The sequence below is a fragment of the Balearica regulorum genome, chromosome 25 (assembly GCF_011004875.1).
Source record: "Balearica regulorum gibbericeps isolate bBalReg1 chromosome 25, bBalReg1.pri, whole genome shotgun sequence".
NCBI classification, from domain to species: Eukaryota; Metazoa; Chordata; class Aves; order Gruiformes; family Gruidae; genus Balearica; species Balearica regulorum.
In genome coordinates, this window is record NC_046208.1 from 273,276 (window position 1) to 379,751 (window position 106,476).

At 54.8% G+C, this 106,476-nt stretch overlaps 4 protein-coding genes across 12 annotated transcripts in view; 2 read left to right on the forward strand and 2 right to left on the reverse strand.

Annotated features, from left to right (window-relative positions):
• Positions 1–242: 242 nt before the first annotated feature.
• Positions 243–59,353, forward strand: PPFIA4 (PPFI scaffold protein A4). Of its 6 annotated transcripts, XM_075775639.1 has the most exons (31): positions 243–312; positions 26,333–27,136; positions 34,803–34,904; positions 35,031–35,195; positions 35,817–35,891; positions 36,990–37,085; positions 37,535–37,756; positions 38,192–38,338; positions 38,462–38,600; positions 39,211–39,290; positions 40,239–40,370; positions 41,872–41,934; positions 43,287–43,378; positions 45,557–45,698; positions 45,948–46,153; positions 46,618–46,858; positions 47,093–47,128; positions 47,714–47,847; positions 48,015–48,178; positions 48,800–48,893; positions 49,109–49,190; positions 49,643–49,843; positions 50,827–50,889; positions 52,092–52,118; positions 53,072–53,247; positions 54,160–54,257; positions 54,927–55,102; positions 55,326–55,394; positions 56,236–56,413; positions 57,537–57,628; positions 58,117–59,353. In XM_075775639.1, exons 2-30 carry the CDS (start codon positions 26,900–26,902, stop codon positions 57,593–57,595), a joined length of 3,696 nt encoding a protein of 1,231 aa, XP_075631754.1. In that variant the 5' UTR covers positions 243–312; positions 26,333–26,899; the 3' UTR covers positions 57,596–57,628; positions 58,117–59,353. The 6 variants fall into 6 exon arrangements, with proteins under 6 accessions (XP_075631754.1, XP_075631755.1, XP_075631756.1 ...); XM_075775640.1 differs by lacking the exon at positions 52,092–52,118; XM_075775641.1 differs by lacking the exon at positions 47,093–47,128.
• Positions 59,354–60,025: 672 nt separating this feature from the next.
• Positions 60,026–63,999, reverse strand: MYOG (myogenin). The gene is made up of 3 exons (XM_075775647.1): positions 63,481–63,999; positions 61,036–61,117; positions 60,026–60,281 (listed from the first exon to the last, which is right to left on the reverse strand). The coding sequence occupies exons 1-3, from the start codon at positions 63,958–63,960 to the stop codon at positions 60,160–60,162; spliced, it is 684 nt and encodes a 227-aa protein (XP_075631762.1). The 5' UTR covers positions 63,961–63,999; the 3' UTR covers positions 60,026–60,159.
• A 13,001-nt stretch (positions 64,000–77,000) lies between these two features.
• ADORA1 (adenosine A1 receptor) lies at positions 77,001–102,128 on the forward strand. 2 transcript variants are annotated; one of them, XM_075775645.1, is made up of 3 exons: positions 77,001–77,265; positions 77,710–78,095; positions 101,172–102,128. In XM_075775645.1, the coding sequence occupies exons 1-3, from the start codon at positions 77,038–77,040 to the stop codon at positions 101,803–101,805; spliced, it is 1,248 nt and encodes a 415-aa protein (XP_075631760.1). In that variant the 5' UTR covers positions 77,001–77,037; the 3' UTR covers positions 101,806–102,128. The 2 variants fall into 2 exon arrangements, with proteins under 2 accessions (XP_075631760.1, XP_075631761.1); XM_075775646.1 differs by lacking the exon at positions 77,001–77,265 and adding an exon at positions 77,395–77,519.
• A 4,197-nt stretch (positions 102,129–106,325) lies between these two features.
• The window catches only part of MYBPH (myosin binding protein H), an 11,109-nt gene continuing 10,958 nt past the window's right edge, over positions 106,326–106,476 (reverse strand). For 2 of the 3 annotated variants that reach the window (XM_075775986.1, XM_075775985.1), the window contains exon 11: positions 106,326–106,476. This exon is cut by the window's right edge. The gene's annotated coding sequence lies outside the window, so the exon portion shown is untranslated. The other variant, XM_075775984.1, reaches the window with a different exon arrangement.

A 106,476-nucleotide genomic window follows, 5' to 3' on the forward strand; every position in this document is an offset into this window, starting at 1 on the left:
CCCCCCGTGGGGGGTCCTGCCCCCCAAGAGAGTTCTCTGCCCCCCCGGGGGATTCCTGCCCCCTCCTCGGAGTTTTCTGTGCCCCCAGGGGAGTTCTGTGTCCCCCAGAAGGGTTCCTGCCCCCCGGTCCCGCCGTGTCCCCCCCGCACCCAGAGCCCCGACCCCGACCCCCCGCGGGGCGTGGCCAGGTTGGTGGGCGTGGCTGCGGGGGCGTGGCCAGGCGGGGACGGTGACGCAGTGGGCGGGGCGGGGCGGGCAGCGGGAGGTGGCGGCGGCGGCGGCGGCGGCGGCTTCCAGCGACTTCGGCGGTCGGTGAGTGCGGGCGGGGCCGGGCGGCTCCATGCTGCCCACGGGGGATGCTTCGCCCCCCGCGGAGCCGGGAGGAGGATGCTCTGTCCCCGTGCCCCCCCCGGTGGGGCCGGGCAGGGGATGCTCAGCCCCCCTTCTGCCCCTCTGGTGCGGCTGGACTCTGGGGGCTCTACCCCTTGCCCCCCCTCCGGGGATGCTCTGCTCCCCCCCAGGGATGCTCTGTTCCCTCAATGGGGCTGGGCCGGTGGGGCTTTTACTACCTATTGCTCCCCGGGTGGGGCTGGGCTGGGGATGCTCTGTGCTGCGGTGCCCGGCGAGGATGCTCTGCCCCCCGGGAGGGGATATCTCAGTCCAGGGGTGCTTTGTCTACCACCCCTTGGAGGGGGTGTCTGAGTCAGGGGGCGTACGGAGCTCCCCCATTTCCCTTGGGTTGAGTCTGAGCTGGGGGGATGTCATACCCCTGAGCTGGGTCGTGAGGGTACTTGCTGTTGCTGACATTACCCCCAGGCCAGGCATCTAAGCCAAAGGGGTGCTCTGTCCCCCAAACCACTGGCCCCAGGCCAGGGGGTTGAGCCAGGCAGATGTGCTGCCCCATCCCCGCTGGGTGTGCAAGCAGGAGGGGTGAGCGAGTGGGCACATCCAGTCCGCCAGAGGCTGCATGGTATAGGCGGAGCAGTGATTCCTGTAACCCAGGAGTGAGGAGGGGGGTTCCTTGATTTTCAGCTTCTCTCTGACCCTGGCAGCTCCCCAATATGGTCCCAAGCTGTCCCTTTGCACCCCTCTCCCACCCATGCTTCCCCCTTACGCTGAGGTGGAGGGCAGGCATCCTGGTGAGACTGGTCCTACCCTGGCCTTCTCCGGCTCCTCTAATTTCCCAGCACCTCTCCCAGTACTGTCTCCAGCCAGTGAGCATCCGCGCTGTGAGCATCCACCCAGTGCCAAGCTGAGGGCTGGATTAGCCCTGTGAGCATCCGCCCTGCGAGTACCTGCCCGGCATTGAGCTCTGGGCTGTATCAGCCCCAGTGAGCATCTGCCTGGCACCGAGCTCCGGGCTGGACCAGCTCATGGGGATGCTTGCTAGACAGATGCTCGTGGGGCTGGTTCAGCCTGGAGCTCGACACCAGGTAAGTGCCCACCAAGCTGGTCTAGCCTGGAGCTTGGCACTAGCCAGATGCTCACCAAGCTGGTCCAGCCTGTGCATTGGCACCATGCAGATGCGAACCGCACTTGGGGCTAGATCAGCCCGGTGAGCATTTGGCCAGCTTGGCTAGCTCCAGCTGTGCTCACGCTGGTTCCTATCCTCTGTCGGCTGGTGCCGTCTCGTCACAGCCATGGCAAGCTGCCTCCAGACACCGTGATTTTCTCCTGAATAAAAGGACTTGTTTATCCCCTAAATTGCATCATTATAACAGCAATTGGCTTAGGAAGCTGGGTTTTGTTAAAGCTGTACAAAACCTTCTAGGGAAACCCTGGTTTTGGCCAAGTCAGGGTTGGCAAAGTATTCATTTAAGCTCGTTTGCCACCATCTGCTCATACGCTGGAATGAGGTTCTCCTGGTGGGTTTGACACTACTGTGCCATTTCACAAGTGCGAGCTGGTACAGAGGCAAGGTGTGAGCTGGAGTTTGGTACCTGGATGAACGTGCCTTTGTGGTTTGGGAGCTTCTAGTTTGCGGTGCTTCCTGGGCTTTAGAGGAGATGGAAAGTTGCTGTCTGGAATGGGAATCTGTCGATGGGAGTCGTAGCGCTGATGGTCTGGGAGTCTCTGGTATCTGTGCTCTTGAAGATGCACTGCTCCCTGTGTGGCATCTCAGGAGGGTGCTGGTTGGGAAACAGGACTGATCTCTGGGGACTTCCTTGGAAATTTGTCAGGTCATTGGTGCTATTCCCCCAGTGCCCAGAGATGCTCAGGTGCACGGATGACTTCCCGCCTTCGCTGCAGGCTCCTCTTGCATCTCTTTTCCAGGCAGGTTCCTGAGGCACCGGTGGTGGGACTGATGAACAGATCTGGCTTTCCGGGGTGGCCAGCAGAGCTGTGGCTTGGCAGATGTGGGATTAAATGACTTGTCCGTCGCCGTGCAGCTTTCTGGCTTTCTGGCAAGGGCAAGTGGGTCTTGCTCTGCACTGGTGGCTCGGTCCAGCTGTGCCTTGGCACCCACCTGCAGTTGAAGCACAGATGCTGAGGGATTGAACCTGCTGGAGATTTGGGTTTCTGCCTGTCTCAACTGTCTCATAAGGTGCAGGTGTAAAAACCACTTTGAAAACCTCCTTATCTGTATCTTTTGAGGGCCCTTTTTGCAAGCCTCACCTTTTCAGGCAGTTCCTGCTGGGGCGCAGGGGAATGGGGACAGGGACGAGGACGGTGGTGTGAGGAGGAGGGGGCTGAGTGAGCACGAGCTGGGTGGGTGACACGGTTGGTCATGGTGTGCAGGATGGGGAGATCATGGCCATGAGTCAGTGCTGGGAAAGAAGCCTGACACCGTGGTGGAGATGGGAGTTCACACTGAAGCTGTGGGAGGCAGCCCTGGAGCTTCAGAGGGTGCTAAACCCAAACTGGGACCCAACTGGAAATGCTTCTGGAGGTCTCCACTCTCTGGGGACAGGGAGCAACTTTGGCATGAGTGTCTGTCTGCTGCCTGGGCAGTGCCGTTTCATGTTTTCCGGCAAAGCAGAAAGATACTGGATTCTTTAGCAAACCTTGACACCTTATTTTGCAATTAATTTCCTCCTAAAGAATGCTTTGGTGAGTCTGAGGTTTCCCATATGGCTCCCAAAAGTGAGCTAGGAGATCTCCAGGCTGGAGGGGAAGGGTGTTGGATCCATTGCCCAGCTTTTCTTCCCAGAGAGATGTTAAATGCAATAACACCGTCCCGTCCCCCCTCCACCTCCTTTAGAGATGCTTTCTCTGAAATGCTAAGCACTGAGTGGGGGAGTGACGGTCCTGACCGAGGGTGAAGGCTCTGGTGTGGGCTCTGCAGGTGGGTCTTGGCCAGGCTTCTCTGGGACGTGGTTGGGAGTTTTCAGCGCTTAAAGGGCTCCTCTGCGATCAAACGATGCCAAAAGGCTTGGAGGTGGGTGCACGTGTGGGTGTGCTCACACGAGCTGGCATTTGGGAGGGAGGAAAGGAAAATATCACATGAAACAACTGCAGCATTGGGGGACAGGTCTGCATTTGAGCCCATCTGGAGCAGAAGTAGTGAAAAATGATTCAAGGCTCTTTGCTGAAAAGAGTTGCGCTGATATAATTGGATTTTACTTCTGTTTGCACTGTGCAGGTCAAAATCCTTGTGGGGACATCATAAAGCCTTCTGTTTAATTTGCGCGGTGAGGATGCCCTAAGGAATGAAACGGGTGTTCATCTCTCTCATTTTTGTGCAAAGCCGTTTGTTGAGCAGCCCTGCCTGTCCCGCTGCCCCAGTGCAGTGATTTCCATCCCGCAATGGGGAGGTGGAGGGATCTTGTTGGAGCTGGGTGCCAAACCTTCTCCAAAAAACAGGGCAAAAGTCACTGGCTCGGGGACTGACCCTGTGTCCTCTATGTTACCCTTCCTTTCCTCAGTCTCCACCTTGGTGTTTTAAATCAGCTCATGGGTCGCTGTCTCCAGCGCTGTAATCCTGCAGGACTGACAAGGCTGGAATTTATCTGAAATGCAGATACCTTACTTTTTTTTGTCAGCTCCTGGTTTTCAGTTTCTGCCACGCTTCTCTTAGCAAGCGTGAGGAGGTAAAGGCTGGGTGGCTGCCTTTAATTGCATCCAAAAAAAAAAAAAGAGAGAAGAAAACAAGTGGCAGATGAGAGCTCACTTCCCTCATCCTCCTGTCCGTTGCGACCAATTTCCAGGAGAGGGCAGTTCCCAGGGTTTTTTGCTGCGTGATGCCTCTCTCCCCTGCAGTCTCTGAGCCAGCATCAGCTGTGCTGAGCTCCTGCCGCTGCATGCCGGTGGGTCGTGGAGGCAGTGCCACGCCAGGAAATGCCGGGGCATGGGCCCAGCTCCTCCGCGGGGAGGTGAGACGTTGACAGCATGCAGCAAATTTCTTTAAATAGCGACCGCTGTGCCATGGGGATGTGCAGCGGGGAAGGATGCTCTTCCTGCCTGACTCTCCATACAGCCTCCTGGAGGGGAGAGGATCCATCACCAGGGCAGGATGGCACAGCAGGGGAAGGGACCCCCTCCCAAAATCGCCTCCCATCCACCAGGCGCATTGATTTAAAGCTCTCGTTTCTACCCTTTCTTGGTAGAAGTGAATTTTCTCCGTAACTACAGATGGGTTTTACCTCCCCAGCTAGCATCGTTCGCGATGCGGCTAATGTGCTGGGACAGAAGAAATGCGCTGCTGCAGGGCTGGCAGCCGCGTGGTGCCCTGGGAGGTTTGATGGCCAAGAGGTAGGAGCTGGGCTGCGCATCGGATGGCCAGAGCCTGGGGAGAAGGGAATGTTTGGCCACGCTGCCAGCCCAACGTTCACTTTTCTGGGAGTCTCTTCAGTGCAGTGCATCCTCAAATGGATCCTCTCCTGCCAAAGCCTGGCCTTTCTGGCTTCCAAAATCAGGAAGGGTGTTTATAGTCTTGCTGTGGCATTAACACAGGTGTCATAAACCTGATCTCAAGCTCTTAATCAGGAATTAAATAGGCTCGATGGTGGTGCCTACTACTGTTCCCCGAGCAGAAATTCGTGGTGCCAGAGGCTGCAGACAGTGAGGGGAAAGATGGGCTTGTACAAAGTTTACAGCCTCCATATTCCAGTTAATCTGCCTTGTAATTCAGTGCCTGGCAGCTGTACTAACCAGATCTTGGCCTCTTTCTAAAATCCCCCCCCCCAAACTGTTTTGCAGGAAGGAGTCAGAAAAGGTCCAGAGGTTATTTTTGGCTGTGGCTGATTTATTCACACACTGATCAGCCAGGAGAGGAAGTTATTCTGGTCCTAAACTGTCCCACATAACACACGAGTACCTTGTGCGAGTGTGATTTCTCTGGATGAGGTTGTGAGATGACATTCTCATTTAGAGGAGCAAGCTCTCATAAAGCACCTTGATGGCTCATTGTCCTTTGAGCCCACTCGGGGAGCTCAAATCAGGCCAGAGCCCCACAGCCAGGGAAAATGGGCTCTGCGCCCTCCTGTCCTTTGTCCCTGCAGGACAGACCTGAGCCCTGTGTCCCTGGGGTAGTGGAAAGCATTGTGCTCCATCCAAGGGAGCACCCAGCTAGATTGTGAGTCTCCCTGGGTGAGACCTGGGTTTGGGGAGTGCAGGGCAGCATTTCAAGGCTCATTTGGGCACGACATCGTTTCGAGGCTCAGGAAGTGCCATGATGTCTGGGCCAGTTTCTCTGCAGGATGAGGTAGCTGTGGTGCTGCTGAACATCTTCTCCCTGTGTTTGCTTTCCCTGGCACACTGTGAAGCTGAGCTCCCTGCTCTCGGGAAGGGGTGATGGGAATGAAGTGTGAGGGTGGCACAGCCAGATCCTGCTTTTCTCCTCTGTCTGCAGGAGATTGTGTTTCCATGCAGCTTCCCTGTGTTGCCGCAGCTGGTTTCTGGCCAGGGCTACTGGGGGTCAGCCAGAGCGGACATCACTGGGACGTGGTGCTGCTGGTCCCTTTGCCATCCCACTGTGCTGGCAACGTGTTTCCCGCCCCGGCTGAAGATGGTGTCGCTGTCGACTGCATCCCCCTGCAGAGATGCTGGTTGCAACAGGGATCCCATCCCTGTGCCACCCTCATAGTCGCTGGGGGGTTGGGGACATCAGCGGTGGTGATGTCTGACCATGGATGCAGTGCTGGCATGAGCGAAGGGGGACCTGTTCCCTGCATCTCCTGCGGCAAGGAGGCAGGCAGGGCTGAGTCTGCACGGCGAAAGCGAGCCGGGTGTTTGGGCTAAGGCGTGCTGGGGAGGATTGTGTGAGACTTTGCAGGGGCAGAGGGGCTGCAAACCCAAGCCCCTAAATAGACCCATGGAGATATTGAGCAAACCAAAAGTTGGCTGCTGCTTTGCCAATTGGAAAACCTTGCTGTGCTAGAGAGTGGATGGGTTGAAGTCCTGGAGATTCCCATCTGCCTGCTGAGTGTTGCTGTCCTCACTCCTCACCAGCATTGCAACACCCGGAGGCAGGTGCCCGCAAGTTTTGTTGGGATACAGGAGATGGAGCAGGGTCTCTAAGGTCACTGCCATCATCCCTTGGAGAGATGCCTTCCTGAACCCTTCTGGGGGCTTGGGCTCTCCAGTCACCATGTGCAGAATAACATGGCTTAACTCATTTTAACCCATTAAGTGTTTAATTTGAGCCAGAAGGCTCATCTCTCCTGATCTGAGCTCTCTTTCCTTCAAGCCCAGATCCAGAAAGGGTTTGCTTTGCTGCTGTTACCTGTCTGGTATCCAGATGTGCCACCCAGAGAGCAGCTAGTGTTTGATGCAGAGAGAAGACTTCTCTTTCCTTCTCCCCAGCATCAAAACCTGGATGATAATAATTCGATGATTGCCAACACTTTGGGGCTGCCATATTAAGAAAAGAGCATTTTTTTCCCCCTTTTGATCATCTGTTTCTAGTTAATTTAGTTACAAGACTTTTGCAGAGGCCATTTTTGGAGATGGCGATCAGAGCATCTCTGCAAGCAGAAATGGCTTTCGTTCTGCATGTCCTTTGTGTTTACATGTATATAAAGAAATTTTGTCTCTTAAAATGAAGCTGAAATAAGCTGATCACTGCATGGATCTTCATGAGCACTGGTGTCGCTTTCAAATCACACATCGTCAATAAATCTAATTCTAACTGCCCTGCAGCAAATGGCATCAGCCTGCACTTTGAGATCTCTCCCACACATACTCCCGCTGCCTAAAAATACCAGCGCTTTAATTCTCAAATGACTTGGCTATTGTACAGCCACCATTTTTTATTTAAATATTGCTGCATGGCTCAGTGCAGGACATCTGTTACGCTACAAAGGGTGAAATTCTGCTCTTGAGATCTGGTCTTTAAGTAATGCATCAGCTGTGTCGATCTTTGGGGTAATTGAACATTTGTTACTTTTACTCTCCATGCTGTGAGGTGTGTTAATCAGGGGTGCAGCGGCATTCGGAGAAGCAGGGTCCAGGAGGAGAAACTCATCCCTGACGTGGTGTCAAGCAACATACCCCCCCAAAACTCATCCTTTCACCAAAGAGATGGACCCTTAGCAGCTGCCAAAGAAAATACCATCATTGCTGGTGACCTTCCCAGGGAAGGGCTGGCCAAGTGTGCTGGTGGTGGCCAGCGGGAGCTGTTCCTGTCTCAGGACAGGGCATGGGAAGGGCACTTCCAAAATCCTTTCCAGCCTGTCACAGGAGCCCTCCAAGCCCCTGAGCTGTCCATGTAGTGAGGAGAGCGGAGGTGAACAGCCTATCCGGCTGGTGTTACCCATGAGGATGCTCTTGTGTCCAAATAGCTGCATGCTTTAGGAGCTGTCGAAAATGCACTGCACTGCGCTTCATCCCTGTTAACCCTCCATGTATGTGTCCCAGGTGTTTATTCTGTCCTCTTTGCAGTAATATATAATTTACATTTACATGTCTGGCTTTGAGATGTGGAATACAGGGAAGGGGACTGGCTGTTTTGATTTGAGCAGCTGGGTCTCTTTAATGGGTGAATGCAGAGGGCATGCTGGTGTTTTCAGTTCATACGGGGCACTGGGCAGACTGGTGTGTAACTCGGAAGCAAGCAGGCTTTTTTCCCCAGCAGATTTCAGCTTCTTGACCTTACTGGCTTGCTGGCAGGGCAGGGAGAGGTCATCGAATGAAGCCAAGGGCTAATACTACGTTCTGTGATCTTGGGGTGAAGTGGCAAACAGGTTTACTGGCTTTGTGGCATTGGCTGGGGGATTTTAGAGCAGTACTGGCTGCAATAGGTGTGAAAACTGCAGTTCAGCATAGCTGGGAGGTGCTGAGGCTATAAAACATGAGCCATGCTCTAAATTGATATGTTTCTTTAGGAGACTTTGGATTGAAGGTATATGGATTTTCCTCTCTCCATCTGCATGCGATAAACCCTTACGCTGCTGGGGGAGTTTGTTTCTGAGCTGTAAATACAGCCTGGAGCAGTGGGTGAGCACAGGCTCGAGGCAGACGCAGCTAATGGGGTTGGCTGGTAAGTAGGAGTCCTACACACTGCTGCAATACGGTTGAGCCATGGATGCAAGCATTGATAATTTCCCCAGTCTTGCAAAAAAAATAATGTATATTTTGGAGGCTGAAAAGGTGGAGAAACCAGCTACCAACCCCACGGAGCTGGCAGACGCTGGTGCCGCTTGGTTTCCTCGTCTCTCCACTGCAAGTAGGAGGAAATCCAACCACTGGAGATGTCAGAAAGGTGCTACCACTGCGCTGGGGAGGGGACAAGTGTAGTGACCCATCAGGAAGAGCCACCTTGGTCTGTAAGACTAAGATGTGGCAGGCCCTCCATCACTCAGTGCCTGGACTTTCTCCTTCCAAGAACTCCTGGCTCCACACGGGCTGACCTGATGTGCCTCGAAATGCCAAAAACCTGTTGTGGAGAAGGAAGCGGAAGGATCTTCCCATGCTGCTGCCTTCACCTTGAGCTTTTTTCCCCCTCTTTCCTTCAGTGCAAATGTGTACACAAGGAGAGTGGCCGTGGGTCAGCTCCCATGTAATTGCTGGTAAGCTGGAGGTTTGCCTGAGCCTGTTTTCCCAAAAGCATGAGATTTTGCCAGACTTGTCCCCAAATGATCGGGAGCTGCTTGTGAGCACTCAGGTTACCTAGTCTCTGGGGCAGCTGGGACCTTCATGGTCTCCTTTGCCCCTCTCCATCTCCACTGGCTCTGATTGAGGCTGATCTGCTTGGACCCAAAACTTTTGTAAATCTGTGAGAACTCATGGGCACAGGACAGGTGCTAATAACACCAGTAACCAGAGCAGGCTGGCTGGGAAGAGCTGGTCCGGACTGGTGGTGGTAGGAGGATGCTGCTAAGGAGCAGGCAATGGTGGCCACTGTGACGGCTTTATTGCCTCCGTATCTTTCTCTGAAGATGATGGTCTGGGTTCGAAAGAGTCCAGCCTCTGCACAGCTGCAGCTCCCGGCTCCCTGCCGGCCTCGACCTTACTGTGGCAGAGAGACACGTGTGGTTTGGCTCTTGCTTCTTGCTGTTTTCCAAAAGGCGAATATTGTCAGATTCAGAGCAACTCTGGCCATATTGTGTGCATATTAATGTGGAGCCAAAGCAAGGCTCAGCACGTATGTGTCTGCCTCCACGGTTAGCTGGGGTGGGAGCTGGGTATGTGCACATCAGGGTCTTTGCTGAGGGGGTTCAGAGGGATGTTATCTGCAAATGCAGCTCACGGAGAGCTGGGGAAGCAGTGGAGAGAGGTGCCAAGAGGGGAGGCTGCTGCGGGAAATCTGAGTCGCTCCTGCCTGCAATACTCCTCGTGCTGCTGCTTGTGAGATGCCGGAGAGGCACATCGGCTGGGGAGGGCCAGCTTGTCTCCACAGTGGGAGCGGGAAAGGGGCTTTGTGTCAGCACTGGAAGAGCAAGAGCAGCGTGACTTCAGCTCAACCTCCCGGGCTGGGATGGAGCTGCCTTTGCTCTGGAGCCAGCGAGCCCGCAATGCTGCGTGACACTGATACAGCCCAGACACTCCTCTCCCTGGCCATCACCGCAGCAGCCTGAAAAAGCTGGGGCCGTGCGAGGCCACGCTTGCCTAACATGGGCACTGGCTGCTGCCGGCTACAACTGGCGGCTGCAGCTCTGCTTGGCCCTGGCTGCGGATGCTCCAGCTCAGCTCCTCTGAAGGTGGGACGGTCCCTGGGGGGGTCAGAGGTGTGGGTGTCCCCATGCAGGGTGATGCTAACGGGGGTGCCGGAGGGACCGCTCGATTTGCTTTTCTGCCTGGGATTCTGGCAGCTGGGTTCCCAGCCATGCCGATGCTGCTGCAAGTACCTTGAGAAAGCAAGGTTGCATCCATGTTTCCATGTTCCTTTCCTCGAGCAGAGACCCTGCGACATGGTACAGCAGCAACATGGCCCGGGGGTGGTAGGAGAACGGGATGAGGGCCTCTGTTAAGGATACTTCAAAACATGGAGGCACTTAACCATGGCTCCTAGGGGACTCACTCGTCTGCGGTGGGGTGAGGCTAGCCCGGGGCTGCTGCCTCCTGCAGCTGCTGTTGCCCTCCTCGCTGACACGGCCTCTCAGCACCGCAAATTTCTCACAGGTCCAGGCACACCTCCAGAAGTCAGCCCACCACTGGTAGTCACCAGGGTGGCTTTTGGGGGCGAACAGAGCTGTTCTCAGGTGCTTGCTCCCCATCCTGCTTGTTCTCCAGCTGTTTGGCTTCCCCCATCATATCCCTGTCCTCATCAGCCATTATTTCTCTCAAGGTGAAGGCTTTTTAATAACATCTGACATTTCAGCCATTTTTGAGTAATTTCCTTTCTTCTACTCCAATTTTTTTCCTCTTCTTCATAACTGGGAAGACTTTCTTTGTCCTCGTCCAGAGGGGAAGGTGTCTGTTATTGCTTCTGTTATCATATACTAGGAGGTTTGATCGGGTTAATGAAAATCCTTCTCTCTTTCTCTTGTGTGTCACTTCCTCTCCCATCTTCTTTACCCTGGTTTCTTAAGGAAATGAAACTAAAGGGCTTGTGTCATTACAGCCTTTTCTCTCTCCCTGCTCACTCCCAAACATGTTGGTCTCTCTTAGCAAATCTGATGGGGTGGAGAGTTCGAAATGCTCGGGGGCTTGTGATGGCTGGTGGGGAGGGCAGAGCCAGACGATGCCCCAGAGGAATGTGGTGCAGGGGGTCGGTGGTGACGCAGTGGGCAGGGGCTCATTGCCTAGAGAACAGGGCTGCAGATCCCACCAGGAGCATGAGCGGTGCTGGGACTGTATCCCTAAGCCCATTAGCTGCGATAATAGGCTGCATTGCCTGGTGATTTTTGCTGCCCAGCTGCTTTTCTTGTGTTCAGGAAGGGAACCAGAGGAGGAGAGTCACTCTACCCTTGCAAATGAGGTGTTAGTCTGAGTTTTGAGAGACCTGGGCTGTGTTTTCAGCCGCAGGCTTGTGCATGGCTGTGCTCAAGGGCTCTTCCTGCAGCAGCAGGAGCTGCAGCTGGTTTAAGCTAATCTGTTGGAGTGTGAACTGCAGTGACAGAGGAGCCAGTGGAGATTTTCCGCTGCTGTCCATGCTACAGCAAGGGGAGATGGTAGAGCTTTTCCAGTGGCTGCTGCAAAATCTAGTTCCCTGGTAGTAACATGGGGATTATAGCACTGCTGATGAGGGAAATCTTGGTGGTCCTGGGAGAAGCACAATGTTGCAGTCCGTAGTTCAAGTGCTTCTGTGGGACAGGACCAAAGTGCTTCTTGTGTGTTCTTGGAGCTCCTTGCCCTTTGCAACAAGGAATGGAGTACCTCATGAGTATGTCCCCTCCTTTCCCAGCCTAGCTTGGGGACAGGGATCGTCGCAGGCTGGGGAGGGGGGTTTGCTGAAGCCCTGCAGCATGGACATTCTCTGCTTAGGTCTTGCAGTGGGGAAGCAACCTGTCTGCTTGGCAATTTGGCCAAGGACTTAGCTTTTCTGCAGGTGAGTTACTGCTCGTTGGCACCAAGTTGTGCTGTAGAGCTGTGCTCTGAAGGTTTCACTGTTGCTGTGCCGTGTCCTTCACTTTGCATGCACATCTGATATTTCTTTTGGGCAACCTGTTCTGCTGTTCTCTCTTCAGCCTTCATCCCTCAGGCCTGGAGCCTTGCTGGACCTCAGCACAGCCCCTGCCTAGTCTCACTGCTGGAGGAGATCAGGCTTGCCTCATCCTCTGCCTGGTCCCACCAGGCACCTGCCTTCCCCTCTCCCTTGTGGTCCTTCCCAACATGGGGGGCTTACTGGGTGACACCAACCATGCAGAGAGTACATGGGTACTTGTAGCCTAGCAATGAGCAGGGACCTCACCAGGTCCCCATGGGCTCCTTTTCCTAGGCGATCCCCAAACATACGGTCCCAGTAGGGGGGATGCACAGCAGTGACGCTGTGTCCTAGCTCATGGTGCATCCCTTTCACCTTGCCTGGTCTCTCCACCTACTTGTGGTCTGCTGGGTCAGAAGGCTTTGTGGTGGGACAATCAGCCTTGATGCCACAATGGTCATGTATGGCGCAGATGTTTGGAGTGTGTTTTGGAGCTAGCTTTCTTAGCCAACTGTGAGACATGGATAAAGGTAGGAGAAGGGTTTTGCTCAGGAGCTGGGTGCTTGCATGGTTTCTCTTTCCAGGAAGGATTTTGGTTTTCCTTTGTTCCCTCCAGCCTCTTTTTTGACAGAGGTGAGATGGGCTCTGTAATTGAGGAGATCCCAGCTGAATAACTCACTGAGGAAGCTGCTAATTTGAAGACATGTCTGTAATAATTAAATCATTATCTGGAGGGAAGTAGAGAACAGATACCAAAACGAGGCTGATTAAAATCCAAACCCAGGATGACTTGGGCTCTGGGCCAGAGCACAGCATAGTCTGTTGGGGATGTCTTCATGTGTAATTGCTTTTTAGAACATCAGTCCCACCAGAAAACCCATCTGTTGCCTCTCACAAAACCAAGATTGACCCAGAAACCCTCTTGTCTTGTCCTGTCCCATGTTCCCCAGACCAGACACAGCTAGAGGATGGCCACATGCTCCACAAAGGGCAGAGGAGATGGTGAGACCCAGTCTAGGAGGGTATTCGGTTCTTGGGCCTCAGGAACTAGATTTCTCCGTATGTCTGGAAGATTTGGTCCTTATCTTCTTTCAGCCCTCAGGCTTGGCCAATGCTCTTTGGAAATCCCTTGAGATCTAGGAGCAAGGTGGGCTCGTATCTATGCCTACTCCATGCATGGAAGGATTTGCACCTACAAAGGTGCCACAGGGACCCAGCGCCTGGGAAGAAAGTGGCCTTGCTGCAGGGAGAGATGAGTCCTGTTCAGATTGACACCACATCTGGGGTGAGAGCACCTTAAGGACATTTTGTGTGCTGCATCACCTGTAAGGGTGCAGTGCATTGCTGGATATGAGCCCAGCCCTTGAGTTATCCTGGGGTGGCAGCTCTGAGCGGATCCAAAGAGTTGGAGATGGCTCTGCTGAGCTGAAACAAGGTAACTGGCAGGTGTGGTTGTGGTGTTGGAGGGAAGAAGTGGTCTTTGAACAGCACTTCACACTATGCCATGACGATGGCAGATCTATAGGGTGGGTGTTAATGTGCATCCAGAGGTGCCGTGAATGCTTTGCTGGTCAAGCCTGAAGTTCACCATGTCCTTCAGCAGGGCCAAACCCTTTGCAAAGGACAACGCATAAAAATTTGACTTCCCATTTTCAGGATGGTGGGTCCAGGGTAAATTCAATCCTTTTGAGCTCCTGCACTGGGTGGACTTCTGCATCAGGGAGGTGTTGCTGCTCTTTCTGCATAGACTGAAGGTCCTAATGTGGGTGGTAGCAAGGTGAAACCCAGCAGCTAGCATCGCTTCAGACAAGTTGGCCTTGAATCACTGTATTTCGGCAGGGAAGGGCTTGCAGCTGTCCAAACCAGGCCCCTTCCAAAATTGGTTAAGATAAATTGGTGCATTTACTTAGTGGAGACAAGGTCAGAGAGCTCTGTCTATCAGGTGTGCCCGTCCTGAACGTCGCTTGGTAGATGCCTCTGTATTGGCATGGTGGGTAAAGGTCATCTCAGGTAGGCTGGTGGCTGCAGGCAGCATCTGAGCTTGGGAAGGTGGGAGGAGGACACAGCATGGGAGGCTGGGCAGGGAGCCACTTCTGCTCAGGTGAACATCCCACCAACCCCTGACACATGTTATTTGTTTTCCCCTACATTGCCCTGGAGGGACTGCAGCATTGCAGCAGCCGAGCTCTGGCACTGCGACGGTGACGTGGTGGGTCTTGGGGACAGGCTACTTCAGGCTGAACCATGCCTAAGCCAGTGCTAGTGGAGCTGGGCAAGAGTATCTGGGCTCTGCTTGGTCTGACATCTGCAGGAACAGGGCACTGTAGGATGCCCAGGGTCCAAAATCATGTCATAAAGAAGCCAGAAATTTAAAGCTGTCTGCAAAAATGGTCACTAAACCTCCTAAAAATTACTGGCTCAGCTGCTGTGTTGTGTGTGGAGAGGGACTCCCAACCCTGTATGTGTCCTGTCGGCTTGTGAGCTTTAATATGCTGCTTGCTTTTAATAGAGAGGGTGCACAACATTGTCATCTCAGCAGATGTGTTGCCAGCACATTGGGTGCATCCCCTTCACTTCATCCCCCCTCCAGGGATTTTAAGATTTCCTGGCCACCATGTTTTCGAGTGCCCACAGGAGCACTGCTCAAACACAGAGACCAGGCTGGAAACCACCACGCCTGCGTCTCTTCCAGCCAATCGTGCACCAATGTAATTACCTACATTTGATTTCTCTAAAAGCCTGCTGAGCTGCAAACGCGCTTCCCCCTTCTCCTGGTGATGTCTCACATGGATCGGCCAAATCTTGCTCTCACCTCCTCCTGGGTGGCTCTGGGGATCATCCCGGGTGCCAGTGCCTGGCCACGGGGCCCCTTGCCACAACTCGGTGTGTGCAGGAGCTACTCAAAGTGCTGGGGGGATTGCAAAGTGCTGTGTCGAGGGGCTTTGTGCCAATGGGTGTACCGGGGGGTGGATGCTTCTTGGACGCCGTTTGTGGGTGGTGAACAGAAACATGGGCCAGGCTCAATGATGCCATGGTTGGGGGCACCACCAATCTTCTTGGGCATGGCTGTGGGACCTTGCGGGAGGCACAGTAGGGACAAGGGCACAAGCTCCTGGGACTGTCAGTGCCGGGCATGGGGCTCTGCCTGGGCTGCACTGGGTGCTGCTGGCAAGGATGCAGAGCTCACTGCATTAGCTTAGCTCCACAGCGCTGACATTTTAAGAGGGAACGAGTGGGAAATTGAGCTGAACTAATGCCCAGCGCTGCTTTTTGTGACGATAAATGCTCAGATGAGAGTTCTGCCGACACAGAGAAGAGCTGCCACCCCACTGCAAACCATGATGCTCCTCACGCTTTCTGGAGCAATTTTTTGTTAGTTCCCTCAATTTGAAGCTTGCACTGCTTTTTTAAATCCCCTGAACCAGGGGAACAGTGCTGGGCACTGTAAACTGTGGCCAGTCTCTCTGCTCATCCAGTGCGGTGCTGAGCATCCATAGATCATGTGCTGGTGCCAAAGAACAAGGATGAAGGTAGGGCTGGGCATGCACCATTGGGACCATGGTGAGCAGGGTGGGTGCCAGGATCTCCAAACAGGGATGATAGCATGGGCTGGAGCATGCTCATTTATCCCTTGATGCCCTGTAGTGCCAGCACCTTGGCTGGCCTCTTTGGGGACACCTCGAGGGGACGGTTGCCCTGTGGCACCCTCGTCCCTCCCCACTGATACACCCAGGCTCTCGGCTGGGATGGGAACCCCATCCCCAGTGGTTCAGCTGCCAGCACACTGGGACCATACTGGTTAAGGAGCTGGCTGGTGTCCACGGCTGCTCTGCCCTCCAGGCCACCCAGTCCTGCTCCGCTTGCCTCGGCTGTGGGAGGTGGCCTTTCTGCCCCATAAGCTGTAGGGGTTGTTAGCTGGGGTACAAGGGTGCTAGTTAATGAAGAGAAGGGGGAAGGAGGGGGCTGATGGAGCTGGGTGAAGCTCTTGGGGGCTCTGCTCAAAGCTGGGTCTAATGCAGCTCATGACATTCACAAAAAGCCTGCTTTATTCTTCCTGATCTTCTCTAGTACTTGGGATCTCTGGAGAGAACTGGACTTCTATCACTTCTGTCTTCCTCCTGGACTATATCCAGGAGCACTGAGCTCCAGCTGGAGCTTTTTCCATGGCATGATATTTCAGAGGTGCTCTCTGTGGTTTCTCTGATGGCTAATAAGGGCTGAGCTAATTCCACAGTTCTTCTAAAGGGGAAGAACTTTGTTTTCCCTTCTTGACTCGGTTCTAAAAGCACAGCAGTTTCGGATTCTGGTACAGGGAGCAGGGAGCTCTGTGGTCCTCTCCCTCACAGTGTTTGGGGACGTGCAGGGGCAGAGTCACAACCAAAAACTCCTTCTTGCAAGAAACACGGCTTAAAACCACAGGTGAAGCCTTCCCGTGGTGCTGCCAACTGGGGCCGGTGCTTGGCACTTTCCTGCAGCTATGGCTGGAGGCTGTGTGCCAGGCAAGAGTCATCTGTGGGCTAATTTTGCATGAAGAGGAATGTGGGTTGAAGATGTGGACTTGCTTGATGAGAGTAAGATAGAAGCAGACACAGCTCTCGTGTCTGTGCCTTGCCCCCCCGGCCACCTTTTAAATGTCACTGTCCTCAGATGTCCCCGCGCGCCTGCTTCTGCCATGCCATGTCCTGTCGCTTGCTGTGAACCGCAGGGGTGAGATGCTGGGAGCTGACACCCGGCTGCTTGGGCCCTCCCTGCCCCGCAGGCGTGGGTGCTGTGGGAGCGGCAGCAGGGATATTCCAGCCTGAGCTGGAGGCGGACAGGGACATGCTGCAGTTTGTCTCCATCTCTGCCTGTTCCTTACTGGGACCAGTCTTGCCTTCTGTGCTTTTCTGCCAGCTCCATCCACCCCTTCCAAACCCACATGGGGGGATGGCCAAGATGCCAAAGGGCCACGACTTGGCCAGGGAAGGTTGTTGTTATCCCTGGTGTGAGGCTGCTTGGGAGGAAGAGCAGGTTTCGACCAGGTCGGGGTTTGACCCCGTGATCTTCCCTTGCCATACGTGGAGCTGAGCAACCACAGCTCTGAGATCCCATCCTCCAACATGAATGGGCTCCAAGCACATCTGTTTTTTTTAACCCGTGGATGTTGCAGAGCTGTTCTGGATCTGGCCCAATCATCCTTGGAGCCTGATTGCACAGAGCTGAGCATCATGCTGGTATCCTGCTCCCCACCAAGGCATGTCTGCAGCTGGGTGAAAGCTGTTTAGTAATTAGCTGTGCCATCAACAAAGAGATTAAATAACTTGCTGAAATTACTTAGCATGAGGAAGGGGAAGCAGAAGGGATGAATATGACAGGGAGCCCCACATCTCTTGAATAACAAAGACCATAAGACTTGCCTCTGGTTGGTGTCATCCAATGCCCAAGTCAAGACATTGGTGCTCTTCTTGAATAGGAAGGACCAAAACCTCCCATGTTTTGGGAGGATGGAGGGAAGCAATGTCCTGATGCATCTTGGGGAGACTCTGGATTGTCTGCAGGTGCAATGGGGAGCACAGGGAGGACTTGATCTCACGCAAGTCTCACCACCATTATCTTGGCTTGTGTGCTAAAGCGGTCAACAGAGAATTGCTGAGCACTAGAGGCCTCCCATGGGTTGTGCTTCAGGACCATTGTTTTTCCTTTTCAGGTCATGTTGGCTGTGAAACCTCCCTGACCATGATGTAGGGACGTGTTCTCGAGTCTGCCCTGGTTCAAACTGGAGTCAGCAGCACTAGGCACTTCCCTGATCTGCTTTCTGCGGGCTGCGAATACTCACTAACACTTCCCAAATTTCACATGGAAAGTTCAGGCCACCTCTCTTCTGGCTCTTCAAATTCTCGCTCTTCCTCAACACCACTCAAAATTTGTGGTCTGGTAAAGGATAGTGGCAAAGTGCTTAAGATCTGCCTGAGTGGGTTGCTGCTCCAGGCCCCAGGGAGCTCACTGTGCTGCTTTCCTTTTCCACTCTTCACGGAATAGTTGTTCAAATTTTATAATGGGAAATGGGCAGATATGCAGCAGATGTGGAGGAGCAATTATTATTGCTGAGGCTCATTGCACAGAGGGCCATGCTTAGGGTGCAGGTGATGCTCCCGGGCATGGAAGAGATGCCAGCAAGCTGGGCGACGCGGTGGAAGCCCTGAGTCTTGGGCAGATGAGGCATGGAAATTGCTTAGGGTGAGTGGCCTCTGTGTTAGGATGCTCATGGTGTTTGCCGTGGGGTTGCTTTACAAGCAGCACCCTCCCATGTTCCCTGGGCTGGGCGCAGAAGCCCGAGCTGCCTGCCGTAGCGGTGCCCGGGTGGGTGAAGAGGCACCTCTGCATCTTTTCACGGGACTTGGGTGCACCCGCGGCATTTCAGCAGCCCCCCTTCATGCTGGTGACTCTTCCCCCGTCGCTGAATAAATTAGCACCAGCAAGTGCTCATGCTGTGTGACTAAAGCAGGGCAGGGGCTGGTTTGGCAGTGAGGAGGAGGGCCCCTGGCTCTGGGGCGTCAGGCTCGCAGATGAAATAACTCCTCATCAAAAGTGTCATGGGGGTGGGAGGGATGTACCCGTAGCAAAACCTCAAGTGAAAACATGGAAAATCACCAGCCATCCCTCCAAGTCTCAGTGATGATTGAAGTTATGCCCCACTAGTGGGGAAACTGAGGCACAAAGCCTCACTTTTCCAAAGGTGAGGGGACTTTTGCAGTGATGCTGCCTCTGACAAGCACACAGTTTTCTCCCCATTGTTGTAGACTGCTTCCCCGTGCCTTGTTCCCTCTCAGAGAAATCTGCATCTAACTTGGGCTGGAAACCAGTCCAATTGCTGGGATCCCAGTGCTCACCTCCACTTGCAGATTTGTCTAGGGCCTTGACATGCTGCTTCCAGAAGAGCCGTGGCAATTGCATTTCCCTCTGCTGCTTGTTTAAACTAACCTTGAATGAAGCAGAAGTCAAAGGCTTTGTCCTAACAGAGCAAAAGATGTAGGATTTGGTTGCAAAGTTACAGAAAAAAAAGGATGAAACAGCCGTGTGCACGCACAGGGACAGCGAGCAGACCAGCTATTGAAAAAGGAAATTATTGTAACCAGCGTTGTGGCTTCTTTGCATCGGGTCGGTTGCTGTTAATACCCCTCCTTGTCTCTGTGGATGGATCTAAGTGCAGACCACATCCCGGAAGAGGGATGTGAGCTCGGTGTCATGCATCAGGCACATCCTTCTCCTCCCTTCCAGGGGATCCAGCTCAGGACACAAAGTGGTTTCCCAGCCACTCACCCATTGAAGGAATCGGTATTTCTCCGGCATTGCCGGCAGTCCTGTCATTTCAGCAACGCTGCTGGGTTTTTGTGGAAATCTGCTACAAAACATTATTGATGCAGGTGACTGGGGGGCGATTGTGGTGAGAGGATTTGGGGGATTTGGTTTGCGTTTCTAATGATTTGGGGTAACTCCCTCTGCCTGCTGGGGCAGGTCTGCAGCAGGGTGACATCCAGCTCATGGGCTTGTTACCGTGACCGTATTCCCTTGCTTCACCAGCACACTTGCTGGGCTCCCACATGAGCTCCTGGCCACACCGGGATCCTCACGGGTTTAGCAGCAATTTCAGACCTGTCATCCTCTCTCCCCTTGGTCATGTTTTTGGCTGTTACAAACCCAGACATAAAGTTTGAAGGTGAGCCTGGGCTTGCTGAGTCTCTTGCTCAGGCTTTGTGATCCCACTTGTCAGAGGGATCATCCAGTTTGGAGCCCCTCCAAGGCTCATTCCTGTCTGTCATCTCACCCCAAAATGCAAAGGCAGGAGGTTTGCATGTTGGTGTGTCTTTAGCCCAGCAGTTCCTTCCCGTGCCAAATTCTTCCTTGCAATAAACTGAGATTATGCCTTTCTCTGGGGTCAGTTGAGGACACATAGCCCATTTTGGAACAGGGAAACTGAGTCAGGAACCATAACACAACTGATAATACACTCTCCAAGGGGTGACACGGTCCTGTAAATTGGCATATGTGACTGACTTTAGGTGCCAACCCTTCTTAGGGGTGTTCACCATCCTCCGCACTGTGCACCCCGTATCTGCACTGGAGGACCCGGCAGAGATTTCGGCTCATCGTCTGATGAGCTTTTTGTTGCAGAACAATTGTGTTTCTGCACAATGGTGAGGAGCAGGTGGCTTTCTGAAAATACCCACTGGAAGTTGTGTGTAATGCCTCCCCTCCCACTGGGAACTATAAATATCGGTTGAATACTAACACTTACTTCTCCCTGCAAAGAAACAGCCAGATCTGGACATTTTTGCTCCCGGTTTCTCCTCTGACTTAGCAGCTTGGAGCGAGCAAGGGCTGAGGATAGGAATCGCTTTGTGATTTTGGAGCAAGCCTTCAGGCCAGAAGCGTGCCCATTAAGGTAAGATATTGAGAGTAGCTATCTTTTATTGCTTGCAGTGTCCTTTCCCCCCATGCTTTAGGGGCACCCACTGCTTCCCTGCCAACTCTGAGACAGGCTCTGAAACCTGGAAATGCTGCCCAAACATCCTGTCCTGCCAGGGTTGCATTTCCAGCAAGGGAGAAGTTGGGCTTTGTCCCCTGGGGAGCAAAGGACATGTTGCTGCAGGTGTGGGGACTCCAGATGACTTCCCAGGCATGGCTGGGAGAGGAGGCACCTTCTTTTCTCAGGGCTCAATCACATCTGTAATGCAGATCTCCACAGCAGTGACTCTCCCCCTGTGAATCCAGCTCACTCTTTAGTATGTGAATCTAATCCTTTGCTGCTAAAAATTGGCACCTTATTTCTAGCCAGAATGCCTCATTTCCCTTAATATCCCTGGGTGTCCTGGCCACGGGCTGTCCCTGGCATCAGCCAGGTACCATCTGCGTGGTACCCTGCCGTCGGCAGGGCTGCGTCAGGGAATGTGGAGGCACCATCACCATATGGGCGCTATGGTAAATTGGATCTTCCTTGTCCTTCTCAGGGGACTGGAGGTCCCCAGAGGCCTCGGTGCATTCTGGGAGGAAATATAAGGACTCAGCAGAGATGCTGGGATGAGGCTGTAACTGCTGGTTTTCTTATTGAAATGCAGCTTTTTCAGGATTGCCCAGGATGGAGAAACCAGGGTGCTTGAGCTTGCAGACAGGACTGCTCAGGTCCAGACTTGTAAAACTAAGCCTGTGGAGCATATAGACAGGGTCTGTGACCAAGCATGGGGATGGGGTGAGGAAAGGAAGGATGAGGAGAGACCCTCGGGGGCTGTGGGGCTGTAGAGAGGGAGATGAGGAGCTCCTGGCACACATGGAGCTCAGCTGTCCATCTCCGATGCAGACAAGCCCCATCCAGGCCCCGTGACACAAGCAGCAGCTCTCCTGCGATCTCAGAGCAGAAATGCCTTGAGAGGTGAAGTCTCAGCCCGTGGCCCACACGAGCATGTGGCAAAGGCTGAGACCTGCCACGAGTGAAGGTTTCCATTTCTAGGCTCTGTGCTGAAAATGGCAATTTCCACTGTTGAGCCAGGGCACTTCAGTATCCTCTTTGTCTTGTGCACAGGAATAATCTCCATTTTCTTAGTCCCTAATCACCATGTCTCTCACTGAGGGTAAAATGGAAAGTGAGCTCCATGGGTTGATGGACATGTTGAGGATGCTCCTGCTCTGCTGTCGGTGGGTCAGGACTGACCTTCTCTGGGGCAGACCGGATGGATCAGTGGCTCAGCATGTCCTGGCTCCTCCAAAGTGGTGTCTGACTTCAACAAGGGTGGGAAGGACTTATGCTGGGAGATGGCTCCATCTGCGGGAACAGCGATGGGGATGAGCTTGCTGGAAAAGTAAGGGTACGGCCCTTTGGCAGCCTGTCCATGGAATCATGTTTAGTGCAGCATCACAAGGAAAAAGTGGAAAAAGAAGTGCTGCAAGGAAAAACCAACAGCAAAAGTGCATTATCCTCCTTCTTCTTCCCAAGTCTGGCTGGGAAGGAACACCAGAGACGGGACGCCGGGACCCCGTCCTCAGCTGGTTCAGCGGAGGGGACACTGTCCTTGTGCTGCTGAGCTGCAAGCAATGGCCGCTGGTGTGGGCTCTGCCACCCTGACTGTACCGCTCTTTTGAGGCCAGGTTGGGTGGCTGACAAGGATTTTCTAGGAGTGGAAAAGATCAAACTGACGTTTTTATGGGATGATCGATCTCCGCGAGCTTGTTGCCTCCAAGGTGCACGTTAAACCCTCTTTGCCAGCTGCCTGCTGGGGTAATGATCTTGCTTACAGAGCCATGGAGGTTTTTTCCTTTCTCTTGTCAGGGCTGAGATGAGAGTGAAACTGTTCAGAGAAAAAAACGCAAGCCTATCTCTGCCTTGATGCACAGGTGGTTTTGTGTGTGGATAAATGCTGGGTGTGCTTCTTGCCCTGGTGGAAAAGGGAAAGCCAGAGTGCTCCCTGGGACCAAGCATCCTGCAGGCAGCTTGGCTCACTACAGAGGCATGCCAAGCAAATAATCAGCTCAAGGGCAAAAAAACCCCTCTGCTCTCCAGCAGCTGCTCCATGTCTGGGCACCATCATTGCAAACCAGCCTCTCCAAGCAGGCAGCGCGTGACCGTGCTGTTTTCCATCCCAAAGAGTGGGGTAAGCATCATTTTGAAGGGGGGAAGGGATAGTAAAGCAAGCACGTTTTCACTGGCAACGAACCTCCTTCCAGCAAGTCTGTGCCTGGCAGCCCCTCGGGACTAAAAATACCCAGCAAAGGGCTAGAGCTGCGCAGTGTCTGTTTTCTCAGCTCACCAGCTGTCTTCTTGCATCCTCACTCCTCTACCCAATGATTATCCCATCAGTTAAGGCCCTCTAAACCCAGGCAGTAGCATTTACGTAGTTTTACCATATACACTTGAAAGGTGGAGATTCACAGGCGGTGTTTTGCTGCTAATTGCAAGCAAGCTCAGACCCCTCTGACATCCAGCGCCAAAGGGCTGATTTTTGTCTGCCCTTGCTGCTGCTAAAGTCACCGGCAAAATGTGTGACGCGTTTGGGCTATCGTCCACACTGACATCCCCAAAGTCCTTAAAAATGGCCGGTTGGGCATGCAGGTCTGCCTAAGAAATGCTGGGCTTTGCTTTGTGGGGATGGCGTCTTCCGTATGCAACCACCAGCTGGGCTCCCGGGGGAAGGGTTGCGTGGGAATGAGTGATTTTCTGTTGCTTTCGGAGAACAGAGAAAATCCCAAGGTTTGAGGTGGTACAGAAATAAGGGGATGCTTGTGTTGGGGGGAGCTGACCTTAGGCAGCAGCTTCCTGCACACGCCTGTCCCTGCATGCATGCACATCCCTGCACCATTGCACATCCCTACTCGTGTGCACATCTTGCGTGCATGGATGTTGCTGCATGTGGCATGTCCCTGTGTGTGTGCACACCCCTGCACACTCACCTGTGGCTGTTGTTCGCTGAACACACTTCCCACTCCAGAAGGCTTGAAGACAGCAGGTATCAAACTCAACCTGGTCCCGACTTCTTTACTTGGCGTCACAAATAAAACCTTTGCAACCGCCCTGACCCTGGATGAGGGTCCTTCCCATTAGCCGGGCTACTCCTGGGGCTTGTGGTTTTGCTGTTGCTCTGGTTCTGCAGTGAAAGCTGCTGTAGTTGAATCCAGCAATGATCGCTCCTGAGTCCGTGGGGTAGGAGAGTTGCTCAGTGGTTGTTGCTGGGACGGCTCTGCGATGGGGATGCTGGAGGCAGCTCAGTGTCTGTCCATAGCGGTTATGGATGTGACTGGTGTCTCTGCAGTGGGGGAGTTTTCCACTCTTGGGGTCTGCCATGGTTTCAGCCAGGAGATGGACACACATGGCTGAAATGTTACCAGAGCTATGCTCACAGGTGGCAAAGCATCAGCCTGGATTTACCTGCTAGGGACCCACTGGCAGAGGGATGCTCATGGTGCAGTGATGTCATGGGGAGTGTGGAGAGCCCTGAAAGCCCTGGGCTGGCTGCCCACCACCTCCCTGGGGGCTTCAGGCTGGGACGAGGGGAACTTTGGCTGCTCTTTCTGGTGGTAGGAAGTCTCATCCCTGCTTGTAGTGCTTCTCCAGCTGCAGAGGATTGTAGCAGCTCTCCTGCTGTATCCTCCACACTACCCATGCCTGTGGCCTGGGGTGCAAGGGGAGAATGGGACCACTCTCCAATGAAGACATCCCCCAAGCCCTGGGCATGGAGGAGCTTTGAGTCACTAAGCGTTGCCTTATCCTGGGTGGGCAGTTTTATGCTGTATCACATCTTTGTTGAGCATGCTCAGGAGGGCAGAGCACAGATACTTTTGGCGACCAGTGAGTTGAGATGAGTCTATCCTTGGACCAGCATTGGTGCTGTGCAAAGTCCCCATGATCCTGTTACCGCCCTCCCCAGGCTGAGGTGTTGGGCTGTGCTTATCGCTCTCAGCCTCCCTTCCCAAGCACAGCAAATATGACAGGATTTAACTCTGTACAGGTTGCAGTGAAGCAAAGTAGCACATGGGCTTACCCAAACTGCCTCAACCACCTCCTCCTCCTCCTGCACGGTATGGGCCCAGCCCCTTGGATTACCTCCATGGGGTGTGGGAAGCTGCTTACAGCCCCACCGGGACTGGCGTCTGCAGATTCTCCTCATGGTAAGCAAGTCTCTCCTTTGCAGCTGGGATAAATTCCCATCCGATCATCGCTCCTGTCAGATTTATGTCTTGGCCATTCACTGCAGCATTTCCCCTCCCTGAGTGCCTTGATTGATATATCTTAATTCTCCTGCTAATTCATTCAGTTCCTTGCCAGCCACTGGAGAGGGGACGCAGCCACGCAGGAAGGAGTGTGAAGAAGCCCCAAAGGTTCAGGACAGCGTTACATGCCCAGGACAGGTTTTATCCCACTTAAGGAGTGCGACTTAAATCTGTAAAAGGGCAGGAGGTGGGATACCCACCTGTGGGACAGCCCTGTCCCACGTCCCCAGCACGCAGGAGCCAGCTTTCAGTGTGTAACATGCTGCATGCACATTGAAGGGCTTGTGCTTTTGCCAGACCTTCTCTATTTTTAGAGGGGTTTTTGTGTCAAACTTCCCATCAGCTGATGAGCCAATGTCATCCCAAGAACGGAGCTACGGTTCCCCCGACCCCAGCAGCATGTGTCTGTGTGTCTGGGTGTGCACAAAAGCATCTCCTTACACACGCCGCCTTTGAATGGGGGAGAAAAGCCCTGCTGTGCCACCGAGCTGTTTGAGACATGAGCTTTTATTCCGGTCCAAAGGGCCAGAACGGGCTGATCTGGCCCACGACTGTGTGCAGGTCCTTTTTGTCCGTGTGCGTATGTTGGTTTGAAAGGGGGGTGATATAAGGATATTCAGACCTATCCTCGAGCATTATATCTGTTGTAAAAATTTAAAAACTGAAGAGCAACTACCCCATAACCAGCCCTGTGCCCTGAGCTTGCCATATTGTGTTTTGCTGCTTGGCTCGAGTTCTGCCCATGGTTTGTCCCCTTGCAGACAAAGCCTGGCAAAGGGTAGCTGGGGTGACAGTGGCACGCCGACCCTTGCTGCTGGGGACCCTCATCCAGCTATAGTGGGCTGAAACTCACCCAAAGGGCTGCGTTAGTAGAAATCCCTGTCTGGTACCTTGCCTGTGACAGTTTTGGGCTGCAGAAGTGGAGGCAAGGCTGCGGGTACCAGCATCCCCCCTGGGGCCAAGTCCCCAGGTCCAGCCACACGTTAATCCAACCTAAATACAGGCTGCTGCCCAAATTGGCGGCTCTGCGTTTCTCCTCCAGCCACTCATCCCTGGCACTGGCCAAGGAACAGTTCTTGTGCTTGTGCAGTAATTCAGGGATGATGCTGCAGGATGATCCCCTGGGTAGATGTTTGGCCAACGGAGGATGCGTTGAAGTTCAGTTACCACTGAACCACATCTGTCCCCATTGGTGCTGCAGGGAGAGGGGGGTGGACATTAATCTGATCGTTCAACTCATTTGCTGCTGTGACTTCATGACAGGTTTGGGCCAAACTCAGGTTTTTCATTTTCTGCAAATGGAGAGTTTCTGTGGCTGGAGGACACTTGGGCCACGGGGTCCCTCAGCAGCCAGGCACTCTGCAAAGGGAATGAGATATGTGAATGCCAAAGTCTATTGCAGGATTTTGGGTCCTGGCGATGCTGTTCCCTGCAGCTGGGTACTATACTGGATGCAATATAGTGACCACGTGGGTGCAGGGTGGTACAACCTGACACAGCCCACTCCTGTGGGTGCTGACCCCACCTTTGATAGTCCCCTGGGGTTTGATGGGGGGCAAAGGGTGCTGGGCAGGTGCGCTGGGCGTTTTGGGAGCAGCAGGAGGGACCTGATTTCTGTCCCCTGTCCTGTAGGTCACCATGCATGTTTGAAGAGACGCGATGCCAAAGAGAGACATGTTCCTGGACCAGCAGTGACCATCTCATCCAGCCTTGGGGAGAACAGCCTGCTGTCACTGGACTCCTCAGCATGCCCAGGCAGCCCACATATCCCCCAGACCCTCCCTGTGCTGCTGCCAGCTTGGGCTCCCCACTGGGACGAGTCCTCAAGGGTCGCTTTGTCCCCCTCAACATCCCCATGGCTCGCTGATGCTCCGGCCCCTCTGAAAGGCATCATTGAGGTGACACGAGGGACCCTGGCAGTGACAAGCAGCTGAGCAGGGGATGTAAGACTGTGAGGGCCTTGTCAGTGCCAAAGACGTCACTCCATCCCCACCGGAGTGATGCCAACTTCTGTTTAGCACCCAAGAAGGAGAGATGGGGGATCCCTCCACCTTTACTACCCCATTGCCTCCTCCTGTGCTGGCTCCCCTGACCTGCAGGAGCCCATAGCGATGTGATCAGGGCCCCAGAGCTCAACAGCACCCACCACCCGCCCCACCGGGCACCTCCAAGACCCTTGCCTGCCCGTCACACCCCGCCATGATGTGCGAGGTGATGCCCACGATCAGCGAGGGGGACCCTCTGGGCCCCCCACAGGGCTCTGAGGCGGATGCCGACTTCGAGCAGCTGATGGTGAACATGCTGGATGAGAGGGACAAGCTGCTGGACACCCTGCGGGAGACCCGTGAGACGCTCTCTGTCACTCAGAGCCGCTTGCAGGAGACTCTACGGGAGCGTGACCAGCTCCAGAGGCAACTCAACTCAGCCCTCCCACAGGTAAGGATCTGGTCCTGGGATGAGCAGGAGCCCTCACTGGGGCATACGAGGGCGATCAGCTGCTCGGATGTGAATTTTAGCTCATGCCTTTAGGAAGGCCAGCTTGGTGTGATAGTGGTGATGCTGCTGGGTGTGTTGCACCTCATACCAATAGTAAGACCTATAGGTTCTCCCAGGCCAAGCCACAACCAGCTGGAACATCTCCCCTTCTCCTCTGTACCCCTCCTTGGTCTGTGAGTCCATGCAGAGAGGTGTGGGACTGCAGTACCCCCTGTTGCACAGGGGAATGGGTACGGAGAAGAGGCAAAACCTTCCCAAGGACACCCCAGGATGACTGGTGAGGCAGATGCAGAGCCTGCATTAGCCCATTAGCACTGAACAGTGCTTGGGGAGCAGACAACACATTTTGGGCAGCAGGTCTGGCTTGCTGCCTCCAGCCAGCTCCTTGGGATGTTGGGCAGTTCTCAGTTTCATGCGTCCCCACTGGCACTTACAGAGTCCCCAAACAGGGATATTAACCACTGCTGGAGGGAAGCCCCCACTCCCTGCCCGTTCCCTCACCAGGAGGGCTCATTTCCATCAGCCCCATTGCCCGGTGGGGTGATGGAACTTTCTTTGTCTCAAGCTTGATCCTGAGAGGGGACGCTGCAGGCAGAGCTGGATGCAGAGTAGGGACTGGGACATCATAAGGGGCCCGATTGTTCCTGAGCTGGAGCAGACAGGCAACAGGCAGGGAGGATGCCAGAGGTCTGTGCTCAGTGAGCAGCACAGGGCACAGGGGAGTCAGGGTTTGTGGCTCCGCTGGGGTTTCTGGTGTTGGTCTGCTCCCAGCTCCTCGGCCTGCAGGACCCACTCCAGGTACTGCAGAGACCTGGACTTGAGCTTGGCCTCCACAAAGAAAGATGCTCAGGTCAGAATAGGATGGGGTGGATCAGCATCTTAGGGCTGTGCAAGGTGGATCCAAGCTGCCCACCTTCCCTGCAGGGTCTTGTGGGGCACCACACAGTGTCCCAGGGCCCAGACTTGGGGGAAGCAGGATTTGGGGGGCTGTTGCACTGCTCCATTGTGGTTATGATGTGGGGAGGAGCCCAGCAGCCTGGGGAAGCAGGAGACTTCAGGCATTTATGTCTGTTCAGCCAGTGCTGAAACCTTAGATCTTCCTTGCCTAGGTGCTGGGGTTTGAGGCACACTAGGGAGACAGGAAATGACCGATGGATCAAAGCTGGTGGCACAAGCCAGGCCAGAGCTTGGGCTGGTGGTCGGCCAGCTCTTGGCATCCCTCCTCTGCTCTGGATGGGGGAAAACAGCTTGGGAGGAAGGCAGCCCGTGTGCCCATGCACAGAGCTGGGCTGGTCCTGGCTCTGCCCAGGCTGCTGAAAGCAAAAAACCCAACAGTGCTTCCCCAGGAGCTCCTGGGGTCCCCGTGAATGAATTCCTCCCTGTCCTCAGAGATGTACTGAGATGTGCCCAAGTGTTGGGTGCAGACAGGGCCATCACCACCTCCCATGTGCCAAGGGCTCACATCCCCTTCACTCCCAGCTCCCCAGCCAGCACACGTCGGAGAGAGCAAGGCAGGTCACCGTGAGAGCACACTGCCCGCCCCTCTGCAGCCGCCTCGGATTAAGAGACCGTGCGGATTTAGTCTCTGCTCCCGCTCCAATAAAGGGTCCTCGGTGCCTCAGCACAGGCGGCATGCAGACAGAGCAAACTGGGTCAGCGCAAAGGGACTCGGTGACAGCACTGCACCCAGGAGCCCGGCAGGTGCCCTGCTCCAGCCAGGACTGCCTCCGGCTCCCTGCACCACGGCGAGGGATGTGATTAGGGTGGGCAGCAGATGGGGCATTTCCCTGAGCTCCCGCTGCCTCCTGCTGCCCTGCCTGTCCCTGCGTGGGCAGGGGGGGTCTGCGCCCAGGCACGGCAGCCCCCGGTGCCCACTGTGCTGCTTGCCCTTGGGGCTGCACCGGCTGCCCTCGTGGGAGATGAGGGCTCAGCATGAACGTGGGGAGCAAACCTAAAGGCACTCACCTGCCCAATGGGATTAATCCCAGCATGTGCATGTACCAGGTAAGCGGGACATGGCGGGTCTCTTCCCTGGGGTGCTGCGTGGGGGCTTTGCACAGGTCCATCCCATCCTCTTCCTCCTTCTCTGTGAGCCCTTTTGCCCAGGATCTTATTGTAATGTGTCAGACCCCACTGGGACAGGATTCAAGCTGGATTGCTTGAAGAAACCCTTATTTTGAGGCAGGGTTGGGCACCCAGCCTCACTGGTGGCCACCCACGAGGCTGACAGCCCTTCCTCAGTGTCACCGAAGAGCCAAGCCCTGGCTGTGCGGAGAACATGCCGCCTGGGGAGGACTGGGTGGATGGTGGCTGGGGGACATGGCACTCTGCATCCTTTCGGGGCACAGTGGCTGCTGGATGCCACCGTGTTGGCACGGGACCCAGAGTCCCGGCAGAGCGATCAATGGGGCAGACAGGTAATGTGTGTGTCTGGGGCGAACCCTTGCGTGGGATAGGCAGGGATGCTCCAGGGATGCTCCTGCCTGTAGTTCCCGTTCACCCTTGCTCATGTTTGGCTTGGCTGCCATGTGGCCGTTTTCCCCCTAATCCATGGGGGCATCCCTCAGCCCCAAAAGGCAGAACTCCAGGACGATTTCCCAGGGAAACTAAGCTGCCTTAATGCTTCTTACATGATTTATTTATTCCTGTGGGAGCGCTGAACACGACTTAATCGGGCTGAAAGCTCTCTGCTCCAATCCCTCTGCCCTCCTGGCTTGTGCAGGGGGTGTGCGGCCAAGGACCAAGCCTTGACCAGGGTGTGGGTGCTCTCGGCACCCCCCTGGGGCCCTGGCACAGCTGCCAGCTCCCTCCTGCCTGGCCGCTCAGCTCAGCTCCCCCTCTGCTCTCCTGGGTATAGGTGCCACTGGGGGATATGACATGCAGGTGTATCCAGATGTGTTCCCGGTGCGGGGTCCTGCGTGGGATGGCACTTCTCCCTGCCCTGCCAGGGCCTGGGGGTTTGGCAGGAGTCCATCTCCCTAGCTGTGTCAGGGGGAGAACAGGCTCCCAAATTTCACAGGGGTTGCTGCGCTGAGGGCTACCGATGGTCATGGAAACCTCCCACAGTTCTTCCAGACCCCGCTCTGCTGCACCTTCGCTGCCTCTTGTGACTGCCTGGGGAGCTGAGAGCTTTGCTTTTTGGGGTGGACAGACTCCCTAAGACTCCCTGAGCTCCCTGGAGGTCCCCCAGGAGCTGGGAAGGATCCTGGCACTGAACAATCACCCCAAATTCCTCCCATTTAACTTAAAAATATATCTAGAGTTAACACTTGCAAAAAGCAGCATGAAAATAGGAAGCCCAGCAGCTCCAAGCTGGGGGAAAACATCCACTGGGTGACACCTTTAAAATATCTCAAGATTTTTGGGAAGGATGGAGGGATCTGGTGGCTCAGCATTGAACCCTTGGAGCTGGCCACCCTCCCACAAGATCAGGATGCTGAGATATTGGATTCTGTGCTTGCTCGGCTGCACAGTGCTTCTCCCCGAGCAATCCTGGGTGGAAATACACATCGTGACAGCGTGTTGAGAGGGGAGGACACCAATTCTCCATGGATGATCCCCACAGAGTCACAGTGCTGTAGCCAAAAGGTCCAGGACTTGCCACCGCACTGCTCGGTGCTGAGGGTGGGTGGTGGTCGAAGCCCTGGGTTTACCCAGGAGGATTTAATCTTCATAATCCCATGCTAGGCACTGCTGGGGTTGTGTTTATCCCCTCAACTGTGATTTAGGGCTTTCTCATAATTCTGCACTGCTCCTGGGACAGCAAGGAGAAACTGAGGTGATGGGACTGCCAACTCCCAGTGCGGACAGGCAGATGGATGGGGCTCTATCCCTCACGTGCCAAGTCAGCAGTGACGATTTCCCGGCATGGTCATCCTTCTCACATCACTCTCCATCACACACCTGGCCCATCAGGAGCAATCACTCCAATTAGGGGCTTTAAAGTGCCATTAATCCTACAGCTGGAGCCAATTTGTTCCTGAGGTCTGGGTGCATTGGAGGGGCTGCTGCACTCCTGCCACAAACAGTTTTGCTCACTTTGCTGCAGTCTCACTGCATCCTTGTCTGTGCTGTACAGGGAAAAGGCAGAAGATGGCTCTGGGCTGAGGACTTTTGCATTTCAGCTTTTTCATGCTATGAGCCTTCTCCCCCTGAGCTTCCTAAAACTCTCCTTGCCTTCCCAGCTGTCTCCATGTAGCTGGTTTCTGGCCTTCCTCCAGCTCTTCCCTGTGCTTTCCCATTGATGCAGCCAAGGGGGAAGACCCTGTACCCCAAACATGCCTGGCACTAGCCAAAGATCCAAGCCCCGAGCTACAACACCCCCTTTCAATACCTTGCGTGGTGCTCCAGGTCTCCCTCTCTGCTCTGACCGTGAAAATAGCATCTCTCCACCCTGCTGCCTCCTGCCCCGGGGCTTGGGGCTGAGCCCAGCCAGTCGCACTTTGGGTGGTTTGGTTTTAATCCAAATTAGCCACTTCCCGGGCTGCTGGGCTTCCTGAAAGGCTTCCGAGGACTCTCAGGGCTGTGTCTCATCATCCGTCCTTTGATTGAAGATCAGGCACCTCTCCTTCACTTTCTAATCCGTTTATAGGTGTCCCTGCTTAGTTTGAGAGCTTACCAGAGCCAGGGGCAGGCGCCTCTGCATCTCCTGGTGGACTCCTGGCCATGGCCAGGGCAGAGGAAAATCACCTGGATTTATTCCTATATTTTTATTCCCAAACCATCAAAATCAGGCTTGCCAGCACCCCCAGCCCTGTGTACTCGGCTAACCCTTACTGCTGTCCTGTCTTGCTGCAGGGTTGATGCTATTTTTGGTGGTAAATGCTCCTTTTTGCAGCCTTTCCCCAAGGAAGGACAGTTATTGTGGTCTCTCTCATTTGCCATGGGATGCTCCTGAGGCACACAGCACAGGATCTGGCCAGCCATTCCTGGCAGGGTGGAGGGCTCAGAGAGGAGCACCCTGATGTGATGGAGTCGGGCAGGAGCTTTGTGCTGGGCCGGCAGTGAAGCCACCACAACGCTTTGACCCGCTGACCTGTGGATTGCATCGGGCTGGCCGGGGTGGGGGCTGCCTGTCTCTCTCCAGCGGATTTTCTCTGTCTTTTAATCTCCCTGCCTTTTGGGATGAAAGCCTGATTGGGGTGCAATCTGTACAGCTTGGCCAGCCCAGGCAATGCAGGGCGAGGAGGGCCGAGTGCTGGCAATCACCATTCCCAGCATCGCATCCCTCTTCCCTTGCTGCCTCCGATACCTTGTCCCATCCGTCCCACACTGCACGTAGCCCTGTTCACCCTAGAGGGGAGAACATCCAGATCCACAGCCCCAGCTTCCTCTGCCAGCCATAGGGCAGAGCAAGAGGTTTCCACCCTTTGCAGATCTGTGGGCAGATCCACAATGCTGGGAGAGGGTCCACAGCCAATGTGTCACCTGCCGTTATAGCTCAGGCTGCTGAAAGACGTTTATAGGGCCAGCACGGCTGCAAGGATGGTTTTGCTGAGCTCAAGCCTTACTGACTGTCCCCTGGCATATTGAGGGATGAGGGGAGTGACATATCCCTGAATCAGAAGCAGCCAGCGGTGCACGGGCACTTAACCTGGCACCTCTCACTGCTGCTCTCACACGCTTTCCACTCACCGGCATTCCCAGCCCTGGTATAATCCGTAGGGATGCTCACAAGCTGCTCGCTCCTGTGCGCAGCACTTGCATAACCCAGCGGTGCGCATGCACACATGTGTGCCGCTGGGCTGTGCCGAGCCTTAATCCCCGCTGGCTGGGAGAGCACAGCTTTGGGAAAGGCTTGGCTGGCACAGCGATCTCCCAGGGAAGCCGCTCTGCAGTGGGGTTCACTGCACTTTGGGGGGCTGTACGATGGTCCAAGAGCAAGCGTGGGATGGTGGCTGGGCATGGCAGGGGCTGGTGAGGGAGGTTTGGGGTGCTGTGACCAATTTGAAGGACAACTGATGGGGACAGGGATGACCCCAGGGCTTGGAGAAGTCCCTGAGGAAGCAATGGGGCAGGAGCAGGACTGGAAAGGAGCCGGGGGACTCAGGTCCCAGGGACGGTGCTAGGGCAAGGGTGTTGGGTGGCAGCAGCCCTGAGGCATGGTGATGGGCAGAAAAGCAACTATTTATAGGGACAATGACTGACTTAGACCCCTGCGATTAGTCTTTCTCTTCATCCACATTGCAGTATGCTCGGTCCTGTCCCACTGTGGGGTTTCAGCACCACCAGTGACACGACCGTCCCCACCAACCCCAGGCTAAAAAACCACACCAGTGTGAGCAGTTTGGGGTGGGAAGGGAGAGGGAAAATCTAGTTGGGACAAATGGAGATTAAAAAGCTCTTGATTTCTTGGAGGGATGTCAGCTGTTGCAAGAGGTTTCACTTTGAGCTGAGCAGAGCATTTGATTCAACCTAAACCTCAACATTTTGCTTCAGTTTGAAGGGGTTTTATTTGATTAACTTGAAAATTAAAGTGAAAGAGAATTTCATGCTGTAAAACCACTCTCAGCCCCAAGTTGAAATTTGTTTTGTTAATGCTCAATCAAATCCTTCTCAGCAGCTTCTGAAACCCTGTTTTCTTTTTAAGTTCTTCTCAACAACACTGTGAAACTGGTGTAAATTCATGGAGTGTTTCGACATTTGCATTTTTCACCACAAAAAATCCAAGCTGCAAAATGTCGCTTAGTTCTGGCACCACTTGGTGACTGAAAGAGCAACTGGGAGCAATGGGAGAGTGGTCCTGGGCTAACCCACGTGCTTGGTTTTCATTTTTTAAGGGAAAATGAACTCTCCTGCATCACAGGAACTTCATGGCGGGTTTCATTTCCCCTCTGACACAATCACAAGTGCGATTGCTCTGTTTCTGAGGAGCCCATCAGGTCCTAAAAGCTGTGCTGGCTTTGCAGCTCTGCTTCGGCATCACTCTGTGTACGGCTCTTCCTTGCTGGCTGTCACCTCCCCAGAGGGACTGATGGCTGGAGCAAGGGCTGGTGGCACCTGCCACATCTCCTGCTGTGCCCCATCTCTCTCAGCTGGGATTTGGGGTTTGGGGGTACCCCATAAGAACCTCAGTGGGGCCCCACATGCTGGACTGGGGTAGATCTTGCTCTTTCCTTTGGAAAGAGATTCTGGATGATGCCAGGTCCTGAGGCCATGGCAGAGGCTGGTTTGGGGCTGGCTGTGGCTCTGCAGTATGTTTTAGCCTGATGGGATGCTGCAAGGTGGGTGCTCTCCTGGGTTGCATCAGGGGGTCAGTGGGGATGGGAACATGTTGGTGGCCTTGACTGGGATGTTTTAAATGCCATTGAGCACCTCTGGAGCTGCAGAGCAGTTTCTTGTGTTGTTGGACATCAAACCAAATGCATAAATACTGGGATGCTGTGTTCTCCTTTGTTCAAAGCACTTGGGGAAGTCAGGAATAGAGCACCTCCCAACCTGACTGTGCTTCACCGATTTCTCAATGTTCCCTTTGGTGTCCCTGTCTCTCACTGGTTGGGTTTGGATGGGAAATGCTCTGTTCTGGAGGTCCTGGCAGTGGGGCCGGGACGCTGGCTCCATCTTCATCCTACTCTCCCTGCTCACAGCCGTGCCCTGATTTCTGCAGGAGTTTGCAACGCTGACGCGGGAGCTCAGTGCGTGCCGGGAGCAGCTCCTGGAGAGGGAAGAGGAGATCTCAGAGCTGAAAGCCGAGCGCAATAACACCCGGGTAAGCATATTAAACCTGCTGTCTGGCTTTCAGTCCCCAGAAATGTGGGACACCACAGGCTGCTGGGCTGATACCAGCATCACCAGCCCCTGAGTTGGTGCGAGCCTCATGTTTGCCCTCTTGCAGCTCTTGCTGGAGCACCTGGAGTGCCTGGTGTCGAGGCATGAGCGGTCCTTGAGGATGACCGTGGTCAAGCGTCAGGCCCAGTCACCATCTGGGGTTTCCAGTGAGGTCGAGGTGCTCAAGGCGCTCAAGTCACTCTTTGAGCATCACAAGGCGCTAGATGAAAAGGTGAGACAGGCTGCCAGGACCTCTCTCCTGGCTTGCTACATGAGCATCCCCTGCTCCGAGCTGACCTTCTCCCAACACTCCTCCTCCCTCCCGCTGAATGCCATTTTTTGTTGTTAAGCTGGGTGGTGGCATGGGGTCCCTCAGGAGGAAGGCCTTGGGCATCCAAAAGCTGCAGCACATTCATTTTAGAAGCCCGTGGGCTGCTGAGTGGATGCTGTGGGTTTGAGACTGTCAGGGACAGGGATCTTGCTTCCCCGGGTCACTCACATGGTGGTGGTGAGCGCTGGCATTTGGCACCCTGGTTCAGTCTTTCTGTTACAACTCATATTGTTCCTCCTGATTCATTTACCTTGAGCAGCTCCTTCTTCTGCTAAAAGACATTTTCAAGCTGCCCCAGCCATGGGTCTTCTGCAAGAATCAATTTGATCTGGGCTGTTCCTCTCCAACATGCTTTTGCTCTCCCAGGCAATGGGCTGGAGCATCCTTGAGCCGGTGCCCTGGATGTGAATCCATCTGAGCCTGACTGTCAGCCAGATGAAAGGGGCTGGGAGCTTGTCTAGATCCTGGGCACCCTCATCACAGATAAATAATGGCTTTTCTTGTTATCTTACATGACTGCAGGTCAGGGAACGCTTGCGAGCAGCTTTGGAGCGAGTGGCAACCTTGGAGGAGCAGCTCGTGGATGCCCATCGTCAGGTAAGAGGCATTTGGCAGCCTACCCTGGGCCCTTGCTGGGGCACCCCCTAGGCTGGGACTGCTCCGTGTTACATTTTTTAATTCATGTTGAATTTGCTGAAATACCACCCTCAAATGATCGTGCAGATTGGAGAAGTGGCATTTGGGCATTTTTAATGTAAGGCTTTTATTCTAAAATTGCTATTTACATGAAGGCTTGCCTGTATTTAAGGAAACCATCTAAATATTCTGCCTTTGTCTCACAGGCCAGCTTTCCTCTGTTTGGTGTTCATTTCACGGACGAAAGCAACCTGAATCATTTAAGGGGACTGAGAGTGACTTTGCTTGTTGGCTTTTCCCCTGCCTCAGCAGAGGTGTAAACCTTGCTGCTCCAAGCACCCCATCTTGCATCCCCCATTTCTGTCCTTGCTCAGGCTCTGGCATGGGGACTTCTCTGTCCCCAACATTTAGCCCTGTTGGAGATGGTGAACCAGGCTTTCCTTCCTGAGGTTAGTGCCCAGCCACCACTGCCAAAAGGAAAGAGCCATCCTTATAGCCTCTGCTTGGCCAAATTTTGCTCCTCTTTCCAATTCCCGGGATGTATCTCACGGTACTTCCCCAGGCTCCATGCCTGGCCTTCGGTCACCTTGCAGGCACCGGTCCCCATCCTCCCCCAGCAGAGCAGGTGCAATGTCAGTGTTTATCCCCTGTTCCTACTGGCTATGTCTGCGCTGGAGTCTGTCTGGCTCCAAGCTAGTGCAGTGAATTGGGAGGGAGTTCCTGGGTGCAGGTCTCAGGTCCCTGAGGGCTCACCAGGAAAACCTTACTCCTGGGGCTCAGGCTCTTTGCGTGCCTGTAGCGAGCACCATTGTGTCCATGCAAGGTGTGGCTTCATCCTCCACCAGTGCTGAGCCTTCACAGCATCTCTGCTTTTCCCTCTCTTCTTCACCCTATCCCTCCAGTTTCCCCCTCAGCCCTAGGCACTAGCTGAAGATCATGATGGAGGAAGCCAGCGGGAAGCTGCTTGCAGACCTGGGTGCACCAGGGCTGGCCTCACTCACAGCCAGACCAGCTGGTCTCCTCTGCTTTGTCTCATTAATTATCCCTGTTGTCATGCAGGTGGCAGCTTTGCAGCAAGGTGCCCCGCGGGAGGCCCCAGCAGGTGAGAGGGATGAGAGGGAACCCAAGGAGCCAGCACAGAAGCATCCTTGGAAGGTGAGAGCCCCAGAAACCCCTGCTCTGACCATGCTCACCAAGGCCATTGTTTCTCCAACCCCCTTGTCACTGGCTCCAGGGTGCTGAAAACTTTTTTCCTGACCCACTGGGTCCGACCCCCTGGGAAATGCCCTTCCTGGTGGATACAGGCCATTTCTGAGCGGAGGGGAATTTGTGCTCCTGCTCAGATGCTCCTAGGGGCTCTGCTTCCCAGAGACGCTCTGGGAAACCCTCACCCATTCCTATTCCATTGTGCCTGTGAGAAGCCACATACTTGGCTAGTGGAAACTGTTGACAGGGGGTCCCAGAGCCCCACGTCCCCACTCCTCGCCACCTCACTGGATGCCTGCAGGGCCATGTTCCCTGTTCCCCCATTGCGTAGCTGCAGGCAATGCCAGCCCGTGCTTTGGGGCAGCCCGGCATCCGCCTCCCTCTCTGCTGCCTTGCAGCGGCTCTCCAATGGCTCTGTCCACCCGGACGATGAAGCAGGTCAGGCGGTGGAGCTGCAGGAGCTCCTGGAGAAGCAGAATTTCGAAGTGGTCCAGGCCAAGGAGCGCATCTCTGCATTGGCTGCCAGCGTCGCTGAGCTGGAGGAGGATCTGGGCACCGCCAGGAAGGATCTGATCAAATCAGAGGAGATGAGCAGCAAGTACCAGAGGGACCTCCGAGAGGTTAGACACTGCCCTCTAGCACTGCCAAGCCCGTTGCAGTTGCAGAGACATTCACAGCAGCTTCCACATGCTCTGGGCTGGGGAGGGATTGTAACCCCTGTTGTATGGAGCGTGAAGGCCAGTGTTCCCCAAAAGGAACTGCCTATGAGAGATTGTCCCCAAGTCCATCAGCAGGTTATAAGCAGACACCGAGATGCCCAGGTGTGCCACAGACCTGGGGCAGTGAGCTGTGGCCATGCTAGAGGGTTTTTCTGTGGTTACCTGACTCTCCCTTTATTCATCTCCCACTCTGCTGTCCCTCATTCCTGTGCAGGGCAGGGTTTTCATTGCATGCTTGGACTTGGGGGTGTCCCAAGCTCACAGGAGCTGGGTGACCCAGTTATTCCCAAATTGGTGGTCACAGATAAGGATGTGACAGCCCCATCGCTTCCCCAGGCCCTGGCTCAGAAAGAGGACATGGAGGAGAGGATCACCACACTGGAGAAACGCTACCTGGCAGCCCAGCGAGAAGCCACCTCCATCCACGACCTCAATGACAAGCTGGAAAGCGAGTTGGCCAACAAGGAGTCCCTGCACCGCCAGGTACCAAAACTCAGACCCAAAGACTCCCCACCACCCTGGGGACCTAAAGGGAGAAACAGGTGCTGGGGATGGGACAAGCAGGCAAGGCTCGGTGCCGAGCACCCATCCTGCCCTGTCCCGCAGTGCGAGGAGAAAGCCCGTCATCTGCAAGAGCTGCTGGAGCTGGCGGAGCAGAAGCTGCAGCAGACGATGCGAAAGGCAGAGACGCTACCCGAGGTGGAAGCAGAGCTGGCCCAGCGCATCGCCGCACTCACCAAGGCAAGTGCACGGGGTGCTCGGGGACAGCTGAGACAGGAGAGAGCACAGCAACCAGAGGAAGAGGCAGATCTGGCTGCCCCCCTGCAGTGATTGAGCCCCTGGCAGCCCCAAGGCACCGTGCTCTGAGGGGTGCCAGCTTCTGAGCTTTGCTGTCCTCTGCCTCCCCCAGGGCTGCAGGGACAATACACCATTTTTAAAGCTCCTGACGTGTCCTGCACGCGCAGGGTTTGCTCCCTCCCTTCAACTCCTTTCTCTAAGGAAGAGATGGCCCTCTTGATCTGAGTGGCCTTCAGCTTGTGCTGGGACTACTCTGGGATGAGGACGAAGAGGAAGAACCCAGGCTGGATCTGGGAGGGAGGTGTGGATACAGCCAGCTCTGCCATTCCGGGCGCTGGAACGGGTGCAAGTCGCTCACAGAGCACCTCCATCTCCCATCACCTTGCTAGCAGGGCTGTTTTGGGCTCACAGTGAACCATGGTGGGGATGCAGGCAGTGAGAGAGAGCGCTGCATCCGGGAAAGGATGCAGATGCAGGGGTGAAGGGAGGAGTCCAGGAGGACCCGCATGGTTTCGGGGAGCATCATCCAAGAGGGCTACTCTGCTTTTCCCAGGCAGAAGAGAGGCACGGGAGCATCGAGGAGCACCTCCGGCAGCTGGAGAGCCAGTTAGAGGAGAAGAACCAGGAGCTGGCCAGGGTAAGCACTGCTCAGCCTGGACTGGGGACTCCTTGCAGGTCCTGATCCAGCCTTGGCTCCACCTTGCCACAGTGGCTAGGTACCTGGGCACACCAGGAAGGGTGGGCTTGCTGTGTCTCTGAAGCATGATGGGGAGAGGGGCCTGGTTAATGCTCTCCCATCCAGGATCTCTTCATCTAGAGTCACCCAGGAGCTCATGACACTCTCTGCTGTGATTTCTCCCTCTCCCAGGCATCCAAGTCTTGCTGTTAGCATGCCACATCCATTCCCCTCCCAGCATCACCTCCTGGGGCAAGCTGGGACCTTAAATGCAGGGCAGAGGGGGAAGCTCCAGCTGCTTTCCTTCCCAGCCAGGATCAGCAGCAGAGCAAGACTGATGGATGCTGGCAGCAAAGGGTGCTGCCCCTCAAAAAGACAGAGATGTGGCCAATGTGTCACGGGACACACAATCCCTGTTGTGCTCCTTAGCTTGTGGCTGGGCTGTCCACGCAGGAGATCATCATGCCCATTTCTTGGGTTGCCCAGGTGGTATTACAGCATGTGCCCTTGGGGAAGCCCCTGGTTGTTTTGGCCAAGGGCTGACATTTGAAGAGACCTTTGCAAATCCAGAGGATCCGCACCTTTTGGGGTCTGGAATGTGCCTCCAGTGTGGCTGTCCCTGGCAAATGTACAGGTAAAGCTTTGTTGAGGGTCAGGCAGGCAGGATCTCTTCAGATCCTGTCCTCTCTCCTGTTCGTCCCTGGCTGGGAAATGGCAGAGACCAGCAGAGCCCCAGCAGAGGGTCTGATCTGTGCTGTAAGGGATGGATTTGTCCCCAAAAGCCAGGCCTGGTGGATCAGCTCTGACACCACCAGCAGGCACATGATGGCAGGAGGGCACTGAGCCCCTCATGGCAGGAGGAACAGATCCACTGGATTTGACGTGGCCGATCACTGTTTGCTGTTGCAGGCCCGCCAGCGGGAGAAGATGAATGAGGAGCACAACAAGCGGCTCTCGGACACTGTGGACCGTCTGCTGAGCGAGTCTAATGAGCGGCTGCAGCTGCACCTCAAGGAGAGGATGGCAGCCTTGGAGGAGAAGGTAGTGCCTGGGGGGCAGGGGGTCCTCTGGGGGGCTGGTGGGGGGTTGAGGGGTCCACAGCCCCTCTGGCATGGAGCCTTGGCCAGCCACAGCACAGGGGTTTGGAAGTACCTGTGCAGGGATGGAGAAATGATCACATGCAGGATGCCAGCCAGGCGCTGGGGCTGGTGGAAGCACAGGGAAGCGTGCTCTGCATCGCACCCTCGCCTCCAGCCAGCCCTCACCTGGTAAGACCCCACTCCCCACTGTCTTTCATCTCTGACAGCAGCAGGATTTGCCCTGCTCTTTTCCCTCTCTTCCCTGTGTCTCTTCTGGTGCAGCCTTGACTGCAGCCTGCGCCCGGCTGTTGGAGCAAAGCCCTACTGCATTTTGCAGGAGAAAATGCAGCATTCATCCTCTCCCACCTGCCCATCCCCTCCACATGCTGCCTTGAAACCTTCCTGTCCCCCAAGCCTGGACTGATCTGCCTTCTCCAAGCCAGAGCAGAGTCCATGAGCAGCATCCTGGCTCCCACCCCGCTCCTCCTGGGGAACAGGGCTTTACTTTGAGGAGCCAGCTGGAGTTGCTGCTGCCCCAGCATGAATGCAATTAGCTGGGAGAGCAGGTGGCTCAGAGCAAGGATTAACCTCGCAACGCCAATGGGAGGTCAGGCCTTGATAATTCACCTCTATTTGGTCTCCTGCAGGGACCAGGCTCCCCTTAACAAGTCAGAGCACAGAGGGGTTGCATGCCCCAGGTAATGCCTCCAGGACTGGGTCTGTGTCCCCTGCTGCTCTGCACCTCCTGTCCCCAACCAGATCTGGCTGTGCCAGGTTGTCCAGTCATTCAGCAGATAATTCTGAGTGGCTCTGGATAAAGAGCAGGACCCAACACATGGGGCTGAGTCCAAATTCCCACCACAGCAAGCAAGAAGGACCAGAGCGGTGGCACCTTGCAAACAGGCATTATCTGCTCCCCAGCCTGCTGCCGGCACTGGGTCACTCAAAGAGTTTCTGCAGGTCTTCCATGGGCAAAAATCATCCTGTTTGGCTGCCAGCACGTCCCAGAAAAGAACACTAGGTCAGGCAGTTGCAAACACATCTTCTCTTCCCCCTGCCTATTCCCTAGCTTAGATGTAGGGGACATTTTTGCCCTTGATCCAGCTGCTTGAGGAGTTGATCTCCTCTCAGACGCATTTCCTAATCTTCAAGCCCTGCCCATCAAACCTCTAATTGCCGCTTGCCCTCCATGGCCATGCCCCGGTCCTGGTGTGGGGCAGGCATTGAGCTACGGCAGCCCTGCTTGAGGAGCAGGAGGTTTGCAGAGAAGACCAATTCACGAGCAGGTAGGTGAGGAATAGATCAGGGAGCCTTTGCCATCCCTGCTGCCAGGTGTCCATCACACCATCCATGCAGCGATTCCACGCTGGCCATTTCTGGGAGGCCGCGCAGCCGTTTTCTAAACGGTCTCTCTTTTTTCTTTCCTGTTTTTGTTCCCTTTTCTTTTGTTTCGTTTTTCAAAGAACACATTGTTACAAGAGCTGGAAAATACCCAAAAGCAGATAGAGGAACACCAGCACGACAAGGTAAATGCCGCTGCAGGGAGCCTGCCCTAGTGACTGCGCTTCCTCACTCCTAATCCCCAGCTAGTGGCAGTCGCGCCTCCTAAAATACCCTAGTTTCGGACGAGCTGGGATCCCAAAGCGCCCAGCAGCAGGAGGCCACAAACTAACCCACGTAGTGGTTGGATGGAAGCTGCCACCTGCCTCCCCGGAGACCCCCGGTTCGGTTCCCTAACAGGCACGTTCAGTCCCGTCTCCATATTTCTGTCACGCTCATCCATCCCCAACCCCCCGCCGAGGACAGCAGCGAGGCCAGGGTGGCTTCACCCATGTGTCTAGAGGAGGGTTTACCCCAGCGCTCCTTGGTGCAGCCTGGCTGTGAGAGATGCTGCTGCTAAGTCAGCCCCTTCTCCTTCACCCCCAAAGCTTTCTCAACCCCCTCACTCAAACTGGGGGGAAGATCTGCTCCATGCCCAGCTTGCAGAAGGCCCCGTAGGGTTTTGCACCTCCCCTGCTCTCAGATAAAGCATCTGAGTAGGGTCTGCAACATGAGTCCACGTTGGCCTGTGCTGGAAAGCTGGAGAGTTGCAGCTTTTTGAAGCAACGGGAGCTTTTTGGATGTGCCCCTTGTCTCGCGCATGGTTGGGGGGATTGGGGGGCTGCTTTCCCCCTTGCCCGGGGCCTTGCTCTCCCCGATCCTCCCTGCCTGCAGTGAGGATGTGCGGGCATCGCTCACCCTTCCCAGCCATGGTTGCTCAGCTCCAGGCAGAGGCATAGCTTGGAGACTCACATGATGCTGCCTGCATGTTCCCCACCCTGGTTCAGCCTGTTTGCCCCCAGGACTGGATCCTGCTGTGCCTGGAGGATCCCCTCTCCGCCGCCTCCCTGCCCACCCACAGCCTCCCCCATCGCATCTCCCACAGGACAGCATGGCCACTTAGTGCAGGCACAGGTTCCCGTTGAGAATGGGGCTGTCAGCAGGAGGGATGGGGCCAGCATCAAATGTGGCTCGCGGGTCCCTCGCTGTCAGCCCTTTGCCAAGGCGAACGTGCACGTGCAGTCTGGAGCAAAACCAGAGCATCCCAGTGGGACCGATTTTCCCTCATCTCAAACCAGCATCGCTTCGAGCACGCATGTGTCTGTCTGTCTGGCCTGTGATCACTTCCTCCCTTCATGGCATTGCCCCAGCATCATCATTCACTGTCACCTGCATGAGCTGTTTCTTTACCGATGGTGTCAAAGGTGCTTTAAACCTTGGATGGGATTTTTAAAGGGAATATAAACCTGGAAATAGCTAAGGATGTGGATGGCTCCAAACCTGGCTGCTCTTCAGAGCAAAACCAACCCCTGCCTGTCTCTTGTCTTGCCCCGAACAGCGACGGTTGTCCGATGAGATTGACAAACTGAGGCTGGAGGTTGATCAGCTCAAGACCAGAAGTGGGACATTCGTGGAGAGTGTGCACGCAAGGTAAGGGCTGCCTGCCAAAACCCTGCCAAGCTGTGCCTGCCCCGCTTGCATCCTGCACCCATGGCTTTGGGGGCACTTTGCTTTTAAGGCCCCAAAATGCTGTTGGCATCAGGCATTTCTGGTTTCACCATGCCTCAGTGCCGGGCTGCAGGGTGGTTCATCGCAGGAGGGTGAGCTCTGGCTGTGCTGTTCCCGCCATGGATTTGTCCTGGGGTGGGACACAGACTGTTGAGAATAGGCCAGCCCAACTGAATGGCCCAAAATTTGCTCTTCTAAGGGTGAAAAAACACTGGGCACCGTTTCTTTTTCTGCACAAAGGGCTGAGGCCTTAATTTTCTATGAAAGCTGGATGTTCACCAAATGCCTTTCCCCTTGTGGTGTGCTGGGGATGCACTGGTGGAGAAGGAGGAATCTCTTTTGAGGTGTTGCAGGCAAAGGAGAATGAACTCTCCCATTTTTTCCCTTCCTGTCTACAATAATCCTTCCACACCCTTTCATTTAAATTCATCCAGGAGATGGGGAGGTCTCAGCCCAGAGCACCAGGAGGAGAGGTGAGTCCATCGGGTCTCAGCCTCTGGCACTGACTAGGGTACCCAGCACTGCTGCAAGAAAGCAAGGTGTTAGAAAAGGAGGGTGCCAGCATGTCATGCACCCCACTGCATTGCTGCAGCCACCTGGCAGACCACATCTTCTCCTGAGCATTTTCGATGTGGGTTAGAGGCAGTGAGGGGTCAATGAGAGCGACCACCAGTGGGGAAAATTCAGTTCTCAGGAAAGCTGGAAAAGATGGAAAGGACCCAGTGTAACCAGCTTCAAATCTGTCAGCAGCTGTGGCAGAGAGGAGAAGGCCTGGAGGCCCTGTATCTGTCATGGAGAGAAGAAACAGGGAGAGCAAGGAAGAGCGAGGAAAGCTGAGTGCCAGAGGAGTGTCTGAAGCATGTGTGGGACCTCTTTGTATGGGTCTGTAAGAACAGGATGGACAATTTTTTATTTTTATTTTTTTTATTTCTTGGAGGAAAAATCAGCAGAAAGCTTGAGTTACAGAGGCCAGAATAATCCCCCAGCTGAAATGTCAGCTTTTGTCTAAGGCGCCTTTATCTGGTTTTAGCTCAGGAGCAGCTTGTCAGCGGCTCCGCAGCTTAAATCCCCTTGAAACTTGGGCTGTGCCTTTGTCTGCAAACACCAAGCTGATGCCAAGCCAAGCTGCTCATGTTAGCGTTTTTGTCTGGGCTTGGTAGGATGCTGGGATGGGGAGCCCAGATCTGTATCTGCACTGCAAACTGGACCCGCCATGGTGGAAAAACACTGATCTGCCTTGGACAACTGCTTTTGTCATCTTAAATCAAAAAAACCTCATGCCTCCTATGGAAATGCATGTAGGGAGTAATGACCCTGTGCTTTGCTCAGCTGTGTGGTTGGGTCATCAGGACAAGGAGGAGCAACCAGGCAATGTGGAGATATGCAATGAGTACCACGAGCGGCAAAAAGTGGCCTTGTGTCCAACAGCAGCCACTGCGTGGCTCTGCCCAGCACGGCGACCAACTCCTGAACACCAGCCCAAGCATGGAGGAGGATGAAGAAGTCCCAACCGGTTTCTGCTGGGAGATCCCAAACAATGCTCATGTCCCTGTACCTGGAAGATCTGTTTCAAATGGAATTTTATTCATCAGGGATTTTTTTCATGAAAATGTTGAAGAAAACATAAAAAGGACAAAAGCTCCCTGGCTGGGCCCTGTTCTGTACAACAGGGATGGAGAAGACAGGCAAAAGATGTGCTGTACACATTGGGAGGTGCAAGCTGTTTTCAAGAGGGGAGGACAGGAGGGGACTGTTCAGCCCATGGTTTCACAGCAGACCCACTGTGTAGGGTGTTTTTGGCCAGAACTGGCTGGATGCCCCAGAGGGTACTGCAGCACAGAGGGAGGTAGCAGCAGGGTAGTGCCCAAGGCTGAGCTCCCTCCAGTCTGTGAGCCCTTCTTCAGGGTCAGTGTGGGGGGAATGGGGAACCTTTTTCCGGAGCCTAGTTTTGCATCATTTTGTGCAGAGCAGGCAGGCATCGCTGGGGTGGCCTCGTCCTCCTCCTCTGTCCTGAGCTAGTCTGGGCTGCAAGGGGAGCAGCCCAAGCACAGGAGTATCCTTGCATGGAGCAGTGTCCGCAACAGGATTCTTTCTCCCCAGGTCCCATATGGGCAGCGCGACAGATCTGCGCTTTCCACTGAGCGCCGTGGTCCATGCCCCCGCCGAGCCCTTCAGCACAGCCCCAGGCCTGCCTCGGGCGCAGAAGGGTCGATTTGCCGCCCGGCGAGAGGAGCCAGCCAAGGTAATCCATCTTCATGCCAGCATGGGGTCAGGGTTGGGATCACCTCCTGCCTTGCATACTGGTCTCATGTGTCCGTGATTTGGGGACATGGGGCAATTTCCTTCACCTGGTGCATGGATGGGGGTAACATGGTAGGAAGGGTTTCTCCACTGGGATTGCGTTGAGGTGTGACTGTTGCATGGAGGTCTCCAGTTTGGCTTTTGGAGACATAGGGGTGCCATGTAGGACCAGTGGACCTTGTTCCCCCAGGACTGGGAGCAGGCCCAGGCAGGCAGCGTCCTGGCCACAGGGCCTCACGCCTTCGACAGTGACCCTGAAATCTCTGACGTGGATGAAGACGACCGTGAGACACTCTTCAGCTCCATGGATGTGCTTTCTCCCAGTGGGCACTCGGACGCTCAGACATTGGCCATGATGCTCCAGGAGCAGCTGGATGCCATCAATGAAGAGATCAGGTAGCAGCCATGGCCAAAACCCACCACTGCCTTGCTCTGAAATGGCTTGGGGGGGGGGGGGGGGGGCAACAAACTGCCAGGCAGTGGGAGGAGGTTCTGATGCCCTAAAATTGAGATCTTGGTCCAGCTTCAGCCAGGGAAATGGCTCCAGGACATCCAGCCTCAGGGCTTGGTCCTTCCTGCACATGGCTCCCTTCCCTCAGCTACACCAGTGCTGGCTCACAGAAAGGATCACTATTTTAGAAAAAAGTCCCCTGTTAATATTAAAAGAAATCGTGGTGTGTCTCAGCTCTGGTTTATGTGGATCCTGATGGGTCTTTCTGTCATTCCTGGAGATCGAGGGATCGAGTCACAGCACCTAAAGTGCATTTCCCAAGAGTAAGGAGATCCTATGGCTGGGAGATGTGAGATGACTCCCCAGAAAGGTGGGGAGCCAGGAGCTCTGAGTCCCACTGCTCCCCCAGGATGATCCAAGAGGAGAAGGAGTCCACTGAGCTCCGCGCAGAGGAGCTGGAGACCCGTGTCACGAGCGGCAGCATGGAGGGCCTCAACCTCACCCAACTCTGCAAAAGGGCTTCCATCCCCACCTCACTGACAGCCCTGTCCCTGGCCAGCTCATCCCCACCACTCAGTGGCCGCTCCACCCCCAAGCTTTCCTCCCGCAGCGCCGCTCAGGACCTCGACCGCATGGGGATCATGACGTTGGTGAGGAGGCGTGCAGGGCGGACGGGGGACTGGACAGGGTGTTTGCGTGGCTGCCTGGGGTGGGACTGATGCCCCAGTGTCCACATGGGTCTGTGGGAGGGTAATGTGGAATGGGGGTGCCCATGTTTGCTGCCTCCCAGCCTGGCACGCCTGGCCCTGGGGCTGCTCTGCGCGGGAGTTCTCCATTAACTGCCCCCCTTTCTGTGTCTCTCTCGCTTTCCCCCTTGCAATCAGCCCAGCGACTTGAGGAAGCACCGGAGGAAACTGCTAGTGAGTGGCTCCCATCCCGTTGGTTTTTGTCCAAGCCCCTTTTCCAGCCTGCTCCTGGCTTTGTCCACACCAGGTCAGGGTGCAGCAGGCGCGGGATGGAGCTGGGGACCCCAGGGATTCAGCAGGAGGATCATGGGGATCCCATAAGGTGCTTGGATATGTGCCGGCTGGCAGCCTGGGGGGTCTGGCAGGACATGGGGAGGTTCAGAAAGCCACTGGGTCCTCAAACATTGTGTGTCCCCTCTGGCGACAGGGTGTCTTTGGGACATTCCCATCTGTGCTCCTCAGAGCACTCTGCTGAGGGCCAGCAGCTTCTGTCCCCACACCCTGACCTGGACCATGGGGCTGCATCCTCTCCTCCCTGTTCCCAGGATCTTGGCCATATGGCCACATCCTCCCATCTGCTTGGGCATCTCGAGCCATTGCCAGAGCTCTAGTTCAGGCCAATCCTGGAGCGTGGCAAAGCCTCAGGGCCCTGGTGGCTCTTTTGGCCATGCCTCCATGGAGCAAGAGAGAGGCAGGCAGCAGGGCAAGGATGGAGCTGGGCTTTGGCCGCCCATCCTCATGGCTTCTCTGCTTGTTCAGTCACCTGCAGCTCGGGATGAAAGCCGAGAGGATAAAACCACCATCAAATGTGAGACGTCCCCCCCATCCTCACCCAGGACGTTGCGGCTGGAGAAGCTGGGCCACCCCGCGCTAAGCCAGGAGGATGGGAAGAGGTATGCAAAGCACCCTTTGGATCTTACACCAGTGCCTGCTCTGTTGGTTTGAGGATTTACATGGGGCAAGCATGGGATTGTGGGATGGGCTGGGGTTTGCCATGGCTTGTGCGCTGCTCGGGAATAACCTAAAAGCTTTGCTGTTCCTCTCCCTCCTCCATCCCCAGCTCGCTGGAGGAGCAGGCCAGCAACCCCAGCAGCAACAGCAGCCAGGACTCCCTGCACAAGGGCTCCAAGAGGAAGGGGATCAAATCCTCCATCGGGCGCTTGTTCGGGAAAAAAGAGAAGGGTCGCTTGATTCAGCTGAGCAGAGAAGGGGCCACGGGGCAGGGTCCGTGAGCAGCCCTATTCCCATGCGTGCCGGGCGGGTGTCCTCTCGGGCCAGGCTCTCTGCATGCCTCCTGGCACTGTCTGCCTTTGGGGTGCTGTTGGGGTGACATGCAGAGGAGCAGGGACACCCCTGCTGGTTTGGGGATGTTGGGGCCACTGGCTCTGGGCTCCCTGCAGCTTCAGGGCAATTGGGTCCTGATGCTTTCTGCCCCGCACCCATTTCTACCCTGAGCATGGTATCAGTCTTAATGCTCTGGAAGAGCTGCAGTGAGGATACTGACCCCCCCATCACTGTATCTTAGCTTTAATGTCCCCAAATCTGCTTCCTCCTCCATGGGACCTTCTTGATTTTGCAGAGCACTTTGGTAGGAGCAGCTTTTCCACTCGTAAATTCTTTACTGCTTCAATGTTGAGCATTTTGAGATGGGAGGGATGACAGGTGGGGATCCCCTTGAGCTTCCCCGGGATGTAGGGGGGCTGTGGGGCTGGTTGGAAATGGAGACTGTCACCTCCTGTGCTGCGATTGTGCATCCCCGAGACCCTGGCATGGGGACTGTGGCAGTGCCCACATTGACCCCGTGGGATATCACACTGACGTGAGGATGTCTTGCTTGCTCAACAGTGCTGCTGACGGACATGGAAGTGGGCATGCAGGACCCTCTGGGACTTGGCAAACTGGGTGCTCAAGCCGAGAAGGATCGGCGCCTGCGGAAGAAGTGAGTGAACGTCTTTCCCTGCCCCAGTAATAAAATGTCCTGCATGATGGCTGAGAAGCCATGGCATGGGGCTTCTCATCTTCACCCTCTCTTGAGCCCTTTTAGCTCCTTCATTGCTTTGCTACCAGCTGGTTCTTACTGCCCATGGTCTATTCCCTTTCTAGAGCTGCTCCCTTCCCCCTAGTAAATCACTCTCCTGCTTCTGTTTCCTCCAGGCATGAACTCCTAGAAGAAGCTCGGAGGAAAGGATTGCCCTTTGCTCACTGGGATGGCCCCACTGTCGTCTCCTGGCTGGAGGTGAGGCAGAGCATGCCTGTGCGTTGTCCCCATGCTCCAACAGCTTTGCAGTTGCCGTCGGTCTGTAGGTGCTCCCCCAGCAGCAGTACAGCACCCTGCAGTCCCACCATGCTTGGTCCGTGCACATGGTTGGTGGTTGTAAAACTTGGGAGAACAGAGCAGATTCCCAGATCCCGCACATGTTCTGTAGAGTTGTGGTTTGGGGTTTCCTCAAGCGCACACCTTAGCTTTGAGTTGAAAAGCTCAATGGCTCCTCTGTCCCTGTGCTGTGTCCATCGGATACAGGGATGCTAGGCTGCCCATAGGCCATCTGGGCAAGGTACAAACGAAAAAGTAGTTCCACGTGGGTATCCAGCTTTGATACTGAGCTTCAAACAGGGTGGCCTTGATCCTACCAGAAGAAGTTAGGGAAAGTCAACAGGGCAGTCACTGGATTTGTCCTGTTTTGGCAGCTCTGGGTGGGGATGCCAGCCTGGTATGTTGCCGCTTGCCGAGCCAACGTGAAGAGCGGAGCCATCATGTCAGCCCTGTCTGACACTGAGATCCAGAGAGAGATTGGCATCAGCAATGCACTGCATCGCCTGAAGCTGCGTCTGGCCATCCAGGAGATGGTCTCACTCACGAGCCCTTCAGCACCACCCACCTCACGAACAGTAAGTGCTTCATGCCACGGACCTCCTCTTCCCCCAGCCAGCCCCTCCATGGGGCAGTCGATACACTTGTTTCTCCCCTTTCCCTGACTCTTTAGGACCACAGTGGTCCGTCAGTCCCCAGGGAGTCCCAGTGTCACAGGCAAGCGTGGCCATAGAGAGGGTGATGTTCCCTCATGGACCAGTCAAGCCACCAGACACGTGTCCTCAGGCGCCAAGGTCATTTACGGCCATTGAGTGTGATGCACTTTCCTGTCTTGAGGCACCAGCAGACGTTCTTGTCCTCACACTCAGAGGTTGTCAGCAAGAGGCTGACCCTGCCGAGCAGCCTGCAGAGAGCAAAGCTCAGGGACTATCTGCCCTGGAAAGGATGAAATCCCACCCAAACAGCACATTCATGATTTACAGGGTCGACTCAGTTGTGCACAGCCGTTTTCTCAATCAGTTCAATACAAACCTTTTCCTGGGACCGTGTGAAATTCCTGGGGCAAGTCAAAGCAACTGCAGATCCCAGCCTTGCCCTGGATAGCACATGGAATGGATGGAGGGATCATGTCTTGTGCTGGTCCCCAAAACCCCTGAGGGATTAATGGTGCCCCAGTAATGCCAAGATACATCTGTAGAAATGCAGTCAGCAGAAAGGCCTCGAGCGTGTTGTGTCCCCTCAGATGGCTGTGGCTGGGGTCACAGCTGTCAGAGACAAGCCTGCAGGCTCCATGAGCATAACACCAAAGTATAAAGGCAGCCAAAGGGCCAGTGGTCCTTGCTGTGCTCTCTGTGGCTGCACAGACAGCCCAGGGTCCTCACGGCAGCGTGCCACCAGCCCAAGCTGCAAGGATGCTGCAAGATCTCCCCAGTACAGCTCCAAGCGCAAGGGTGGCCTGATCCTCCATCAGCCTGAGCGAGGCTTGTTTCCAGCACGGTTGTGAACCGAGGCCGTGACTCCATGGTGGTTTACCCTGACCACTCTGCTCTTTTCCCTGCAGTCCTCTGGAAACGTCTGGGTCACCCATGAAGAGATGGAGAACATGGCGACTTCCACCAAGACGGTGAGGCTGGCTGGCCCCACTGCCGCTGCACGGCATATCGGTTACCGAGCTGAGCTCTGGGCATGCATTAACACGCTAAACCCCGGGAGGGAAGGGGATCTTTGCTACATCTCATGTGTCAGCTCTTGGCCAGCACCATGCACCTGTTTAGAAACCATCTTTCAACCTTTAATATCCCAACAATTTCCAAAACTGGCTTAAAAACCATCAGATGCATTTTCCTTTGTCAAGCCCCTGTGGATTTTACTGGGTTTCTAGAGTAGTTTTTCTGTTGTTTGTGAGTTAGAGGAAAGAAAAGAAAGACAAAAACCAAGAGTGATAGAGACCCACATTGGTTATTCTACACCCAGAGAAGTCACTGTCTAATCTGCTGTTGACCTTGGCACACCCAAATATTGTCCCCACTGTCTGTCCCTGCCACTCTGACTGATAGCTTGGTGTCCCTTGGAGGGATGTGGCCATGCTCCCAAAAACTCTGGCTCCTTTGGAGATATGTAGCTGTGTGCCCCTCTCTGCAACTAGACCCTATGCCCATGTCTCAGAGTAGGAGCAGCGTTTTGGATTTGTTGTGTGAATGAAGCATTTTATTGAAGCTTGTGTCTGCTAGTCAAGTAGCACAGACCTGTAACTGGCGCCTGTAACTGGTGGGTGCTTTTTGGGGGCAGAGAGCTCAGAGTTGCGGCAGGGATGTGACACATTCCCTTGGCAGGTTTTGTGAGGTGAACAAAACCAGCACAGGTTGACAAGGGAAGAAATAGCTACAAAATTGGCAGATTGGTTTGGGCAGCCCCTCTGGGGGTTGTGACCTGTGAGCTGAAGCTTAGGTTTCTCTCTGCACCCATCTGTCTTTGGGGGACCCGAGAACTACCCATATTTCGCAGGAAAGATGCATGAGCCCTAGTGTCTGTGCCATCTCCAGCCCAATGCCCAGCAGAAAAGCCTCATCCTGTGTACTCCTAACTGGACTGAGAGATGGGGTGAAACCCGGGCCCAGCAGGGTCGGGGTGTCCCCAGCACCCTGTCGACAAGGCTGAGCTCCCCGAGCCATGCAGCCGTGAGACCAACCCCCATCCCCTCTGGGTCACACCGTGCTGAGGGGTCCCCACGCTTAGCACACATGGCACACACTTTCACAGTGCAGGGCCGCCGGGTACTGACTTTACCTGTCCTTTCTATTGACATGCCGCATGTGTCACGCTTAGGACACAGAGGAAGGCAGCTGGGCACAGGTGAGGCCCCCGTGTCACCCTTTTCCGCGGGCGGTACGGGGGGTGGTTGTGGGAGGGGGAGCTGGAACATCACAGGGCACCCAGGGAATGAGCTTGGGGCATCAGTATTGGCCAAGTCCTGCTTGGAGTCGAGCCTGCACCCTGTGGTTGCTCCTCTGAGCCATCTCTCGAGCATGGGGTGATCCTCCTGGGACCTCGCATAAAGCAGCATCCTCCTCTGCTTCAGGCAGAGTGACTTTTTCTACATAAGACACAGATCCTGTGTTAAAATCCCAATGTAAGAGTGACCAGCCACCCTGCATGGGAGGCAGGTTTCTAGCTGCACAGACATCTAGTTTTCACCATATTTTTTAGTCCCACGTTCAGAGTATAGACCATTTTCATGAACTGAAAAGGTGGGAGGAAAGATTCCTGCTTGGATCCGTCTCTTCTGGTTTTAACTCTCAATGGTTTTACTTTTATTCTGGTGGATTTTATTTCATTTTCGGACCCAGAGAGAGCTTGCAGTGAAAGTGAATGGATGTTTTTCTGCCCTAAATGGACTTTTTTTTTCATTTTGAAGACATAAAGCATCTTCACATTTGGTGATTTCTAAGCTGCTTAAAAATCAGTTAGGAATGCACTGAAACCTCTTTCTTAGTTAGTTGTTTCAGCTTTCATGAATGTGCTTTTTCCAGAAGAAGCTGATCATACAGTCCACCTGTCGCTTATGCTTGCCTTTTGGCTACTGCCTTGTCTCCTTGGGGAACATCAGTAGGACACAAACCATGGCCAACAGGGCTGTTCCTTCCAGCTCCTTCAGTACAAACTAGGATTAAACTCCTCTGGCCTAGGTTTAGTCCTCAGGACAGTGACCTCCAGGCTGCAGCATTGAACTGTCACTGGTCTCCTGGGAGTCTGCAGCTCCACCAAGTCCTGGTTTCTCCCTAGCTTCTCCATTTGCTTGTCCACAGACACTGGCCTATGGAGACATGAACCATGAGTGGATTGGGAACGAGTGGCTGCCCAGCCTGGGTCTCCCACAGTATCGCAGCTACTTCATGGAGTGTCTTGTTGATGCACGGATGCTGGACCACCTGACCAAGAAAGATCTCAGAGTTCACTTGAAGATGGTGGACAGCTTCCACCGGTGAGTCCCCTCCTTCAGAAGGTTCCTGGGGTGCAGTGTCTGCTTTGGAGCAGAGGATGGGGCAATTTGAGAGATTCTACCCTGTCTTGGTCAGCCCTAGTGCTGGAGGATGGCTTTTCTAGGCTAAAATCAACCACCTGATCTGGGGCAGCTGGTATGGGCAAATGTTCTTCTTCAGCACACTCCTTCCAGCAAAATTGCAGAGGACCAAGCCTTCTCCTGGCTGTGGAGCAAACCACAGGCAAAAAAAAAAGCTCATACCACCCGGTCTCCCACTGGCAGGCAGAACAGTCATCTGCCAGCAGCCCAGCTTGAAGAAGGCTTGTGCCATCCCAACCACCTTGCTCAAGCACCAGTACCCTCATCTGCTGACCACCAGTGCTCAGATCAGGAATGGTTATGGTGGGAATCATGGGCATCGGCTCATTCCTCTCTCTGGCATGCAAAGAGGAAAGGATGCACATCCTGGCATGGCTTTTGAGTGGGCAGGTCAGTACCCCAGTCCATGGGGTACCACCGTCTACCCCAGCCATAGGGCTGTGTCTACGGAACTGCCAGGGCCCTCCCTGCTCTGGGGATGAACCCTTCAGGCTGGAGCAGCCCCCATGGGCTGGTTCTCCCCAGCCACCAAGCTCTGAGTATCGTTGCTTAGATCTGCGCATTCTCAAGAAGGTAGAACAGAGTAAAACTGATGGAGTGGGGAATTACCATGAAAGGGAGGGATATTCTCTGTTTTCCGGCCAAGATCTTCCCTTTGGGTTGTGTCTGGGCTGACCCAACCCTGAACTGAAGCATCATTTGGGCATGTGGAAACCAAGAAGGGAAGTGGGTCCCTCCACAGGTCCCTCCAAGCCACCTGCCCCACAGTACTGAGCCGTCCTGAGGGTTTTGTGACATCTTGTGTCCTTGCAGCACCAGCCTGCAGTACGGCATCATGTGCCTGAAGAGACTCAACTACGACCGCAAAGAGCTGGAGAGGAGGCGAGAAGAGACCCAGCACGAAATCAAAGGTCAGCAGCCACATATACAATCCAGCTCTAGAAAATGAGATGAGAAACCTCACAAGAGATACCCAGTGGTGGTCTCTCCTATTCCTTATTTTTAACACAGCATTTTCCTGGGGAAAATCATTATTTCTGAGCAACCATTCCTGGAGGGCTCTTCTCCAGGGGGAACCTCCCTGCAGTATTTCCCCAACAGATTGCTCCAGGTGCCTTTGTGCAGCTCAGTGAGACATGAGGAGGGAGGAAGGGTGTCAAGACAGGGAAGATCCACTGCAAGCATCAGATAGGCTTCTCCTGCCTCTTTCAAATGCTTAGGACACCCCCCAGCTTGCTCAGCATCCCCTCCCTCATTCACTGTCCTGAGATTCCCTGCGCATCTGGCTGCTGCTTAGATTACATCTCATTATTGATAATGCCCCTAATTACACCAGCAGCCGTGGGTTCTTAGGATTAATTTTCACAGTTGTTTTCTGTCTGTTATTTCAGCATTCAGTTTGGTAAATTGAAGGGAGCTGTTCCTGGCACTTGAGCACCCAGTATCACTGCTGGCTCAGGAAGGAGAGTCCCAGGATCAGCCTAGGGCTGTGCCAAAGGGTTTCAGGACATCAGCAGGTCCCCGCACAACCAAGAGTGTGCTCTGAGCTGGCTCTGAGACATGCCCTTGCTCTTTTGCAGACGTGTTGGTGTGGACCAATGACCAGGTCATTCACTGGATCCAGTCCATTGGGCTTCGCGAGTATGCAAACAACCTCATCGAGAGCGGGGTGCACGGGGCACTTCTGGCCCTCGATGAAAATTTTGACCACAACAGTCTGGCACTCGTGTTGCAAATCCCCACACAGAACACACAGGTAACAGCAGCATCCTTAGGGGATTTTGGAGGAGGGTGGCCAGCGTGGGACACTGTTGCGGTGTGACTCCACCAGTCCCACCGACTCAACTCTGCCTTTCAAAGCAGAGCACTCAGATGGCACGTGGGCTTTTTCTCTGTTGTTCTCAGACTTTCCTGGGATGGGAGTTTGTGCTGGAAACTGTTCCCACCAATGGGGAATGCTCATTTTTTGTTATTCTCAGGCTCGACAAGTGCTGGAGAGGGAGTTCAACAACCTGCTCGCCTTGGGCACAGATCGGAGGCTGGACGATGTGAGTACCAAACCTCTCCCACCTCTAGATCATGCTGAGCGCCTGTTCTTGCGCAAGAAACAGGAGAGGCAGGACCTCTACTCTCTTCCTCCTTGTCCAAGGGAGTCAAATAGTGCCTCACAAACTCTCTAGCGCAGTCACATGAGCAGTATCAGTGGAATAAGCTAAAACTATTAGACAAGGCCCTGAGGAATGTGCTGCCAGGCTGTGGATGCAGGTGAGGTAGAATCCTGTGCATCCTTTCTAGCCTCATGCTTGGTGGGCTGAATTTCAAGTAGGCTCACCTGACTCTCCTTGCCAGCTGCTTTAATATTGCCTTTTAGAGTCACAGATGTTCTGGGCATGACACATCTGTGGTGGGTAAAGCTCGTGGGTTGGATGCCCCATTAAGCAGCCAGAAAGCTGTTCACGTTGAGTCACTGAAGGTGGGAATTGATCTAGATCCCTCCTATGTATATCTTTCCTCCATGAGATAACATAGCAGAGCTAGTCAGGGCTCTCTGTAGAGCAGAGAAGCAGGTGCTTCCAGATGCCATTATCTGGCCAAGGTTAGATGCATCCCTTGGGGACTTTATTGGGGCTTGTGTGTTGATGTCTCTGAGGCATCTTTGCAGACAGGCTGGAGAGAAGAAACAGGTAAGCTGGAAAAGATGGAGCCTATGTTGTGTGGTCCTGGAGAAGTCTCCTATATCCTTGGCTCGATCTGATCACACACTTCTGTTTGAGTTGGTCTCCATGTACAGGCACACCCTAATTAGGTGGAAGCAGTGCTGGTATCTCACAGGGGCAGAAGGTCCTGCTGCCACTGATGCTGGGCTCATAATCTGGTCTTCCCTCACAGGGCGATGACAAGACCTTCCGTCGAACCCCGTCCTGGCGAAAGCGCTTCCGCCCGCGAGACATTCACAGCATCAACATGCTCAGCGGTTCAGCCGAGACACTGCCAGCCGGCTTCCGCGTCACCAGCCTGGTGCCCCTGCCTCCTCCATCTGCCCCTGCCAAGAAAATGCCCCCAGAAGGTAGGTCACCACCATCTCCCCAGGGTCCTCTCCCACCCCTGCTCAGACCTTATGGGGAATGTGGGGAATGATGTGCCACCAGGGAGAGAGGCTTGCTGATCACCTGCAATGCTGAATCCATGTAATCCTTGAGCCGTTGTCTGCTGTAAATTGTCAGGGTTATTTCAGACTCTGGTCTGGTGTGCGGTTTCTTTGTTTTGAACTGCCAGGGTGACGGAGATGGCTGGATTGGGGCACAAAATGGGGATAAGTGTCACCCACCCTGGGTTTGGCATCCAGGTCAGAGCCTGTTGGGGTAGCATTGGGGGCTGTCAGGAAGCAGCAGCCCATTCTGGGCCAGTCTTGTCCCCATTTTGGAAACCAAAGGGACTGAATTAACCAGCTCAAGTCAGTCCGAGCACTGCTGAGCTCTCTCAGAGCTGGCCGAGACACGCTTTGACACGCTTGCTGCCCGTGCTGCTGGCTGTCGTGTTATAGCTGAGTGTATGTGTCGCAGGCTCTGCCCCACCACCACACAACTCTTTTGTACAAGTTATCTTGGTTCCTTCCAAAGCTGTAGGGTGGCACAAGCTCCAGCCAGGTCACCCCAGTTTGTCCCCTGGACCAGGAGCCCTGGTGCCACTGTCCCAACCTATCTGCCACCTGGTGCAGAGCTGGCTTCCACAGGCTCAGAAATGAGCATATGAAGGAGCATTAAAAACTTGTGTTTTCACCTTCCGGTTCCAAGCCCCAGGCTCAGCTCTCGTCCTTCTGTCTCCAGATTTGCTCAAAACTCACAGTTTTCCATTCAGAAGTTTGGGTCAAATTTCTGCTCGATCCTGGAAGCTGCAATTCCCACCCATCTGAGGACAATGAAACCTGGGACAGAATCCCTAGGTCTGACAGCACCCAGACACGGCTGGCAGGGAGCTCGCTGCCTGAGAGTAGGGATAGCAAGCAGCAACTTTCCAAATACCCTGGAGCCTTGGAAGCATCAGAGCTGGCCGAACGTGCCTCTTCCTTTGACCCTCACCTTCATATGGCTTCAGTGCACAGACTCTGCCTAATAAATGTTTCGATGGGAAGCTTAGGGCTAATTGGAACAGTCGCTAATTGCACGCTCTGCTCTTTGACTCACTTCCAGTTGGTGCCTCTGGGTCGCCAAGGCTGGAGACCTCCACGGTCCGGACGTACTCCTGCTGAGGGTCAGCGTGACGGGAACCAGCCCAGCCCTGGGTAAGTGTGAGGAGGACCGAGGCCTCAGAGCTGGATGGGGACCGAGAGGAGAGCACGAGGCCCAGCGTCCTCGGCCCGGCATCACCCAGGCGGGGTGTGTGCCTTCACCAAGGTTTGCCTCGCCATGAGGAGCACAGAGACCTCAGTGGTGGGGGAACAGCCCGCTGCTGCCTGAGGCTCACAGGACCCTGAGATGATGCAGAAGGGATGCTCAGCATCCCAACCACATACAGTTTGTCCAGTCCCTGGAGAGACAGCTCCACTGGGGACCCCAGGATGCCATCCTAGATGGGGGGATCCCACTGGGGTGAGGGAAGGATAGTCAAGCACTTCAGAGAGTCTCCTGGGACCTTGCTGTACCCTGGGGCACGGCTCCCCTGTGCCAGGAGGATTCATTACCAACTCCATCTGGGTTTGTTGGCCTGTGGGTGCACGGGGGGAGAGATGAGCCACCATCCTCACGGGGCCTTTCCCACTTCGTTTCTCAGCACATCCCCACTATCCGTACGGCCACACACTGGCTGTCTTTCAGGACAAGCGCCCGGCCTGCGCCTGTTCCTCGGCCCAAACCAACAGACGCTGCAGTCTCGCTGCTGTGGACCGAAAAGGATGCTCTCCCTTCTGCTTGTGCACCCCACCGTTTCCCTGGCTCCCCTTGGCTCCCGCCTGTGGCTTATCCGCCCACCTCTCCCCACACTGGCTGGGCTACAGATGTGCTTGCTGCGTGCCCGCTCTGTTGCTGGCAGAAGCGTGGTACAACCCATCGGAGTGGCAGAGATGCCCCAAAAGTGGGCTGCAATATTTGGAAACCTTTCTCCTGCCTGGTTCATGTTGCCAATGCGCCATGGGCTGCTGCACTGACTCGCCCAAGCCCCAAGCATCGGGGACGCTGCTGCCCACAGGACTCGAAGCCAAGGAAGATTCAGGCTCATGAAAATCTTCGTGCTGGGGCAGCCGGGCAAGGAGTTGCCCCCAGGGGAACCGGGGCCAGTGCCAAGGTCAGCGCTGCACAGGACGGAGCAGGGACCGGCCATTGTGGGGGCAAGGAGAATGGCTGTCTGCCAAGAGGTGGGCGGTCAGGGTGCTGTGTTTTGGGGTGCTGCCAGACACCACACGGGGGGAGGCTGCGCCTGCATGGCGGGTCCACGAAGGGCTGCGTGGGGAAGGGCTGGAACCGCCCCATATGGCTCACTGCCGGCCGGGATGGTACCTGGCACCCACGGGACGGGGGACCCTCCTTGGGCGTCCAGGAGAGACACGGCAGGGGCACCCACCGCCCCGGGACGTGCCCATCCCTTCCCCTCCGGGTGCAGAGGAGATGCTCTTCCCTCCTGCCTCCAAGCTACAGACAGGGATCAATCCAGGAGGCTCTTAACTCTTCCCATTTCTTCCCCGTAGGGTAGGATCTCTTCGTCTCCTCATGCCACGTTTGCCTTGTGTGGCCCCTATTTCTGATGTGATATTTATTGATGGCTGGAATGACCTTATACTTATCATGTGCTGTCTGGAAGTGCAATATCTGAGAGGCTATACAGTCACGATGTCTTTTCGGTGTATTATTTGCCTAATACAGTATTAAATATTTTTTTAATTTGAAGAGTCAGTGAGCCCTTTATATCAATGCCCTATTTCTTTCATCATATTATTGGTACTGCATGGACTCCAAACCCTGGATCGGGTCAGGAAAGGATGTATGTGTGTTCCAATAAACAGGATTTTAAAACAGTGCTGGCTTGAGCCTTCTTTCTAGAGCCCAAATTAAAAATACAATTAATTTTTAGCTCCCCTGAGAGTTTTTGGGGTACAGGGCTGAGCCCAGTTGCAAACCAATGAAATCATTGGTCTCTGCAGGGCTCATTAAAGCCTGGGACATCCAGTTCCCACTGCTGAGTGACCATGATGAGGTCCAGCTGGGTTTTCTGACATGGAAAAATCCCCAACCTGGGAATTAAGGGAGACCTGCACAGAGGAGGACAGCGGTAAAGGAAGCCCCGAGCCATTCAAACAAGAATGCCTTTATTTAAAAAAAAAAAAATCCAAATAAGTTAGCAAAAATAATAATTAAAAAAAAACCCCAAATGGCAACTCCACACAGCGTTCAGTAGAAAAGACGGTGCGGGCAGCCTCCGCAGGGCTCAGCACCCATGGGACGCCAGCCGGAGAGAGACGTTGGTCAAAGAGCATCTTGGAAAAAAATCAGCAAGCGAACCCAGCACACACATTGGCCCCCAAAAACCAGTCACCCCCGGACAGGGAGCGAAGCAGAGTCCGACGCCAGGCGGCCACCTTGCGGGAACTGGGGCCGCTACCAGTGTGGGGCCTCGGCGCGGCTGAAATCCCACCTCTCCCCATCATTTTTTTTCAGCTGGCTGAGCGGAGCATTTTGCGAGGAGTGGGAAAGGAGGCGAGTGGTTTCAGCGGTGCAGTCCACGACGCCGGAGGGGTAAATACGATTTCCAGCGGCTGGACCCTTCCGGCATCTTACTCCCACCCTGTTACCAGCTTGAAGAGCCGCTGGGGTTTCCGCTGGCTCAGTTTTGAACCTGCTCCTCCTGGAACGTCACAGCCACGTCCTCCACGGCGATGCTCTCCACGATGGAGGAGAGCGAGTGGAGGTTGCGGTCCTCTGCTGCATCGTTGGCCAGGAGGTGATCTGCAGAGAGCAAGCGGATGATGAGTCTGCTGGGGACGGGGACCGTGTGCTGGGGACGGGTCCTGGCTCCACACAGGGGGGACCCCGCGATCCCCCGCACAGCCAGAGTGACCTGGGGACCGGCTCCCAGCTCCCACTCTGGGGAGGGCAATGGGGAGTGAAACCTTTGGAAGTTTTTTAGGTTTTACTCCACACTGGAAAATAAGATTTAAGTTTCTGCCTTCTGGGGTAGAAACAGGTGGAATGGGGGGGTGGGGGTGGGGGGGGGAATAACGGCAATAATGGAAGAAAAATCAGCAGCTGCAGAGGGGGCGTGGGGAGGGAAAGGGAACCCCAGGCAGCGATGCTCAGTGATACTCAGCACCGCAGCAGGCAAAGCCAAGCCAAGGGACGGCGATGGACGAACCCTTGATGGGGACCAAGCCGCCAGGCTCTGGAGTGCTGCAATCCTGTTTCTCAGCTCCTAACAGCAGGCGTGTTGGTGAAATCGGGTGGTGGGAGAAGCCTGAACTCACTAAGCATCGAGCCAAGGAGGTGCTGGAGGATTGATGAGCCTGGGGGCAGCTCATCTCTCTGCAACGGCAGGGTGGGAAGAGGACAAGGCTCCTTTTGTCCTCCACTCTGAGCATCTCCTGCTTGGGAAGGGGGCTGTCTCAGTGATGCTCTGCTCCAGGGCTGCAGTGTCCCCCACTGCTGATCCCCCCAGAACCCAGCAAGGCTGCAGGATGCAGGGCCAAGGCGGGAAGGACCTTACCTGCGGGGTTGGTGCCGAACTCCAACTGGCTGCTCCACTCAGGGCTGCAGGACGAGCTGCCGGACCTGCACTCGCTGGCCGCCTGCAAGGACCAGAGATGCCGACCATGGATGTCACCTTCTCCAGCCCGGGCAAAGCCCACCAGCCACCCCAAAAACACCCCAGGGTGACCAAACAGCGCAACACAATGACCCTGCGGAGATGGGCATGTCCCTCCCCACCTACAAAGTTGCCAGAGGAGATGACAGCATTCATGGTCCCCAGGACCCATCGGGGTCAGATGCTTTGTTAAACATAAGGGCTGAAAAAAACCACCTTTTGGGGCTCTGGACACAGGAGAAATGGGGCCATCCAACCACTGTGAGTAAAAAAATGTCTCTTTACCCAGTGACCATGAGAAAGGGCTAGAGACGGACAAACATCCTTGGGCAAAACAGCTTTTTGCTGAAAATCACCTAATCAAACTCATAAAAAGTGACACGCAGGCTGGACACCCTCAGGCCATCCCAAGGGGATTTCTGGAGAAGATCTTTCAGCAGTTTGATTTGTGGATTTGAGGCTGAACGGCTATTATGTCAGAGAAAAGAGCTGACAGCCTGAAAAATGAGAGCGTTACTCAGCAAAGCTCTGAATTGACTTTGGTGTGTGTCTTTATCTGGAAGTGGATGCTGGCCCAAGTTAAACGCAAAATATGATTTATAGGAGCAACCCCAAGAAGCCAACTATATGTAGCAGCCTAGAAATGTCACTTTGGGTCTACAAGCTCATGGCAGCACAGGCTAATTAATTAACATATGAATTTGTTTCCCACTAAAGTAGGAAATTCTTACAGATCAGATTTCTTTTCCCCCAAAACACTGGATTTTGTACTGAATATGTGAACCTATGCCTGGGAGAAGGGACAGCTTGGAGCAGCAGTGACATGGGAACTGTTTGGTTTTGGGCACATTTGCAGGGGCAGCCAACAAATCCACCCGAATTAAACCAAGTGGATACGTTGGGTTTACACTGGGAAGTCCCAAGAATATATAGGCTAGACCCTAAAAGATTTTTCACTCCTTTATTCAGCTCTAAATGTTGGGTTGCCTGCTGGTTTGGTCCTTAAATCCCTGAAAGGAGATGACTCTCCATGAATTCCACTTTTCTGTGCCTCTTATAGTTCTTCCATATCCATATCCATATCCATATATCTATACTGTCTATATATATTTGTACGTCTACATCTACATCTACATCTACATCTACATGGATCTATATCATCTATCTCTATAGCATCTCCATCTATATCACCTATACCTATAGCTATAGCTATCTATGTATTTCACTATACAAAGCCTCAGAGCAGCAGGGAAGTGCGTGCCCAGACATCTCCCCAGAAATCAGAGGGCAGACAAAATTATATCTCGAAAACTTGGTTAAACCACCAAAGTCTTGCGGTGCGGCGGGCCCCAGTTTGCAGCATCTCTGCTCAGGGCTGTGGCAAGGCACGACCGCTGCGAGCATCCTCACCTGGCTCTTGAATCGGCACCTTCGGCCCCAGAAACCGGAGGTGGCCACGCACCGACTCCCTCGCCCTGTCTCCTGCCCTGTCCCCTGCCTGGGTGTGCTGTGCCACGTCCCCCATCAAAGTCCCCGTGCCCCAGCGTGTTGTGGCACCAGCAATTGCATGGCGGCAGGGAGGGGGGAGGGAGGCTGTGGGTTTTGCGCCCAGGAGCTTTGATACTGGGGAATGACATCGCGGGATGCAGCAGGAGGTGTTTGGTGGGAGGCTTTGTGGGTTGTGCCACCCCAAGACATTACAGGGAGAAACCAGGAGTGTGTGCATCTGTGAGCAGGGGGATGTTATTTTATTTTATTAATTTTTTATTTTATTTTATATTTGATTTAATTTATTTAACTTAGTTTAATCTAATTCTATGCTTTTTTATCTCATTTTTGCCTTTATTGTCCCTCCCAAGCCCAGGCACACGTGCCACACTTAATGCAGTGCCCAGCACTGGACCACACAACCTCCACTATATCCATACATAGGGAAAGATTGCTATCAACCCCCTTGCTGGGGGATCTGAGCACCCAGCTGGGGCTGGATCAGCACCACCTAGAGCCTTTATGCAGGACACATTTACCAGCCCATGGTAGCAGCATCTGCCTTGCCTCAGGGCTGGGGGTCCCCCTCCCGCCCAGCAGGACCCAGTGCCCCAGAGCTACTCATGATGCCTTTGCCCAGGATCATCCCCATAGGGCATGCATCACCCCAAAAGGGCATCACCCTCCACAGGGCATGCATCACCCCCATGGAGCATCACCCCCATGGAGCACCACCCCCATGGAGCATCACCCCCATGGAGCATCACCCCCATGGAGCATCACTCCCCTAGGGCATCACCCTGGTGCTGGTCTGCAGCCCAGGTTTGGGGATCCCGGGGGATGCACAGAGGCACTTACCCCAGGCTGGGGAGCAGCAGGGCGGAAGCGCAGGTCCCTCTGCTCCCGCTCCTGCTGGTTGAGGGTGCTGAGCAAGCTCTGCAGGCGCTCGATGTACTGGATGGCGCTGCGCAGGATCTCCACCTTGGGCAGCCGCTGGTTGGGGTTGAGCAGGGTGCTGCGTTTCAACGCCTCAAAGGCTTCGTTCACCTTCTTCAACCTGCGTTTCTCCCGCAGGGTGGCTGCCCGCCGCCGGTCAATGGAGACCGTCTTCCGCTTGCAAACCTTGCAGGCCCAGGGCAGGCATTGCCCAGGGCAATGCTCGGGCAGGGCTGAGTCCTTCTCCTCCAAAGCCACCCTGCCGTCAGGACACAGGGCCACCTCGGGCCGCTCAGGGAATGCCGCTGGCTCGTAGCCCTGCAAGCGAGAGCCCAGGAAATTTTCCCCATCGTAAAACCTCTGGTCCGGGAAAAAATAAGGGTTGGTCTCGAAGAGCTCCATGGACGCACGGGCAGCTCGGGGACGTGTGTGCGGCTTGGGGACGGCTGCTCCCTCTCCCCACGCCAACTGTTTGGTGCCATTTAAACCCCGGCGCTGGCATTAAATCACGGAGATAAATATAGAAAACCTAAAGGAAACCTGAGCCTGCCCTAAGCTGCTGCCTCACATCAAAACTTGTCCATCTGATTTCATGTGCTCTCTCCGCGGGGATTACACTGCCCGGACCGCGGCCGTGCTGGGTGGGGGGGGGGGTCTGGGGGAGCTGGCACGGTGGGGAGGGCAGCTCAGCCGCCCTGCAAACAAGGGCTTTGTTTGAGCCCAGGGGTGCCACCGGGGACGGCGGGTGGCTGCCAGCTCCCCCCAGCATTCCTGCATCATCTGGTCCCTTCAGTTACGGCTGGATTGGGGGCAGCCCACGGTGGACTCGTGGCCAGCCCGCCCGGCCAGGGCACCCTCAATCCCACAGCACCCTGGGTCTGCACCTTCCCTGCAGTCAGTCCCGACACCGGCACAGCATCCTCCAGCACTCGCCCCCCATATTTCCCATGGTCCCATCCTGCTGGTGCATGTTTCAGCATAAAGGCCTGATCCTGGTTCTGCTGAAGCCACAGGGAAGCGGAGTAATTCAGCCCTGGGAGGGGCGTCCCGATGCAGGGAGCACCCTGGGGTCCAGCCCTTTCCCCGTGGGCACCCCTCACCGTGCAGCGTGCGCCATGGTGCCAGCCCCTGTGCTCTGCTGCCCGTCCTGCAGGAATGGAGCAGGCAGGACAACACGAGGCTCAGCCTTTCCTCCACCATGGGCTTCCTGAAGGTCCCTGGCCAACCCCTCATCCCAGAGCAGCGTTTTTGGCACAAAATCCACGTTCGTGGCTTCTCCCAAGGGACACCTTCTCCTGTGTGTCCCCGCTCCAGCTCTGGCTCATCCAATCTGGACCTCTGTGCGTATGGATAACCAAAGCCCCAACGCTGTCCTGCTGCACCCCTCTCCCAGCAAAGAGACATCACTCCCACCTTCCCAATGGGGAAACTGAGGCACAATCACAGGCCCTCTATGAGCAGCAGCGCAGGTGGGATTTTGACCCATTCCCAGCCCTTCTGTACAGACTCCAACCATTCAAACACATCTCTCCGACTTTGTCTTTTCCGAAAGGATTTTTTTTTTCTTTTTTTTTTTTCCATTGGGAACATCAGAAACCATCTCCTATCTCCTCTTATTCCTGCTCCAGGCCAGATTCCAGCCGAGGGATCGGTCAGTGGAAAGAATGTCAGCAAAGAGCAGGGCCAACCCTGAGGGATTTTCCTTCCCCAAATCCCCCCTCCCCGGAGAGGCCGTGCTGCGGCACATTCCCTGCGCCCACTGCCAGCACCTTTGTTCACTTTGGGTTAATTTCTAGCCTTTTTGGAACCCACCACAATGCTCTTCTCCTTTTGCAGTAATTTCTTTGGGGCTAGGAGCTTTACAATGCATCCTCACCCTCATTCCAGCTCTTGTGGGTTCTCAGTCCTGAGGATTTGCTCTCCCCATGGTTTTAGCATCTATAAAAAAATCTGCAGTAAGGAAAGCAGGACCCACAGCCTCGAGGTTCACAGTCCCTGCACTCCCCAGGGTCAATCAATCTCCTGAAATACTCAAAAAGGAAAAAAAAATCAGAGCACCAGATTGTGCCCTGAGTTGGGTGAGAGCACCAAAGCAGTTAGGAAGAGGCAGGATTCGTCCCTGAGAGTGTGCAGAAGAGCCAGTGGCAGGCACAAAGCTGTTACAGAGGGATGACTCAAACCCAAGGGCTTTACATCAACTTCACATCATCACATCAAGCAGTTTGACTTGTTTGTGGGGACCTTATCGGTGTCACTTGCTGGTGGACATGACCCTGGTGAGCCCCTCAAGCTGCAGCCAGGTCCCTGGACAAGGGATGCTTACGGGAATTGCCCTGGCTCTACCGTATAAATGGGGTTTTTTTTAATTGCAAGAGTGTGTTTGGAGGATGAGGAACCCAGCGGTGACATAACTGGCTCCGCGGGGCACGTGGCAGACCCGTACAAGAGAGCAGCCAAGCATTTAGCACTTCATAAAACAGGGGCAGCATCAGCAGAGCAGGCGCTGGCCACCGTGGTGGCCTTTCCTGGGCCAGAAGTGGGTCGAGCCAGCCCTGATGGGCCACCGAGGCCACCATGTGTCCGTGGCTGAGTGGGAGGAAAGGGCAGCCAGTGCCAGAGCGGGATGGGGACTAGGGAAGAAGGACCCCGCACTGGGGTGGCAGCCCCAGCACCCGTGTTTGCTCCCGTTCCTTTTGGGGGAGGGGGTCTCATCCAGGCTGCCCACGCTGCTGCTGGCACAGGGAGCTGGGATGACGCTGTGCTCACCCAGCCGTGGCTCTGCTCCTCCATCAGACCCTCTACACCAAGGGGGACCCTGATCCTGGACACGGCGGGGGGGATGCAGTGAGGTCTGGGGTCCATGGGTCCAGCGGATATCAAATCAGGGATAATGATTACCACTGGGCAAGTAGCCATCACCAGGGGACCCCAGCATCTGGGCTACCAGGGAGGCTCCTGCCATAGCCCACACCACCCCGAGCACCCCACAAAGACAACTGCTGGGCAGCTTTTCCTGGGTCCCATGGGTGCCCACGGCGGCTGCAGGCTGCACCCCGGGTAATTCGGAGCTGGCGGGGGATTAGGGCTCTGCTGCCGGCTGTCAGGTTAGCCCGTGATGGATGGTGGCGGCTGGGAGGCACACAAAGGAGACGCTGTGTGAGCCCCGGGCAGAACGTGCTGCGATCCGTCACGGGGTGACCTTCCCCCGGCTGGCGGAGGCCTCGCGGGGACGGCTCACCCCGTCACAGCCGGCGGGGACAGGCAACCACGAGGCCCAAGCTAAAAATACCCGTCCATTGAGAAAATCTCAGCGAGGAGGGTTTGTCCTTGCTCCTCTGGGGCAGCTTCCCAAACTGGTGTCCAGGTCCACGGCACAGGGTCACGGAGAGACGCCCGGGGACTGCCCCGACTGTTTTGCTTTCCCACCATGGCCGATGGTCTTGATTTGCTGAGTTTTGGGGATGCACATAACCATGTTGCAGCCCTGAGTACGACGCTGCCTGGTGCACAGAGCTGCACACAACTGGTGCACGTTCCTCCCAGTGCAGAGAGCCTTAACGAGTGCACGTCCCTGCTTAGTGCATGGAGCTGCACGGTCCCTGCACTGGAGTAGCAATGGTGGGGATGGTGCCAGCTGGCTCCTTCCATCAGAAAGGGCAGAAAAAGCAGCAGATTTTAGGGGCTGGTGAAGCAAGCCGGGCGGTGGAGGCAGCATCTCCACCCCTGGGGTGCAGGCACCATGGGGAAAGAGGCCAGGGGTGGCCAGGACCCAGCAAAGACATCATCCCACTGGGATTTCAGCACAGGAAAGGGGTCCCACCAAAATGCTACTTCCAATGGGACCCACCTTCCCTTTCCCCCCATGGGCACCCCACCAGCCCACGTCCCCTCTCGCTTTCCAGGCTTGCCGACATCCCTTCCTGCCACAGTGACAAGTCATAACATATTTGGGAGCAGCTGCAGGCAGCAAGGAGATGCTTGGCCCTCTCCCCGCTCCCGGCTGAGGAATGCGGAGCAGACCTCTCCTCCGACACCCGGGATTTCCGACGTGCCTGCTCGCTGGAGATTTGGGACGGCGACAGCTGCTCGGCCGAGTTGGGGCCACGGCAGAGCCTGCCCCTTCAACCCCGTCCCCGCCAGCCGGTAGCCTTGCACAGCCACCCCTGGGGATTCAGGATTGGGTTTGGGTCCAGCCCCCGGGGAGCGATGGGGGACAGTGTCCTGTTGTCTGTCCCCGGCTGGGACGGCAGCCATGGTGGCAGTACCAGCCAACAGCACCTTCCTCACCCAGTTTGGGTTCACTGGTGGGTTGGCAGGATGGTGGGATGGAGCTGCCCGTGTCCCTGCAGCACCGTGTCCCCACAGGCGTCCTTGGCCCCCGCCTCGCCTCTCATCCCCGTGACCCCAGGTGCAAAGCCTCCATGCCTCAGTTTCCCCATCAAGAAATCAGGGGTAATGACAGAGGTGTAAAGTCTGGCTGGAGAACAGTTTTATTTTGGTTATTAACTGTCTTTACAGGTTTGACCTGGGATGGGGGGCAGGGTATCAACAGAGAGGTGCTGGTGGATGAGCAGCGCCCAGCCCACCGAATCCCAGTCTGGGGACAATACTGGGTGCCCCAGCATACCAATCCACTGGATCCCAGTCTGGGGTTACTAGTGGGCACCCTGACCTACAGCCTCTTGGGTCCCAGTTCAGGAACTATCCTGCGTGCCCTGACCCACCAGTTGCCGGGATCCCAGCACCAAACCAGGTGCCCCAACACACCAGTCTGCTGGAGCCCAGTCCAGGGACCATACTGGGTGCCCTGACCCCCCTGCTTGCCTACACTCATCGGGTGATGCTCTGCCCCACTGCCAGCAATAAACCTCCTGCATTTCTGCCCCTTCCCAGCCCCCAGCCCCAAATTGCAGCCAGAGGAGGGATTCACCCAGCAGGACCCCCACTAGCAAACCCCTCCATGGGCTCTCCCATCTGGAGTCCCCCCATGCCAGGGGCATCCCTGGCACGTGAGAGGCTGCTCCTCCATCCCCTGCATGGTGGCACTGACCGGGCTGTCCCCACAGGTGTCACGGAGGGACCCGGGGGGACTTGGGTTGTCAACAAGGGGCTGTTTTCCCCAGAGTGGGAGAGTCTGGCTCAGACGAGCTGGAGGACAGGTGGGCGTTTGGAGGAAGACCCATGAATGCGAGGGATTCAGCAGTGACATATGGTGGCTATTCAACCCCCCGAGAGGGACAGCTGTCTGGGCCAGGGGGATGGTGCACGGCCTGGGGACAGGACCTGGGGACAGCAGTGTCCCTCGGCAGGGGACAGCCCTGAGACAGGACGCCTGGAGCCATGCAGGGACCATGGAAGGAGCCAGGAGGGAGTTGGGCAGCTACAAGCCAGGTCCCATGGGTGGGTGACCGTCACCTCCTCCCCATGGTGGGCATGTTCCCACTGAGGCTCGTCTAGCCCCCATGGCCCAACCCAGGGATGATGCTACACGATCAGGGTCCAGAAAAAGGAGTTGGTGATGCTGATGTGGGACTTTCAGGACATAAACTGGAAACTCCTGCATTTTTCTGGCCCCACCCTATGGGACAGCAAATGTCAGCACAAGGAGGGGCGACCCCTCCCCCCACCATGTAGGACACCCCACAGTAGCTCAGAGAGCCAAGGAGGGTTGTGGGGGTTTCGTGGCTTCAGGGTGGGATGCCCAGGGGGAGGAGGACAGCAAACTCTCCCCATGACATGCCAGCAGTGATGCCAGACAAGCCAGTCCCCAGGGAGGGGCACCCAGCCCTTCCGGAGGGGCCTCGCCCTGCAAATTCCCATCGTGGGGGGAGAAGTTCCTGGCTCAGCCCACACCATGAGCACCCGAGCTCAGTGCGTGTACCCCCAAAACTGATTTTCCCCCTTTGCTGGGGTGTTCAACCCCATGGGGGGGGCCGGGGGGGCATGCCTCAGCAACACCCCAACTCCCGCTTGCATGCTCAGCTGTCGGCTGCTCCAGCATGTGCTGTCGGGACCAGTCAAGCAGCTGGAGGATAATCCCGACCCCGCAGCAGCGAGACCCGGGGCCAGGCAGGCAGTGCTGCACCCCATGGGGCTCCCCGGGCCACCCACCGTGGGGATGTCCTGCACCCGACAAACTGATGGAGCAGCCGGGGTTGATGAGAGCCAGGAGGATGAGGATGGGCTGGGAGGGGTAAGAAAGGCTGATGGGTTTTGGTGTAAGGAAGAGAAATGGGATAGATGTTTTTGGGGTGCTCCCCACTCCCCATCACAGGCAGTCAAGCTCCTTCCAGCCCATCTCAACCACTGAGCAAATGCCACTCCTGGCTGCCTGTGAGGAAAAATGCCTTGAAATGCAAATTTTCGGAGCGCTGAGGTTGTGACCAAGGATAACCCCTCCCCTTCCTTGGCCTGGTGACCCGAGGGTCCCATGGGGCAGGGGGGCCTGAGGCCGCCTGCTCTGTGCTAGGAGGGATGCAGAAACCATCACTCTCCTCCAGCCGTCGCGGCCGTGCGGTGCAGCCGACGGGAGAGGGCACCAGCAGCCCAGTTATCCGCACACTGAGTCCGGATTTAGGGCTGCACACCCCCGGTCAAAGGCCAAAAGCATCTCAGACCCCTTTGAATCCCTTTTTGGGGGTGGGGGTGGGAAGAAAACCCCATCACCTCCCTATGCAGGGTCCAGGGTATGGACCCAGCCCTTTGCCGGGGGGCTGAGGGGGGAATTGGGACCTGGAAACCCTCGGGACGACCCCCTCGTACCCAGCACCAATTCCCCATTGGGGATGAGCCCAGCTATTCATTTCCCAACCCCCTGGGGAGAAAATCTCAAGATTTGTTTTTTCCCGCGGCGTAATGACCCCAGCAGGTGCTTTTCCTGCCCAAGGGCTGAAAATAGCTCCCAGGGTTTGGCTTCCTCCAGTTCCTGCCCCCCTCCCAGTCCCCTCTTCATCTTTTGGGCCAAAACATCCCAATCCAGGGAGGGGAGGCTCTGGGGAAGCGGGAGGACTTCCCGGAAACCCTTTCCTTTGCATTTTTGTGCTTGACTGGAGGTGAAATGGTCCTGGGGAAGGAATTTTTGGCCTCAGCTCTAGCAGCCATGCTTGCCCTTGGGTCTCTCTTGGGGAGCAGCTTGGCTTTCACCCCATCAGGAGGGAAAGAAATGTAATTTGGGGGGGGGGGTTCTCCCCCTTATATTTCTCCCGCAGGAGCTGTGTCCTCTGTCCCTCACAGGATGCTCTTGCCCAGTGCCCACGTCACATCTGGTCCCTTTGGCCCCATGGATTTAATTGTTTTAGGGGACTGAAATGCCTTGGGGGAGCCAAACCCCATGGCCACCGGCGTCCGTGTTGGTCTCCACCTTATCAAGAGCATTTATTTAGGGAGTTGAAACCCCTGGGACTGGGCAGGTCCCTTGCCCCCAGGAGGGGACGCTGGGCTGCACCTGGGGCAGTATCTGGATTTTTCTTTCCCAGTGCCTCTTCGGTGGCTGTGCTGGGTCCCGGCCCCACTTTACAACCAAGGGATACACAGAGGCACAGCACCCCGGCTCCTGGCCCCCTGCAATATTTTGGGAAGGCCAAGTAGGCATGAAATGGGGTGTCACCCTCTTTCATCCCCGCAGGAAAACACAAGGGATGGGGACATGGCAGGGGGGCTTCCTTCCCCTGCTCCATCCCCACGTCTCCACCCTGGATGGAGGAGACAGACGTGGACGGCAAACACCGCTGCAGCCAGGGCTTTTCATGGGAAAGGGCTTCTCCCGGGGGAGAGGAGAGGAAATTTGGGGTTATGCACCCAGCTGCCTTCACAATGCCTGCCTGAGGTCTCTGCTCTTCTGCCCGGTGCTCTCCTAGCCCATCTCTCCTCTCGGCTTTTCCCAGCAAGGTGATGTCTGCTTGTCCCCAGAGCTACCATGAGGCTGGGTGAGCCCCAGGGCAGGTCCTGCACCCCGAATCCTCCCCACCCATGGGAGCAAGGGGAGGAAATGCAGGAGAAGCAGCCAGGCTCCCTGCTCTGCGTCCATCAAGGCTGATACGCTCCGAGCTCATGGCAGGAGACTTCTGGTCATGCGTCCCCGAGGAAGGCAGCCAGCTGTGGGAACGTCGCTGCCGACCATCTCAGGGCTGCTCTGTGCAATGCAAAATGTCACTTGTCCCGCTGCAGCGTCACCGTCCCGGAGAAGCCATCCCCCAGGGACCTGGGCTGGGAGGCTGTTTTCACCGACGTTCAGATGGTTCGGGTAATGTTTGTGCTGCTCTGGGGCCACGGGGAAAGGATCCCAGCTAGAAGAGGAGAAGGAGAACGGGGCAGGAGGTGGATCCCTTCTGCTAATAAGGATTTTTCCACATCTTCAATAGAAATCTGCAGGTTTAGGCATGTGGGAAGGGCATAAACAGGTTTTCCTGCAATGTAAAGGACCTGCCCAGTGAATTTCTGTCCTGATTTAATTTCTGGAAATAAAATATTCTTAGACTGGTTGGAAGAAAATAATTTAGGCAGAGGCAGAGCGCAGGGCTCGGAGGCTGCAGGCGTTGGATGGAAGAATAATTTTTGTGTTGGAGGGTGGCGATGTGGTTAGAGTCTGTAAGTGTCTGAGTGGGCAAAAAAACCTGTTACCAAAATCAAGAGCTGCCCAGCCAGCTGAGAAAGATGCAGTAAGTGACAGCTGGAAGCTAAAAGCAGAGAATTTTAAAATAGAAATACAGGAAATGTCTCTAAAGTGAGAAATACAAACTTTGGGAGCAGTAGCCGTGGGGACATTGTTTTCCTTTACGCCCTCTCCATCCTCACCCCGGAGGCACCAAACCAGCCCAGCCTGGTCCTCCTTGGCTGCTTCCCTCTGTCACTGTCACTTCTTCATCCCCTTCTTTCTCCTTCACCCCAAATCCTCACCTTCCACCACCCCTATGGAGTATAGGGGGTAAGAGGTGACCTGTCCCCAGGTCACCGCAGCCCCGGGTCTGGGACCAGCCCTGAGGTCTTCCAGGCACAGCACCCACTTGGTTCTTCCCCCCCCCCCAATATTTCCCAAAAAATCTATCAGAAAATTATTATACCATCTCAGAGATCCATCAAGGGAAGAGGTTCCCCTCATTCATGTCTTGTAGCAAACCAGGACTCACAGAAGCCACATTTTTCCTTTTACATTTTCCTTCCTTTTTTTTTTTCCCTTTCCTGGGAAGTCACTGTTTCACACAAGTCTTTGCCCCAGAAAGATCTGTCATTGCTGCTGCGTGCTTCAGAGCACTTACACCACCAGCATCCCTCCCTCCTCCCTCCCCATGGGCATGGCCGGGTGCCCGCAGGGCCGGAGGTAGCAAGCACTGTCCTGCCTTTCCACGGTCTATTTCAAACAAAAAAAGACGCTAAACAAGCACTGGGCTTGTTTAAGAGGTGGCCATGGAGTGGGGGCAAAGGGGTTTAGCCGTCCTTTAAACTGATTTGCAGCAATGGAAAGGTTTAACCCCCTCCTGAGCTGCCGAGGCTGCTGGAAGCGGTGGGCAGGAATAGCTCTTGGCCGGCAGCCTGGCTCGATAACGCTCCCGGGGCTCCCTCGGGACTAAAATAGACCCAGCATGTGGTGAGGAAGATCCAGCAGCAAAGAGGCAAAGGGCCTGGATTGGGGCGCGAGGGCAGCCGCCGGCACCCCGCTGCGGTCCCGGGCGTGCCGCAGAGCCAGCGAGTGGGGCAGACCTCTGCTCTACCCCGCTGCCGTGCCAAGGACGGCGCTGGTGGGGAGCTCGCCCAGTTTAGGACTTGTTTTCCTTTCAATCGAGTGATGTCTCAGCAGTTCCTCCCCACCAGAGAAGTGCAAAAGCCCCGTTAGCAACGTGCTGTGCCAAGGCACCCGGCTTGGCTGCAACATCTGGCTGGCATCTGGCAGGGCACCGAGTGGGGCTTGGCCCCCTCAGACACTGTGTGGGAGCCAGCAGCCTCACGAACATGGCATGTACCCAGGGCGAAGGGGAGCCATGGCACATCCTCGCACCGACACCCGCTTGCTGGGTGACCACAGCCACCACCCGCGACTCAGTTTCTCGCTCAGTATGTGGGCAGCGCTGCCAAACCGCTTTAACACCTGCTCTGGGCTGCAGGGCTGAGATGCACTGGGTAAAGAGGGTCAGTCCACAGGGAAGCAACCATTCCTCCATCCGCCCTCTGGGGTTTGCTGCTTTAAATTATCTCTCGGGAATTTTTTCTATGCTGTGTCATTGCTGCAAAGCCCAGAGGGGGATGCATCACCCTGCAAAAGTGTGGTGCTCCTTGTTCCCCAAACCACGTCCCAAGGGCCTTGTATCCCATTAAATGGGAGAGAAACCGGGTGCAAGTCAGGGACCAGCCCTGTATCCCGAGTGAAATCCTGCCGGGGCTCTGTGTCACCTGGCACACATGGACCGGTGGCCCCAGGGCTGGTGCTATGCGGCGAGCATCGCTTCACAGCATCTCAGCACAAGGGAGGCATCCTTGGAAAAGCTCCAGGTTTTCCCTGTGTTTGCTCCTTTTTTCATCTTGTGCCATCTTGTCTGGACCCACCGGACCGTGGCATTCAGGGGGTCACTCATCCTAATTAATATCTTGTGGAGACATCAGCCCTCCAAGCACAAAGCCCCATGCTGCTGGCCCTAGCCACGCTCCTAATTAACTTTCCTAATTAAGAGGCCCCTTTCCATAATCAGAAGGGCTGTGGGATGGTCCCTGTGACAGAAGAAGTGGAGAAACCCTCAACTTCTCCTGCCCTGAGTACCCTACTCTTCAGGTAGGTAAACTGAGGCAGGAGAAGGAAAGCTCAAACCACCAAGAAAGGCTGAAGAGGAGACGGGTGGAAATGCGCTACCCACGCCCCAACTTGCCTCCTTGAAAAAGCATTTCTTGGCTGCTGCCGAGCCCTGGGGGTGTTCAGTCAAGGTTTGGTCATGTCAGGCGGGTAGGCTGGCTCAGCCAGCCCCAACACGCCAGCTCCTCTGGTGCATCACGCTGGCATGGAGCCGGACACCAACCGTTCCCTCCTGCTGTGGCCAAGGTTTGGTTCTGTCCCAGTCTCACAGGAGGCAGCGAGGTGGAAAAGCTGGTCCAGGGATACTGAAGCCACGCCGTGTCACCTCTTTGCCCTCCTTCATACCATCTCTCTTGCTGCGCCGGGGATGCCAGCGGGTATTTGCCTGTAGCAGCATCATCCATCATTTCTTTGGGATCATCACGACCTGTTGCACCTCTCGGGCCATTTTCTCCTTCCAAACCCCAGCAAGAGCCTGGAAGATCTGAATAACAACCTGAACAACCTTCTGGGTGCCTGAAATTCACCACAAAATGACCTTTCATGGGTTTTTAAGGAATCTCCAACACTCAACCGACACAAGCCCCAGCCTGGTGTCCAGGAGGGTAAGCAGATGATGCCACGTCCACCAGGAACAGGTTCTGTGCCACCGCCTGCAATAACCAGCAAACAGCATTTGCTCCTTCAATCTTTGCAGCCTTTGCCAAAGCCCTGGGACGGTTTGCTTGGGCTGGTGGGAGAGCTCCTACTCTGCTTTGGCAGACTCCCAGCTGGGCAGTTCATTTTTGGCATAACACGGGGGTTTTTTTAGGGGTGCTGCTAAAATTAAGTATGCTGGGGCATGAGTCCAGGGAGGGAGAACAAACTGCAAATCCACTAAGGAAAAGGAGTGGTTTTTTAATGGCTGTGTTTGGGAGATTTGCATACAATTAGGCTGGGACCTGCGTGCGTTTGCTTCCGCATTGCACTCCCGTGATGAACCTGCCGGTTTTCCTGCTCTGCTCCCAGCCAGAGGTTGATTGCAAGGACACTCACCCTGCAAAGCTGGTGGGCAAGGGGTTTCAGGGCTCTCTCTCTGGGGATGCCCCTTCTGGTCCCGGTACCCTGTCCTGAGTGTATCCACCCCACGTGTTGCCTCTGGGTTTAGGGCTTGAGCCCTATAGCGGGGTAACAGCTTCCTCCCTGCGGTGGAGGATGTGTGAGGAGATGCACTGTGAGATGCTCCAGCAAACGCCTCCCATAAATAGCACGGTGTTTACGTGAGCCCGCCATCCTCAGTTTATTTTTCTCTCTGCAGAGCAAACAGATCGTTGAAATCCAAATAAGCTCTCCTCGCCCTGCTGCTGGCACAGCCCAATGGCCGGAGGTGGCACGTTGCCACAGTCTCCATCCGGCCCTTGGATGCTTGCCCCTCCCCAGCCCTATGCTGGCCACTTGGGCAAGGCAGTGAGGGGGAAGCCCATGGGTCACCAGGTGATGGAGGAGTCCAGCACTGGTTTTGTGATGGTCCCACAGCTGATGGAGGAGTCCAGCACCAGGTCTGTGATGGTCCCACAGCTGTTCCCATCCCTTGGGGATGCCTCTGATGGGGGAGAGGGTTCAGGGTCAGCCCCACGGGGTAGATCCAGATGTTGGGACATCTCTTACCAAGGCAGAGCAGAGCAGGATGGGACAAGTCCAGTCCCAAGGCCCACCAAAGGAGGGAGAAAGGATGGGGAGAGGTGCAGATGGGGCTTGGGAGAGTCCCCTTGCCCCAAATCTGAGGTTGTAGCTAGTCATGGTCCTGAGATAAACCAGCCCCGCTCCTGAGGAGCAACTTATGCAGGATGAGCCTTGGTTCACACTTGGGGGGGTACCTGGGGGGCTTGGCTGGTTCAGCTCCATCAGTCAGATTGAGCCCCCAGACCCATTGCCTCTGCACTACCCAGCCCAGAGCGGAAATTTTGGGGGTGGCCATTTTTCCTCAAACCTCTCCCAGGACATTAAATAGTGCCTGGTCCAGCCTCAACACCAGTTTGGGGCCACCATTCCTCCACAGGCCTTCTCTGGGGATAGGAAAGACCCTCTGCCTGCCCCAGCAGTTCTGTTTTCCACCAACAAGCCCCCTGAACGAGGGATGCTGCCAGCCCTGTGCCTTCCCCCCTCCCCAGCATGGGGTCCAGCCCCACCCCAGCACCCACTGGTGCCATTCAGTGGATGAAAGATACTTCGGGGCTCACACCCGACCCACCGCAGCAGTGATTTTGGATGAGATATTTTCAGCCAGAACTGGGCGAGCACCCCAAATCTTTCTGGGGTCTGACTTGGGGTGCCGACCCCATCCCGGGGCTGAACCCGGAGCAGCGGCTGCTCCGTGCCCGGGTGATGCGCTGGGTCCTCACTCACCCTGAGCTCAGGCTCTGCCTCCCTGCTGCCTCCCCCCCGCCCCACCGCCCCGATCCTCTGCTCACACCCGACCTCAAACACCAGTTCTGGTGCTAAAACCGGGACCCGACCCGTGTCGGGAGCTTGGGGCTGGCAGTGGCTCTGCTGCTCCCCCCGCTGCCGGCTCCCACCCCGCTCACCCTCCCGGCTCCTGCCCCCCTTTCCCGTCCGTCTCCCCCCTTCCTTCCCCCTCCTCCCCCCGGAAGGTTCTTCCCGGGCCCGGCGAGCCCCAAATGGGGTCAGTCGCTCTTTAAACGGCTGGAAGGCTGCACCATGTGATGCTCCAGCTCCGGCTGGGAGCTGGCAAAGCCTGCGGGAGCCCAACGGTGCCGGGCACCGGGGACCGAGCACAGCTCCGCTCGCCGCGGCGAGCCCGGTACCCAGCGCCCCGAGCATCCCTCCGGCCACCCCCCCCAGCATGCCCCCTGGGTTACCCTGCGGGTGAAGAGTTCTTGCTATTTGGGGGTGAGGGCACCCAAAAACAAGCCCTCGGCTTGCAGGACAAGGTGAGGTGGGTGGGGGCCGGGCGGCTGCTGCCGGGGCGCGGTGCGAGGTCGGCGGGAGGAAGCAGCCGGGGGCCGGGGAGGAGGCGGGGGAGGGAAGCGGAGGCCCCGCTCCGGCTGCATCGGCCCCGAGGGGCTCTGGCAGACGGCCCCGGGACGGCCCCGAAGGGCGGTGGGACTCCGCCGCTCTCCCCGGCGCTGGCCAGCGGCTCCCACTCGCCCCGCAGCTCCGGGAGCTGTTGCGAAGCGGGATGGAGGTGGGTGCGAGATGAGTCCTTGGAGGGCCGGGGGGGGGGGTGGTCGGAGCCCCAGGGGACGGCACAGGCTGGAGAGAGATTTTTTTTTTTTTTCCCACCCCCCCCCCCCCCGCCCCGCACAGGCTCCATCCCGGCTCGCAGCCCAGTTAAGATGTCAGTAGTTGCTAACCGCCTCCCCGTGCGTTTGCAGGTGACCGAGGGACCCCAGCGTGAGCGGGAAGGGGACCGGAGCATCATGGCACACTCGGTCTCAGCCTTCCAGGCTGCCTACATCTCTATCGAAGTCCTTATTGCTTTGGTGTCTGTGCCGGGGAATATCCTGGTCATTTGGGCTGTGAAGATGAACCAGGCGTTGCGGGATGCCACTTTCTGCTTCATCGTCTCGCTGGCAGTGGCCGACGTGGCCGTGGGGGCCCTGGTCATCCCCCTGGCCATCATCATCAACATCGGACCGCAAACAGAGTTTTACAGCTGCCTTATGGTGGCCTGTCCCGTCCTCATCCTCACTGAGAGCTCCATCCTGGCGCTCCTGGCCATCGCCGTGGATCGATACCTGCGGGTGAAGATCCCTGTCAGGTAGGAAAATGCGTCGGGACCAGCTCTGCAGTGGCTGCTGCAGGGGTTAAAAGGGAGCGAGGATGCCCCAAATTCTTGGAGAAGCACTGGGAGAAAGGTCTTCCTCCACTCTGCCAGCCCAGTACATCTGGCTGCAGCAGCAATTGGGACAGGCTGGGCTGGGCCGGGGGTCCTGAAGCCTCCAGCAGCTTCGCTTGGGCATTCAGAGGGTGCTGGGTGTGCAGGCAGAGATTTGTTGTGGCAGCCAGCAGGCAGGGCAGGGCAGCCACTCACAGGATCCCCGTGACCAGGATAAAGTGTGTCCCACACGGGACAGCACCGGCAGGGTGCTTCAGGGAGTGGAAAGGGGACGATAGATTTATGTTCAGCCCAGGTTTTCCCTTGCCGTGGGGACCCCAGGAGCCCAGGAGTGATAACCTGCTTGCTCATGGACATGTGGGACACAGCTTTGGGCTTTTGAGGGACCAGAAGTGACAGCCTGAGATGTCTCATGGGGCAGGCTTATGCAGGAGAGACCCCTGGCTATGGGGCTGCCCCACAAATGACTCCTCTCCTTGTTTTTCCCTTTCTCATCATCTGTACCTGTTTTCAAAGCCAAGCCCATAACAACTATGTGGGCCGTAAATGGGGGAAGCACTTTATTTGAACCCTGCTGCTCCTGGAGGAGATATTTAACCGCTTCATGGCCAGCTCCCTCCCTGCTGGTGTGATGCTGCAGCCCCTGGGGCTGGGGGCAGGCAGCCATGGGGCTGGGGTGCCACAGTGGGACCAGGAGGGTGTCAGTGGGGCTGGGAGGGGATGTGACACCCAATGTCAGTGCTACTCAACTGCAACCCACGTCTTTGCTCTGTTCGAGGACATGCCCAGGCTGCAGGGACACGTTTGCTAGGCTCATCAGCTCTAGGAAGGCTCCTGCTGCCCAGAACATTGCTGGAAAAACTCAGCCCAGCCAGGATGGCTGAGCACACACCCATCTTGTGTCACCCCGCTGACAACTTTGTAGTTCAGACACAAGCTCCAGCCCATTTGCTTGAGGGGTCCACAACCCTTCATCAGCACAAAGACGCCCCAAAAGGGACAAAACCCCCTTGTGTTAGATGCTGCCCAGACCCCAGTGGGCATAGGACCCTTCCCAGGGCAGGAACTGCCTTCCCATACAGGGAGACAAGGACAGGAGGCAACCTGTGTCAGGATCAGCTGACAGTTCAGGAGTGCTTGGTGTCCCCAGATCCATGGGATCAGGCCAGAGATCTGTTGCTTCGGGGGTTTTCCCCCAGCCGTGGCCAGCACAGGCTACTTGGCAAAGGAGCATAAGGCAGGGGGCACAAGATAAAACCACGGTCCCTGCCCACCCCCTCCCTGCCACGCACAATTTTGCAGGCTGTTCCCAGCTTCCTCCCTAAGTGTGATTTTCCCAGTCTGAAAAATCCTCGTGTTCCAGCCTGTCGGTGTAACCAAAGCGATTCTCACTCTGTCATTGCTCTCGGTGCTTTTTTGGTCCTCCTGCATCCCCTGAGCAGTGGGGATGGGTTCAGGTGTGGGAGGACTGCGGCTTTATACATAGCAACGCTGCCTAGCTCTCGTCAGTCATTTTTCTAACAAACCCAGTCTCTTTTCCTCCCTTGTTGCCTCTGAGCATCAAATAGGGCTTTTGGGGGAGATTTCTGCACTGAGCCCAGGAGCTTTCCTGTGAACAATATTGTTAGAGCCCCCCCCTCATCCTGTATATAGTTTGGATGGGGTTTTCTTGTGCAATATCAACCCTGAATTTTGTTGTCCCATTTCACGCCCAGTTTCTCGGTGTTGTGAGATTTTTCTCTGGCTTTTTGTAGGCTATGTTAATATTGAAGGGCTTTGTAGCCTCAACAAGAAGGGTTCAGCTTATCCAGCTCTCCTGTTTCCTTGTCCCTGGATGTTTCCTCCTTGCCCTGGTGTGAATTCCTGGAAGTTGGCAAATGTGGTGATTTTAGGTGATTTTTGTGCCCTAGACACAGCAGCAGCGAAACAACATTGTAGATTGCAAATAGGACAGAAAACGCCACTAAGGAATATTCCCTGAATCTGAAATGCCTCAAGTTTCTCCCAACCTGTTGCTAGATGCTAAAAGATGATACTGAAAACATTTTTACAGTTCTGACAGCTCAAATTGCAGCTTTGTGGTGTCGTTCCTCACTGTGACACCGAACCCACCGTTGTGCAAATTAGCGCTGGGTGCTGAGAGCCTCCGACACCTTGGCAGGATTCAGGTCCCTGGTGAGACACGGGTGGGCACTCGCGCCTGGGAGACCCCATAGAGCTGCTAACATCCCTGGAGGTCCACAGGCAGCAATGGCACCCCACAGAGATCTGCAGGCAGGTGGGGAGCGATGTGGGGGGCTCTCTGCCTTGGCCACATCCCCAGGGCACCCAGCACGTGGAGCAGGGACATCCCCTCCAGCACATGGCCGGCCAGCATCAGGCACAAGGGGACAGGATCAGCAGACAGCGTGCACACCGCAGCCCGCTCCTCTGCCAAAGAAAGTCCCTAGAGAAGCCTGGCACGGGGTGGGCGCTCGCCAGGGTGACCCACTCATGGCCGAGGGGGTATTGTGGGCTGTCGTGCACGCAGATCCCCCACATCCTCAGCCCCACTATCTGCTCGTGGGCAGCCCTGGCTCTGCTGAGGCTCAGGGAGAGGGGACAGCAGGGAAGGGAAATACATTTCATAGAAGTAGCTGACAGGAACTGGGAGCAGCAAAGAGAGGAGGCTCCATGCATCCCTGTTCCATCCTCGTGCTGACCACCCTGCAAATGCCATCTCTGCTCTGGGGGTCCCCAGCGAGTCACCACTCACATTTCGGGTTCTATGAAGGGATGTGCAAGTGTCTCCGTGTCCCTGTCATGTATTGGCCAATTGGGGTGAGAAGCCAACAGGACTGTTGGCTGGGAAGAGTTGTCTGAAGGAGAAACAAAGTCACTACTGGACTTTCCAGGCTTTCTGTCTAATTAGGCAGAGCCAGGACTGGAAGCGCAGCTTGGCAGGGAGGGGGGAACATGAGGCATCGCAGCCCAGCTTTGGCTCCCAGCTGCCCACAGCCTTGGGGGGTACGAGCTTGGGGGAACAACTTATGGGTTTGCTCCTTCTTCCAGTCTGCTGCCCATGTACCCAGCCAGAAAGTGAGCCCTGGGGGGAGGTCGGGAGCTTTGCAGCCCTGGGGAACAGGTGTTTGCTTGCAGCATGTCTTGAGCAAATGGTGCCCTGAGACATTTGAAGTGTGTCTCGGGACGGCAGTGGGAGATGCCCAAGCGGCATCTGATGCTCTGTCTCGGGCATTCTCCTCACTCCCATGGCCATGTTTCCCATGGACACAGAAACAGAGGAATGTGGGCCACTCATGCAAGGTGGAAGCAGATTTTGTGAGCTGGAGAGGGGTCTTGCATGGCTCTGAGTTGGCACCTCCTTCCTCCTGCTCTTGAAGGTAAACCCAGTGCACACCCACCATGGTCAGGGGACTGGGATATCCCACCAAACCCTCTCCCTCTGCCCCAAACCCCTGGGTAGCATCCCTCCTGGCTGCTGGGGTCTGAAGGATGCTACCTCCCCTCAAGGGGCCTTTTCCCAGCTATGGAGGGATGCAAGAGCATTGCTCAGGTTGAGCAGGCTGGAGCAGAGGGTACTACACTACCCAGCCTCCCCAGAAACCACTCTAAACAACTAGAAACCACCTAAAATAGGTTTGCTGCCTTCATGCTGGTGGAAACGCTCACATCTCCCCTCTTGCATCCTTCCTCCCCACCCAGCAGCAAGGCAGGACCCCCATCCTGTCACACACCCCCTCCCAGCCAGGCACAGCGGGGTCTCCCAGCCCAGTCCAAACTTCCCTCTTGCAGTCACACTCAGGGAAGATGAAACAAGTTCAAAGGGAGGGGAAGCAGCTGGCCGGGGGTGTCCGGCAGGAACCGGCCCCTCGGCATCCCTGCGGCGGCGTTTGGCGGCAGGATGCTGGAGGGGATGGTGCCGGGGGATGTTTGTGGGGGGATGTAGCTTCTTTGGCGCCAGCCTCTGCTGACTCGGGGGCCCTTGTCTTTGCTCTGAGATGCTGCACTGGGCTGTTTGGAGAGGGTCATGGCAGAAGGAGCTGGGTCCTCGGGACACATTGAATCACAGACCCTTGGCTGGGGACGCTGGATGCACGGGTGCAGCCTGGTCCTGTCTTGCATGTCCTTAGGGGTCCTCACCTTGTCCACTTCGCTTGGACCACCAACTCTTTGAAACTTTGAAATATCTGCCAGGAAGATAAAAACTGGAGAAATCTGCTGGTAGCAAGAGCCCTTGTATGTGGAGTCTCTTACTCCACAGCAGGAGCCTCCACCCTCTGTGCCCAGGCCCCAACATCAGGGTGCCCCCCCAGACCAGCTCTTCCCACCCTGCCACATCCCAAGGAGCATCCCACCAAGGCAAGCTGCATTTTGTGTTGTTGAAGGTTTTGAATGTACATGTAAGGCTGCAGAGCCATGGAAATTAGACCAAAGCAGGCTGGAAATTGCTAAGAAATGGGGGGGCAGGAGGCTGGGGTGCAGCAGGGGGAGAGCCCTGGGTAAAGCAGGGTCTGTGGGTGCCACACTGTGCCACACAGTGCTGGCATTCTCCGATGGTTCAGAAGTGCCCCGTCCTGAGCCTTCTGAGATAAAACAGTTCAGGGGTGGCAGGAGCATCCCTCAGCCCTGGACTGCAACGCCTGCAAGCCAGGAGGTGAGGAGGACTTAGAGGTAGCCTGCGAGCTCTTGGATGGACCCGGCAGTGGAAGGAGGAAGCTTCTCCCCCTTGACTCCACTGGTTTTTATGCTCCTGCCTCAGCTCGGGCTCTTGCTGGGATTGCAGTGCTCTTTCCCCTTCTCTCCAGGCCTGCCAAGGGCCACAGGCATGGGGCCAGCTGGGGCTGGGTCACAGGGAAGCCCAGGAAGTCTCATCGCCCTCAGCCAGCTGGGTCGTGGAGCAGGGCACGCGTCCGAGATGGCATTCCCAACACTGAGGGCCAGGAACCTTCCCTAGACACTTGGGCTCTGAGACCCAGCGGATGTGTCTGGGATGTGTCTGGGATGTGTCTGGGATGGATACGGGGAGGTTTCAGACCAGGCTTGGATGGCGGTGGCCCCGGTGTCTATGGGAGCTGGTCCCCTGGAGATGGTACCCTGGAGAAATTTTATAGACTGGCAGGTCTTTGCAGCCACCTCTTTTGTTTCTTCCCTTGCTGCCCTCTACCAGGTATATTTTTAGCAAACAAGAATGATCTGTGGAGACCTTCATTCCCAAGGAACGGGCAGATATGAAGGATGGAGAATAAAAGGCAGAAATCTCAGTCTCCGAGTTTGCTGGAGACTTCGGGCTGTTTCCAAGCTGCAATTTCCAGCACCCTGCACCAGCTCAGCGTGTGGGTGCTACATCAGAGCAAGCATTTCGCACCAAGCTCTGCTCAAACCAGATCTGGGCTACATGGACAAGCTGTGCCGGTTCAGGACCAGGAGCTCAATTCTGGTATCACCGAAATATTCAGAGCCTTGGAAATGGGAAGGGATTTACCAGCAGGTTATATTGGTCTTGAGATCCTGGTAAATACCCAGGTAAGCTGGTTTTTAGCAAGTAATTTTCATCCAGGAGCATGCTAAGTCAGAGATCAAAGCCACGAGGGCTCTTCCCTCAGTGAAAGATGTCTGGATCCGTCTCGGCAGGAGCATGCACAGCTGCTGCAGTGGCGCCACGAGACGTTTGTCGACAGACGCAAAATCAGGTCACTCAAAAAAGCTACAGACGCTGCCATGCCGGCCAGAGGGAAGCGACTTAGGCTGTAAGCAGTGTCCCCAGCTCCTGGGAATGCTTGGGTTTGCACATGTCCCCCCTCCTTGGGATGCAGCAAGGGTCTGACGGTGTGATGCTCTGTTGTTGGTAGCACAGAGGGAAGGGGAGAAGAGTGGTGAATGCTGTACAGGGACGCTCCAGATTTGCTGATATTTGGGGTTATTCCCAAAAGGGATTAAAAAGGCAAGGGAAGATACATGGCCTCCAGAGATCCTGGATGGGCTTCTTGGGTAGCAGCATCCCATATTATCCCAGCCCTTCTCCTTTATCTTTGAGGGGGGTGAGACGTGGTCCCCGTGCTGGGTAATCTGCCCAGGGTATCATTTCGTCCTGACCCCGTTAGCTGCGAGTCAACATCTGTCCCTTTGGAAGAGCTTATGTCTGCCTGCATTGCGCTGCAGGGCGATGAATGAAAACAAGCTCCTTCTTGCTGGTGTTCACCTGCTACACCCCAAAATCATGCTCTGGGAATATTTTCGTTGGTTTTTGTGGTTTGTTTTTTTTTTTTATTTGTGCTGATTTTCAGGTTAAAGCATTGATCCTTGACAATGCATCACCAGTAAACTTGAAGGCATGCTCCCAGCAAAGACAATAGCACATTTGCAGATAGTGAAACTGAGGCACAGACCAGCACCATGGCTCACTCAGGGTGACCCCACCAGGCAGGGGTGGAGCCTGGGGCACAGTAGGTATGGAAGCTGAGATATGTCAGGACAACGTGGCCTTTCTGTTCATGTATTGTACAGTGATCAGCTGGTCTCCTGTCACAACTGTGCCCAGGGCACCTGGCAGCCAGGCTGCTCTGTAATCCCAGCTCATGCCATGCTGATCCACAGAGGAATGACTCAGTGAAATGGGGTTATCCAGGAGGCCAAATGGTCCTCCCGGGCTGCAGGTCCCCGATCTGCAGAGCCTGAAGTCAAGAATGCCAAAAGTCACTCTTGTCAGCAACCGGTCTTGATTAAAAGTGACAGCATCTCCATCCACCGAGAGTCAAAAGGGGCTGAGACACATCTGTGGGGACGATGCCCTCAGCAAGGGGACTCCTGCCAATGAATTCATCCTGCAGGGAACACAGACATCAAACCAGGTGGAGATGGATAGATGGAACCAAGCAAGGCTCTGCCACCTCTATAACAGTGATTCAGGTGCGTTGAGTACCATCAACCCAAGAGGACCTGCTCTACAAAACAGCAGATGGGACTCAAGCCAGCAGGAACTCTATGTTCCATTTCTTCATCCTATGGCAATATGAACTCACCATGAGGTCCCCATTAAGCAAAAGGTGTGGAGCACCGACAGCTAGGGCCACCCAAACATGGTGGGATGGACAGCAACGTGCCTGCAGTGAGTAAGGTGAGATCTGGTGTCCATGGTACAATAGTCCATCAGACCTGTGGTTGATCAGCAAAGCCTTGAAAACTCTTGGGAACACCAAGATGGCTTCTGTCACACTTCCAACAGCACCACTGAGCACTTTGGAATTGGTTTACCCTTTTCTGGAGTGACTGGGTTGTTTCTAAGGGTGCTAGGTTGGTGAAGGCACACTGGGGCTTGATGTCCAGTGCTTTACAAGGACCCTGTGCAGCTTCTGGCAATAAGAAAAGTGAGACACCCTACAGAAGGAGGCTCTGCCAAAGCAAAAGCTGCTGATTCAGTCTGCCTGGTCCCCACCAGCCTAGCCTGGCCCTGCGGGCAGCATGTCAGGAGTGAGTCAGGACCAGCTCAGCACGGTGTGTGCTGTCACCACAGCCATCCGGTGCTGGAGCTGGTTCAGGGCAGGCAGGAGCCCTTCGATGGGGGGTCCTGGGTCTTCCCTCACCTTTGAGATGGAAGTGTGTAACTCCATCAATGGGAGGTGTTGTCATCACCTGGTCTTTACAGAAACAGTCCCACCTCCACTCCACACCAGCCAGAGCAGACGATAGTGCAGAAATAAATGACTCATGGGGTCCGGGCTGGGTGTGCAGGCAGGCTCAGGCACTTCTCTGCCACGGAGCCAACACCAACCCCCTCTCCAGCAACCGGCTCTGAAGCTGCAGGCTGGTCTCCATGTCATTGCCCAGCCTTTGGCATGTGGCATCTGCCTTGCTCTGGTTGGACATGTGCCATGGGGCCACCAACAGCCAAGCCACCCTCAGCTCCTTTTGCACCCCGGGGTGCATCACAGCATGGTTTTTCTAGCCCATTCACAGGATCAGAATAAGCTTAACTGTGTCTTAAAAGTGCCAGATTGACTCAGTTGACCAGAAAGGGGATTTTGGCCATGAACTTGGATGGGAGACAGTTGAGACAAAGCCTGTCAGACTCCGTTTTCAAAGTCTGACCTGGAGGGACCCCCCAGACCCACAGCTGCAATTTGCAGTCAGTGAGGCCAGACCCATCAAGATATCCTGTCTGGGACATCTCAAAGCAGCTTGTACTCAAACACAAGGGACTTTTGGACATGGGGATGCGCTCTGAAGGGACATGGCAGCCACCCGGCTCGTTGGCATGGAACCTGCAAGTCCCTGGGCCTCCAAGGCAGAGCAGGCAGGGTTGGGCAAAGGCTCAGGGACAGGGACCACAGAGCCACTGCATCCAAATGGCCATGCTCAAAACCAGCCTGACAACAGGGAGGAATGATTCATCCCAAGGGGTCACAGCACAAGCTTCGGCATGGCGAGGGGGTTCCGTGGGACCGGTCAGAGCAGGCGTGAGGGAGTCAAGAGGGGTCTGAAATTCAGAAAGGTGGCATATTAGCAGGTCTGTATACTGGTGTGGAGGCAGAGGGGAGAGAAAGGTTACTGCAACACAAAGAAGGATAGAAAAAAGGAGGAAAATGTGGAGGAGGCATCATGGTGAAATGATCTGGGAGATTAGTTTCTTCGTGACACACACAGGAGTCATTTCAGAGTGGAAAGAAACTGATGGGCTGGAAGAAAACCTCTGGCTGGAGGAAGGACAGGGAAAACCACCGCAGGGTCCTGCCCACAGGGGTGTGAGGGAAGCCCAGACGCAGATCATGGGGGTTTGTGGTCCCTGCAGAGAGCGGGACATGGAGCATGGAGGAGATCACGCGGGCAAGAGACTCCCAGGAGGGACAAGGACAGCTTGAGAGGGTCATCACCTTGGGGACAAAGCGCCATCTCAGAGCCTGGGGAAATGACAGCCAGCACAGCTGAGCTAATATGAACAGTATTGGTTTATCCTGAAGATAAATTAATGATTTTTTCAAAGTGATCCTGCTAGACGCAGCAGGGATTGACACAGGACTTGAGAGCCAGGCAGAAACCAGCATGCGGGCTGCCAATGGGCTGGGAGGAGTGGTCCCAGGGAGCTGGTCCTTTTGGGACACAACTCATCCAAGGTGACCTGAACTTTCAAGCCCATAAAATGGGAAACCAGCCGTGCCAGAGGCTGTCCAGGCTCCTGGCAGAGAGATGCCTTCTCTGGCAGCACGGCTGCCCAGCTGCCAGGGCAGGCGCACGGCTCTTCATTGGGATGCCCAGTTGCAAGAAAGAGCAATTGATGCTCTCCAAGGAAGCCACAAAAAAGCCCCACAGCCAGTGGGGTGTCCTGCAGAATAGCAATGAGCTGAGCACCCCTGCTCCGCCAGCACCTAGCCCCACTGCAGCCTGCTGCCAGGCACGTAGCCGCCTTTCTAACCGGAGGGCAAGTCTGGGTATTAAGGAGATATCAATTGTGATGCCATCAGCAAGAGAGTATAAAATAACCCTAAGGGGTTGAGATCCTCCTTCCTACAGAGCACAGGCAACAATTCCCTCTGGGCTAAGGGCCAGATGGGTAGCAAATAGGGGAGGAAGGACCATCTTTGGTGATGTAGGGCAATACAGACCAGGATCAGCCACTGGAAAGTTTTGTGGCATCTGGGTTTGCCCTTCACTACACTGAGACAGATGGGTCCCTGCAGCTCCCCCTTATGCCTTTGCCCCATCTCTCGTTGCCTTTTCCATCCTTCCCCCCTTCCCTTCCTTGCCTGGGCTTTGCCCCTTGGCACTGAGCAGGGGACCACTTTCAGCAGCCGCCACAGTCTTGGGTGGTTTGGTTGAATTTTGTTAAGAACAAAAGTCTGTTCACAAAAAGGAGCTGGAGGAGGAGAGTGGCTTTGTTCCCCAGCCCTGTTGCCCTGTCTTCCTCACCAGCCTCTGTCCATGCTGTCCCTGAGACCAGCTGTGGTACTCTTGCCTGCAGACCCCTGGGTACCAGCGATGCCTGAGCAGGACCTCTGTAGGCAGGGAGGTGACACCCCAAGTCCTGGACCCTGCCTGGGGTGACAATAACACCTTTCCATCACTCCTCAAAGGAGGGCCAGAGCACAGAAAGTCGGGACATCACTGGCATGTCTGGCTATCCACCTTCTCCGGGCCATTTCTCTCCCTGCATCCAGACACTGGGATGATTTTTCTTGGCCTCCTTCAAATAAGGGAAGTGCCAGCTCCTGGCACCAGGGATGCTTTCTCATTCAACTCAGTTCATTTTGCTTCACTTGGCATGTCATAGCCCCCCTCTGCGACTCAGTTTCCCCATCTGTTCACAGAGGGAATGATGCTACAAATTCTCCAAAAGCACCAAGGGGCCGATGCTGAGAAATGCTGTCTCAGACATAGCCGTAATTAGCACAGTCTTACAGACTAAATTATTTCTCTTTCTTTTCTGCACCGGTAACAACACTGAGTGACTTAAACCTTGTAACATGCAAAAAATGAAACACTCATTTTTCTCCGTGCAAACAGCTCTGCTCGCCTGCGGCACTGAGTGGTCAAAAGTGGGAGAGAGCACAGCCTGTGTCCAGATGGACATGGCAAAGCCCACACAGAACCAGGCGCACGCCCGCGTGGGTGCAGGCAAGTGGGGTTTATTTTAAGGGAGATCATTCCCCAGGTTCAGTGCTGCTGGGATACAGGTGCTTTATGGGCTCGGAGAGGTCTGTTTGTTCAAAGGGAGCTCAAGGTGCTCTGATACCAGTAGTCATCTCCATCTTGCTTTTACACCCACGATGCTCGCAACATCAGCGATGCAGATGGCCACCCTCCATAGTGCCATCCCCTACCCTAAGTGCCACAGGTCCAGCCACGGCAAAGCAGCTCCTTCTCCAGCAGCCTGGGGACCCTCTTGCAGCTCTGCATGTCCCTTGTGCACCAGGGAAGGGGGACACCCGATCCCTTGCAGACTTCACAGGGACCAGCACAGTCCTCCTGCTTGGGAAGGACCTGATCCTGCCTGGCCCATGCATCCTTCATCTCCATGCCCTGCACCAGCCAGGCTGCCTGGGCAGGCCCAGGCTGTCTGCCCATTGCTCCTTGCCTGGATTTAATTGTCAGAGTAATTAGGAAGATGGACAGGGTATAATTTATGCCTAGCTGATGCATTTTGCTGCAATTCCTGGTCTTGGGTCTCAGCTTTTTCTCTTTGCCATCCTGATGGAAATACTGAGCTTCTTCCACCCAGGCGACAAGGTCAATCAGTGTTCCTCCAAGGGAATAAATAATCTTTTAAATCTGAAAGAGGAAACAGACTTGAAATAATAAACTTCAGGTTTGCTTTGCACTTGCACTTTTTATTTGTTTTCTTGACGAAAGATCAATTTTCTGCAGTGAGGGAACATTTGATTGCGATGTTAACTGGAGGCTTCACTTTCAATTTGGCATTTCATGTGGCTGATCAAGATATATAGATCTGCACTGGACAGATTCATCCCAACGTAAATAACTTAGTGGCTTGACACATATGTACTCTGATCCTCACTTTTCCCATTTTTATGATGTTGTGGAGGGGTGAATAACACAGGTTTTACTCATGCTTTGTGGCAAGTTGTGTTGGACAGAAGTTGGAAGGCAGCTGTAGAACAAAATGGCATCTCCAAAATGATTTTCACTAATTGAAAGTACATATAGTCAACTCATTAGCAAAAAAAAAAAAAAAAAAATTAAAAAAAATTAATCCAACTTCTTTTTGCATTTCAAATTGATCTTTTAATCAAGGGAAATATGCATTGGACATAAGACGCTGAACTGGTGTTTCGGGTTACCATGTCCTCTGAGGTTTAGAAACAGTAGATCTCGTCGGCACTCTTAATTCTCATTTAGACATTAGGCAGAGAAAACAACCTCCCTTGCTTTTTGAGCTTCCAGCCAATTTTTCAGTCTTGAATGTATTAATCTTTGAACTGGGCTAAGTGCAAGAAGGGGAATGTTCCCTTTGCAGTGACAAATTGTGCTGTGAGGATCCTGGACAGCAATAACAAGTTGTAGCCTAAGAAACTGAGGAGTTCAGTTGTTGACTGCAAAATCAGGAGTCGGGTTAGCAAGCAGAAGTGTAAAAACCAAGAAATTAAAAGACAGACGATACTAATCTCTTGTTCCAGCTGTAATTTAGGATATCTCTTTTTCTGAAGTGTCCTTCTGCATTGGAGAGATAAAGACCCGCCTCAGCCCTGCTTCGTGGCTGGGTTAATGCCTCTTCACAGGAGATGCTATCTCCAGTTTCCTGCCTCCCATTTATCCTGGGAGCAGAGCGTGATGTCCTGTCGAATGCAGATGAAATGCCAACAGCAGATGTCAAAACCCCTCTTATTTCCCTTCCAGTTGGGATCTCTGATCTGCTCCTGCCTTTTAATGGCTCTTGGTGCTTTTCAGACTCACCCGGTTGGAGGTTTCCTCTGGGTACCAACTTGTCCTTTGATTTAGTGGCATTCTCAGAGCAGGATGGTGACATGCAGGGAAGGATGGTGGCACTGGGCAGCCCTCCCTGGTGCTGTACAGATGGTACCAGGCACTTTCTTAGCTGGCATCTTCCCCCTAGCACGGCTGGCTTTCTGCAAGCCACAGCATTTTGTGGGATGAGGTATGAGCCATAAAGGCTCTCAGAGCCTTATCACACCAGGCATTTTATACCTACCTTCTCATTTCAACTTTGCATAGAGCCCACATTGGACAGATTTGGCATTTTAAGTGGTTTTTAGGGCTGCCTTCTTTCTTTGTCCTTCCCTCTTCCCTCTCCCTTTTGCACTTTGGGTATTGACTTTCAGAGTCTTCATTTCAAAGAGGTTCTTTTGCATAAAGAACAAAAATATGCAATGCATGGAAAAATTCAAGTACAATACAAATAGTAATTGAAAAAACACTGCTTTTATCCAGCAAAGTCCCAGATTTATACTGAAGATAGCCAAAGCTGCCTTTTGTCCCACCTCCTTTGTACTACATGAGTACATCACCCTGACTTCTCTAATCACACAGTAACACGCAGAGACGCACAGAGACACACAAGATCAGCTGCTGAGCCAGGCCAGGGTAGTCAGCTCCCAGATAATTGCTGCAACAGGGGCAGAGCTGATGTGTGAGAGCCTTTGAGGTGACCAGATCCACAGGGTGATGGTCCAGCGTGGCCAGGGCAGATCACCTCCTGGCCTAGCACATTGATCTCCCCACCACAACTCTGAGTAAGAAACACCTCCAGCACACTGTCCAGAGAGGGATGCACATGGGTTTTGAATGTCTCCTCCTGAAACCTTCTCACCCTGCAGAAACTGTCTTCTGCTGGAGGTGGGATTGCTCCCAGCATAGCAGAGTCTCGGCCGTGTGATGGAGGCGTGCGGGACCTGCCCTCAGACTCAGACCTGTACTCCTCTCCAAGGAGATGTTCACATACCAAATTTCTATTTTTTGACAACAAAACTGTTTAGACACTAAAAATATCCAGTAAATTTATTGCACAGGGGTAACACTGAAAAAAAGTCCATCATGCCCATCAGCGATGTAGGCAGCTCTCATAATTTCACCCCCATCTCTTAGGGACTGGGCTGTTCCTCTCTATGTGCCCTAATTCTCTGGTGCTATAGAAGAACCTCAGCTTCTGTTTCTTTTCTCTTTTAAAGCGGCACTTTTCATGCTTTGCATTGCAGAGAAATGCTCAAAAATGCTGCTGCCTGAAACCAGGAGCCAAAAGACAAGAACATCACTTTTTTTTTCTCCCCCAGTTCTGAGATTCTGCAGCTCGTTTCATGATTTTGCAGCCGTTGCCAATAGTGTTAAATCATTTCCCTCCCACCTACCCCATGGTGTCCTTGGAGGAGAAATCAGTGATCCAGGAAAATCCTGGAGGGCTGTGACCACACATGGAGCTGGGAGGGAGACCTGGAGCTGCCTGGGTGCAAATCTATGGCTCAATGCGACTGGTACCCCATTGACCAGGGACACTGGGTGCACCCTCAGGACTGTCACACAGCAGGAGGTGACACATCCAGAGCACGGCCATCCCAGTGCAGGCACTCAGCAGCCTTGGATGCAGTCGGTGCTGCCCACAGCATCGGGCAGTCTCACAGCTTCCTTCGGGGCATGAAGGGTCTGCCTGGAGTTAGAGGGCAGCACTCCCCAACAGGCACAAATTAAATAATTTCCATCAGGCATCTGATGCCCCTGCTTAACCCCCACCCACCCACATTTGGGACAAGGGGGCTGAGCACTGGGTAAGTGGTCCTTGCAGTGACAGAGCACTTGAACATGTCAGGATCCAGCCACAGGCTGTAAACCAAGCCCAGTTTGAAAACAAGATTAACTTATGTGCACAAAGGGTTTCTATTTGCTGCAGAGGTGAAGGATGCTGCTTGAAGGATGTAAGGAAAATTGCCTTGAGCAACAGCGGATGACACGTGCTCCTTCACCTTCTTTGGACAATATCAGTGTCTCCCCTGCACCTGGGGCAGAGCCTGAAAGGCAAGGACATGTTTGAGGTCCCTATGCTTTCCATCCTCCCCTTCTGTGATCTCCAGCCCCGCCATGGTCCCCCTTCCCCTTGCAGTGGGAGCCGCTGGGATGCCCAAGGGGAAGCTGTCAGCACCGGTCCATGGTGGAGCCACCATGGAGGTTACTCACATCCCACCTCTGAGATGAGGACAAGTGAGCTAAAAGAAGCCCTGCAGTTACTGGAAGCCTGTGGTTTGTTCCCAAAGATGGGTTGTGATTCATCAACAGAGCCCAGGGAGTCCAGGGGCACAGACATCCCGAATGAAGCAGGCTGCAGAGATCCAGCCAGCAGCTACTTCTCTGCCGAGGCCAGGAGCTGCCCCAGGAGGGGCTGTGACTTCTTGGCAATGAACTCATATGGGCTGGTGTGATGTTGCGGCTGCTCCTAACATCCCAGGGACCAGGGATGTGATAAGTCTCTTTGGCTCAACAGGCAAAGGTTGAACTTGGTCCTTTAGCTGGAACATGAAACGTGGCAGGTTTAGACTCAAAAGTCAGGTGGATGGGGTAGGCATGTGTATGGGTACTGGGGAGCAGGGGAACAAGCCCTGTGGGTGATGCTGCCCCTGCCAAGTTCAAGGTGGGCTGAGCTATGGTACATGCTCAGGGGCTTCATCCCACTGGGGCTGATGACATCAGGAGAGTGGCAGAGGTGAGGGGGATGTGTCTGACCCCTGGGTCCAGGGCTTGGACCACTGGAGGTGGGAGAGGACATCTCTCCCCCACACTTGTAGTCATCCACTGGGTGGACATCCCTGATGGACTCTCATGTTTTGTACTGCCACTCTGGGGTGAAGATACTCTGGCACATCCTGATTGCCCTGTAGAAGCACCATTCCCCATTTCCAGGCATTTTAGCCCATAAAGCCCTTTTCCACCTTATTTCCCCTACTTCTTGTGGGGATGTTTGTGTCCCTAGGGCTGCTTTTGGATGTGCCCACATCCCTCTGCATTCCTCAGAGATCTCAGGGCTGCCTCCAAGGTCCTGGAAGATGTGTCAGAGCAGGCTGAACCCACACCAAGGCAGCAGCATCTCCCCAGACCCTGTCGGGGGTCCAGAAGGGCTACAAACAGTCCAGGTTCCTGCACAAAACCTCCTTTTTCTTGCTGTATGCTGGAGCTGTGGCCAGCTCCAGCTTCACCCACTGCTAAACAAAGCATTCACCAAAGCCCTGGGGACGCTGCATCTCGGTGTGTGGGGACCAGTCAATTTCGGCAGGATGGATTTGTTCTCATAAGCCTCATAATCACCCTCGCCTTTATCCATTAAAGAATTAATGGCTATTAAAAGCAGTTAGAAACATTCGGTGGACCTGCCAGCTGCTTCACCCGGCCATAGTCACTTGTGCTTTGCAGAATAATTCCTATGCAGAGAACTGCTATTTTAGGATGGTAAAACCAAACCCTGAACACAGACTGGACCAGGAGGAACTTCAGTGGGATGCACACAAGCGAGTGCACTTGTGGATCTATGCACATGCTTTCGGCCTCTCTCATGGTGACTTTGGACTAGGTTTGCATTAAGCGACCTTGTGGTGTGGTGCTGTCTCCTCTTGCTGCAGTGGAGGAGACCCAAAATGTTTTGGGAGCAGAGGTCCTCAAAGAAGAGGCTTGGTCATGCCCAGCTCCTCTCTCTGCTGAGCCTGGGGTGCTGAGCTGCTGTAACTCCAGTTTACCACATGTGGGCTGAGCTACAGGGCTTAGAAAGGTGTCAGCTGCTTGTAGAGGTGACACCAAGCAGAACAGACACCATAGGGTGAGAAAATCCTTCTTTGGCTCTCAGTGGGGTGGTCCCAGCCCCGCTCTGCCCCTGTGCAGGGTGCTCTCCAGCTGTGGTGGCAACCGTGACCATCTCATTGCACACAAGGAGACTCACAGCAGCCTAGCAGGGAGGCTCTGGCACCCATCAGGGACATCCACTGCTGGAGCTCCTGGCAGACTCTCAGCTTTGGACCTCCTACCTCCACATCTTCTTGCAGCACACAGCTCAGGGAGCACTGAGCACCCTTCTCCTGAGGTCCCCTGGGCTGTTCCAGTGCGTGCTCCAGACTGGAACAGCTGGTGATGAAAACAGGGCAGCCTTGACCTGGGCTCTACCTGCTTGAGGGGTACCAGGGGGGTTCTAGGTGGAGATTTGGGGTGCAGCCCCATCCACATGGGTGGTAGGTGAAGGGTGTCTGTTCCCACCAGTGCCTCTCCTGCCATGAGAACCCATCCTCAGCCCATCCAAAAGTGTCACCTATAGAAAAACCCAATGTTGTCCGCACTCAACTGTTCCCTTCAGATGAGCTCTCGCTTACTCTGAGCAAACAGCCATGGACGCCGTCCAGGTGGTGGAAACCACCTTGCTACAGCCACCTGGCCTGTCCTCTTGCACCATGTCCCCTGTCCCCTCTTGCCCCAGGGGCCTGCTGGCACTTCTCAGGTTTCTCCTACAGCTTGAATTTCTTGCAGACCAACCAACCAGAGGTTCTGGGACAGTGCACAGGGCACCTTGTGTCCTCCCGGTCCCTTTGGAGCACTAGGAAGTGTCTCTGTGGTAGGACATTGGTGTCAGGCTGGAAATACTGTGCTGCCGGAGGCTGCTGGGCCGTTTTGGTGCAGGACAGGGTCTCCATCACTAACTAGCACCAATGTCCTTGCTGCAGAAAGACACACTCATCTGGCTCACCTGAAAAGACTCTCCATGGGTTTTGGACCAGTTTTTTACATCTTTACATGCCAGCTGGCATCTGACAAGCAATAACTCTGGGATTTGGGGACCAGGAAAATCCCCCATGCATCCCAGAGGAGATGCTGATAGGGCCAGTCTCCTCCCTTCCGAGCATTTGTAGGAACAGGATGTCATGGAGTGCTCCATCCAGCTGCCAGCTTTGGCCGATGTTAGTTGACATCCATCTCTCCGAAGGCCACCGCTCACATGGCTGTGTACCCACCAGCTGTCACAAACACACATTTCTTCCAAGGTGTAAAACCAGAAGTGATGTGACCATGAGAGCAACACGCTGAAACAGTGTCGGCACCCCTCTGCCCAGGAGATGTTTTCTCACATCACCTCCATGGTAGTGTCATTGCCACCTGTCAACCCCTTCCTGGCTGTGAGAGTTGCCAGTATGATGCGGGAGGGTGTGAAATGCCTTTGTGGTGGGAGCCATTCATGTTTGCAGACAACATGAACCCATCACGAGCATTGACTTACTGCAGTTGTTGGATGGATGTTGTCGGGAGCGTGAAGGGCTGAGCGGCTGGTGTTTGATCCTAAAGAGCTGCAAAGCTCCCAACTGTCACATAGGAGGGATGTAAACAAATAGGAGATGCACTCAAATGATGCAAGAGAGATGTCAGTACTAAGAGACATTTATTACTAACAGACCTTTTTAGACATTTTAATATACCTTCAAATCCTTGATAACCTTCAAGATTCTGAACTTAGGGTTTTTACTTAAATGAAGCCCAAAAGAGATCTGAAGGGAAGGAGGAAAATAGCCAAAGCAAGGAACTGAAGAAGGAATAAACTTTTCATGTCCAGGGTTAGAGGTGATGAAGGAGTCATGATCAGGGTCCCTCTGTTGCACAATGTCCAATCCACAGCGCTTCCTACCTTGTGCAGGTGCCCAGGGACCCTCTCATCCCAGCCCTGAGCTGTGGCCAAGATTGCCCCTCACAAAACCTGGATGCCACATTGCATTTTCAGCTTCACGTTTCTCAGCAGCTTTGAACACCAGTATCTGAGTTTTCCCACCCAGCAGCCTCCAGGACACTGAAAGATCTGAAGCAAAGATACAGCCAGGAAAAAGGAGCAGAAACCAAAATTCTCTGAGATCAAAGCACTTTTGTCTAGAGATTTTCAATTAGATCAGGACATGCTCTGGCTTCTTTTGCTTGCTGTGTTCATAATGCAGATGAGCTTCATGTCAGCTTGGCCTCCTTTCCTCCTACCACATTGGCTCCAGCTCCATTTCATTAGCAATGGCCTGCCATCATTAGCGAATTAATTCCCCAGGAATTGCACCACAATAAACCCTACCAGAGCAAGGACCAGCAAAGCCGCATCTTGGGGCTGCCTGGACAACTGCAAGTATTTTCTGGACAAAAAGGATATTCACAGAAATACTAAAAAACAAACAAATTTTATTCAAAACAAACAAATTTTATTCAAACCAGACCTGGAATCTTTGAAGCTTTTTCAACGAAATCAAAAGGATATGTTTTGTGAGTGTTAGATTTGGATTGACCTGTGGGTTGGAGATCTAGGAAATGAGCCCTCGCCTCTCTCTTGGGGAACAGACCCCAAGACAAAAGCCAAATCAATAGAAATACAATGAATATGCCACTCTCCCTGTGTTTTCAGATGTGTCCTGATATGTTAGATGGCCACAGGAGCTTTGCCCACCCAGTGCCAGACACCTAAAGAGCAGGTCCTGGGCTGAGCTGGGCTCCCTTGGCTGCAGTGGCAAGGGATGCAGAAGTCTGCCCACATCAAGATGTGGGAGAAAAAGTTGAATCCAGCCTGGGAATGATGAGCGAAGGGAAAGGAGGGTGGATAGTGTCCTCAGGGTGAGGGCCGGGGAGCATTTCATAATCTCCTGGAGAAAAGGGGCCTCAGTGTCTCCCCCAGTTACTCCATCCTCAGCCCAAGAAACTTTGTTTGACTGCAACATCTCCTGGACCATCCCATCATGAGGCAGCATCCCTCCCTGGAGGAGCCTGCTCCATGTCTCCCCGTTAGCTCTGCGCAGCCCTTGGGGACAATTTGTCTGCCTCTGCCTCCAACCATCAATTTTTGCACTTCCTCTGGGGATGCAAACAGCACTCTATCAATAATTGATATTCTGGCTCTTCACATTATTTTCCAAATCCTCTTGTTCCACACCAAACCGAAGGTCCTGCTCATCCCAATTCACTGGGATATCAATGAGGCCGGATGGTCACTGTGCTCCCTCCAGGCTCCTTTCTCCTGGTCGTGGCAGGGGATCCAGGAGGAGTTGGGGTTATGCCCATCTCTGTGGGGAAGGGATAGTGCAAAAACCGCCAGTGAGGGAGAGCAGGAGGAAAAGCTAGCAATTATGGTCAGTCTCAAAACCCCACAGACAAAGAACAAAAACCCAAATTATATGATGATGTTGATGACTATTATCATGGATGTTTCAGTCGCAGCTGTTAATAAAAATAATAGTAGTAATAAAATTGCAATGATGTTAGCAATTGTTCCAATGCTGCTGATGATAATAAGATTATTTATTAATTGTGAGCCATTATCAGCATTTTCTAGTGCTTCTGCCTCCCAGACCCATCCCAAACTCCAGCTATATCAGATTAGCGCAAAATGAGATAAATGAGAAAGGCTTTTTCGTTATGGCATAACCAAGGCAGAAACATGGGAACAGCAAAGTCTGTCCCTCACTCCTCTTTTACTTGCCCCCCCCCCCAAATGCCCTGTGTTGTGGGGGTCAAGCATTAGGTGGGATCTTGCATTTCCCTCCTTTTAAGTTGGGTTTGCAGCCTGCAGAGCAGCTGAGCCCTGTGAGATCTGCATGGCCAGACCCTGTGGGGTGGACGGAGGGGAACCCAAAGTCATTTTATGGCTTTTGTCATTCTCCACGTAGGGCTGACAGGTTGCAGTGGGCACCCCCAAGCCCCCGAGGAGCACGTTTCCCTGCAGTGTGCTGCAGCTGCCTCTGCCTTGTTGCTTAAAGGAGCAAAGGAGCAAAAGCCCCAGCTCCAAATGTTGCTAATTTCTATATATTTTGGGGGTTCATCCATGGTTCCTGTGACTGTGGTGCACAAGCGTGGGGGAATGCACGGACAGGCTTTGCTCTCAGCTGCCGGCTGCTTCTGCAGTGCCACTCTTAAACCTCTCGGTGCAAAGCGAAACAAGGTGCAGGGAAAGCCAGGTCCTGATGCGTGAACCGTTGTGTGTGTCAGGCCAGGGATGTGCAGCGAGGTGGCAGAGATGTATGTGCAGTGAGGAGGGATGGATGTGGACCACGGCAGACAGATACGTGTGTGGCAAGGAGGAGGGATGGATGGCCAGTGAGGTGGGGGCATCCATCTGAGGCAAAGAAGGATGGATGCGCAGGGAAGAGGAGAGATGGATGTGCATTAACTAGGGATGGATGTGTATTGAGAAGGGATGGATGTGCAGTGAGGAGGGATGGATGTGCAGCGAGGATGACAGATGTGCAGAGAGGAGGTGGGAGGCGCGTGCACTGAGGTGGATGAGCAGCCAGCAGCGTGTGGGGTGGTTGTCTTGCTATGTGTGTGTTGTACACTCTGGACCATGCGAGCTTGTATGCATCCAGGGACCTGAGGTCTGCACGACCTCCACAGCTGTCCTGATAGCCATCTGCAACAACACGCAATGTTCTGGAGCTGCGGGGGGCCAGGACCATCCAGGCTGTACCCCCTGCAGCCGTTCCCCATCCTCTCTGCCTTGGCTGCAAGAGTGAACACTGTGTCCTCTGATCCGACTCTGGTTCATGACTCACGGGGTCTCAGTGCTCACTCTGTCCCATGTGCTCCCCTGACCCAGGCATGAGGGCAGGGGGAGAAGGGGTGGGTGCTCTGGGAGCAGCTCTGTGCCTGGGTGCTGGCTGCAAGCCCCAGGAGGGTGTTTGGGGACCATGGTGGCACTGCTGTTGCTCAGCATCCTTGTCTCTCTGGCAATCGCTGTTGCACAGCTCTGCAGGGCAGGGAGCACCCAAGACGGCAGCACGTTCAGCAAAATCAGTGGAAGACCCTGTTAAACCCCAGGAGCGGGGAGATGGGACACAGCCTCGGCTTGCAGGCATTGCAAAGAGGGAAGGAGCCAGGGCGGGGGGGTGGTGGTGCTGTTATTTCTAGAGCACCCCGAGCTGCTTGAGCCTAGGGAGGTGGGAGTGGGATGTCACAGCTGGAAGGGCACATCAGTCCTCCCCAAGGGCTCGTTATCAGTGACGTGGGGTGCACGGGCCAGCACACAGCCCCACGGGAGCCTCTGGTATCCCTCTGCCACCCACCACTCCCATGGGTCCCCCCGCCACTTTTCCCTTCACTTGATCCACAGCGCTGGTGCTCTCCCACCACCCCTCGTGCTCCCCGTGCCCCAGCTCTCCCTGCCCTGCGCCTTTCTCAGGGTCTCCTGCCCTCTCTCCTCCCCACAAAGAATAAATCACCCTTCGGCTCCAGCCTCAGCTCTCAGAGGAAACAGCAGCCCACATTGCCACCTCCTTCCCACGGGACCTGGCTGCCTCCGGGATGCTGGGAATCTTTTTCCAGACCAGAAGGGGTTCATTCCAGAAAGTTGTTAGGGACCCATGTCTCTGCATTCTCTGGACTCCTGGGGACCGATGTTCCCCCCTCCACCCTGCACCACTCCATGCTCCCACCCTGACACCGTGCCCATGAGACAAGTCTTGAGAAGGGACCTTCAAGGAGGAGGGAGAGTGGGTTTCGGTCCTTGGCTGTATTAAAAAGGCCCAAAATGCTCCATTTTTCCACCACAGGTAAAGACTGCAGACATGCAGGAGGGAGCTCTGAGCATCAGGATGGAGATCCAGGTTTGCCAGCCACCTCCACATGGTCCCCCGTGGCCAGGTTAACACTGGCATCACTGAAAAAACCAGCAAACAGTCAGAAAAATGTTCTTTGTTCAAGCCTTCAATCCCCTCTGGTGGAAAGCAATAACACTTGGGCTGAGAATCTTCTCAGCCTCCAAGGAGAAGCTTTCCTTTGAGGGTCAGGGGGGGAAAATCAATCTAGCAGGCTCCACTTCCCGCTTGGAGAGCTCTGGAGAGATGAGCCAAGCCCTGGCACACTCCCCGGTGGCATCAGGGAGGGAGCAGAGCCCAGCCGAAGCACGGCTCTCCTCCTCCTCCATCCCTTGGCACCGGCCCATTACGAAAGAGGGTTTTGTCGATCGGCACAGCACATTAGGAAATGAAACAGGCTGTGCCCAGAAGATTCCCCAGGGGTCCATTACCACCATTGGATCCTTCCTCCAGCCGGGCGGGTCCCAGAGGATGCTTTTGCTGGCGATTTCCTCCCCCGGTGCAGGGGGAATTGTCTGGAACAGGGTGCCAGCAAGGCTGGTGCATGAGGGGAGGAAAGGGTGACCTGCTGCTCTGGGCATAGGGTGCTCAGATGTAAGGTGGCCTGCTGGAGGGACATGAAACCCCCCTAGATATGAGGGTTGAACACGCAGGCACGGTCCAGATTACTAATGCATTTTCTACCTTGGCATCAACCCCCAGAGCTCCAGGATCATATCTGAGGTCTCTGCCTGGGGCTGGGGGTAGTGGTGGGAGACAGGGTGAGGTTCCCCAGGGCACATGCAGACAAAACAGTCCAATAACACATCTATTAGGACAAGCTGTTGCTGATTGCCAGGGAAGGGAGTGAGGAGCACCATGCCATCTCAGCATGAGCACTGCCACCCCACGTGGAGCAGTCTTAACCCCCAGGCAGAGCATCCCACTCGTGTATAATTCTTTCCTGTGGTTGTTGTCTCTTCCACAGGTATAAGACCGTGGTGACACCCCGTCGGGCCGCAGTGGCCATCGCTTGCTGTTGGATCGTCTCCTTTCTGGTGGGACTCACCCCTATGTTTGGCTGGAACAACCTGAACAAGATGCGAAGGACTCAGGAGCTGAATGCCAGCCACACGGAGTTTGTCATCAAGTGCCAGTTTGAGACGGTCATCAGCATGGAGTACATGGTGTACTTCAACTTCTTTGTTTGGGTCCTGCCTCCCCTGTTGCTGATGCTGCTCATCTACCTGGAAGTCTTCAACCTAATCCGCAAGCAACTCAACAAGAAGGTGTCCTCCAGCTCCAACGACCCCCAGAAGTATTATGGGAAGGAGCTGAAGATCGCCAAGTCATTAGCACTGGTCCTCTTCCTCTTCGCGCTCAGCTGGCTCCCTCTGCATGTCCTCAACTGCATCACCTTGTTCTGCCCATCCTGCGAGACACCGCACATCCTCACCTACATCGCCATCTTCCTCACTCACGGCAACTCGGCCATGAATCCCATCGTCTATGCCTTCAGGATCAAGAAGTTCCGGACAGCTTTCCTGCAGATCTGGAACCAGTACTTCTGCTGCAAAACCAACAAAAATGCCAGCACCACCACGGCTGAGCCAGGCAACTAGGAGCTGGAAGAGATCAGAGATGGTCCTTTTTGCCCAGCCAGGTCCCCATCTGGCTGCTGTTCCTGCTGTCAGGGGAAGAGGAGGCTGGGTTCACCAGCCCTGTGCAATCCAAACAGCCGTGTCCCCCAGCTGCCCTAGGAGATTATTTATTCACAACCATCGTACTGTTTTGATATTGTAGCCTGCACTGTTCCTTTCCTTTTTTTTTTTTCTGTTTGTTTTTGTTTTTCATTTTTTTAAAGGTTGCCAAGTATTTAAGGAGAAATTGTACAGACAAAGGCGCAGTTTATCTTCATGCAAATAAAGTAAAATGATAAAAACCACCCAGGAGGTCCTCTGCCATTGATGGAGACCTCTGGCTCCTTCAAGCGCAGCAGTTGATGATGCTGGGGGCACCTCACACTCTGGCCCCCATGTCCATGGACCCATGAGGGTACCTGGGCACTGAGGCAAAGGGGTGCCCAGGTGGGGGTGAAGCTGCTGAGAACCAGGAGAGCCCAGGGCAATGTGATTTCTGCAGCTCTGAGGCTGAGAGCTTTCAAGCCCTTTCTTTCCCCTCCATAACCAAGGAGAGGTGAGCTGGGCTGGGACATGGGAAGAGGTAGGAAAAGGCATCCCATGGCAATGCCAGCACCCACAGGATGATGAACCCACAATCCCCATCAAGTAAAGGGGTGGTCTCCAACTCCCAACACTACCAAAGAGGTGAACGTAAACCCTTAAGTATAACCCCAGAGGACCCTTTGCTGCCCTGATGTCTCCCCACGGACCCCAGCAGCACCCACCACCCCTGCAAGCTGCACCCAGGGAGCTGTGTCCCCTCTCCTTCTCTCTCTCTCTCTCTCTCCTTTTACTTTTTTTCTTCTCTCTGCTTTTACTTTGGCCTTGAGTAATTTTCCTCTCCTCTCTCTTCCCTGTCTTCTGTGCAAGGCAGAGGCAAGTCTGTCCCAGCCCCTGTTTTTCTCATCTCTCCCATGTCACTCCCCACCACCTTCCCTGTGCAGTCAAACCCTTTAGATCCAAACTTTGTGGGTTAATGCAGCCACCTCCATGGCCCAGGGGAGCAAAGAGGCACCTGCACCCATTTAGGGGCAAGTGTGGGACCACTGCAGGCCACCGTGTCCATGTTGATGCTGCCATAGGAGCATTTGCCCACCCCATATGTCTGCCTTGGGTTTAGCCGTGGGCAGGGTGTATCCTCAGTCACATTTGAGGAGGGGGTGGCTGGAGATGGGCCATCACTCCCAGCCAGCTCTGTGGTCCCTATGGATGCTGGCAGCTGCACTGCAAGTCCCAGCTCTGCTGTAGGATCTTCCAGGGCTGAAGTGGTGGTGGGAAGAGTTAATTTGAGTTAAATGGGATTCTTTTCTTATCAGCATCCCTTGTTCACCAGTCTCCCATTAGAAACACATTTCCTATGACCCTTCCCCTGCCCCAGGAGGTTCATGCCCCTCGAACATCACTGACAGGCAAAGCAACTACAAGTTCCCGCAGGGGCTGGGAGGGGGTGCAGAGAGGAAAAGGACCTTGTGTGGGTGAGACTTGCGGGTGGCTCTTTAGCTGGCTACAGAGAACAATGCCACACACATGACAGGGACCTCTGGATGTCCCCTTTGCCCATCACTGCACGCATCTCTGTTTAGCCTGGAGGGAGCTCCTCCATTTCTCTTGAGAGGAAGAGGAGGGCAGCAAAGAAGGTTGGGGGGAAGGATGAGAGGCTCAGTCTCCCACATCTTACAAGGGCCTTAATATATCATATTCAGGTTCCTGGTTCAAATCACACTGGGAAAAACCAGAGCAGAACACACCAAGCTGTGTGGTGCGGTCAACACGCTGGAGGGAAGGGATGCCATCCAGAGGGACCTTGACAGGCTGGAGACATGGGCCTGTGCAAACTTCATGAAGTTCAACAAGGCCAAGTGCAAGGTCCTGCCCATGGGTCAGGGCAATCCCAAGCACAGCTACAGGCTGGGAAGAGAATGGATTGAAAGCAGTCCTGAGGAGAAAGTCTTGGGGGTGTTGGTGGACAAGAAGCTCCACATGAGAAGGCAATGTGTGCTTGCAGCCCAGAAAGCCAACCGTGTCCTGGGCTGCATCCCCAGCAGCGTGACCAGCAGGTCGAGGGAGGGGATTCTGCCCCTCTGCTCTGCCCTGGTGAGACCCCCCCTGCAGTACTGCATCCAGCCCTCCAGTCCCCAGGACAAGAAGGACATGGAGCTGTTGCCATCAGTCCAGAGGAGGCCACAAAGCTAATCAGAGGGCTGAAGCACCTCTCCTATGGAGACAGGCTGAGAGAGTTGGGGTTGGAGAAGGCTCTGGGGAGACCTTAAAGCCCCTTCCAGTACCTAAAGGGGCTACAGGAAAGCTGGAGAGGGGCTGGTGACAAGGGCAGGGAGTGACAGGACAAGGGGAATGGCCTGAAGCTGCAGGAGGGCAGATAGAGATGGGATCTGAGGCAGAAATCCTTCCCTGTGAGGGTGGTGAGGCCCTGGCACAGGTTGCCCAGAGAAGCTGTGGCTGCCCCTGGCTCCCTGGCAGTGTTCAAGGCCAGGCTGGATGGGGCTTTGGGCAACCTGGGCTAGTGGAAGGTGTCCCTGCCCATGGCAGTGGGTTGGAACTGAATGGGCTGTGAGGTCCCTTCCAACCCAAACCAGTCTGGGGTTCTGTGATTCTATGAAGAGCGAAGGCAAGGACAGGAGCAAATCCTTCCCTCGGGCCTCATCACAATGGAGGGGCCTTGAACACCCTCCCAGCCTCCTTGAGATGAAGAATCCAAAATCCTTTATCAGTAGTGCCTGAGGTTGCTGCAACCCCAGACTGGCACAGACAGGAGCCCCCTGTGCCTGTGGTCTCTTTGCACTGCAGTAGCTTGGCCTCAAGTTAGGGCTGCTGTTTACGGAGCGCGGGTCTGATTCCCACTTGCATCTTATTTCTGCAAGACGCTGCTTTCCTGGAACTGATGCCTTTGCCTGATCCTTGCTAAGGTGCCTAGAAACCTGGAGACTGGGATGCTCATAAATTAAAAGGCATGTGGATGATTGCTTTCAGAAAAAACATATAGTGGATTTTTCCACTCCGTGCTCTCCAGACCTTTCCCGGGGAGAGCTCACTAAAAGTGGATGCTGTTACCCTCACTGGTCCCCTGTGGGGTTACAAATACAGTCTTTGCCCTGTAGGACTGCATTAAGAGTCTGGAAAGGACACAGTGTGTAGCATGAGAGAGTCTTGGAGATGCCGTTTCTCCCCTGTGTTAGCAAACCCACAGCTAACAGCCTGCTCCCAGTCCCTGTCCTCCAAGGCTCCCACTGGCCAAAGCCACATGCCAAGATGCCAGGGACATCAAGGGGACCAGGACATCCCCATCAGTGTCCAAGGCCAGGCATGAGCATGCTGGGCGAAGATCTGCTCTTGACCTGCCAGCTGGACTGCAACCTCCACATCAGTGGCATCACCACTGACCCCAACCACCTCAATAAACCAGTCTGACCATCAGCTGGGATAAAAACTAATCCAAGAATGCCCTCTGATGGTGGAAATTATGTCTAGTGTGGACAGAGTGGGGCCAGTGCTGAGCCCCTGGGAACAGCAATATCCCTGTGGATTTCAGCTTGGGCATGGAGAGTAGGTGACTGCGGGCAGAGAGGGACAGAGCAGAGGGGCTGCAGGAGAGATGCTGCAGAGAGGGCTCAGCCATTGTAGCCATAGGCACTGCTCAGCTTTGCTCTCCAGTGGCACCAAGGGCTGGGGGGGGCTCAGACTGGATTCGCAGCCAGGTTTGCAGTGACAGGGCTTGCCGGGCTATGTCTTTCTCAGGGCAGGATCTGGGTCTGGCCCCTTGGCCGAGCTGCCGCGCGGCCGGGAGAGCTCCTGCCCTCACCCATGTGCCAGACCCCTCAGCCCAAGAGGGATGTTGTGCTGGTGGAGGAGGCACACCGCACTGCTGACCCCTGGTTAATGATGCGCTTAGTCAACTTGATGGATCTGTCTGGGCTCTCTGTTAATAAACAGCATTTGACCCGAGCTGTCTCAGAGCTGTAAGTAACAAGTCATCTTTCTGCACAGGAGCTATCAGTAGCTAACGTGGCCAATTCCTCCTTGTCTGGATAACTCATCGGCGTGTCCTGCCCCCACCGTCTCACGCTGTGGGGACAGGGTGCTGGTGGCAGTGCGTGGCTGGATCATTGCATCACTGATGCAGATAAAGAAATTGTTCTTTGATGAAGAAGCATCAACATACCACAGGTTTGATGCTATATTTTTCTGCCCTAGCAGGAATCATTCTCTAGCTCCAGAAGGAAACTTTTCCCCATCCTCCTCCTCTTCCTTGTTGGGTTGCTTCTGGTTTAGTCATCTTCATATATGTTTTATAAAGCTGATCCTTTCTTTCCAAACTCAGAAACCATCTCTTCCACCCATAGTTTGGTGAGATGCTATATGAACCCGTAGCCCCCCTGGCAGCTCTCTCCCCACTACCTCCCCCTGCCCAAGGCAACCCCCCAACAAGCAGAACATAGTGGGGGTTTTTTATGAGGACCAAAGATGGGCTTGTTTTATTGTCACACCTAAGGACACATTCAGAGAGGAATGTGCCATGGCGGGCTGAGGTACCCCCAGGGGTACCACTGAGGAGGGAGGGCAGGCCCACAGGCAGCAGAGGTCATGGTCGGGAGC

Coding starts and splice junctions, on each gene's coding strand:
- PPFIA4 (XM_075775639.1), top strand. CDS start 26,900: ATGATGTGCGAGGTGATGCCCACGATCAGCGAGGGGGACCCTCTGGGC. Junction 37,757..38,191: donor ACCAGAGGGACCTCCGAGAG/GTTAGACACTGC, acceptor TCGCTTCCCCAG/GCCCTGGCTCAGAAAGAGGA. Junction 56,414..57,536: donor CAAGAAAATGCCCCCAGAAG/GTAGGTCACCAC, acceptor ACTCACTTCCAG/TTGGTGCCTCTGGGTCGCCA.
- MYOG (XM_075775647.1), bottom strand. CDS start 63,960: ATGGAGCTCTTCGAGACCAACCCTTATTTTTTCCCGGACCAGAGGTTT. Junction 61,118..63,480: donor CTGCTGCTCCCCAGCCTGGG/GTAAGTGCCTCT, acceptor TGGTCCTTGCAG/GCGGCCAGCGAGTGCAGGTC. Junction 60,282..61,035: donor GTTCGGCACCAACCCCGCAG/GTAAGGTCCTTC, acceptor TGCTCTCTGCAG/ATCACCTCCTGGCCAACGAT.
- ADORA1 (XM_075775645.1), top strand. CDS start 77,038: ATGCTCCAGCTCCGGCTGGGAGCTGGCAAAGCCTGCGGGAGCCCAACG. Junction 77,266..77,709: donor CCCTCGGCTTGCAGGACAAG/GTGAGGTGGGTG, acceptor GTGCGTTTGCAG/GTGACCGAGGGACCCCAGCG. Junction 78,096..101,171: donor CGGGTGAAGATCCCTGTCAG/GTAGGAAAATGC, acceptor TCTCTTCCACAG/GTATAAGACCGTGGTGACAC.